At 40.1% G+C, this 137304-nt stretch overlaps 1 protein-coding gene and 1 non-coding gene across 2 annotated transcripts; both read right to left on the bottom strand.

The window, feature by feature from the left end:
• Positions 1–59591: 59591 nt before the first annotated feature.
• Positions 59592–59665, bottom strand: TRNAT-AGU. The gene has a single exon. It is a non-coding gene; the product is annotated as a tRNA-Thr (tRNA).
• Positions 59666–74218: 14553 nt separating this feature from the next.
• On the bottom strand, positions 74219–134495 carry WDR88 (WD repeat domain 88). The gene is made up of 11 exons (XM_043980212.1): positions 134337–134495; positions 133297–133407; positions 119237–119325; positions 114153–114216; positions 112684–112822; positions 101805–101934; positions 90305–90492; positions 87036–87118; positions 83819–83887; positions 78747–78839; positions 74219–74386 (listed from the first exon to the last, which is right to left on the bottom strand). Exons 1-11 carry the CDS (start codon positions 134493–134495, stop codon positions 74219–74221), a joined length of 1293 nt encoding a protein of 430 aa, XP_043836147.1.
• Between the last annotated feature and the right edge of the window lie 2809 nt (positions 134496–137304).

The raw sequence follows: 137304 nt of genomic DNA, 5'->3' as shown, positions 1-137304 counted from the left end.
CACAGGTAGGCTACAGCATATTACCCACGATGATATGAGAACTGTCATTTTTAAAAAAGACATTATTGAGGATATTTTCACCCAAAATCTAAGTGGGTCAGTCACGTAGTAAAAATAAGAGGAAACAGACGTAAATCCCATATGCCACATTGGTACCCTAGAGATATTAAAAGATTGAAAAGAAGGCCTCCTGCAAATAGGTGAAGCCTCTATGGAAGGTTTATAGAAGCACATGGACAAAAATCACACAGAATGAGAAGGCATGGAGGGGTGGTGATCTCTACCTATGATGGTAGCAACAACTTGGAAAAGTTCAGAATTCCATCAATATATCAAAGTCAGTCATCTGGGTAGCAGATGATACCAAAGCACATATCTTTGGGACTTCTTGAGCTGAATCTAATGGAAGAGAGTTTTGTAACTAAGTGGGTAAAGGATGGAAAAGGAAAAATCAAGAGACAAAGGGAGATAGTCAAAGACATAGAAACAAAAGAGCCCTAGGAGGAAACAGAACAGGACTTCAGATTAAAAAAATATATTTTAAACTCCCCTAACCTATGAATATAAAAAGAATAAAATCAGCTTAAAAATATGTAGTTGTAGATTTTCAATGCCATATTAGTCTAAGGTTTTGTGGTATGTGTTAGCCAAAATTTTTATGGCTCAGTCCCTACCCCAACATAAAAACTCTACCCTTCTCATCTGTGCATGGCTTCAATAGTTTACTCATAAGAGTATGGCAAAATTGTATACAGTTCTTTATTCTTTTTTTTTTTTTAGTGAGGCAATTGGGGTTAAGTGACTTACCCAGGGTCACACAGCTAGTAAGTGTCAAGTGTCTGAGGCCAAATTTGAACTCAGGTCCTCCTGAATCCAGGGCTGGTGCTCTATCCACTGTGCCACCTAGCTGCCCCAATTCTTTAGCTAATCGGAACCAGCATTCCCCCCACCTTCCTTGTATGGGCATAACTCAGGAGTGGACCTTATACTTCCTTATATGGACAGAACTCTGGAGAGGACCTAATTGAGACCAGGGCTCCTTGAACCATGTGACCTTGCTAACCTGAGGGGGAGGAGGGGATCTGAGACCTTTGTCCTACAAATAGGTCAGGGGAGTATGACTGACTTGTTATATCCACATTGAGAGGAAACAATTACCCATTTCTCACAATCCCTCCTCTTTATTTTTGACTATTTGGCTAAGACTGGAGTATTTCCATAAGAAATTGCTAACTGGTGGAAAGAATGATATTGAATGGAGAGAGTTAGTATCAGTGCTTGGGAAAGGAAAGACCTTCTTTCTTCCTTACAGCCTTGAGAGAGAACACATGTAGGAGAAATCTTTTAGGAGAAATCTGCAGAGAGAGAGAGAGAAAAACTTTGGGAAGAGGCAGACATATAGAGGAGATAGTGCCTCAACATGTCCTTGATTTCCAACTTGCCTTCATAAAGACTTAGGGGAATTTTCCCCTTAGGTGTGATCAAGGAGTCTCACTTGGTTGAGCAGAAATATCTTCTCTCCAGTGAAAGAGCTCATTCCCTCTATATTTTCTGGCATTTTTTTTTTTTGCAGGGCAATGAGGGTTAAGTGACTTGCCCAGGGTCACACAGCTAGTAAGTGTCAAGTGTCTGAGGCCGGATTTGAACTCAGGTCCTCCTGAATCCAGGGCCAGTGCTCTATCCACTGCACCACCTAGCTGCCCCCATCTGGTATATTTTTAACAGTATAACTGCTCTGATTTCTGTTTGCTATCTGCTTGGATAAATGGGTTGTTTGCTATTCACTATTTGTGATAGTCTTTTAATGTAACTAGTATTTTGTGGGAAGGAGCCAAGACCAAGGATATAAACTTTGCAATCTCCTTTCCCTTTAAGGGATAGTGATTAGGAAAGTGTCTTGCTCCCAAAAGTCATTTTTCTAGACTAAAAATATTTAGGGGAGCAGATAGTAATAATTCTAGTCTGGTACTCCTTTCCTGGAACAGAACAGTTAGCCTTGTGCCCCCTTCTCCTGCTCTCTTCCAGGAAGAAATCAGTCTCCTTGGGAGAGGAGTGGGCAAGATTCCCACAATATCTATTTAAAGCCTCCTGTGAGCCCATTCAAACAGATTCTGCCCCCGTGTCTTATCTTTTCCAGGCTAAATAAACATCCCCAGTTCTCCTGACCAATCATCATGACACGAGCTCATCTATTCACCATCCTGTTGTTCTTTGAATACTCTCCAGCTCATTAACAACTTCCTAAAGGCTGGTGCCCAGTATTAAAAAGATATGGTCTGACCAGGGCAGAAGATTGCTTAGACAAGCTTCATCCATTCATAGAGTCCCCAGTCTAGGCTGAGTGCTGAAGATGCTGGCCAGCTCCTTCCTTTTTTTATTTCTCCAATAGGTTCTCACTTTGTTCTGATCATGTCTTCTCTTGGTTTTTGATACTATATATATATGCACGGCATATTCCTGGGCATCCTCATGCCCAAAGAATTTGGCTTCACAATTAAGGTTTTATTTTATTTTACCTTTCAAGAACAGAGCTGGGGGAGGGAAGCAGCCAAAAGTCAGCTGGCTCAGCACCATTTTGTTTTTCCTCATTTCTCTGTGTTCTTTCTCATTAAAGTGTCCCTGATACACTATAACCACTTACCACCCAGAGCATGACCTCTCCCAGGAAGAATAGCCATACCTATCCCCAATATAATGAAACTGCTTTGTTAAATTATATTTTATTTTATTTTCAGGTCTGCATTCTCTCTATCTCCCTTCCCATTCCCATCCATAATTTTAAAAGCAAGAAAAACAAAACCCTGTTACAAATATGTATAGTCAAATAAAACAAATGTCCACACTGGCCATGTCTATAAAACAGTATGTCTCAATCTGTACTCTAAGACCATCACTTCCCTATCAGGAGGTGGGTAGCTTGCTTCATATCAGTCCTCTGGAATTGTGACTGGCCACTGTGATGATCAGAGTTCATAAATCTTTCAAAGCTGTTTGTCTTAAAAATACTGCTCTTATTATGTAGATTGTTCTCCTTGTTTGGCTCACATCACTTTCTATCAGTTCAGATAAGTCTTCCCACATTTCTCCAAAACCATCTTCATCATTTCTTATAGCACAATAGTATATAATGAAACTTCTTGATGTCAACAATACAAGTGCCTTCCCTCTTTTTATCTATAGAAAGCCCTCCTAAAACTCTACTCTAAACAAATAGAATTTCTAGATTTGCTTTTAGGGGAAAGAGTAAGACAGAGGTGGAAAACAAGAAAATCACTAACCACTAGGTAAAAGGTACCTCATTTCACAAAAAATTTAAAAGAGGCCCTGAGATAAAAGGAAGTCTGCAAAAAGCCTTGTTGGAATCATATGGGCCTAGAAAGTGAGGGCTGCTCATTGTTTTTTAAAGCATTGATTCATCTATGGGGTTTTTATAAAATTCAGTAAATGACATTACATCTCAAAGCAGATACATTTTTCTTAATCTAACTAGCTAGTTCTTAAAATGTTAATGGACCCATAGCTATAAAATAATTTTCCTTTAGGTTTTGAACTGTAATCTTTAAATTATAGACCTAGAACAGCAATAATGGAATATGTGATAAAAATACCATCCCTTTGCAAGACTATTATTGTACTAAAAAGATATGTGATAAGTCACCTCTACAGACTACATTAACCCTTTTAAGGTAATTATTGGGCAGTGAATACATCTCTCAGTTTGGTTCAAAAAAATCTTCCCATTACTTAATGAAGCAAGATACAAAATATATGAGGACTGAAATAATCATTATTTGCTATTGATTTTATGAGAATCAGTCCATATTACTAAATGATTAATGAAACAAAACATAGCCACAAATTCCTTTATAAGTTAAAATATGAACTCTTTAGTGCCTGATTGTAGAAGAGCAAATGGTGAGATCATGGATCCTGAGACATAGGTGTAAAGCATATGCAAAAACCAAGGATAATGGAATTTAAAAGATTGTCATTCATGAAGTAAGAAAGCCCTGGCACTGCAAATCCCAAGTCTTTTAAGTAATCATGCACCTTCTTTAATAGGACTTTATTGGATGGGAACATGAAGAATGTGTGGGCCAAGAGCAGTTACTACTCTGTTACCAACAGAAAATCCAAACTCAGAAGATATTCATCAATCTCTGAAAGATCCTTCCTCAAAGCCTTAGAACCCATAGTCTTCAGGACTGGAAGTGAGATGAAGTAAAAGTCAAAAGTTTCAGGGACAGGGCAGGGAGAAGGAGGAGGAGGAGGAAAAGGAAGAGGAACAGGAACAGGAGGAGGGAGGGAACTGCTCAACAAGACTACAAAATTAGGTTATGCCAGGGTACCAAAGACAGAGAATTTTTCCTCTCAACTCTCACAGCTCATTGCTTTGTTTTGTTATTGAAGCTTTTGTTGTCATATCACATTCATTTCCAAATATATTCTTCCCCTTTACCTTACCCAAGAACTATTCTTTGTTACAAAGAATTTAAAATGAAAGAGGAAAAAAGCAGTTCAGTAGGACCAACCAACACATCAGTATGCAATATTTTGTATCCATAATTCTCCAGCTTTTCAATGAAGGGAAATTGATACATTTTCTCAATGCTTCTTCAGGGCCAAATTTGGTCTTTATAATTAAATACTGTTCAGATTATTGTTACTCTTGTTGTCATTCTGTTACCATTTTTGTAAACGTTGCATTTAGTGTTTTACTGGATCTGCTTACTTCACTTTGCATCAGTCCACATAAGTCTTACCATGATCTGTATCTTTCATGTTCATCATTTCTTACAGTGCAGTACTATTCCATTACATTAATGTACCACAATTTGTTCAGCCATTACCCAATCAATGGGTCTCTACTTAACTTCCAGTTCTTTGATACCACAAAATGTGCTGCCTCATAACCCCTTGTACTTCCCATGCCCTTATAAAATTCTTCTTGGTATTATAGTTATTTGCGTAATGCATGTAAACTCATGTGATCTTTCCAGAAGAAAGTTGGAAGAAAAAATACAAAAATAAATCTAAAAAGAATTAAGTAGATCTGCCTTCTCACTTTTATAGGCCAGAACAAAGGACTGTTCCTCCTGAAAGAGTCCATCTTCTCAAAAATTGAAATCAACCAATCTTAGGGTAGCCCTGGTTACTGAAACATCTGTTAGAAGGCATCAAGGGACATCTCCAAACCAAAAGATTCTTTTGTTGTTGTTGTTGTTTTTGTGTTTTTTCCTTTGGTGAGGCAATTGGGGTTAAGTGACTTGCCCAGGGTCACACAGCTAGTAAGTATTAAGTGTCTGAGGCTGGATTTGAACTCAGGTCCTCCTGAATCCAGGGCCAGTGCTCTATCCACTGTGCCACCTAGGTGCCCCAAAAAGATTCTTTTTGGGGAAATGTCAGTCACTGATTCTTACTCAGAACTTAACTTCTGTTTTCTAATAAGATGTCACTGAGAGTAGCCATATCCAATGACTTACCTCTCAGTGAGCTTATCAAATTGATTAAGGAACTTCCCTGACCAATCCCCCTTAACCTTAAACATATTCATGGCTCATATAGGGTTGTAACCTTGAGAACAAAGATTGGGTCCTACTCATCTTTGTTTCTCAGCTGCACCAGTAACCCTGAGGTTTGCTCATGGTAGGCTATTGATTGGCAAATGTTTGTTGATGAAAGGAGGGGTAAGTGAAGGGTTGACCTCTCTTGAATAATTGCTTTCCTTCAAGAGTTTTTCTGGTTTGTTTTTTGTTTTGTTTTGTTTTGCAGGGCAATGAGAGTTAAGTGACTTGTCCGGTGTCACACAGCTAGTAAGTGTCAAGTGTCTGAGGCTGGATTTGAACTCAGGTCTTCCTGAATCCAGGGCCAGTGCTTTATCCACAGCACCACCTAGCTGCCTCCTCCTTCAAAAGTTTTAAAGCCACCCAGGGATTAGGAATAAAGGAGCTTTCCTCTAGGCCACCAATTCTTAAACTTTTCTGTGTTACTTGGTGCTTGGTGTCCTCTGATAGTCTAGTGAAATATATGGACCCATTCTTAAGATAATGTGTATGTTTTTTTAAATTCATAATTAATGGAAATGCTAAATTTTGGTTACAAGTTAGTGAAAATAAAGATGTAATGACTGTTTCCCATCTTCCTTTACAAACCCTCTGAAATCTATCTACAGACACCCAGGTTAAAAAGCCCCTGCAAAATATTTAGAGATATTGACCCAAAATGGAATGTTGTTATTCCTTTGAATCCATATGTTTCTTAAGGGGAAAAATCATTCAGGAGGAGACAGGGATGAGAAATCCTACAGACGCATGTCTGAAATGATTTGGCTAAGGTTCCTTTTATCCTCCATCTAGTTTTCCCATGCACTACCTTTGTTGCTCAAGTCAAATCAAAATTTCTCTATGTAATCCTACTTCATTATGTTATTTGAGCCCTGCAAGATCCCTGTGAAGCAGGTATTGTTATACCCATATTACAAATGAAGATACAAAAGCTTAGAGAAAACCAAATCACCAAGCATTTATTAATGCCAGACATTCTGCTAAGTGTTCGGGATACAAAGAAAGGCAAAAACAGTTCTTGCCCTCAAGGAGCTCACAGTTTAGTGGGAGAGACTTCAGGCAAATAACCATGTACAGAGGCAGCTAGGTGGTGCAGTGGATAGAGCACAGGCCCTGAATTCAGGAGAACTTGAGTTCAAATTCGGCCTCAGACACTTGACACTTACAAGCAGTGTGACCCTGGGCAAGTCACTTAACCCTTCATTGCCTTGCAAGAAAAAAAAAGAAAAAAAGGAAATAACCATGTACAAACCAGATCTATACAGGATAAATTGGAGTCATTTTCAATGGGAAGATGTTAGTATTAATGGTCAATGACTTTCCCAGAGAGACTTTTTCTGGGATAAAACATTGGTCCTGGAGTCAGGAAGACTTCAGTTCAAATCTAGCTCAGACTGTGAGGTTTTTGTGACCCTGGGCAAATCACTTAACCTCTGTCTCAGTTTCCTCGGCTGTATAATGGAGATAATAGCAACTACCTCCCAGGGTTGTTATGAGGATCAAATAAGATAAGATCTGTAAAGTGCTTAGCACAGTGTCTGGCACCTACTAGGTTCTCTGCAAATGCCTATTTGGGGCAGGTAGGTAGTAGAGTGGATAGAGCACTAAGCTTGGAGTCAGGAAGACCTGAGATCAAATCCAGCTTCAGAAAATTCTTAGTTATGTAACCTCAGGCAAATCTTAACCTTTGCCTCTGGATAAGGAAGTGGTAAACCATTCCGGTATCTTTGCCAAGAAAACTTTATGGGACAGAGGTCCATGGGGTCATGAAGAGTTGAAAAAACTGAAACTCCTGAACAATAACAATAATACCTATTCTCTCCCTGCCTTTCCCAGAGTTACACAGGTAGAGGGTAACTGAAGAAAGATTTGAACCCAGATAGTCCTAACCAAGTTTGGTGTGAATTGTCCCTCTACCAGAATAGATCACAATCCTTCCATGACCCAAAAAAAGGTCTTTAAGAGTGATTATGGGGGCAGCTAGGTGGCGCAGTGGATAGAGCATTGGCCCTGGAGTCAGGAGGACCTGAGTTCAAATCCGGTCTCAGACACTTAACACTTACTAGCTGTGTGACCCTGGGCAAGTCGCTTAACCCCAATTGCCTCACTAAAAAAAAAAAAAAGAGTGATTATGGTCAAAAAATTTCATAACCCTTGTGTTAACCTGATGGTCAGTGTCTCCAGATTTAAACAGGCTGGTCCTTAGACAACAGAGGAAAAAGTCCATCACAGGGCTTATAGGCAAGGCTTTTCTAGTTTATTAGAACCTGTCAGAGCCTTGGCGTAGCCCTCAGGAACCCAGGGTCACCTCCACACTCTAATCAAGCATCAGAATAGGTCTTTGATGGAGGAGTCTGGACACTAGACTTATATTAATAAATCCTAAGCGAGAATTAGCTTCTTTTGTCTGCCACATCAAAATACTCATTCATACTAAGTTAGGTGCACTAAATCCACTAAAACCCCAGATGAACAGCACAGTGTCTGACATGTAGCCTGTTGACTGACTGACAGACTATCATGAACAAGGCACCCCATCCTTCCCTTCTTGTCATTGAATATTTTGAACCTAAACTCATGATTTGATATTCATCCTGAATTTCAACATGTTTTATTCAGCCCATCATCATTGGGCCTGTTGAAATCTTTCTAGATTCCGACTCTGTCCATCAACATATTGGCTCTCCCTCCTGGCTTCCAATCATACCTAAATCTGATAAGAATGCCATCTGTGCCTGCGTCTGTGTCACTGATAGTATAATGTCACAGCTGAGCAGTGTCCTCAAGAATGAGATCAAAGTCAGAATTCTTTAAGCAATTTCAAAAGGGCAAGCTCAATACTATGTACCTACCAATAGAGTGAAGATGCCTTAGAGTACTCCCTTTAGCTAAAGGTTTACAGCATAGTTTATGTATTCAGTATACGAATCTTTATCCTAGCATCAGTTGAACTCAGTACCAGGTTGCTTCCATTTCTGAAAGGAAAAATAAAACCCGTTATCTGGCCCCAGATTTGCAAATTCGAATAGCCCCACAAAACCAGGCAATGAAAAGTTGGCACTTAACATCTGTTGCAATGCAAAGCAAATTATGTTCCATGAGGAGATTTCAGAGGGAATTTGGGGGGACACACACCTGAGATCAATTATCAATGGAAATTTTGTACAAAAAACAAGGGGTAATTGGCTACTCCAAAGAGTACCTTGGAGTCAGCTCAGTGAATAGAATGCTGACACTGGAATCAGGATGAACTGAGTTCAAATCTGGCCTCAGACACTTACTAGCTGTGTGACCCTGGGAAAGTCACTTAACCTCTGTTTGCCTAAATCCACTGGAGAAGAAAATGGCAAATCATTCCAGTATCTTTGCCCTGAAAATCCCATGGGCAGAGTATGGTCCATGGGGTCATGAAGAGTCAGACACAACTGAACAACCACAAAAAGAAGTAACTAGGGCAGGATGATTAGAATTTGGATACAGGATATTGACAGTACTTGCAGTTTTTCAAAAGTTTAAAAAACAGGGAGCAGCTAGGTGGTGCAGTGGATAAAGCACCAGCCCTGGATTCAGGAGGACCTGAGTTCAAATCCAGCCTTAGACACTTGATAATTACTAGCTGTGTGACCCTGGGCAAGTCACTTAACCCTTATTGCCCTGCAAAAAACCCCCCAAAACAAAAAAAAAGTATAAAAAAACAACTGAGCTTAGCATTTAATAAGAATATTTTGTTAAAATAGGAAACTACCAGATGGTTCACTTCCTCTCCCTTGCAGCTCTACCTGAAGTGCACTATTTTTCAGACTGATTCTGCCTAGCTTTTTCTTATATCTTCTTGAAAGTCTTTTTTCTTTTTAAAATTCAATTTAATTTTTTTCAATTAGCAAAAATCTATTTCCTTTTCCTCCCATCTCCTCTCCCATTAGAAAATAAAAACAGGGGTAGCTAGGTGGCGCAGTGGATAGAGCATCGGCCCTGGAGTCAGGAGTACCTGAGTTCAAATCCGGCCTCAGACACTTAATACTTACTAGCTGTGTGACCCTGGGCAAGTCACTTAACCCCAATTGCCTCACTAAAAAAAACAAAAACAAACAAACAAACAAAAATGTACAAAAAATGTGCATAATCAAACAAAACAAGATCTCTCATTGATCATGTCCAAAAATGTATGTTTCACTATGCATTACATCTCTGACAAAAAGTGGGTAACACAGTTCATCTTTGATTTTCTAGATGAGTCCCTTGTCAATGAACTGGATAGAGTTCTCAAATCTTTATAAGTGATTTTGCTTTATAATGTCATTATTATTGTATAAATCTTTCCCTTGGTTCTGCTCACTTTGGTCTATATCTGGTCTTCTTAGCTTTCTCTTTTATAATTTTATATTTTATAATTAATAATTAATTTTATAATTTTATAATTAATATTTCTTATGGCACATTATACTCCACCATAATTTTTAGCTATTTCCAAATTGATGGACATCCCCTTAAGTTTCAGTTTTTTGCCACTACAAAAATTTCTTATGACACAATAATTTTCTATTATATTCCTATACCATAATTTTTTAGCTGTCCCCCAAATGATGGTCATCTCCTTAAATTCCAGTTTTTTGCTTCTACAAAAAGAACTACTAAAAGCATTTTTTATACCTAGAGGTCCTTTTCCTCTTTTACTGATCTTTTTGAGGTATAGACCTAGTAATGATATTATTGGGTCAAAGGGCATGCACAATCTACTTACTGTGCATTTCCAGCATTATATGAATTAAATAGTGGTGATAATGGACATCCTTGCTTTACCCTTGATCTTATGGAAAGACCTCTATTTTATCTTGTTACATAATGGTGGCTCCTGGTTTTGGATAGATCTTACATTAAGAAAAGGTCTATTTATACCCATGTTTTCTACTGTTTCTAACAGGAATGAGTTCTTCATCTTGTCAAAACCTTTTTCTCCATCTATTGACATAAACCTATGATTTTTGTCATTATTATTAATATGCTTATTATGCTGATAGATTTCCTAATATTTAACCAATTCTATATTCCTGGTATAAATCCAACCCTGTCATAGTGTACAATCTCTTGATATGTTGCTGTATTTCCTTGCTAATATTTTAGTTAAAATTTAGGCATCAATGTTTATTAGGGATATTGGACTATAGTTTCCTTTCTAAATTTTCTCTCCTTGGTTTTTAGGTATCAGGATCATATTTGTGTCATAGAAAGAATTTGATAGAACTCCTTCTTTTCCAAATTTTAAAACAGTTTATATAATATTAAAATTAACTATACTTTGAAGGTTTGTAAGAACTCATCAACCCATATGAACCCAAGGGGTTTTTCCCACTTTGGGAATTCATGTATAATTTATTCAAGGGGGCAGCTAGGTAGTGCAGTGGATAAAGCACTGGCCCTGGATTCAGGAGGACCTGAGTTGAAATCCAGCCTCAGACACTTGACACTTACTAACTGTGTGACCCTGGGCAAGTCACTTAACCCTCATTGCCCCACAAAAACAAATAAACAAACAAAAACAAAACAAAAAATAATTTATTCAACTGCTTTTCTAAGATCAGATTACTTAAGGTCTCTATTCTTATTCTATTAATCTGTGTTTCATATTTTTATAAATATTCATCTATTTCATTTAGGTTGACAACTTTACTGGCATGTACAAAACAGGTTCTGATCATTTCTTTTATTTCTTCTTCATTTGTCATGAATTCACTTTTTTTAAAAAATACTATTATTTAGGTTTCCTGTTTTTAAAATCAAATTAGGTAAAGGCTTATTTATTTTATTTTTAAAATTAAAAACTTGTTATGCTTTTTTTAAAAGCTCCTAGTTGTATTTATTAATTTAATGAGGATTTTGTTAATCTCTTCTTTGATTTCCAATATCTCTATTTTGGCATTTAACTGGGGTTTTTAAGTGGTTGGTTTTCTAGTTTTAAGTTGTCTTACAAAGTTGGCATGCTTTGTACCACTTGTCCTGGGCACCAAAATTGTGAGGCTATCCTCATGGAAGGAGAGCCAGAAATTTCTTTCTAGAGAGCCACATTAAACTCTATGTACTGAGGATATTATTTAATGTTATTTCAAGAACTGGGGGAATATTAATTTTGAAGGAAAAGTTAAAAGTCTAATTTAATTTCTTCTCTCACTATGGTCTCAAATGGGTACAAAATATCAAGATAAGAATAGTAACGATTCACATTTATATGTTGAGCATTTTAAAGTTTGCAAGGTACTTTACTTATATTGTCCCATTTAAGCTTTACATCAATCCTGGAAGGTAGGTACTCCAGATATTATAATCTCCCTATTTTTACAGATAAAACAACCTGAAACTGAAAGAGGTCAAATTATTATCCCATGATCACACTGTTACCAAATGTAAGGGGCAAAATTTGAATTGAAGTATTCCTGACTTCAAGGTCAACATTATATACACTATGGCAGGAGAGCTGGAGTTCAAGAGGAAGAAAAAGAATGAGTCAATGGTCAAAATTATTATATATTTTCTAGTATGATTCCCATACAAATAAATGCATCCACTTCTTTTTTCAAATAAACTTTATTTAAATAAAGTTCAACAAAAGATAGACTAACGTAATGAATTTGCTCCAATTGACAGTGAAAGCAAGGCAAAGACCTTTAATACCACATGATCGAATGAGGTCAAATTTGAGGTGGCACATGTCAAATCTCAAAAGGGTTGCTCTGTCACCTTCACCTTAAGTTGGGATAGGCTCTTAACTTAGTTGAGTTGTGTCTTCATGTTGCTTACTGCATTTAAACATGAAGCATATAAACTAAAAGTTAAATTATCTTTGTGTGGAAGTTTAGAGTACCGCAGTATCTGTTATATTCCTTTTTTTTTTTTTTTTAGGCAATTGAGTTTAAGTGACTTGCCCAGGGTCACACAGCTAGTAAGTATTAAGTGTCTAAGGCCGGATTTGAACTCAGGTCCTCCTGAATCCAGGGCCGGTGCTCTATCCACTGCGCCACCTAGCTGCCCCTTAATGTCAAAGTTCAACATAAAAAGTTAGTTTTTAAAAACAAAAACTTTAAGAAATGAAATATTTGTATCCCAAATAGAAATAAATATTATAAAGAATTTTATGACTAAACATGTGTTATATTATTTTATGATATTAAGATCATGTTATAAAAATGATACATTCTTTTACTTGGGTAAAATATGAGCTAAGAAAAGCATTTACATGTATTATTTTATGAAAATGTGTAGAAGGATCAGCAAATGTTTAAAGATCATCACTGCATAAGGTTTGGAAGCCACTGCTATTCTCAACTGCCTCTTTCTCAGAAGGAAGTCATAAATAAATCTGGAAATCCCCCAAAATGAACAAGGTCAATGGAAAACACTCAAGAAACTAAATGTCATTTCTACTTCCTATGAGTCATAAAAATGACAAAAGCATTGTCACCACCATCACACTTGTACCTACTTGATGCATCTTAGCCTGCAATTCATTTACTTTGTGACCTATCTCATAACAAAGGATAAAAAAGAGAAAAAAGCAGTTCAACAAGATCAATCCATACACCAACTATGTCTGATAGTGTATGCAATATTCTATAGCTATAGTCCTTCAACTCTGCAAAAAACGAGAAGTGTACTTTTTCACCTGTTAACTGGGCTCAAGCTTGGTCATACCAAATATTTCTTAATTGCTGAATCTAATGGCCTTTTCTAAGTCCTCATCCTTCCTAATGTCTCTACAACATTTATTATTGTTTACCACACTCTCCTGGATATTCTCTGTGTTTTCATGTTGCTCTCTCTCTTGTTTTCCCCTCTACCTGGCTGGCAGGTCATTCTCAGTCTCTTTTCCTGGATCATCCTCCATGTTCCACCTCCTAGATGTGAGTATATGCCCCAAATCCCTGTCTTGGTTTCTTTCCTGAATTACATTCCCATATCACCAGCTGCATATAGGCTTCTCAGACTCAACATGTCCAATACAGAACATGTTAGCTTTCCCCCCCCCAAACCTATGCCCTCTTCTATCATTCCTATTTCTGTCCATGTTACCACCATCCTACCAATTCCCAAGCTCTTTGGTGGTGAGATCCACAACTAGTATACCCAAACTTGGAGTAACCCATGACTTTTTACTCTCCCTCATCCCCTCCCCCCAATATCCAATTTGAACTGCTAAGTCTTTCCATTCTACCTCTACAATATCCCTCAAATTGCTCCCTTTCTCTCTACTAACATTGCCAACACAATAGCTCAGGCTTATACCACCTCTCACCTGAACTATGAAAACAGCTTCCTGGGGGCAGCTAGGTGGTGCAGTGGATAAAGCACCAACCTTGGATTCAGGAGTACCTGAGTTCAAATCCAGCCTCAGACACTTGACACATACTAGCTGTGTGACCCTGGGCAAGTCACTTAACCCCCATTGCCCTGCAAAAAATTAAAAACAAAAAAACCCAAAAACAGCTTCCTAATTGGTCTTCCTGCCTCCAGTCTGTCCCCCCTCTAATCTCTACTCCACACAGCTCCTAAAGTGATATTCTTAGAGTGCAGAGCCCAGGTCTGACTTTATTACTCCTCCACTGACAAATCTCCAGGAGCTCCCTATTGTCCCCTCCCTATTGTCCCTGGATCAAATACAAACACTTCTGTTTGGATCATAGATTATAGACTCAGAACTAAAACGGACCATAAAGGCTTCTCTAGCTCATTTTACAGATAAGGAAACTGAGGCATATGGAGGCTAAGTGATTTCTCAATCAGATAATTTCAGATCCAATATTTAAACCAAGGTCCTCTGACTCCAGACTCAGTGCTCTTTTCTTTCTACCATTCTTTCTCCATATAGATAGTGCCAGAACAACTGCCAGGGTCATAATGAAAGTTGAAGGGAGATCATTCTCTCTAGACTATTGAGTCAGGCAGCTAGGTGGCTCAGGGTATAGAGTGCCAGGCCTGGAGTCAGGAATACTCATCTTCCTGAATTCAAACATGGCCTCAAACACTTACTAGCTTGTCCCTGGGCAAGTTCACTTCACCATTTGCCTCAGTTTCCTCAGCTGTAAAATGAGCTGGAGAAGGAAATGGCAAAACATTCCAGTATCTTTGCCAAGAAAATCCCAAATGGAGTCACAAAGAGTCAGACATAAATGAAATGACTCAACAGCAACAACAGCCTATTAAGGGGTTGGAAATAAGTATCTGTTTTTTAAATGAAAGCGGGGAAAAGGTCCTAATAGCTGCCCATTAGACATTTTTTTGCGTGTGTTATCTGGGTATACTAGTTGCGGATCTGACTACCAAAGAGCTCAGCCAGGGTTGCCTTTTCTTCTCTTTTTGTATGAGAGTCATGTCTAACATAAAGCTTTGTCTACAATGGCTGTCCAGCGATTACTTTCTGGACAAATGGTGGAGAGAAAATGACAGGACAAAAAAGCCAATTTTTGAAAAGGAAACTCTTGAGTGACAGAGGAAAAAGAAAAATCCATGGCTGTCCTTCCAGTAAGCTGTTTCACCCAACATTGCCTTGCAGTCAGAAGTCTTCTCCCAGCCTAAAAATCAAGAAACTGACCTCTGAAAAGGTTTCTCACTAATTCCAGAGAAATATTAATAATAGTTAATATTTAAGGTTTGCAAAACACTGTGTGTGTATAATTTCACTTCATTTGATCCTCCCAACAACCCCAAGAAGTAGGTACTGTTACAATTCTCATTTTACAAATGGTTACATACCTAGCCAGTGTCTGAGGCAGGATTCAAACTCAGGTCTCCCAGACTCTAGGTCAGGCATTCTCTCCCAGGTTCCACCTAGCTGCCTGAACCCCTGGATACCACCTTCAGAAGCCAGATCAAAAGAAGGTAGGAGGGGCAGCTAGGTGGCGCAGTGGATAAGAGCACCGGCCCTGGAGTTAGGAGTACCCGAGTTCAAATGCGGCCTCAGACACTTAACACTTAACTAGCTGTATGACCCTGGGCAAGTCACTTAACCCCAATTACCTCACACACAAAAAAAATTTTTAATTAAAGAAGCTGCCAGAAAGATTACCTTCAAAGTACAGGTGCACTATGTCTATGGCACACAAGATACTGTTCTCTAAATCCTGTGCAACTGCACAGAGGTGGTAGGTGGGACATAACATCCAAACGCAGCAGGTAATGACATGTTAGTCCACACGAAGCCCAAGAAAATCCTGAGCCTTAAGATCTTGTTTCTCTGAGGAATGGATAGCATGACTATAGATTACCATTTGCTGGATTTGCACTCTGGAGACTGTCAGTGACTATACCAACTCTCTTCAGTTGTCAACCATTAATATAGCAAGGATCATTCATTCATTTAACAAACATGGATTAAGCACTCCCTTTGTAATGACATTTAATCTCTGACTCCAATGGTTTGACCAATAAGCATGTGAGACTAAAGAAATGACCCATAAAAAACCATAGAGAAAATGGATGGCTTTATATCCCTGAAAGAGAATAATTCCTAGAATGAAAATATATGAGGGATTGTCAGAGGGATCTTAGCTGGCTGTGACCTTCCTGCAAGGCTGGAGTACAGGATAAAAGAAGGTTGATTCAGCACATCTAGAGGGATTGCAGCATATTAACTACCTAAAGAATTCTTCCCACAACCAAACTTGTGGATTTCAGGAACTCTGCAAATAGCAACTGATGTAGAAAGAAAATGGTGATACCAAATTCCAATATGTGGCTACTAAAATGAGTAAGTCTCCAATAAAGCTAGCCAATGCTTAAGCACACATGACTATATTTTCTAAGAATTATGGCTTGCCTTGACTGTGCTTCTGTTTTCCAGGGATGCCCGTTTGTTAAGTGGTTATTGACAATCATGAGACTGCCTTCCAACATCTTCTTCATCAAAGCCCTCCAGACTTCATAAGCCAACTATTAACCTTTGAGAGACATTCAGAAATGATGTGATCAGAAGAAACAGCCACATCTTCTCTGTCAACCCAAGTGATGTAAGACGAATGCACTTGAATTTTATAATAAACACAAATGGAACTCTGAACATAGCCTTCTCACCAATGAAGGTCAAAGATCTAGTGTACTCCTTACCATATGTAGGGCTGGAGATAAACACCTCTGATTGCAATGGTATAAGGAACTCCTGGAAGAGGAAACTCCTCCATTGATGCAGATTGGCCCATTCTCTGCAACATATACTCTTAGAGTTTCCCAGAGCACTGGGAAGTTAGGTGATTTTCCCAGGGTTACACAGCCAATAAGTATCGAAGGGAATGCTTGGAATCCAGGTCTCCTTGGCTACACTCTATCCACTATGCCACCCTGCCTCTCCTACTATATGTGAGGTCTTTAAAAATGCTGCAAAACAGTTCTGAAAGACTTCAATACAAAACTCAAGCCATACCATGCTCAAACCATACCACATTTCCATATCCATTTTCTTTTTTCTTTTTTTTTTTGGTGAGGCAATTGAGGTTAAATGACTTGCCCAGGGTCACACAGCTAGTAAGTGTTAAGTGTCTGAGGCCGAATCTGAACTCAGGTACTCCTGACTCCAGGGCCGGTGCTCTATCCACTGCGCCATCTAGCTGCCCCTCACTGTTCCATTTTCAAAGTGATAGAAAGGCTCAAGCTGGAGAATCAAGAAATATTCACTTGCTCTAACATAACCCACAGAATGGAAGTACCCTCATCAGGCTCAGGAGCCATGCACAAGTCGACATTCCCATCAATTAGGATCCAAATGGCCTTTGCTGAAGCATGTTTTTCTCTAATAGCATCCTTCTGTGTCGGCCCAGTTTCTAAAAGGTGCTGACAAACCATGTATTAAATGCATGTAAAGTCTCAAGGACAAGACAATTGAATGCATTTCATTTGCATTTGCTTTATTTTTCAGAATCACTTAGCCGACCCATATTGCCAAATGTAGGGTACTGATCTTCTGTTTCAGAATTTGTTCCTGCTGCTTCTAAGAGGGTGCTTTTAATATGTCAATAGTTATTGCTTTAAAGACTTCTGCCATAACTAAGATTCTGGCTAAAATCACAGAGAAGATGCTGCCCTGATGTACAAATACATTCCACTTTTTTTGTGGTTTTATGAAAGATTTTTGAAGCTCAGCATGAAGTTTACATCCCTGAGGGGGTCGGAATAGGGAGGGGGAGGAAAGAGAATGCCCATGTTTATAAATCTAGTATATGCTAATGACATGCTTGTTAATTTTAGAAAGTAAAGGATGGAGACTATTACAGTAATCACAGATTTCTTCATTAGCCCAACTGAAATAACAGGCTTCAGCTCCTGTTATGAAATGCTACAATCCGAAATGAATTTTTGGTTCAATAATAAGCATATTTTATAAACTTAGAAAATGTGGTCTAAGGAGACATTCAAGTGTTGAGATTGGTTTACATTAGTCTATTTCTGTGCCACATTTTGTAGCAATCATAAACAAAATGCTATGCATGTTCTTTATCCCAGAGAGTTCTGGGACTCAGGGAAGGATATAAATCAGACTTTGCCCATCCAAAGGATCTAGCCCATTCCTAGCAGCTAGGCCCTTTCCAGTGTTTTATCTCACACAGGTATGGATTTCAGAAAGTAATCCCATTTAGAAACCATTATAGTTAAGTCCCCCTCAGTGCAGTGCCTACATTTAGCTCTGCGCCACTCCAGTGAGCACACTGACAGTTTGCCCAATGCACTCCAATAGAGTGTCTCTCTTGTTGAACTTTCCACAAGCTTTGAGAACACAGACAGAACCCATTAATAAGTTCTCAAGCTTCATTCATGCTAGCTACACAATTCTGGTCAAAGGAGGGAGAGAGGTCATTTGACACATGGCAACAGGAAATCTAGCAAGACTGCTTTTTGCATGATGGTTTGGGGTTTGGGGGGGGGGCTAAACATAAAATTATTTTATTATTTTCCAGTTATATGTAAAGATAGTCTTCAACATTTGTTTTCATAAGATTTTCAGTGCCAAATTTATCTCCCTTCCTCCCTGCCCTCCTCCCTCCCTAAGACAGAAAGCAATCTGATATAGGTTATATATATATACACAATCACATTAAACATATTTCTGCATTAGTCATGTTGTAAAAGAAGAATCAGAACAAAAGGGAAAAACCTCAAAATACAAAAAAAAACCCCAAAACAAAAACAAAAGTAGAAACAGTATGGTTCAATCTTCATTTAGAATCCACAGTTCTTTTTTCTGGGTGTGGAGAACATTTTCCATCATGAGTTTCCTGATGGTTTTGAAGCATTTTGTTCTATTGTATTTTTTTTAATCTTCTTGGAATGCCTTTCCAAATGGCTCCTAGTTGGCCTAAGAGGGTGAAAGGCAAAGGCAGCTGCTCCAAGGATGATAAGCCCACCAGAAACTAGCAATATCATGTAGGTGCTAACCTTTAAATTTCCTTCTTTGCTCTCCAATTCTAAATCTTCTGAAGATCTCACATGTGGACAGAGGCAGCAAGAGTTCTCTTTAATAACTAACTATTTTATATCTTTGGGCTCAAAGATCACTGTAGACAGCAACTGCAGCCATGAACATAAAAGATACTTGCTCCTTGGAAAGAAAGCTATGGCAAATCTGGACAACAAACTAAAAAGCAGAGACTACCTCACTGACAAAGGTCAGTATTGTCAAAGCTATGGTTTTTCCAGTAGCAATATGTGGCCATGAGAGTTGGACTATAAGGGAAGCTGAGTGCCACAGAATTGATGCTTTCAAATTATGGTACTGGAGAAGACTTTTTAAAATAATATTTTATTTTTTCTCAATTACATGTAAAAACAATTTTAACATTCTTTTTTAAAATTTTGAATTCCAAATTCTCTCCCTCCCTCCTCCCTTCCCTCCCTGAGACAGTAAGCAATTTGATATAGGTTACATACATGTGCAATCATGCAAAATATATTTCCATATTAATCATGTTGTAAAAGAAAGCTAAAAAATGAAAAAAGAAAGTGAAAAATAGTATGCTTTTATGTGCATTCAGATGCTAGAGAAGACTTTTGTTTTTTTGGTTTTTTCAGGGCAATGAGGGTTAAGTGACTTGCCCAGGGTCACACAGCTAATAAGTGTCAAGTGTCTGAAGTCAGATTTGAACTCAGGTCCTCCTGACTCCAGGGCCGGTGCTCTATCCACTGCACCACCTAGCTGCCCCAAGAGAAGACTTTTGAGAGTCCCTTGGACAACAAGAGGATTAAATCAGTAAATATTTTAAAAAGTAATTCAGACTATTCACTGGAAGGTCAAATAAGCTTAAATACTTTGGCCACATAATGAGAAGATGAAACTCATTGGAAAAGACCATGATGTTGGGAAAGATTGAAGGCAAAAGGGAAAGGAGATGGCAGAGGATGAGATGGAGAGATAGTGTCATGAAAGCAAGGAGCATGAGCTTGGACAGACTTTGGGAGACAGAGGAGAGTAGAAGAGTCCGGTGTGTCATGAAGAGTCAGATATGATTGAACAAATGAACAAGCTTAGTCATTCACTACTAGAAGGAAGAATAGTGCCAACAAATCTAAGTTGACTCACCAACTTGGAGGAGGGGAAGCTTCTTTGCTTAAGAGTAAGTGCCCATGAAAAAAAAAAAAGTAAGTACCCATAGTCAACAAAGCTATTACCAACTGGACTCCTGACTCGAGCTTCCATTGTCCCAGGAGAAATTGACTGGGTTGACTCTTCTTTCTTTTCATTCTTTCATTCTGTCTTAGGGACAAAAAGCCATCCATTTTCTCTATCATCTTTCATAGGATATTTTTTCAGTCTTGTGTGCTATAAATTCTGGGGGCAAGAACCATGTCTCATCTAAATTTTGTCTTTTCTTCCAGTGCCTAGAGGAATACTCTGCACAAAGTAAATGCTTAATATGTGTTTGTTGAATTGATGAATAAATGAATGATCATCACCATATTGATTTTTACAGCTGAAGAGCACTGGTTACAGTCACAGTATACTTAACAATCCTCAGAGTACAAGGGAGTAAATGGTAATTTCTGGTCATGCCATTCATTCAAGAAAGAAGCAAAATTTTAAGGCTTTATAACTCCATTTTTCCTGGTTCTCCTCCTACCTATATAACTGCTCCTTCTCTGCCTCCTTTACCATTTCATTGTTCTTCCCTTGGCCCATAAACGTAGATCTTCTCCTCCTCCTCCTCCTCCTCCTCCTCCTCCTCCTCCTCCTCCTTCTTCTCTCTCTCTCTCTCCCTTTTCTCTTTCTCTCCCTCTTCCTCCCCTCCCCACTTTCCATGTCATTTGCTATCAAAGGTTCAATTTCATTTTCCCTAGGCAAATGATTCTCAAAACTCTATATCCAACCCTAACCTCTCCCCTCCCCATAGGTCTGTCCCCCATACATAAACTGCACTCCCCTCCTCATTACTACCTGCAAAAATCTACCTGCCAAGACTCCTTCAAAGCTCAGCTCAAGAGCCAACTTGTCTATAAAGCCACTGATACCTCCAAATGAATGTGTTCCCTCCCTCCTCAAAGACTACCAGAACATTGTCTGAATCTTTGCTTTGGCCCCATAACACCAAATTTATCTGAACAAGTGTTATGCTCTATTGTCCCTAATCCCTGGTAGAACACACACTCATTGAGGACAGGAACTATTTTTGTATCCCCAGCACTTTTTTACTGACACTTTTGAAAAAAACAGAACCCATGATTCCATTGTCAGAAGGACCTCCTGGTAAGAGAGTCCATCTACCAGTGAAGATTGGCATCTGTTCTACAACTTAGAGTCTTAGAGAGCTTCCCAGGTTAAGTGATTTGCTCAGGGTCACGCTGGCAGTTTTTGTCAGAAGTTGGCCCTTGGGCCCTTAATGTTTGTGGAACTGTTTTGAATTAAATGGCAGAGGGGGCAGCTAGGTGGTGCAGTGGATAAAGTACCAGCCCTGGATTCAGGAGGACCTGAGTTCAAATCTGACCTCAGACACTTGACACTTACTAGCTGTGTGACCCTGGGCAAGTCACTTAACCCTCATTGCCCCGCCCCCAAAAAATAAATAAATAAATGGCAGAGACTGCTTTGCTGGTTTCTCTTCTCTCCAATCTATCCTCCATGCAGTTGTCAGATTGATATTCCTAAAACATCTGTACATGTCACTCCCCTACTCAAAATTCTCATTCACTCTCTATTGCCTCCAAGGATAAAACAAAAGTTTTGGCTTGACATTTATTCACCACCGCCCCTAAATCTGGATCCCTTTTACCTTCTTAGTCTTATTTTGTATTACTCCTCTCAACTCACTCAACATTCTACTCAGTGGTTGGCTAGCTCTTCCCCAGAAAGGACATTCCAAACTCCTGACTCTGTTGAATGCACTCCCATCTCACCTTCCCTTAAAAGCACAACACAGCTGCCATTTCTTACATGAAGCCTTCCCTGATCCTCCCTCCTCAGCTGTTATTGTTCTTCCTGTTTTAAAATTCTTTTCTATAACTGTGTATGTACTGTTGTTTGCATGTATTTATCGATGTCTCCATAGTAGAATACGAAGGAAGGCACAGTTTCCTTTTCCTCTATGTATCCTCAGCACCTAACACTTTGTTCACGTACAAAATAGTTGCTTAATAAATATAGATTGGTTGGAATTGAATGTTAACTTAATTGATGCCTCCAAGACAACTTTTCTACTATACTTTAAGGTAACACTAACAAGTTCTAACAAACTGTCTCCCCAGATGCTTTGTAATCCTTTCAAATCAAATCAAGAAAAAAGAAGACACACCTCATTCTCCTCAGGTTTCTAGTCCTAGCTTTGCTACTAAACAGTTAGGTGACTCTGCAAGTCAATTGCCCTCTCTGCACTTGTTTTCTCACTGGCAAAATGTGTCTATATAAGACTAGCTCCATCCCCCTTGCAGTCATCAATGTGTAAAAGACCTGGGATTTGATTTTGCCAGTGCTGGGATGAGGGTAAAACAAGAGAAGAAAGGTAAAAGAGTTTTAAAAAAAAAAAACAAGTTTGGGGGGCAGCTAGGTGGAGCAGTGGATAAAGCACTGACCCTGGATTCAGGAGGACCTGAATTCAAATCTGACCTCAGGCACTTGACACTTACTAGCTGTGTGACCCTGGGCAAGTCACTTAACTCTCATTGCACTGCCAAAAAAAAAAAAAAGAACCATCAGGACTATGCTCTAAGAAATAATGAATGTCATGATACAGAGAAGTATGATAAGATATAAATGAACTGGTGTAAAAGGAAGGAAACAGAGCCAAGAAAGCAACATATACAATAACAACATAAACAGAAGGAACACCCACAAAAAATCAAATATGAATGTTACAAAATGACAAAGAACAACCATGTCTCAAAAGAAGATATATAAGAAGACACCTTCAGCCCATCCCACTGCAGAGGGGAGAGGTCCACAAGTATTGTACATCGCATATCTTTTTAGACATTTTTGATATGTTAATAGTTATGCTGATTTTTTCCTTTTTTCCCCTTTTTATCTTTAAAAATACTATTTGTTACATGGAATGGCTCTCTGGAAGGGGAAGGCAGGGATTGTGGGGAAAATTATGGTGATGTGAAAATAACAAAATACAATAAAAAATATACTTTAAAAAAGAATCATCGGGTAGGCAGGGTAGTACAATAGGAAGAGCATGGGCTCTGTAGAGAGAGGACCTTCCTTTGATGCTTATTACCTGTGTAACTTTGGGGAAGACACTTAAACTCCTTGGGCCTCAGTTTCATAATCTGTAAATTCAGGAGAATGACCTTTGAGGTCCCTTCCGGCTCTAGAGCTATCAGCTCATGTTCACACCAGGGTTTCCTTCCTGCCTTCCTGCTTTCCATTACTCCCTCCAGCCCTCCCTTCCTTCTTGCCTTCCTTCCTTTTTTCTCTTTCCTTCATTTTCTTTTTCTTCCTTTCCCTTCCCTCCCTCCCTCCCCTTCCTTCCTTCCTTCCTTCCTTCCTTCCTTCCTTCCTTCCTTCCTTCCTTCCTTCCTTCCTTCCTTCCTTCCTTCCTTCCTTCCTTCCTTCCTTCCTGCCTCCCTCTCTCCCCTTCCTTCGCTCCTTCCTTCCTTCTTTCCTTTCTTCCTTCCTTCCTTCATACAAAAAGCAGAAGATGGTCTGTCTGCTTGCCTTGCTTCTCTAACCTCGGAGCTGTGGCTCTTCCAGGCTGGTCTGTATCAACTCAGTGGGTGGAAATTATTTCCCCTGAGTGCTGTCATCTTCTCCCTCACCCCAGTCATTCTAAGAGACTCTATCAGCAGCAGCAGCAGTTTCCCTGGCTACAGATGCTTTCAGCAGGAGATAACCCTCAGGGCCCAATCCTGCAGTCCCTGAGCAGGCCCATCTCCCAGCCCACGCAATCAGCCCTGAAACAGGGGCAGGTGCAAATCTCTAGGTGAACTAGAGATCATAGATTTTGTGAGCTGGAAAAGCTCTCAAAGGTTGTCTGGTCTGGCCCGCTCATTTTACAGACATGGAAACTGAGACCCAGAAAAGTGAAGTAACTTCCCTCAGGTCAAACAGGTAACAGAGTCTACAATGGAACCCAGGTTTTTTGGATGTAAATCCAGTGCCCTATGGAGCCTCTCCTAAAAGTCATTGCCTCAGCCTATTGATTATCCTCAACCACCTTACCTTGCAAGCAACTACCTAACCCTCAAATCCACAAATCAGAATGTTCTGAGTTCCTTGGCTGGGCTATGGAATAAGCTCTTGTTTTAGGGTAAGAAGAAAAAAATCTGAAAAACAGCATTTAACATAGCTGAGCAGTAAGATGAATCCCAGCCATCGTCGGGGTGGAGGAAGTTGCTTTTTCAACTTTTATCATACTTTTTATTGCTATCTTTTGTTTTTATATTACCCCAATTTCCAAATAAATTCCTCCCCTCTCCTCTACCGAGCAAGCCATCCCTTATGAACAAAAATAGAGAAGGGGGAGGGAGGTGGGAAGAAACCAGTTCGACAAAGCTAAGCAACACTCCAACTAAGTCTGACAGTATATGAGATGTTCCACACCCATAGGCCCCCATCCCTCCAAAGGAGGAAGGGAGACAATGCCATTGTTTTTACATTTTAAAGAACAAACGTCATAAAACAAATGGAGATTTCTGGGCTATGACAACACAGAGCCTTAGAATGGTACACAGTCTGGGACACCAAATAGCCCCTTGGCATAGTGGATCAAGTGCTGGGCCTGGAGTCAGGAAGACTTGAGTTCCAATCTGTCCTCACCTACTTACTAGCTATGACTAGGGGCAAGTCATTTCACCCTGTTTGCCTCAGTTCCTCATCTGTAAAATGAGCTGGAGAAGAATAATGGCAAATGACTCCAGTACCTTGGCCAAGAAATTCCAATTGTTGAACATGACCAAAACAACTGCCAACATCAATGTAACCTGTGACCGCATGGAACTTACTGTCATGAGAGCCACAGAATCAAGAACATGAGTTATTTTTATCCATCCGAAGCCCCTTCTGTGGTCGCCATGATGGTGAGAAACATGGAAGAGAATAAAGGACCGAGCAGAATTTGCACACAAGGAGTACATACATTCCCTACTATTATAGGTGATGAGGCCATGCTGTTCTCTCTCAATAATCCTCTCCAAAGAAAATACCTGCAGGGACTGTGTAGGGAGAAGCTGGCTCTTCAGACATTTTTGCTCAGTACAATTTGTGAGTGGGAGAAAAGAGAGAAAAGGGAAGATTAAATGGGGAAAAAAAAGTATTATGTTTAAGAGTATCTGGGAACTAGATGTGCTCAGCTCAATGCTGAGAGGCAATTGTCCCAGAGCTGAGAAATACTTTTCAAATCATACTGCTCCTTAAAACAGACACTGCAGAGCAAACTAAAAATTCATTTATTTCTGACCCCATGCAGTCTGGGGGAAGGAGGCTGACAAACAACTAAATAAAGCAGGGCAGTTCCTGAGAATCTCATTTCCTGAAGTTCTCACACTGTTTCCCAGGCTCTGCTCTGCCTGAGTTCTGCCCTTGGACACATGGACAGACACTCAAACATCCACATCCCACCTACAAAACCATCTGTCCTCATTTCTCACAGAATCTCAGAGTCAGAAACTGATGCCACTTAGCTGGGAGAACAGTGACTAGTGTAGTGAATGTGAAGTCAAGAAGACCTGGGTGCAAATCCTCCCCCAGACACTTAACTAGCTAGGTGACTCTGGGTAAGTCACTTATACCTTCTCTCAATCTCAATTTCCTCATCTGTAAAATGAAGGTAATAACAGCATATACCTCACAGGGTTGTTAAGGATTAAAATCAATAAAATGTGTAAAGCACTTTGCAAACCTCAGAGTATTCTATAAATGCTAGCTATAAGACCCGGGTTCGGTCCCACATGAGACACCTATGAGATGTGTGACCCAGACAAATCATTTTGTTTCTTTCAATCCTTGTTTCCTCCTATGTGAAGTTAAGGGATTGGATTCATTGACCTCTGAGGTTCATTTCGGTTCTAATTTGATGATCCTATGAACCTCAGAAATCATCCAATCCCACTCATAACAGGAATAGGAAGGAACTAGAAAAAAAAATCCCTGAAAAGTAGTAATCCAGTCTCCCCTGGAAGATTTCCAGTCAATGGGAATCCACTTTTGCCATTATCGAGTTGGAGGCAGACAGACAGACAGAGAGATAGATAGGGATGATATAGATATAGTTGTAGCTACAAATGTAGATATAAATACAGATACAGATGTAGAGACAGAGATAGAGAAAGAAATAGAGATAGAGCTGACATAGATATGATTACCAGGATAGAGATAGAATAATAATAGAATAATGATAGAAATAGAGAGATAGAGATATTGATATAGATGATAGAAAGATAGAGATGGTAAGAGTGAGAGAGAGAGAGAGAGAGAGAGAGAGAGAGATGTGTGTATTCTTTTTAAACATAGCTGTGATTTCATTGGTACAGGAAGCAAATGACTGGGGGTTTTTTTAAGCTAACATGTATTTAGCACCTACCATGTGCCAGGCACTGTATTAAGGACTTTACCATTTTGATCTCTTTTGATCCTTGGGAGGTAGCTGCCATTGTTATCCCCATTTTACAGAAAAGGAAACTGAGGCAAACAGGTCAAGTCACTTGAGGTCAGGGTCCCCCGTAAGCTTTGCTGCCTTGGCACTGGCCATCCTCCATACCTGGAATGTGCTCTGTCCTCACCTGCACCTCACAGCGCCCCTTCCTCTAAGCTGGAGCTCAGGTCCCATCTTTTGCATGAAGCCTTTCCTGATCCCTCCAATTGCTGGTGCCCTCCTTCCCTAACTGGCTTCTGTTTAACTATTCTGTGTGTTTGTATTTATTAACTTTATGCTGTGTGTGTTTTTATATAGACTTGTTATCTCTTCCATTAGAAGGTAAATTCTTTATGAGCAGGGATATATATGTGTGTGTGTATATATACATATATATATATGTATATATACATATATATATAATGTACTTATATATAAAACCCAATGCCTAGCACAGTGCCTGCTCATAGTGGGCATGTAATAAATACTTGTTAATTGATCCATTGATGTGTCAAAGGCAGTCCAGCTTTCTATACCATAGGCCACAAAGCCATGAGAATGAGCATGGAATGTTCTATGGATGCACAACAATGTAACTGGGTCCCCTGAGGTGACCCATAGAGAAATGGGCTGGGCTAACAGAAGTTTATCTTTTTCTTTCTTTTTTTTTTTTTTTGGAGGCAATTGGGGTTGACTTGCCCAGGGTCACATAGCTATTAAGTGTCTGAGGCTGGATTTGAACTCAAGTTCTCCTGACTCCAGGGTTGGGGATCTATCTACCAGAACTTTATCTTTAGGGCTCCTCAATCCAAAGAAAATTAAGAGAAAAAAGAAAATGAAAGATTATTCAGGGTTTGAAAAAGCGCATAATAAAATCAGCTGAACTAGGGGCCTAAAGAAAAGAGATGGCACATGGATTTATACAAATACAATGCCTCTTATTACTCAATCCATCTCATAGCAGCTCTGCGTAAGCCACACATGAAGAGGGAGGGTTCTGCTTGCCCAAGATAGGGGCTTCTTCAGGGTGCAAGCCTGCATTTGCTCAGTACAAAAATCGAGAAGCACAGACATGGCAATACACTCTGACACCGTATTTGCTCAAACCATCAGTCCTTGTAAATGAACTTTATTCTCCTCACTCTCTCCCCTCCACAGGACTCTTCTATGCTTCAAGCTCCCTTTGACTTCAAAAGCAGCTTTGAAAAAGGCAGCCTTGCTAACCACCAGTGAAAGGGGAATGGAGATTATGATGGGCTAGAGGGAGGAAGAGAGTGGAGGTGGGTAGACCCCTTAGGAGGTGACTGTCCTAGTCCATGGGGGTGGTAATGAGAGCCTTCACTAGGTTCTCCAAACCACAAAGAAGTTAAAAAAAAAATCTTCTGACTTTCAACTTTCTCTTGTCTCGCTTGCCTAAGGTGTTGAATACAACTTCTATGACTATGCAGGGAGGCAGCAAGATTTTATGTTGGAAAGAATCCAGCACACAAGCTAAGTCTTTTGTTGCTGGTAAATAGATAGAATAAAGACAGGAATGTGGGCAGGGAGGGTGGAAGGCAATTACCTTGCCTTGTTCACTTACCTGTAGCTTTGATTCATGCTCACTATCATTTGTATGATGATCACACAGGCTTCATTATCTTACCTTCTACCCAGCTCCTGTGGCTTTTTGCGGGGAGGGGAGGGGAGGAGGGCAGGAGAGGGAGTATCCACCAAATGGGCTTGGGGACAAAGGGTTTTAGTAAGAGTTAGAATAAATCTTCTAATCTTAACTCTGGGACCACGGACTTCAAAACAGTGCCAGATAGGAGCAGCTAGGTGGCGCAGTGGATAGAGCACCAGCCCTGGATTCAGGAGGGCCTGAGTTCAAATCCAGCCACAGAAACTTGACACTTACTAGCTGTGACCCTGGGCAAGTCACTTAACCCTCATTGCCCTGCAAAGAAAGAAAGAAAGAAAGAAAGAAAGAAAGAAAGAAAGAAAGAAAGAAAGAAAGAAAGAAAGAAAGAAAGAAAGAAAGAAAGAAAGAAAGAAAGAAAAAAAGAAAGAAAGAAAGAAAGAAAGAAAGAAAGAAAGAAAGAAAGAAAGAAAGAAAGAAAGAAAGAGAAAGGAAGGAAGGAAGGAAAGAAAGAAAGAAAGAAAGAAAAGAAAAGAAAAGAAAAAAGTACCAGACAAAGGCAATCAAAAAATTGGGAAATCTTTACCTGGGAATGCTCTGGCTAGCTTTTGTGGGCTGCCCTTAGCTAGGTTAGGTAGGTTAGAGCCCCAGAGGCTGTTTACTAAAGGGGTTTAGCCTGCCTTTGTCATCAAGCTGCTTTCTGGTTGCCACAAGTTAGTAGATGGGAACAGAGAGACAGTAGGTGGCCTCTAAGAGCAAAAGACAAGTACGTGGCAACAAGAAAGAAGTTGGCAACCAGAGATGCCAAATGAACAATGTGATACCCTCTATAGAGATGACATGTCTGCAGAGGCAATGTGCCTGGAAAAGGAAAGATGCTCAGCAGAAAGCAACACAATGGTATCCAACACCAGGGTATATCAGCAACCCCAGAGGATCAGAGGTATGAACTGCCATGTCCACAAGTGCTTTCCACATGTGTATCCTGTTCTGGCCACAGGGGTTCCTGACATTTGTGCCCTTACCACATAGGTCCTCTACATGTGTATGCCCTCCCCCACTAGAAATGTTCCAGGATTTACCTGGATGGGACAAAACACAAACCATGCCAGTGTTACCTGAGAAAACTTCCTTTGTAGCAAGTTTCTCTACTAAAGGTCTAATATCCAAGATATAAATAAAAGAAACTGATTCAAATATAGGGTGTCCTAAAAGTCTTAGTGTAGTTTTGAACTACTAAAGCTTAAAGATTTCTATATCACAGGCCACGAGCTACAAGAATGAATTATCAAAGGGTAAAACTGCACTAAGACTTTTGGGGTACCCCATATATAAGAATGCCAGTCATTCTTATATATAAATGGTCAAAGGAGATGAATAGGCAATTTTCAAAGGAAAAAAAATCCAAGTGATCAACAGCTATATGATCAAATGTTCCAGATCACTAATAATTACGGAAATAGAAATTTATACAACTCTGAGGTTTAAGGTCACACCCATCAGATTGGTAACGATGACCCAAAAAGGAAAATGACAAATATTAGAGTTGTGGCGAAGGGGCAGTGGAGGGAAGGAATGGGCATAGTAATAGACTATGGAGCTGTGAATCAGTCCAGCCATGTTGAGAAGCAATTTGAAATTATGCTCCTAAAGTCACAAAACTGTGCATATCTTGTAACCAGAGATTCAACTACTAGGACTATGCTCCAAAGAAATGAGAAGGGGAAAAACCCAAATGTACAAAAAATATTTAAAGCACCCCTTTTTGTTGTAGCAAAGAAAAAGGGATGCCCATCAACTGGGGTATGTATGAACAAGTTGTGGTATATGCATGTAATGAAATATATTATGATGATGGTAATGATTATATGAGAAATTATGAAAAGAATGGATTCAGAACGACCTGGAAGAGCTTTATGAATTACTGCAGAGTAAAGTGGGTAGAACCATGAGGACAATTTATACCATAACAATATTTTAAAGAAAAAACACTTTGAAAAACTAGAGAACTCTGTTGAACTCATTGATGATTAAGCTGGAGAGGAAGCATGCTACCCACTTTCTGACAGGTGATAGATTCAGGGTAAAGAATGAGGTACATTTTTCAACACAGCAAATTGGGGATTTGTTTTGCTTGGTTATGTATATTTGTAACAAGAGTACTTTATTGGGATAGAATTCGATACTATGGGAGGAAGAGAGAGCTAGCTATGGTTTTAACTCCTCCTACTTAAAAAGAAGGCATTGAAGCATTTCTTTTCATTCACAGACTAGAACAGAAGGAATTTAAGGAGGAAACAGACAAGCAAGATAGCTTTGAAAGTAACATGTTGAATCAGCTGTGATAGACTTAGCTCTTCTCAGCAATACAGTAATTTAAGACAATTCCAAAAGACTCATGATGGAAAATGCTCTCCATATCCAGAGAAAGAACTATGGAGTCTGAATGCTGATCGAAGCATACTATTTTCACTTGGTTGTTGTTCTTTCTTTCTTGAGGTTTTTCCCTTTTGTTCTGATTCTTCTTTCACAACATGACTAATATGGAAATATGTTTAAGATGATTATACATATATAACACATCAGATTGGTTGCTGTCTTGGGGACAGGGGAGGAAAGGGGGAGAAAAATTTGGAACTGAAAATCTTATGAAAACAAATGTTGAAAACTATCTTTACATGTAATTGAAAAAAATACTATTAAAATTGAAAAAAAAAGAGAATAACATTGAATTTATTATATACCCCCCAAAAGTAAGTTATATATAATAGAGATTTATGGTTAAACATATTATTCTCTTTTTCTGTTCTACTTTGTATATGAAAATGTTCTCTCTTATATGTGTTCCTTAAATTCAGAATTTTTTTAATGAATTTTTTAAATTACACAAGACAACTCACTCTGACTGTCAAAATCAGAAATGTCTAGGAACTCCATTTGACACATAAAAGCCACTATGCTTCTTAGGACCCTTGCTCTATTCTCAACAAAGTCCCCTATGTCTTTGAACTTTCAACAAATTTTTATTCTCCCTCTTAATTTTAAAACAAATTTGGCTTTCCCTCCATGATGCCATGGAAACCACAGGATCAAAAGTTAGTTGGATGACCAAACAAGAAATATAAAACATTATGAAATGCAAATGGATAATTTTGATTACATTACATTAAAAAGACTTTACACAAACAAAATCAATGTAACCATGATTAGAAGGAAAACAGAAAGCTGGGAAACAATTTTTACAGCCAATATTTCTGATAAAGGCTTCATTTCTCAAATATTTAGAGAACTGAGTCAAATTTATGAGTACAAGTCATTCTCCAATTGATAAATGGTCAAATGATATGAGTAGGCAGTTTACAGATGAAGAAAATAAAGCTATCTATAGTCATCTGAAAAAAAACTCTCTAAATCACTATTGATTAGAGAAATGCAAATTAAAATAACTCTGGAATACCATCTCATACTTATCAAATTGGCTCACATGACAGAAATGGTAAATGATAAATGTTGGAGAATATGTGGGAAAATTAAAACACTAATGCTTTGTTGGTGGAGTTGTGAATTTATCCAACCGTTCTGGAGAGCAATTTGGAACTATGCCCAGAGGGCATACCCTCTGACCCAGCAATACCACTACTAGATCTGTATCCCAAAGAGATCATAAAAAAGGGAAAAGGACCCACATGTACAAAAATATTTATAGGAACTCTTTTGTGGTGGAAAAGAATTGGAAATTAAGAGGATACCCATCATCTGGGAAATAGCTGAATAAGTTGTGAATATAATGCAATGCTATTGTGTTGTAAGAAATGATGAGCAAGCAGGTTTCAGAAAAACTTGGAAAGACCTACATGAACTGATGCTGAGTGAAGTGAGCAGGACCCCAAGAACACTGTACACAGTAACAGCAACATTCTGTGGTGATCAACCATGACAGACTTAGCTCTTTTCAGCAATACAATAATTTAAGACAATTCCAAAAGACTCATGATGGAAAATGCTATCCACATTCAGAGAAAGAACTATGGAGTCTGAATGCAGATCAAAGCATAATATTTTCACTTTGTTTTTTTGGTTTTTCTTTCTTGTGGTTTTTCCCTTTTGTTCTGATTCTTCTTTCGTGACATGACTAATGTGGAAATATATTTAACATGATAGTACATGTATAACCGATATCAGATTGCTTGCTGGAGGGAGGGGGGAGAGAAGGGAGGAAGGGAGAAAAATATGGAACTTGAAATCTTACAAAAATGAATGCTGAAAACTATCTTTACATGTAATTGGAAAAAAAATACTATTAAGTGCAAAAAAAAAGTTAATTGGAACCTTAGAGAGCATCTGAGTCTCTCATTTTATAGAAACCCCCTCATTTTATAGAAAAGGAAACAATTCTACAGAAGTTAAATCACTTGCCCAAAGTCATACAGGGAATAAGAAACAGAGCTATGATTCAAAGGCAGATCTCCTGACTACAAAGTCAGTATCCTTTCTACTATGCCATCTTGTTTTCACATATAATGCAGTCCTCTCCACTGGAAGCCATTCTTAACTGTATCCCTTAATATTCACAGGACCAGAAAGAAAAATGGCCTCATTCCTTCTTCCCCAATTCCACTTCCAGACCCTTAACCTACCTCCATATTCCAATAACCTTTCCTCTTTTGAAGTCCATTTAACTTTTTCCCCATCCTTAACTATCTTCATTTACCACCAGATACTTTCTCTAAAGCTTTAGCACCTAGCTCATTGTCTTCCTTTTCACCCCATCCCCTGTCATCCTTCTCCACATATCCACATTCATACTGATGATTCCAATAATATAATGATCACACAATCCTTCAGTCTCCTCAACTCCAAGACCAACTTGTTCACCACACTTCTACTCTACACCAGCATGCTGTACATCCTGTACCATTCAGACTATAACCTATTATCTTTTCTCCCTCCCCTATTATCTTTCACCCTCACACAAAACCTTCTCTTTCACCTAATCATGACTGCTAATTCCTTGGCCCCTTCCATATCTCCTCGTCCATCCCCTTTGGGAAGTTCTATTCGATTCTATACACAGGCTTGATCCTGTGGTCTGACATTGTGGTGCTTCAGCAGACACTACCCTATTATTCCTGATACTGAGTCTCAACTAGGTAGGACTTTGCCCTAGAACCACAACATCCAGGGTTTCCTCTCTGCAGCAGTTTAGAAAACACTATCTCTATACTTCAGGTGTCATGAAGACCACCATCTCAGTGCCTTGTGGTCTTCCTCCGGTCTGTACCACACGACACAGAATGACCACCCCACTTCTTCACCCAACCTCACCCCCAGTGTCCTATTGCCATGATGAAGACCTGCCTTCCTCCCCAAGCTGCCAAGGGCAGTTCTCTTGGGCAGATGGGCCTCCCCTTCTTCCACTGTACTTGCAACCAGAATTTCATGTTAAATTCTGTTCATGTTAAATGTAAACATCATGGCCCGCCCCACCCACCCTAGAACCTTCCTCTGTGCCCCTCATCCCCACTATTATCCGGGGCCACCACTACCCTATCCCTCATTTCCAGCCTGATAATTCAATTCAAAACAACCAAAATTAATAATTTATTAATGCAAAGATGCTAGTCAAAGGAGCTCTGTGATCAAACTGAGGAGCTTACAGGAAGATGAGGCTTGAGCACTTTCAAGAGGATATGCCTGGGGCAGCTGGGTGGTGCAGTGGATAGAGCACCGGCCCTGGAGTCAGGAGTACCTGAGTTCAGGTCCAGCCTCAGACACTTAGCACCTACTGGCTGTGTGACCCTGGGCAGGTCACTTGACCCCAGTTGCCTCACTAAAAAAAAAAAGAAAAAAAGAAAAGAGGATATGCCTTTGGCATTTGAGAGACCTAAGGCTTTTGAATTAATCTCAGTGAGTGGTTGGTACTCCTGTGAGATGGACACTGGGGGAGGAGGAAACCCTTTATACTACTCTACAAAATGAAGTCTTCAAAAAAAAAATGAAGTCTTCATGGAATCTGCCTCTTTTTACATAGAACACAGCAGAAGTAGGAGTGGGGACCAGGAGTAGTTGGGGAAAATCACAGAGAACTGTAAGTAATAGCCCAGGTGGCTAAAGAGGAGAGTCCATAACCCTAGCCTTGGAGAAATAACGATATATTTAATGTTCTTATTAATGTCTTTTGACATCATCATTTCCCTTAATATCCCTTCCCTAGTCCTCCCCATGAGCTATCCCAAATAACAAATAGTATTTTTTTGGGGGGTGAGGCAATTGGGGTTAAGTGACTTGCCCAGGGTCACACAGCTAGTAAGTGTTAAGTGTCTGAGGCCAGATTTGAACTCAGATACTCCTGAATCCAGGGCCGGCACTTTATCACCGCACCACCTAGCTGCCCCTACAAATAGTATTTTTTTTTTTTGCAGGCAATGGGGGTTAAGTGACTTGCCCAGGGTCACAAAGCTAGTAAGTGTCAAGTGTCTGAGGCCGGATTTGAACTCAGGTACTCCTGAATTCAGGGCCGGTGCTTTAACCATTGCGCCATCTAGCTGCCCCCAAATAGTATTTTTTAAAGATGAAAGAGACACGCAGAGAAAATAAATCAGTAAAATTGCTCAATACATCAAAAAATTCTAAAAATATGTGCAATGAACATTGGTGGACCTCCCACCTCTGCAAAGGAATGGCGTGGGAGTGTCTTATTCTTTCAAGAAATGCTTGTGCTTTATAATTTTGAAATAACTTTTTCATTTTTTCTTGTTTTTTTCATTACATTGTATACATTATTTTCTTAGCTCTGCTTACTTCACTCTACATCAGTTCTTTCTATTCTTCTGTAGATCTTTCTATTTTTTGCCGTTTCTATCACATTCATCATTTCTTACAGCTTCACAATTTGCTTAGCCAGTCCTCACTCAATGGACATTAACCTTGTTTCCAAATCTTCATATTACAAAAAAGTGTTGCTAAAATATTTTTGGGTATAGGTATAGGAACATAGTGAGACACTGAAAGTAGTATTTTGGAAAGTAGCCCCCAAAGAATGTTTCTCGTCCATGTAAGCACAGAGCTCAGAATACTGAGAATGGGGGTCATTCTTATTTCAGAGTAACTTCCAGCATCTAATTATTCTGCTCCTATTCTCAGGCTGCTAAAGAACACTGTGATATGGACCTAGTCACGTACATGCACGCTGTGACACTGAGTTCATTCCTGCTTCATAAGGGCTCTTTTTCACACGTGGAGAATGATAGAGTTCTTAGACCAATGATATATGTTACCTAAGATGGCTTGTCCTCATTGTCCCTAGATAAAATCATTCCAGAAGGACTGTCAGGCATCAGGACTCGAAGTGCTCTGGGAGAGCAAAGAACCAGCACCCCAGCCTCCAATTCATCCTCGTACCCTATCTTTCCACATTTCCAAACCCTTTGGGATCTTCACCCAGAATTACACACAAATTTTGCAAATCCATACCCAACGATGTCCCTCAAATTGGTTGAGGCCACACCCCTGAACAACTCCAACAATCTCACACACACACATAACAAGCAATTTCACAAACTAACCAGGGGTTCATAACCTCAAATTACCCAAAGATCTGCATCAAAAAACCCCTACAAACACCTGCAGATTTACAGGAATTCCAACTTCAACAGTCACATCAGTCTCTAACCACCTCTTCTTCTCCCTCTCAAAAATGAAAATTTTACTCCTATTCTCAGCACAAGTGCAATAATTGCTCCACTGTTGAAAACTCCCAATGTCCAGCTGGCTAGCCACATCTACTCCACCACTTATCAACGTCAGAAGAATAAAAACATCCTACCTGCCTTGGGGTCACTAGGGATTGCTGACAGCTGCTTGAATCCACACAGATGTCTGGCTTTCTCCAAAGTTCTCAACCCTACCACAAAGAAGAAAGTCACAAAAAACAAACAGATTTTACACACCCCACCCCATCCCACCCTATCCATTAATGGCATGTCACCTCAGCGGCTACTGAGCAATTCTTCTATTCTACTCTGATTAATTCCCGATCTCATTTCTGACAATGACTATTCCAAGCCTTTTCCTCTTCCCTTGGTGCCCCAATCATAATTCCATCTCCTTAATTTATAGAAAATAACTTCACCTCCTCTATTTCACTAAGAATATTGAGCCTACTACTGACAGGCACTGCCTCCTTCCCAGAAGCATCACACACTCTCTTGTTGCTTTTGATCTCAGAGAAATGTGTATCCCCTGTTCACTAAAGTGAACTCAGCTTGTGCCTTTGATCCTGTCCCTTCTGAAGTCCTCTAATACCCTTCTCCAGCTGTCATCACTTCTCTCCTGTTCACCTTCCATCTCTTCTCTGCTGGTTCTTTCTCATCTCCCTACAAACATATCAAAATTTTATTTAGAGGCAGCTGGCAGCACAATGGCTAGAGTTCTGAGCCTGCAGTCATAAAGACCTGAGTTCAAATACAGTCTCAGATACTTAGTAGCTAAATGACTCTGGGAAAATAACTTCCCCTCTGTTTTGCCTCAGTTTCCCCAACTGTAAAACAGGGATAATAATAGTACCTACTTCACAGGGTTGTGAGCATAAAATGAAATAATATTTTTTAAAGCACTTAGCATATAGTAGGGGTTATTACATGCATTTCCCCCCACTTTGGATATCTTTTCTGAGTGTTGTACCTCTCTGTCCCACCCTACCCCCTCAAACTAGCAAAGTGGGTTTGTTTGTTTGTTTTTTAATTTTTTTTTTGCAAAGTGCTTTTTAAAAAGGAATTGAATTAACCCATTTTGCCAACTTCAGTTATATTCTTTAATAATTATGGGCTGTCTAAATTTCAGGCTACTGCAACAACAAAATGATGTCTAAAGAGTTTTAGATCTCTTTAGAAATAGCTTTTTCTATATGGTGTGGCTCTTTGGTTTTACCATTATTTTTGTATAAGGAATTATTTTCTTATTAAGTATAATGATAACACTGACAACCCTTCCCATTTGTATGTTGCTTTCTAGTTTATGAAAAACTTTCCTATCCATTACCTCCTTTGATCCTCACAACAGTCCTGCAGGGAAGGTATCAAGGCAGGCACATAAATGTCCCTCGATGATGAATTTGACAGATTTCTTGCATTAAAGGCTAGGCCACTTTCTAGAAGCCATCTCCTACTGTGGTATCAACTTAAAATAGGTGCTTGACTTTTATTTCTACATCATTTAGCTTATTAAACCACACCATGGTCTTATCCATCTAATTTGATACAACTGTAAGTCTATTTTCTGAGGATCAGGCTGGCAGAATTCAGAAAGGCTCTTTGCCAGGCAAGGTGTTGATTAAGGTATTTTTCTGCCACAATAGCTCTTGAAGACCACTCAGTAAGTTGTGGGGAGGTAACAACCTATACTAGTGAAGGGAGTACCCTCACCAGGGAAATCATAGATTCTTAAAATATTGATGTACAATGATAGTAAAGAACATAATGTTAGGTTTTGACTTAGAGAACAACTATAGAACTGGAAAAAAAAGGCAGGAATGAGAGATAAGCACTAAAAAAATATCGACCCCTTACAGCTCTGGAATGTGTAACTGTCTCTATAGTCAGTCAATCAGTCATTCAATAAATATTTATTAAGCACTTACTATATGCCAAGCACTGTGCTAAGTGCTGGAGATACAAAGAAAGGCAAAAAACAATTCCTGCTCTCAAGCAGTCTACAGTCTAATGGGAGATACAACCTGCAAACAATTATGTACAAATAAACCCTGTATACAGGATAAATTGGAAATAATCAACAGAGGGAAGGCACTAGAATTATGGGGAACAAAGAAGGACAATCCTGCCTGTGCTGACTTCCAAGGCAGATGCAGAGTGTTGGGAATCCAGTTTCTCTCCTTATAAGCCCCGCCCCCAAACTATATCCCCTGATGTAGAAATTCATTTGTCTGCCTCCATAAACACATACACACACACACACACACACACACACACACTCCTCCCTCGCCCTGGATACTATCCCTCTCTTAATATAGTCTAAGATTGCATTAGATGTCACAGCAGAAGTAAATCAGCTTGTGGGAATTGTAGCCTTTTACACAGTTACCAAAGAACCCTTAGCCCCCTCACTCCATCCAGTGTGAGCAGCCTATAGATATAGAAGATTCCCCTGACAAGGGAAGATACCATTCTAAAATAAAAGGTTTTGGAAACAAGGAATTCCAGAGGGCTTATGGACAGAGGAAGCACCTGCCCAAGCCTAAATAACATAATCTGGTGAATTAAATAGTGCCAATGTATTCACTTTGGAAATATTTCTGGAAAAATTATATCTAATATCTAAAGACTTTTTTTTTAATCTACCAGATAAGCCTCCAACCAAGTGTCCTTGGGAGCCCCATAGCCTTGATTAGTTTAAGCTAACAGGCCCAGATGAACTGCATCCTTGGGTATTGAACAAACTGGCAGGTATGGTTGAGAAGCCATTGTCAGTGATATCTGAAACAAGAGAGACACAAGAGAGGTACCAAGAGGATTGGAAAAGGGCAAATGCTGTCCTGATTTTCAAAAAAAAAAAAAAGGGAAGAAAATGGAGTCTGAAAACTATAGGCCAAGAAGCTTAACCTCTTAGGATCATAGGGTCATTGATTTAGAGTTAAAAGGGACCTTAGGGCTCATCTAATCAAACCCCTTCATTTTACACATAAGGAAACTGAGGCCCAGAAACATTAAGTGACTTATCTGATATAATACTGGGAAGTGGCAAAGCTGGAATTCAAACCCATATCCTCTGATTTCAAAACTATTGCACTTCCCACTGTACCATTCTTCCTCTACTCCTGACAAAATTCTTGAAAGTATTACTAAAGTATTAGTTGGTGAACATCTAGAAAAAGAAGCCTTGATCACAAAGAGCCAGCCTGGTTCCATCAAGAACAGATCTTGCTAGACTAGCCTCATTTTCTTTCTTAACAGGGTTACTAGACTAATGAACAAGAGAATGCTGTAGACATAGTTTACATTCTGGCAAACATTTGATAGTAACTCATGAATTTCTTGTGCCAAAGATGGAGAGATATATGCTAGACAACAGACACAATACTGTAGTGGGATGGATTGGCATCTGAGTGAATGGCTAGACCCAAAGGGTTGAATATCTGCTTGGAAGGATTCTAGTAAAGAGCTCAAGGAGTCTGAACTTGAGCCTGTACCATTTAACATTTGACCAGTGACTTTGTTAAATGCATGTTAATGATATCTGCAGAAGTCACAGTGCTGAGAACAGTAGCTAACACACTGGCTGATAAAGTTGGGATCCAACAATGTCTCAAAAGGTTAGAATGTTGATATGAATTTAATAAGATGAAATTTCACAGGGACAAACACCAAGTATTTACATTTGTGTTCAAAAAGTCAACTTCATAAATATAGGATAGGGTATTTATGGCTAAAAAGAAGTTCATCTGAAAAATGTAGATGTTGTAGTGGCCTGGAAACATGAGTCACCAGTGCGATATGGCAGCTAAAGAAAGCTAATGTGATCTTAAAAGACATACAGAGGGGCAGCTAGATGGCGCAGTGGTTAAGCACCGGCCCTGGATTCAGGAGTACCTGAGTTCAAATCCGGCCTCAGACACTTGACACTTACTAGCTGTGTGACCCTGGGCAAGTCACTTAACCCCCGTTGCCTGCAAAAAAAAAAAGAAAGAAAGAAAGAAAGAAAGACATACAGAGTCCAGGAGTAAGGAAGTGATAATCTTGCTACACTCTACCCCCATCAAACCACACATGGAGTATTGTGTTTGGTTTGGGCATCACATTTGAGGAAAGAGATTAATAAACTGGAGAGGAACCAGAGGAGTATGAACAGAATAGTAAAGGTCCACATGAATACTGCTTGAAGGAACAGGGGATATTTAAGCTAGAGGGGGGAAAAAACTTAGGTAGAACATTACAGTTGTCTATAATGCATTTGGAGACTGTCAGTCATATGGAAGAGGAATTTTACTTTTTCTTCTTAGCCCCAGAAGTCAGAGCTAGAAGCAATGGGTGGAAGTTATCAAGAGGCAAATCTAGGCATGAAATAAGGGGGGGAAATATGATTGATACCACTAACCAAAAGTAAGATGGGTTGCTTTAGGACCTAGCAGATTCCCCCTCACTGAACACCTCTGAGCAGACATTGGATGAACACTTATTGAATATGTTGGAGAGAGAATTCTTGTGCAGGAATGGCTTAGATTAGTGGCCTCTGAGATCCCTTCTAACTCAGACATGTGATTCTTCCAAAGGAGCTGCAGACTTGAGACACAATCCCTAGAATCTTCTGGGAAACCGCCTTTAGTGAAACTTTATAAAGCTAAACCACAAGTCTGACATAAAGAATGAAGCAAGCTTTCAAAATCACTCAAAAACAGGCATGGGACTTCACTCAAAGCTTCAATGACTTCTAAAAAACCACATATAAAAACAACATTGAGAATGGAACTGCAGTATAGATTTCTGAAAACTCAGCAGACAGCAAAACTATTCATTGCTTTTGAACTGAGATCCTTTTCTAAACCAGTGTGCAAAGCCAGAATGGTGAGAGAAAGGTAAGAAAAAGAAATTCCACAGTATTGGTAGCAGCAGTTGTTGTTATTCTGTCATTTCAGTCATATCTGACTCTTTGTGACGCTATTTTGGGGTTTTCCAGGTAAAGATATTGGGATAGTTTGCCATTTCCTTTTCTAGCTCATTTTACAAATGAGGAACTGAGGCACATAGAGTTACGTGACTTTGCCCAGGGTTTACACAGATAGTAATTGTCTGAGGTTAGAGTTAAATTGGAGAAAATAAATCTTCTTGACACCAGGTCCAGAAGTCTATACCTTGCCTAGCTATATCTAGCCAAACTGAAAAAATATCACAGACACTCAATAAATTGAAACCTTATCAAATCAATTAATTTCTTTATTCATTAAAGGCAATTTGTGTTCAAGGGAAACTTTTTAAAAAGAGGTTTCTGTTTCCAAATTTCATATATTTATCTACATTTATAAATTAATATAAAGGGGGCAGGTAGGTGGTACAGTACATAAAGCACCAGTCCTGGATTCAGGAGGACCTGAGTTAAAATCCGACCTCAGACACTTGGCACTTATTAACTGTGTGACCCTGGGCAAGTCACTTAACCCTCATTGCCCCACCCCACCCCCAAAAATTAATATTATAAAGTGGTAATAATCAAAATTATTTGGCACTGGCTAAAAATTGAAAAGTAGATCAATAAAACATACTAGATAACCAAAAACAATAAGAAATATTAGCCCATTATTTGACAAATCCCAGAACACAGATTACTGGAAGAACAATTCCCACTTGATAGAACAGTTCAGAAAATTGGAAAGCAGTTTAGCAGAAACTGGATTTAGACCCCTGTTTATACCTCATACCACAATAAGTTCCAAAGAGATATGCAACCTGAATGCAAATAGCTACATCACAAAAAATAATTAGAGAGGAATAGATCCTAGGACCATAGATCTAGAGTTAAAGAATACTTTAAGGGTCAAGGAGATGTCTTCCACAACCAGAGTTGGAAGAAAAATTCTTAAGCAAATAAAAACTAGAGGAGATTCCAAGAGACAAAACAGACCATTTCAATTACATAAAAGTTTTCTCACCTAAAAAATCAATGCAAATAGAATAGAAATAGAAACTGACAAATGTGGGGAGGATCTTTCCATCAAATATCACTGATAAAAGTCTAATATTCAGATATATAAGGAATTGACACAAATATTTAACCCAAAATGCCATTGCTCAATAGACACATGGTGAAAGGGTATGAAAAAGTTTTAAAACTTGTTTTCATTGACATCTCTTGTTTTTACATCACCATGATTTCCAAACATACCCCTATCCCAACCCCAGCCCTATCTAAGAATTCATCCCTTCCAACAAAAAAAGAAGGAAAAAATCATTTCAATGAAACCAATCAACACACCAATTATATCTGACGGTATAAGCATCGTCCCCCATCTCCAAAATGAGGGAAGGAAGGTATATTTTCTCATCTCTTTTCTTATACAGCATTAGGCTTGTTTTTATTCTTGCTATTTTCATTGTTTTAGTCATTGTCTAATTCCACTAGCTTCACTTCATCAGTTTATGTATGTCTTCACGTGCTCCTCTGAATTCTTCATGTTTATTGCTCCTTACAGTGAAGTTATATAACATTATATCCACATGCCACCATTTATTTAATCATTCCCCAATCAATGTGATCCCACTATTTTTTCATTTTTTTACTACCATACAAAGTGCTACTCTGAATATTTTGGTGTATGTGGGAAATTTTATTCTGTTTTTTAAAATTTCATTTTGTAGTTTTTTAACCTCCTAGGGTTATATGTCTAGCAGTAGGATAATTGGACAAAAGGTTGTGGAGATTTAAGACATTTTTATTTTGCATAATTGCAATTGCTTACTAGAGTGGTTACACCAATCTATGGCCCCCCCAATGGTATATTGAGATACCTACCTTTCTGCAGCTCCTCCAACATTAACTACTTTCATCTTTCATCATGTTTTCCAATTTGCTGGATGTTAGGTGAAACCTCAGGGTCTTTCTGATTTATATTTCCCTTATTATTCATTATTTAGAACAATTTTTCATATAATTATTAATATTTCGTGATTCTTATTAAGAACTGCTTAGAAGAGTTCTCAAAAAAGGATTTCACACTATCAATAATCACATGAAAATATGCTCTGATCATTACTAATAAGAAAAATGGAAATTAAAATAACCCTAAGGTTTCCTCTCATAGCCTGCAAATGGGCAAAAATTATTTTTAAAATGGTAACAGTCTACATTGGAGGAGCTGTGGGATGACAGACACACTGATGTTGGTGAAGTGTATATTGGTCCAACTATTCTGGAAAGCAATTTGGAATTCTGGAAGAAGAGTGACTTACCAGTTCATTCTCTTTGGCCCCATAATCATATTATTAGTCATATATCCCAGGAAGGCTTTTTAAAAAATCGAAAAGTACAACATATACAAAAATACTCATAGCAGCACTTTTATTGGCAGCAGTGAAATGAAGACAATGTGGGTGTCCATTAATTGGGAAATAGCTGAACAAGTTGTAGTATATAAGTATAGTAGAATGTTATTATGCAATAAGAAATGACAAGCAACTGCATGGCATAATGGGTTGGGAGCCAACCTCAGATTCACAAACCCCTGAGTTCAAGACCTACCTCTAACCTACTGTCTGTGTGACCCTGGGCAAGTCATTGAAACCTTTCCATTCTCCAGACAACACTCTAAGACTCTAAGTTGCAGAGCAGTTGTTATCTGCATTGGCAGGGTTCAACAGAAGCTAATGAACTCTATCATCAAGGATTTCTATCATCAACAATAAAATCACAGGTCCAAAAAAAGAAAGAAATTGCAAATATGGGTAATTCAGAGAAAAATAAGAATAATAGGAACTAATAGTAAAGCAATCAGAAACAGAAGAATATATTAATCAATCAACAAACATTTGTTAAGTGCCTGGCTCTGTGCTAGGAGCCAGAGATACATATACAAAGAATTAAATGATCCCTACTCATAAAAAAAAATTGCATCCTATAGTAAAATACAAAAAAAGTATGAATAAAGTGTCATGGGAGGATTTTGGGCCCCAGTCACCCCAACAGTTCTCTGGGGGGGTTCAAGGAACTTTTTCCTTGAAACCTCAGGGGTTTTCCCTTGAAATCAAGTAGGCCTCTCCTTGAACTCAATCAAGGACACACACACACACACACACACACACACCCCTAATGGAGATAATCGAACAGATCGAACTGAGCATGCTCCAGGACCATCACCCTACATTCCAGTCCTCCTAAGCATCTGGATGAGGTAATCCAGGAGAAGACCACCTGGAACCGCCCATCAGCAGACTGCTTAGACCCATCAGGACAAAGTTGACACCCACCACCAGATTCCTCCTACCCCAACGCAATGCGGGAGGGCCCCAGCCCCTCCCCCAACAAGAGACTCTTACCCACCCCATCTAAACCCTATAAAATGGCATTCCACAAGTTAGCCGGAGAGGAAAGCGTTTTGTTCTGGCAAAACCTTCCTCCCGGCCGGTTTCTCTTGTACCCCAATAAACCTGTTCTTTTATTCCTAATTAGGTCTTGTGCGAGTGTAATTCTTTACAGAGGAATCCTAAGGACCCACGTACTTTCTCCTATCGGTTTCTCCCCCATATCAAAAGTATATATTGAATAAACAGTAAGAATAAATACAAAGTAGACCAGAATTCAAGAAGACTCATCTTCCTGAATTGAAATCTAGCCCCAGCCATTTACTTAGCTGTGTGACCCTGGGCAAGTCACTAAACTCTGTCTCAGTTTCTCATCTGTAAAATGAGCTGGAGAAGGATATGAAAAACCCCTCCAGTATCTCTGACAAGAAAACCGCAAATGGGGTCACGGGGAGTCATACATGACTGAAATAACTAAGCAACAACAACAGCAACAGATCAAAAGGAAGAGAACTCACATTTGGGGCAATCAGGAAAGGCTTCATGAACAAAGTGGTTCTTGAAATTCGTCTTCAAGGAAGAGGCCTAAACAGCAGAAGAAAGAAAGGAGTCCATGCTAAATATGGGGCATGCCAGGGGAAAAAGTCATGGAATCAGGAGGTGGAAGTAATAATGTGTGTGAGCAACAGAGAGACACTCCATGACCCCATTAGGGATTTTCTTGGCAAAGATACTAGAGTGGTTTGTCACAGCCTTCTCCGGCTCATTTTATAGATGAGGAAATTGAGGTAAACAGGGTTAAGTGACTTACCAGGGATCACACAGGTAGTAGGTGTCTGAGGCTGGATTTTAATCCAGTTCTTCCTGACTCCAGAGCTAGTGCTCTTTCCACTTTGACACCAAGCTGTCCTGCAGGAGGGAGATGAATGTTCATTGAGTCTGGAAATATAGGTTGGACCAGCTTGTGAAAGGCTTTAAAAGTTAAACAAAGAAGTTGATATGGTATCTTAGCAACAATTCGGAGCCACTGGAGATGACTAGGAGAGAGAATGCCAAGGTTATGTTTGGGGACAAAATTTGCCTCAGTTTACCCAAATAACTTGAGGAGATCACCAAGTCAAGCAGAGGCAGATTTATTACATTCTCATGAGAATGGGTGACCCTATGACCCCACTGCAAGGGCTAAGGAGAGCAATAATGGACTCATGAGTTGGGTTTTTATAGAGATTTTGAGGGATGGTACCAGGAGCTGGGGGGGGGGGGTAGTTAGGACTTAGAAATGCAAAAAGGGAGAGGTAAGATCTGGGGGGTAGAGGGGTACCAGGGTACATCAGGTTCAGTAAGGCAAAATACATGATTTCTATTATAAGCAATGGAATTAAACATGAACAAAATGATCTGACTATGACAGGGACTGGGGGCTGGGTACTTTCCAGACCCCATCCTCAGAATATGAACTGACTTAAGTCCACCTATCCCATACAGTTAGAAATCTGGGAAAATAAAAGGAAAGTCTGGAAAAGGGTTGTCTGAGTAGAAAGAGGATGGTTCCATTTAGACATGGTTAGTTTATAATATCTCTGGAACATCCAGTTTGAAATGTCCAACAGGCAATTAGTGATGTAGGACTGAAGCTCCGGGGGAGATTGGGGCATATGCATAATAATTACAAAAATGTAACTAAAGAGGCCACTAAAAGGAAGCTCTGAGTAAATGAAAAATCAATAATGGTTTCATGGTAAGCGAATAATGAAACCTTCCTCTCTCTTCTTGGCAGAAAGGTGAGGACTAAAAGGGCAAAATTTTTCCTGCATACTCAGTGCATCAGTTGTTTTTGCTTAACTGTGTGTTACAAGGAAGCATTCAGTTCCATAAGGAATGGGGGGGGGGGGGCGGAAGCATGGAGTACATCCAAAATCAATAAAACATATTTTGAAATAGATAAATAAAATGGATTCCGTTTCCAAATAACTATTTCCCTGGCACAATGTAGACAGTGTAGTTGAGCTGGATTACACAATGAAAAACACCTGGACTAAGCACATGATTTTTTTTTTTTTCCCCTTCTCCCCTCCCTTTTTTAGGGCACAGCTACAGGCATTTTGATCACCCTGTTCAACACAATGACTTACATGGAGCTAAAGTTAGAGACTGGAGTGAATGACCAGGGACATTTGGCATCATATAGATATTGACAACTGACATCAAGTCAACAAGTGCCAGGCACTGGGCTAATCCCCAGAGATGAAAAGAAAAGCAAAAACAATCCCTGCCCTTGAGGAGCACACATTTCAATGGGAGAGACAACATGCAAAAATGTAAATTGGTGAACGGCAAATTAGAAGGAATTTCAGGAGGTTAAACCAAGACAATGGAGTAGCCGGAAGCAACATAATGAATTATTTGCACCCCTCCCCCCAAAGAAAATCCAATCCGGAATACAGCCTCAGACACTTGACACTTACTAGCTGTGTGACCCTGAGCAACTCACTTAACCCTCATTGCCCTGCCAAAAAAAAAAAGGGGGGGGGGGAGGGGGGAAAGAGAGAAAAAGAAGAAAAAGGAAAAAAAATCAAATTGAGTCATTTTTCATCCAAGGTCAGCGTAAGGATACAGACAGGGAAATCTGTGGGGGTTTTTTTCTTTTTTTTTTTTTTCAGTGGGACAATGAGCCCGAATTTGAACTCAGGTCCTCCTGAATCCAGAACCAGTGCTTTATCCACTGCACCACCTAGCTGCCCCCAGACAGGGAAATCTGTGGACACTGGGGTGACGGTCTGGCCAGAGAGGCACTTCAGAGGCTTTGTAACTGGGGCAAGAAGGAGCCCTGGACTTATGCCAGCACAGCAAGTACAGGGCTTAGGAACAAAGGCCAAATGGCAGTTTTGTGACTCACTACACAGCTCTGGATCACAGATCCAGGGTGGACTTGGGGGAGGGGGTGGTAACTGACATTCAGGGATGTCATTGCAGTCCCTAGGCTTTGCACAGAGAAAAGAGCAAGTTCAGAAACAAGTAGCAGTGATGTGGCTCAGACCCTGCCTCCCCACCCCAAGGGCAGAACAGGTCTCAATTCCATCTTCTAGCTTAATCTGAAATTTGAGGCAAAATAAGTAGGGGAGGAATTGCAGATGAAAACAGAGCCTGCAATTCTGTCACACAGATTCCTGATAGTGACTGAGTCCAGAGGCATCTGCTATTGATCAGACCCAAACCCTAGTCAGAAATTTGCAGAGCTCAGACCAAGGGAAAAGCAATAAGACTTTGCCACAAATCAGATCACTTTGAAAACACTGAAACCTTGCAAGTCCCTAGCATAAACTGTCCCTGAGATCCTGGAATAACAATACTCAGTACTATAATGGAAGATTATTGTGGCATAAGCAATGGTAAAATGGATGGTTTGGGAGGGAACGGGAAAGATCTACAGGAACTAATGCTGAGCAAAGAGGACAGAACTAGGAGTAAAATTTATGTGACAACAATGTTAGAGAGAAAAAAACCAAACAACTTTGAAAGGCTAGAACTCTGATCAACGCAATGATAAAGCACCAGTCCAGACAACTGAAGATGAAGCACTCCATTCGACTCCTGCGAGAGAGGTGATGGACTTAAAAAGCAGAGAGGTGCATATATATTTAGGCTCAGCCAACGTGAGAATTTGTTTTGCTGGACTATGCGTGTTTTACTTTTCATCTTGCTGTGGTTGTTCAGTGGGGTGAGAGAAGGCGCTGCAATGGGACGAACAGATTATAAATAAATGTAGAAATAAATAAATGTCTTTCATTGTGTGTGTGTGTGTGTGTGTGTGTGTGTGTGTGTGTGTGTGTGTGTGTGTGTAGCAGTGAGGGTTAAGTGACTTGCCCAAGGTCACACTGGTGGTGTCTGAAGCCAAATTTGAACTCAGGTCCTCCTGAATCCAGAGCCAGTGCTGTATCCACTGCACCACCTAGCTGCCCCTTGTCTTTCATTTTTTTAAAGGAAACCTAGAGTTTAGATTACCTGAGTAGAGATCCCGTGCAGGAAAAACCCCAGAGGAACAGTCACTTTGGAAATCATACCTGTTTACCTCTTCCTACTCAACCTGATAAGGCAGATGGATTTAAGACCCCACCTAAGAATGACAAAGAAATTCTTAACACATTTTTTTCTTCATCTCCGGAAGACTGGCAGGTCTGACTATCTTTGCCCCCCTCGGGTGATTTTTAAAGTTTCATGGAGATTCTTGGAAGTGTTGCAGTGGCTCCGGCAAACCCCCAAGCTATGAGGATGCTCGCCAGAATCAATATTCATTACTGTTGTTCTTTATTCATTATTTTCTGCCAAAGAAGCCACCTGCACAGCTAAAGGATTGTAAATTCAAAGCTGGAAGGGACTGGTTTCATTATTAGAGATCATCTAACCCATCCTCTTCATTTTGCAGATGGGGGAACTAAACCCCAGAAAACTTCCATGACCTACCCAGGGTTACACAAGGTACAGTCTGAGACAGGATTTGAACTCAGAACTGTCTAATTATAAATCCAGCACCTGTTTCCTGCACCATGCTTCATCTTCTATTGCCCTAATAGAATAGAGCCTATTGCTCTAGAGTCACAAGGGGCCTTGGGCATCACTGACAGAAAACAAAACAAACTCACAAATAATAACTATGTTTTTAAAAACTGTTTTTCATCAGACCTTCCCAGGAGCGGGCCAAAGGATTGACTAATTTTCTCATCTTGTCTATATTCCAAAGACTGGGAGCCTTAAAGGGGATTTATTCATCACAGCCTAGCCTATACATCTACAAAATGCTTTTACTCTTTCCTGTCAATAGCCTCTGAGGTCTGAGTAATGGAAAGTTTGAGCGAGGGTCCCATGCCTGCCCCCGCCTTGGCTTTGTCTGTGATGACTTCCCAAATGGAGAGTATAACACTTTTACTTTGCCAAAGGGCCTGTGGGGAGGGAAACACATTTCCGAAGCTTTTCCTGCTGAAACTTGCTATTGACAATCTCACATCTAACTTTCATTAGTGACCTCTTAAGCACCCAAATGGATGGGGCTGAAGGCATAGGAAGGTCAGGGTGGGGCGGTGCATGAGCCAGCCCCGGGGGATCACTGTGAGCCTCATCTGGAGACTTTGTGGCCAAAGCCATAGCACTGGGCCCTTTAATGAAATCAGATGATCCAAGAACTCCCAATCACCCAAAGTGTTTTTCAATGGGAATAAAATGATGGATCTCTGCCATTGGCTGCTCCGAGCCAGGCTTTAGGTCTCAACAATGCTATGAATCACACCATTCCTCTGTTGAGGAGCCCAAGCAGCACCAATGACTTCCTTCTCTTGGTAGTGAATCCTGAGAGATGGGAATTCTCTAATTTCCTCAGAAAATATGACCCGTTACAGAAGGCCATAATCGAACTCACTCTGTCTCCTTTCCCTATGTTATCAAGTGGAGCTGAACTGTCATTGCTGCTTTTCCAATTGGCCAAAGCCTATTCAAACCAAAAGTCAAATCTGGTCAATTAGCATTTATTAAGTGCTCAGTGTATGCCAGACAATGTACTAAACACAGAGAACATAAAGAGAGGCAAGAAAGATGTAGTCCCTGCCCTCAAGGAGTTCACAATCTAATGAGGGAGACGTCATGTGATCAACTATTGGCAAATAAGATATATTCTGGGTAAATTGGAGGGAAGTTCAAAGATAAGGCACTAACATTAAGTGGGACTGGGACAGGCTTCTTTTTTTGTTCGGTTTTTGGTTTTTTTTCCAGGGCAATGGGGGTTAAGTGACTTGCCCAGGGTCACATAGCCAGTAAGTGTCAAGTGTCTGAGGCCGGATTTGAACTCAGGAACTCCTGAATCCAGGGCCGGTGCTTTATCCACTGCGCCAAATACCCACCCCCTGGGACAGGCTTCTTGAAGAAGGTAGGATCAAGGAGAGAGCATTCCAGGCCTCAGGGAAAATCAGTGAAAAGATAGAGAGGTAGAAAACGTAATGCATGTCTTATGAGAGGAACAGTAAGGAACACAGAGTTTCACTGGATCAGAGAATACATGGAGGGGAATAAGGTAGAAGAAGAGGGCAGCTAGATGGCGCAGTGGATAAAGCACTGGCCCTGGATTCAGGAGGACCTGAGTTCAAATCCGACCTATGACACTTGACACTTACTGGCTGTGTAACCCTGGGCAAGTCATTTAACCCTTATTAACCTGCCAAAAAAAAGAAAGAAAGAAAGAACAGAAAGGTAGGAGGGGGCCAGGTTATGAAAGGATTTAAAAGCCAAACAGAGGATTTTATATCTGATCCTAGATATAATATGGAGCCAATGGAGTTTATTGAATAGGGGAGTGAACTGAGTATAGGATGGACTAGAGTGGGGGAGGGCCTTGAAACAGGGAGGCCAAATAGAAAGCTAGTGCAACAGTTCAAGTGTGAGGTGATGAGGAGGGCTACCGAGATAATAATAATGTCAGAGGAAAGGGAGAGAAGTTTAGGAAAGGAAATTCAATAGGCCACAGATTGGATGGGGAAGACAGTGAGTGAGGAGTTGTGAGCCTGGGTTACTGGTAGGATGGTGGAACCCTCAACAGTAATGGGGAAGCTAGGAAGAGGAGAGAGAGGTTTAAAGGAAGGATGATGAGTTCAGTTTTGAACTTGCAGAGTTAAAGATATCTCCAACCATCTAACCGGAGATTCAAAACTGAGGGTCAAGACAGAGGTTAGGGCTGGATGATTAAATCTGAGAATCATCTGTTACCAAAATATTTATTAAAAACATCACCAGGGGGGGCAGCTAGGTGGCGCAGTGGATGGAGCACCAGCCCTGGAGTCAGGAGTGCCTGAGTTCAAATCCAGGCTCAGACACTTAACACTTACTAGCTGTGTGACCCTGGGCAAGTCACTTAATCCCGATTGCCTCACTTTAAAAAAAAAAAAGAAAGAAAAGAAATGATGATTGAATCCATGGGAGCTAATGAGATCACCAAGTGAAACAGTGTAGAGGGAGAAGAAAGCCCAGGACAGAGCCATAGCCAACACCCACTGTTAGAGGGTATGACATGAATAAAACTTCAACCAAAGAGACTGAAGAAGTGATCAGGGAAAAAGGGAGGAGAAGCAGGAGAAGGCAGTTGTCATAACCAAGAGCTTAGTTTCTTAAACTGTGGGGTCGTGTAACTAAATGTGGGGGTCGCGAAAAATTTGGCAACAGTAAAAGGTTATGTATACCTATTGTATTTACCTATATACCCAGGGTCGAGTAAAAATTTCTCAGGCGAAAAGGGGTTGAGAGTGGAAAAAGTTTAAGAAGCCCTGACCTAGAGCATCAAGTAGTGTCAAAAGGCAGAGAGCTCAAGAAGGTTGAGAACTGAAAAAAGTGATTAGAACATTATTACACAGATCATTTCCTCCCTTTCTGTTTTCCATCTCAGAGAAGAAAGTAAAAGAGGAAAGAAACAACTGAAAAAGAGCCAATACAAAAGAAAATCCAAATTAAAAAAAATGAATCATTATAACAGAATGCTTCATAGGATCAAAGATTTGGAATTGAAAAGGACCTAAGGAAGTCAGTCATCTATTTCAACCCCTTCACTTTACACTTGAGGGAACCGAGTCCCAGAGGTGTAAAGTTACTTGCCTATAATCATCCAGGTAGTAACAGAGCTGGGATTCTAACCCAAAGCCTCTAACTCCATTCCAGCTCTCTTCCCAATAGATCAAGTTTTATTAATTTTCATATGTCTAATTTCCCTAGCAAACATTCATCTGTGATTTATTCCACAGTGTAATTTGTATAATTATTTGGAACCAATTAACACAAATAATGTTACATACTTTTTCAGAGAAACTCTCATTATCTCAGCTACTGGGGAAAAGCTGAATTTCAATATAAATATGGAGTAGAACTGAATCCCTTTTTTGAAAACAAAAACCAAATGCTACCTTTTCAAAAAGCCTGTCACAACAAGCACTATCTATACATCTGCAATGGTTTTTACTCATTCTGAATTCTAACTTCTGAATTGAACTTAACAAGGCCCATTCTTTACTTAAGCAAATGAGGTTCAGGGAGAATAGTAATATCAATTCCCCCAGGACCTCCAAAAGACTGTCTAGAAAATACCATCTTCACCGTACTGAATGGTCCCTAATAATCTCAAAAGGAGGGACTGCAGCTTCCAACAGAGAATAATTGGAGCCCACGAATTAGCTTTCACACAAAGAGAATGAAGACTTTATACAGTGCAAGAGGCAGACACTAGCCATCAATAGGTTCTGCCCACAGTAGTTACACCATCCTCTTAACACTGGGCTGTGCACAAAAGGTTATGGGTCACATAACAGACATTTCCCCTCCTCTCTCCCAGAAGGTAATTTCCATTTACTGTATCACACCTTCATTACAAAGGAGAGCTGTGTTGTATTTGGGAAAAGGAAAGGAGAGGGGAGATTACAAAAACAACCTCTGAACTGGTTGGTTAATTTTACCAAATCAAAAAAAAGAAAAAATACTCATTGGTTATTTTATGATATTTGTTTAGATAATTTTTTTCTTCCATGGTATTTATTTCAATATCCAAGTCAGGGGATGAGGAAAGTCAATTATGTTACTGCTTAATTTGGTGTTACTTGAGCAAGTCCACATGCAAAGCAATCCAGGCAACTGGCCCATTTCATCAATGAGCTGTTGTTTTTGAGAAGCACTATCTTTGAAATAAGCAGCTTGTAAATCATGGTTTGTTTCCTCACTAACATAACAGATGTACCCAGTTCAGTGGATGGGCAAAAATGGTGCTATATCTTCTGCTTTCTGATAAAATTCACCCAGTAAATACTCACATTTACTTAATCCAGCTAAGCCTGGCCCACACTGGTAACTGTTTGTACTCTAACCCACAGTCTTAAAAGAGCCCACCCCTTCTCATACTGCTCATCTGCCAACATGTCCTTGTTGACCCACCCTGAACCAGCCTGACCAGTTTCCTGTGCCATTCCTGTAGAGATCAGGAGGGATAAAGGACCGGAAACTCTTCATTAATAAGCTCTAATAAAAACACAAAGGGCTGTGCTTAAATATAATTGAGCAAATACATAGAAAGAAAAGAGATCAGAAGGGGACACAGAGTAAATAAGTTATAGTTAACATCATATTAAAGCTCGGATTGTATCCTTGCACATTCCATTTTGCATTTTAGTCTTTATTTTGTTTCCATTTGTTGGGATTATTGCTGTAGATAATATATTTTTAAATGAACAACACACTCTGCTAAAGCACAGAGCTGGAATGAAAGCTTGTTTAAGCCATATCAGCTTCCCAAAAGGGAGAATACACACAAGTGTCATGGTACACAGCTGGGACATTGTGCTGCTTGCTGTAAACCCTCAAAGAAGCAGACATCTTGCTTCTCCCTCCCTTCCATACTCTTCCTCAAGAGGATGAATATTGTCTGCTGAGGCAATGGTGGTAGGCCCTGCTGAAGCCTTGGAAGAGGACGTTCAGAGAAACATGCCAGGCACGCTTTTCCCATCCAAGGAGGAGGGTTCAGGGTGAGCCTCCACTTCACCACTCAACAGGTGGGATTCAGGAGGGCACCTGGTGAAGTCCTACTTGCTCAGGCTCAAAGAAGAGAAATGAGGAGATGAACTGACTAAAACTGACCAGTGGTTTCCCTTTTGGTGTGTTTCCTTTCCCACCTGGCAGCACAATGATTCCAGAAACATTATCATTATCAGGAACATCATCCTTCAGGGTCACATCATCCTTGGTGCTCACAGTTCATCAGTGCCCTCTGCTCCTCTGATTGGAACCCTTCCCCAAGCCTCCATTTAATCAGAGAGCCCAGGCCAGTCACCTTTTTATTGCCCACCTGGCCACACTTCTTTGGCCTGTTCCATCATGCCTCCCATCTCTCCTCACTCCCTTCCCTTTTTAGGCTCCCTTTCTATGTTGTATTCCCGCCGTCCCCCCCCCCCACACACACTTAAATTATAAGATCCTTGAGGGCAAAGACTATCTTTCTTGTTCAGATTTGCATTCTCGGAGTTTAGCACAGTTTAGTACATCTGTGGTTCAGTCATTTCTCAGTCATGTCCACCTCTTCATAGCCCTTTTTGGACTTTTCTTAGTACAGATACTGGAGTATTTGGCCATTTCTTTCTCCAACTAATTTTACAGATGAGGAAACTGAGGCAAACAGGGTTAAGTGACTTGCCCAGGGTCAAAAATCTAGTAAAGTGTCTGGGACTAGATTTGAGTTCATGAAGATAAGTCTTCTTGTCTCCAGGCCTAGTACTGTGGCCACCTAGCTGTCCCACACAGTAGATGCCTGGCACATAGTTGGTGCCTAATAAATGTTTATTGACTGACTGTAGGTAAAACAAATATTTGCTACAGGCAGGGGGAAAAAATTACACCTTAATTAGCCCCTGTGCTAAGTCAGCAGCTCTTTTCTTTGAATTTCTCTGGTTTCTCTCTGACCCTAACATTCCTGGAAATGAATTTAGAGGGTTGAGAGGAAGTTCTCAGAACTGAAGGTGTGAACTTCACAGAACTTCACACTGTGAAGGCTGCACTGGGCTCTTTTAAAAATCCAGACCACACTGGATTGTTTGGTATAGCCAGAGCCACAGTGGACCACCACATGGCATCCCTATGAGAGAGAGAGGTCAAAAGATCATTGTGACTGCCGGAGAACTTATCAGCATCTTACATGTCTGGGGCCTGGAGGCCATCAAGAGCAAGGGAGGCCTCCATCTCTTGGCTCTGTGCCTTTGTATCTGCTGGTCATATTTCCCCTTCCCCCCCCCACTCACTCCTCACTTTCACCCCTTAAACCTTGGTTTCCTTCAAAATTCAACTCAAGCACCCCCTTCAAAGGGAAACCTTTCCTGTTCTCCCCAATAGCTAATGACTTCCTCCCAGCAAATTACCTCAAATTTATTTTGCATATAGTTACATATGTATGCACTGTCTCCCTTGAGGGCAGCGACTGGTTCATTTTTATGCCCGGTGTATCCCCAGTGCCAGACATATAGTAGGCTTAAGTGATTGAAAGCAGAAAAGGTAGGAATTGCCAAGAAGAAGCTTCTATACCTGGAAGGGACTGCATGCATGTATTAGAAAAGTGCTCATGGGACCCTTGCAGAATAGGAGGTGGAGAGGTCCTCTTTTAGATCATAGAGTACACAACTCTTCCTAACAGTTACAAATTGTCTCCAACACAACCCTCAGTCACAGGGACCAAAGGACCAGTTAGCAGTAGCTGTGTTGGCCTATCAGAGAGTATATCCCCAAGAGGCCCCAATTAATAATAAGTTCATTAAAACATTGATTAATAATAAAACACAGTAATTATAAATAATACAGTAATATCTAATTAATAACAAAAACTAGGAAAAGAGACTGTGGGACAGTTAAAAGACTACTGACTCTAGAGATAAAGGAGCCTAGTTCAAATCTTGCCTGCAACAACTTGGGTCTTTTGTGTCCTCAGGACACAATAACTTCCTTGGGCTTTAGTTTCCTCATGTATGTGGAGTTTGGAGTAGATGTCTTCCATGGCCTCTTCTAGCTTTAGCGTTAAGATCCTGTAATTATCGGGGGCAGCTAGGTGGCGAAGGGATAGAGCACCAGCCTGGAGTCAGGAGGACCTGAGTTCAAATTCAGCCTCAGACACTTAACACTTACTAGCTGTGTGACCCTGGGCAAGTCACTTAACCCCAGTTGCCTCACTAAAAAAAAAAAAAAAAAAGATCCTGTAATTATCTTTCAAATGGACAAAGAAATCCCTGCCCGCACAATAAAAGGTTCTTGATGGATCAATGGGTAAATTTTAAGCTATCAAACTTTGGTTACAACTTTAGAGTACACATCTGAAATTCCAAGTATCTCCAAAAAAGGCCGGTAAAATATTTTCTGATGTAGTAAGTGCCCACATGGAATAGGAGAGTGGTTTCCACATGCTCCATCATAGGTATCTTTTTTTTTTAATGTCACTTGTATTTAATATTTTTGTCAGCATTGGTAGGCTCTTCACAGAAGTCGATCACCCACCACTCCTCTGTGACACTGACTTTTTCTTCCAGAGCTACTGGATGGAAATAAGAACTTAACACTCATAAATCCCTTTAAGGCTGGCAAAGCACCTTCCCCACCACAATTAGAGTTGTCCAAAAGTCCAATGAGCTGTTTTTAAAGATAGTTGGTTCTCCTGATAATGTAGAATCTACACCTTGAAGGAAAGAACTTTGAATTTCCCAATGCCTAGCATAGCGCCTTCCGAATACTAGGTGCTTGTCGGTCGCTAGGTGGCACCATAGTGCACAGAGCACTGGGCTGAAATCAGGAAGACTCATCTTCATAAATTCAAATCCCGTCTCAGAGACTCACTAGCTTTGTGATCCTGGGCAAGTCACCTCACTCTGTTTGCCTCTGTTTCCTCATCTGTAAAATGGTCTGGAGAGGAAGTGGCAAACTCTCCAGTATCTTTACCAAGAAAACTCCAATAATTGAAACAACTGAACAATATCTTATAGATGAAAAAACTGAAGCTCAGAGCAATGAAATTACTTGTACAAGGTCACATAGGTGGGAAGTAGAAAAGGCAGGACTTCTGGTTATAAATAAAGGGCAGAGCTAGGATTTGTACCCAGGTCTTCTAAATCTAAATCCAGTGCTCTTTCTATTACATCGACCTTCCTGAGAGCAGCAGATGGCTATATAATTGTCATAGGTATCTTTTGAATTCCAGTTGGCATAGTACAGTGGGAAGGATGCTCAATTTGGTGTCTAAGAGTTCAAATCCTGATTCTTCCATTTAAGACTTCTGTGACCTTAGGCCAGACTCTTAGTTCCTCTAGCCCATTGATAAAATGAGAGTAAGATGACCTTTAAGGTCTCTTTCAATTCCAAATTTATGGTCCTGTGACTTCAGACACAATTCTTCCCCAGTATAACCTGCATAAACAGCCTCTTAAATTAAGAGAGATCATGTATTGTTTCTTAACTAATAAACCACTTTTAACAATCTGATTAATCTTGTACTCACTGGAAACTAAAGGCACCAAATAGCAGCAGCAATTTCCTCTAAAATTAAATGAAAACACCAAAATAAACTATCAATTGGTAGTTAATAGCCAAATAATATTATGTATTAAGCCTCTGAATGGCATTAAAATAGCAAATGAACAAAGAGCTAGGAACACAAAATGGTCTACAATAGCTGTTCATGTAACAAAAGCCTTCACTTCAGTCAACTGCCCAAGGCTCCAGTGCTTCTCAATTGTCAGCCATGATATTTTTAGTTAGGAAATAGATCCGTAAACAGTCTCTAAAATTAAGGTGGGGGTGGGGAGACAAGCTATACTCAATGAGTTTCTACTCTTTTCCATGACAGTGATTTGGGGGATCTATACTATGAGAAAGGTGTTATTTCAAAAGAAAACTGAAAAAAAAAAACCCAGCCCTAGAATAGTCCATGGGGATTTCAATGCTCTCTAAAACCAGTTTTATTGTGGGTGCTTCCAAGAGATATATGGGTGAGAAGCTACTAGCAACCTGAGGCCCATATATCTCAATCGTGAACTCAGCACCTAACACATACGCAGTTACTAATTGAGGTCATTACCAGCCACACTTCAATTTATGACTTCTGAGTAAAGGATGTTGGTAGCTGGCAAAGTGAGAGAGTAAGTAAGTGGTGGTTGTCTTTTGTTCTTGAAGAGGGCCAAAATGATATCACTGTGTTGGAGTCCAGGTACAGTGTGTCTGATGTGGCTAATCAGACCAAGACAAGCCCAGAAGGCTCTATCACAGGCTGGACACAAATAGTCTATATGCTATATGGGAGAGTATTTGGACAGGGACAACTGGGGCTCAGTCTCTTGGGCTGGGTGGTCTGAGTGCCTCCCCCATTTAGCAGATGAAGCACAACTGGACACAACCATACTTTTCAAGTGCCTATGCTGCATTTGGCCAGCCCAAAGAGCATTGTGGATCCCATGTAGGGGTGGCACTGGACAAGAGAGGAAAAGAACAGTTTCCCCTGTTAAAGTACTATCCATACATACATCCACTAGTATGTACCAAGGAAAATAGACCTCTCCTTCCTTCACTGACAAACCCTTTCAGAGGTACGGAAGTTATACCTGGTGTCCCACCCCCCAGCCCACACAGTAACATTTGTAAGGGAGAAAGGAGCATGTTGGAGGATCTATCCTTAGTACACATTTCCCACTAATCAATCTCACCCCAATCCCACAAATCACAAAGTGATTGTGTAGTAGAAAGGGTGATGAATTTGGAGTTAGGGAATCTGAATTCCAATTCCACCTCTGCCACCAATTCGACCTTGTGTAAGTCAAAGATCTCTGGACCTCAGTTTCTTCAGATGTAAAATGGATGACTTCTAAGGCCCCTTTCCAGCTTCCCATCTGTCATTCAGGCCCACTCTCCCTCACCTCTTCCTTGTGGCCTCCTGCACTGGGCATTAGCCCCCAGCTCCTTCCCAGCCCCAAACAATCTCTGACATTAGGGTCATCTAAATCACTCCTAAATGATTTATCACCCCTTGCCTCCAAACTCTTTCCCTTTCCTTGCCTTACTTACTCAGAACCCCTAAATTCCAAATTGTTTCCATTACATCCCTTCCAATCTCAGTCTCTGACCCCTTATCCCCAAATTCCTCCTTCAGAGCCCCCAAATCTCCTGAGCCTTAAGAACCCCAATTCTTCTCCATCTCAGTCCTTCCCATCCTCAAACGCTCTCTGACTCTTTATCCCCAAATTCCTTCCTCATAGTCCCCAAATAACCATTTGAGCCTCAGGGCCCCCATTTCTCCACTTCAGTTCTTCCCATCCTCAAATACCCCAGGACCTCTGAGCCTTCTCTCTCATTTCATTCCTTCCATCGCCAAACATTCTCTGTCCCCCACCCCCACCTAGGAGCCCCAAACACTTCGGAGCCCCTACAGAGTCTTCCCTCCCTCCCTGGAAGCTGCACTTTGTAAACCGTCTCCTCCCTCCCCTCAGTGTCCCCCACTCCTCCCTCCTCCCCCGCCCCAGGGGGGCGCAGTTAACCCTCCACACCCCAACCCCCGCCGCTCCGCCCTTACCTTGGCTCAGGGATCCGGACTAGGGGCGCGAGGATCCCCGTGGGCTCAAGGTTCGGTGCCCCTCTCGGGCTCGGGATGCGGCTGCCTAATAAAAGGGAGCGGTCCGAAAGGCGGCCCTGAAAATGCAACCCCAACCTCAACCCTAACCCTACCTGCCCGCTCCTGCGGGGCTCCCTGTCTCCGGGTGGCATAAAATGAAGATTTTGTGTGTGGGCGCAAGGAGAGGGGGGAAAAAGAGACTCTGAGGTCCGTAGGCACCGCTGGGATTCGAACCCAGGATCTCCTGTTTACTAGACAGGCGCTTTAACCAACTAAGCCACGGCGCCGCCCGCACAGGCAGCGCGAGAATCTCCTCCCCATTGCTGTTGCCCTCGCAGGGTCTCTGTCGCCCCGCCCCGCCCCTCCTAGCCCCGCCCCGCCTCGCCTAGCCCAGCTCAGCTCAGGCTCAGCCCAGCCCAGCTCAACACAACCTAGCTCTGTTCACGCTCCTCGCGGCCCAAGCACTAGCGGAGGAGCCTGTAACCTAGGACCGCCAAAGTACCACTGCATCGTCCCCGGGAGCTGAGAGCGCCCGCGGGAACGAGTTTCTTTGCAGCGTAGAGCAGCGCAGCGTGACTCCAGTTCTCTACTGTCTGCTCCTCCGGTGGAAAACTTACAAAATCGATCTCAAGGCCCACGCATGTGTCCATGTACGCATTTATGCATGCATGTACAAGGATAGGGAGAGTGCGTCCCGGGCTATGGTCTGGCTTTACTCATGGGCGGGGAGCAGTTAGCATCGATTAAGCACTTTGTGTGTGCCCGGCTAACGGGGATCCACAGAAAGGCAAAAGGCAGTGTCTGCCCTTTCGTAGCTCACGGTCTGACTGGGGAGACAGCATATGTACGAGCAAACTATCTATACGGGTTAAATGGAAAATAATCAACAGAGGAAGGCACTAAGATGAAGCAGGGCCGGGGAAGGCTTCCTGTGGGAGGTGAGACTTTAGCTGAGACTTGAAGGAAGCCCGAGGCAGAGATGAGGAGGGAGAGAAGTCCGACCTAGGAGACGGCCAGGGAAAAGGCCCAGAGTCTGAAGGGGGGCGTGTCTTGTGAGAAGAACAGCAAAGGAGACTAGTGCATGCGCGCACTGTGCATAGACTGAGTCCTCAAAGATTTATACGTATGTATTCATGGTGCGTGCATGTGTGCGTGTGTGGTGTGCATACAAGTAAATGTGTGTATGTGCGGGTGTAGCCAAAGCTATAGTGTAAATAGATTAGAAAACAATCCATAAAGGGTTTTGGGGTTGGGTAGCTGGATTAAGAGGAGAGAGGAAATTACATGGAGAAGTACTCTCTCACTGGGGAATCTTTCAGGCACTTTGCCCACAGCCTTTACTTTGGGTTTAATTCACTCTATTTTTTCCTGGAATAATAGTTATATGTAAACTTATATGGCCTATCACCAACCCCCCAAACGCCTTAGAATATAAAGACTTGTAAGCCCCTGTCCTAGTTATGGTGCCCTGAACGAGGTGGACAGTAAAAGGCCCTTAGAGAAATTAGCTACATAACATAGAGTTAACTTGGAAATTTGAATTCCAAGTAAACTCTTCAATGGGGAAATAGTTTAGAAATAACTAAGCTATCTATCTATCTATCTATATACATATATATATATTTATATATACATATAAATGTTTGCTTTCTCTGTTGATTGGGAGGACCCCTGCTTGCTCTGAAAGCCTCATCCTCTTTAAAACAAAACCAAGATCTCTCTGATTCCTTTCAGCTGAAAAATCAACGGTCCTAGAAACTTGGATGCATGTGGATCATCATCCTTAAGAGCATAGCCCATTCATGCTTAATCATGTGCAGAACAAGTCCACCAGAACCACCACCTTGACCAGCATTTCTCCTCAGATCTTTTTTTTTTGGGGGGGGTGAGGCAATTGGGGTTAAGTGACTTGCCCAGGGTCACACAGCTAGTAAGTGTCTAAGGCCAGATTTGAACTCAGGTCCTCCTGAATCCAGGGCTGGTGCTCTATCCACTGCACCACCTAGTTGCCCCTCTCCTCAGATCTTGATGGCCTAGGAGCCTGAGCCCAAAGCCTTGGGAATAAGTGTTCTCCCCAAACTACCAGGCCTGCTTCCAGCCCTAAGCCATCCATAAGAAGAGAAATCATTGTGGAGAAAGGGCCCACCTTCCCCATCACCACCAGCAACAACTGCTGACTACCAGCGGGCAGAGAAGCAGATGAGCCCTGAGAGTAGAAGCACCTCCCAGACCATCTTGTCTTGCTTCCAGACCAAACCTAACAGCCAATATCTGGGGAGGCAATTCCTATGGAGAGGAAGCCAGCTTTTCCTACCAAATGCCACTGACAGGGTGAGTGAGCCATCCTAGCCGAAGCAGCAAGGCACCCTGGGGGAGAGATAGAAAATGACATGTACTGGAAAGCTCGGGTCACCAATACCACCACCATGTCCCCTCAGACCCCGATGAAGACAGACCCTGAACCCAAGAGCCTCGGGAATGGTGATGCTTCCTCAGTCCAGTGCCCACAGTCCTCATCCTGGGAAACAACCCCTGTGGAAATGAAACCTGAAAACTGCTCTGATAGGAGCAACATCTGTTGAAGACCCAGAAGAGAAAGTTCTTGTCACCAAAGTCCCTGGTATTGTCAAATGACTCAACATTAGAAACTAATATAACTTTATCCATGGATATAACATTTTTTAAAAGAGAATTAAGGGGCAGCTAGGTGGTGAAGTGGATGGAGTACCGGCCCTGGAGTCAGGAGTACCTGAGTTCAAATCCGGCCTCAGACACTTAACACTTACTGGCTGTGTGACCTTGGGCAAGTCACTTAACCCCAATTGCCTCACTAAAAAAAAAAAAGAGAGAATTAATATCTGCTTTGCCACCATACCCTAAGGACATGGGACTTTTCCATCTGACACCTTCCATCTGCATTGTCTCCCCCATTAGAAGGGAGTTCCTTGATAGCAGACTGTCTTACTTTCCTGTATGCATCTCTAGCAGGAAACACAGTAAACATGTAATAAATCATTCATTCATTCATGGTGGTGGCCATGACAGACCTTGTAGCCAGGACCTCCTTTCATCTGTTCTGGTATCTTCCATGCCAAGGTGGTCTGTGCTCACCCCCTAGAACCATCCAGCCAGCAGTATTGTGAAGAACAAAAGCCAAGAGAGATGATGCAGCATTTCAAAGAGATAGATCAATAAACCAAAATCTGCCTGGCTGTCTCTGTTTCTGTCCCTTTTCTGCCTTCTCTTTGTCTCTGTCTCTAGGTGTCTCTTTGTCTCTGTCTGTCTCTTTCTCTGTCTGTCTGTCTCTGTCTCTCTGTCGCTGTCTCTCTCTCTCTCTTTCTCTCTCTCTTCTTTCTTCTGAGTCCTGACTCAGTCACTCTCTCCTGTAGTCCTAATGAGATTTAGAGCTGGTTGTAAGAGACATTAGAGATTAGATGAGTTAACTGAGGTCCACAGAAAAAATGGGATTAGAACTCAGGTCTTCCAGTTCCAAACCCATGCTTTTTTCTACCATGTTATGCTAAAATGGTCACACTCTGTCCCCGCAGACACTTGTCTCAATCCCTGCCTTACCAAGGGCTCTTTATCTGATCCTGTGAACTCCCTTAAAAAATCAGGGTCTCCTCATCTTAAAAGGCAGGTAGAAATCAGGGTAAATTTGGAATCAGGGCACCTGGGCTCAGTTCCTGTTCCTATTTACTTCCAGTGCAGCCTTAGGTAAGTTACAAGTCAAAAATTTTCCCAGAGTCTCATTTTTGAGGGGGTTGGACTAGATTAAGGGTCTTAACCTGGGACCCATAGCCTTGCTTTTTTTAATCATAAAAGTATTTTATTATTTTCCAGTTACATGTAGAGATAGTTTTCAACATTTGTAAATAGATTAGATTTCTAGTTTCAAATTTTTCTCCCTCCACCCCCTCCCACCCCTCTCCCCAAGACAGCAAGCAATCTGATATTGGTTATATATGTACAATCACATTAAACATATTTCTGCATTAGTCATGCTGTGAAAGAAGAATCAGAGCAAAAGAGAAAAACCTCAAAAGAGAAAAACAAAAAAGTAGAAATATTATAGTTCAATCTGCATCTAGATCCTATAGTTCTTTTTTTCCTGAATTTGGAGAGCATTTTCCATCATCATGAGTCTTGGACCATTGTATTGCTGAGAAGAGTCAAGTCTATCACAGTTGATCAACACACAATGTTTTTGATACTGTGTACAATGTTCTGGTTCTGCTCATCTCACTCAACATCAGTTCATGTAAGTCCTTTCAGGTGTCTCTGAAATCTGCCTGCTCATCATTTCTTACAGCACAATAGTATTCCATAACATTTATATACCACAACTTGTTCAGCATTCCCCAGTTGATGGGCTTCCCCTCAATTTCCCCATAGCCTTGCTTTTAAAAGAGTTTGATAACTGTTGTTTCAATTTAATTGGTTTCCTTTATAATCCTGTGCCTTTTGTTTTATTCATTTAAAATTCTTCTTAGAAGGGGTCCATGGACTTTTCCAGGAAAAGTGATCCATCACTTAAAAAAGGTTAAGAATCCCTGGACTAAACTGGCTTTGGAAGACCTTGCCAGCTTTAGATCCAGGACCCTATGACCCTTCACCTCTACTGTGCTTGTTTTCAACTCAAAAGTTCAGCCTGGGAAGAGAGAGATCCCTGAAGGAGACGTCTAGAGGAAAGCCTCTGCAACAAACTGTGTAGACTTCCCCCAATGCAGGGTTTAGGGAAGGAATGAGAGAATGTTTGGATGGGATTCCATCATCTCTATGAGAGTGAGTGCCCACCCTGAGGAGATCATAGATCCATCAAAGTATCCAAGGAGAAGTATCCACTGTTTGCCCACCTCTCATTGACTTTCAATATGCTGCTATCTAGTATCCTTTACCTGGGAAAATTTCTATTCTGTTCTTTAAACACTAAAGCTATGACACCTTGATAAGGCATCATTTCCCCATACAAATGCCAGGATTCCTGCATGTGTTCCCCACTGGACACCTTTTCTTCACTTCTTTTTGTAATAGCCCTTCCTCATGGGCAGACACAATCACTGAGCCTTCCTAGAGGCATGCCTTTCTTTCCCTTATAGCTTAACCTAAACAAGGCATCTCTGTCTGCCACCAGAGGCCTTTCACCCATCTAGTTCTAATCTCTCTTTCCAGTCTTACCTAACATTACCCCCCTTCACAAACTCAACTCTACACTCTCCTCCGCCATCTTTGATTCTCTTATTCCCTTGTCCTAGTGACAATAACATGCTGACAAGCTCCAACCCTGAATTACTCCCACTAACTGCTTCCTTCTCTCCTATTGACTTGCTATTGGAAAAAGCCAGTGGAAATTAAGAAACTGTGCTAATTGGATGCACTACAAATTTGTTATCTAATGTCGACTGGGACTTCATTGCAGCTAGATAAACATTCTAATTCTCTCTAATTGATTCACTAACCCACTCTCCACAGCACCTGTTTCAAATCTTATATCTCCTCAAGCCTAACCCCCTCTCCAGCCCTCTCAAAGGATGTATACATCACTGAAAAAACCAAGACCTTTCACCAAATTCCTTCTTCTGTACTCCTCTTCATCTCCATGTTACTACACTATCTTCCTCCACTGTCTTTTCTTTGACTCTGGTCTCAGATGAAGAAGTGGCCCTTTTTGCCAAGGCAGCAAACCCTTCTAAATGTACTCTTTTTTTTTTTTTAATGAGGCAATTGGGGTTAAGCGACTTGCCCAGGGTCACACAGCTAATAAATGTTGTGTCTGAGGCCGGCTTTGAACTCAGGTACTCCTGACTCCAGGGCCGGTGCTCTATCCACTGCACCACCTAGGTGCCCCTCTATATGTACTCTTTTTTTTTTTTTGGTTTTTTTTTTTTGATGGGCAATTGGGGTTAAGTGACTTGCCCAGGGTCACACAGCTAGTAAGTGTTAAGTGTCTGAGGCCGGATTTGAACTCAGGTACTTCTGAATCCAGGGCCGGTGCTCTATCCACTTCGCCATCTAGCTGCCCCCTATATGTACTCTTGATGCCATCTTCTCCCAACTTCTCAAGCAAATTTCCCCCATTATCATCCCTCTCTCTTATCATCAGTCTCTAACTCCTGACTCCCTACTGCCTACAAACATGCCCTTTTCTCCCCAGCCTTAAAATCATCATTTGATGCTACCATCCTCACTCATTATCATTCTATAGCTTTCCTTTTGTGCCCAGCCTCAAGAAAGGCATCAAGGGGGCAGCTAGGTGGCACAGTGGATAAAGCACTGGCCCTGGATTCAGGAGGACCTGAGTTCAAATCTGACCTCAGACACTTGACACTTACTAGCTGTGTGACCCTGGGCAAGTCACTTAACCCTCATTGCCCTGCAAAAAAAGAAAAAGAAAGGCATCAGAATTGGTGCCTCTTCTCCCTTTTCTCTCATTCTCTTCTAAATCCTCTGCAGTCTGACTTCCTCCATCATCAATGAACTGAAACTACCCTCTCCAAAAATCACCACTTATCTCTTTATTGCTAAACCAAGTAGTAGAAAAAAAAATCTTAATACTCCTTGATCTCTCTGCAGCATTTGACACTGGAGATGACTATCTCTTTCTCCACTCTCCCCTCTCTAGCTTTTCAGGACACTACTGTCTCCTCCTATCTTTCCCACTACTCCTTCTCACTCTCCTTTGCTGGATCTTCATCCAGATCATGCCCACTAACTACGGGTGTCCCCTAAGGATCTCTCCTGGGCCCTTTCTCTTTTCATTTTCTACTCTCTTAATTTATTAGCTCATCAGCACCCATAGGTTGATTAATGATTTCTGCCGATGATTCTCTCCACTGAGCCTTAGTCACACACCAAATGCCTCTTTGACATCTCAGCCTGGATAACCCTGTACTCAATGTATCCAAAACAGAACTTACCATCTTTTCCCTTAGATTCTCCCCTCTCTTCTGAACTTTACTATTACTATCAAGAGCACCCTATTCTCCCAGTATCCAGGCTTGCATCCTTTGTGTCATTCTCAACTCCTTACCCTCACTAACCCCATAAATTCAATCTATCTTTTTTTTTGAGGCAATTGGGGTTAAGTGACTTGCCCAGGGTCACACAGCTAGTAAGTGTTAAGTGTCTGGGACTGGATTTGAACTCAGGTCCTCCTGAATCCAGGGTTGGTGTTCTATCTACTGCTCCACCTAGCTGCCCATAAATTCAATCTATCATCAAATCTTGTTGTTTCTGTCTTCACGACATCTCTTCTATACCTTATCTCCACATATACACAACCATAATTCTGGCTCCTATCACCTTCTGCCTTCTAACTGGTCTCTCTGCCACATTTCTCTCCACTCCAATCCATTCTCCACTCATCTGCCAAAGTGATTTTTCTAAAGCATAGGTCTGACCCTATCCCTCCCCTGTTCAGTGGACTCTAGCATCACATCCAGATCAAATAAAAAGCCCTCTGTTTTAGCACTTAGCTCTTTATGAGGGGGTCTCTCCCTACCTTTTCGGTCTTTTTACACTTTATAATCCAGCTACATGGGTTACTTGCTGTTACTCACACACAAGACTCCATTTCCCTTTTCTGTAGCCTTTGCACTGGCTATCACCCCCTTGCCTGCAATAGCCTGGCCCCACACCCCAGCCTTCTGGCTTCCCTGCTTCCTTTAAGGCTCAGCTCAAAGTCAACCTTCTGAAGGAAACCTTCCTCAGGTCATCCAGCTGCTAATGCCTTCTCCTTTCAGCTTACCCTCACCTGCTCTGAATAGAACCTCTGCACACCTAATTATTTACACATTATCTCTCTCATTAGAAAATGTAGTCCTTGGGGCAGCTAGATGGTGCAGTGGATAGAGCACTGGCCCTCGAGTCAGGAGTACCTGAGTTCAAAACCGGCCTCAGACACTTAACATTTACTGGCTGTGTGACCCTGGGCAAGTCACTTAACCCCAATTGCCTCACCCCCCAAAAAAAAATGTAGTCCTTGAAAGAAGAGGCTGGGTTTGTTTGTTTGTTTTTTAGGTAATGGGGGTTAAGTGACTTGCCCACGGTCACACAGCTAGTAAGTGTCAAGTGTCTGAGGCCGGATCTGAACTCAGGTACTCCTGAATCCAGGGCCGGTGCTTTAACCACTGCGCCATCTAGCTGCCCGAGGCTGGGTTTTTTAACCTTTCTTTGCAACCCCATGCCTTAGCACAGTGCCTCAGGGCCCACCATCCAAGGACACATAGTAAGGGCACATAAATGTTTGTTGGCTGACTTGTATCCCAAGAAAACCATACTATTCTCCATCTCCATTCATGTCTTGCCCTCTCCTGTCTCCCTGCTTATGCTTGTAATGTCTGTACCCCCATGACTGAAATAGAGTCCCTGTCACTACCACTAGCCCATGTCCATCAGGATGTCTTGTCCTTCCTTCAAGATCCAATTTAGATGCCACTTCTAAGTTCCTTGAGAACAGATCTTGGCTCCTATTAATTTTTGTATCCCAAGCACTGAGCACTGGGACCATTGGTTGAATTTTACTGAATTTCCCTGCATTGTACTTTTTGTCCAGCTGCTCCAAATTGCAGCCTCTTCTCAAATAGGTTCTACCTTAGCTATGGTCCTGGAGGCAGATGATGGACACTTCAATACCAGAATGCATACACAGCATGAGAAGATATAGCACAGGAGAAGCACACACAGCATGGCAGAGGAGATAGCTAAAATGTTTATCTTGAAGGAAACAATCATAGGTCTTGTCCCTCCGGTAAACAATGTAGAGTAGAGGGGGGAAAGCATTGGATTGTGAACCAGAGAACCAATTCAAATCCCATTTGTGTCACTTATTAGCTGTGTGATCTCTGGTTTTCAGCTTCCTCATCTGTAAAATGGGGAGGGGTGTGGGGGGGACTGAACTAGGTGTCCCCTAAAATCCCTCGTAGCTCTGAATCTATGATCCAGTGAATATAGGAATCTCATCCTTTTTACTTTCCAATGGATAAGAACACAGTGGTCCAACACTAGGTTTCCTACTAAGATTTATACTGATGAAATTTGCTCCTGAAAGTAAATTGCCTAACACACCAATTCTTAGAATAAATGTTTTGTCTCTGTCTGGGGTCCCTTCCAATTCTATGATTTTGAGATTATCTTCCAAGAAAGAATGCAGGCCCAATCTTTCCTCTGGCATCTAAAAACATGACTGAAAAGCCAAGGGGCACTGAGGCTCTACTACCTCATTCATTTCCTCTGCTCTATTTTCTAGATTGGCTTACTGCATCCAGTGACATCAGTTCTATCACTCAATACTAATGTAATAAGGCAAAAGGCAGGTTCTGTCTAACTGATCTTTCTGATTTTAAAGCCTCATTCAGAAGAAATTACATTTAGGCTCATTTATGTGTGAACTGATATTACTTACAAATCAGGACCTCGGATAGCAATGGGCTCCTGTCCTCTCATTACAGACCCCAAAAGAGATGCTCAGTTCTAAGGACAGGAAGGGAACCTCCAGCCCAGTATCAATTAAAATAATGTTCTTTACCTTGTGTCCATAATTCAAACAGTTGCTGAGTCAGATAACATCATTGGTCAAAACTACTGAAGGTCAATGGTGAACATTACACATTACATTCACATCTGCTGAGGAAGATGGCACCAACATCACATGGTTCATTCTTTCCTTCAACTTCTTAGGTCCAAGTAATTAAAAATTCCTATAGGGGGCAGCTAGGTGGCACAGTGGATAGAGCACCGGCCCTCCAGTCAGGAGTGCCTGAGTACAAATCTGGCCTCAGACACTTAATGCTTACTAGCTGTGTGACCCTGGGCAAGTCACTTAACCCCAATTGCCTCACCAAAAAAAAAAAGAAAAGAAAAATTCCTATAGAATTGTTTTATTTTCATTATAAATGACAAAGGAGCTACCACCTTTGGATTTCTAACATGTCAGTGCCTGAGGGAAATGGGAATGGCACTCAAGAAAATCAAGGCTCAGGTCTCTCCCCTCTCCAATCCATCCTCCACACGGCTTCTAGAATAAGATCCCTAAAGTACAGATTGGACCATGCCACTCAGTCAAGCATTTATTAGACACTATATGTTAAACACTATTATAAATGCTGGGGCAGTGCTGTCCCAGAGAGGAGAGAAAAAATCCGGAAGGAGAATATGGTCAACAGTGGGAAAGACTAAAGAATGGTCAAGAAAAATGAAGATTGAGGTCATTAGACTTGGCAATTGAGAGACCATCAGCAACTTTGAAGAGAGCAGTTGTATTTGAATTGATGAAGTAGGAAACTTGATTGAGAAAGGTTTAGAAGAGAGCAAGGGAGAGGAAGTGGAGGTACCCAGTGTAGATGACTCGTTCAGGCAGTTTACCTGAGGAAGGAAAGAGGTAGGTAGAGGATAATAGCTAGTACCTAATGAGGATTGTTCAAGGACAGGGGAAAATTGGGCATGTTTGTAAGTAGTAGGTGGGAAAAGACCGAAGATTAGAGAGAGGGGGTAATAGTGGGGGCCATCTATTGAAGAAGACAGGAGGAGATAAGATTAAGGGGGTACATGTTGAGGAGCTGGCCTTTGTTTTTTGTTTTTTGGCGGGGCAATGAAAGTTAAGTGACTTGCCCAGGGTCACAAAGCTAGTGTCATGCAAGTGTCTGAGGCCGAATTTGAACTCAGGTCCTCCTGAATCCAGGGCCAGTGCTTTATCCACTGCACCACCTAGCTGCCCCCAGAGGAGCTGACCTTTGTAAGGAGAAGAGGCACCTATTCAGAAACTAGAGCAGAGTAGGAGATGAGTGGGCATGTGCACAGGGGGAATATGAAATGAGGAGAGAATGGGGGAAGAGAGAGGTCTCTGTGAAAGGCCATTTACCTGCTCAAAAAGTTTCCAGTCCATCCCTCTAGGACAAAATACAAACTTCTCTTCTTGGCGTTTGCAAGCCTTCACAGTCTGGCTCAAGCCCACCCTTCCAGGCTTACAATATATTCTTCCTTCTCACCCCCAATTCCACACACTATACATTCTAACCAAGTTACTTCTTGTTCTCATCTTATTTCTTGACCTTTGTACAAGCTGGTCCTCATACCTGTACTGGTCTCTCCCTTCACCTCCACATCTTATAATTCCCAGCTCACTTCAAAGCTCCAATGCCACTGCCTATAAGAAGGCCTTTCTGAAACTCCTCCTGATGCTAGTATCTCCTACACTGAATTTATTTTATATTTACTTTGAAATCAGGAAGACCTGAGTTCAAATCCCACCTCATACACTTACTAGCTGTATGACCCTGGGCAAGTCACTAAACCTCTGTTTGCCTTGGTTTTCCCATCTGTAAAATGGGGCTAATAATAGCACCTACTTCCCAGCATTGTTGTAAGGATTAAATGTTATACTATTTATAAAGTGTTTAGCACAGTGCCTGACATAAAATGCTAGCTATTATTGATTTGTTATTATATATTTTCTATTTATTCATATATGTAAATGATATTTATCCCTATAGAAAGTAAAGTTCTGGAAAACATAGATTGTTTTGTTTTTGACTTTTTATCCCTATCCCCTTGTGTGGTGTTGGGTTCATGATAGATCATCGATAAATGACTATTGAATGGGAAAGAAACCAAGAAAAATTGGCTGAACTAAATACATACAAAATAAGTATGCTAAAGGCAATACAATTTTAAAGGCATTCCAGGGCCAATTTCAAGATATTTCAAAAGAATGGGTAGGAAATCACAGGTAATATCAATATAAAGAAAAAAATTACCCAGGAGATCTCAGAAAACTACCCAACCCATCTGCCTGCTTTCTTATTTCTATAAAATCTTTATGAGAAAAGGATACAATGCACTATTAAGAGATGAAAAGGCAACAGGTAGGCTTGCATAACTATGGCAGACCGCATCTCCACTCATGTTGAGAATACAAGATGAAATTGTAGGATTTTTTTTACCAAAAAAGCATTTCAACAAATGCAGCCTTAAGAAGAAATGTGCCTTTCATGTATCTGTTAAGATCTCAAGATTCCTTGACAGATGTATAACCACAGAGATTACTTTGTTTGACAATCCTTCTACTATAAATATTAAGCAAAGCAAAAAACAAGAAGAAATGTACTTGCCAAAGGTGATCATTACTGTCATGGAAATTCAAACAAGAAAGGATTACCCTATCAGTGATGAAGAGCTCCAGGTGCTCCTATTGTGATGACGTTTTGTTTATTATGTCAAGCTCAGGAAAGTCCCAGGCTTTTCTCAGTGAGACACATGACCACTGCCCTAGTAATCCACACAGGGAAAAACAAGTGGATGAATAATGTCTGCTGAACAAAGCACGGCAGGTACTTGAATGGCCATTCCAGTGAGGTAGTGCACAGGACTATATTAAATCTTGGATAGACATTGTGGGTAGATAAATTAACTGGACTCAGATTTTAAAAAGAATAGGAAGCTTCTGAGAAATTGTTCAACGCTTTCAGTAACTCCAAGCTGTTCCCTGCCAATAGCACATTTTTAATACTAATAATCTCCTAAAGCTGCTAACTGGGTGTGAATCAAGGAATATCACAATCTCTACAAATTATTGGACAATTAAAAGATATATAATTGGGGGCAGCTAGGTGGCACAGTGGATAAAGCACCGGCCCTGGATTCAGGAGGACCTGAGTTCAAATCCAAGCTCAGACACTTGACACTAGCTGTGTGACCTTGAGCAAGTCACTTAACCCTCATTGCCTGCCCCCCCCCAAAAAAAGTGAGTTTAAAAAAGATACATCATCGATACAAGTAGGCTCAAGCCTATTATGAATAATGATTTTAAAGCAAGCAATAACTGAAACACTTAGTTGTTCATACCCTTTGCCTTAGAAGTTTCATGGCTAGGACTATACCCGAAGGAAGTTGCTGACAGAAAGGTCTAAATGTAAATACATACATATGAATATGTGTATGCATATATATATATAGAGAGAGAGAGAGAGAGTAACATAATGTGAAATAAAAAACAGAACAAAATATTTAAATTAATTTTAAAATATTTATTAAATATCAATCTGCAAGGCACAGATATATATATACATATATATATATATATACACATATATATATATATACACACACACATTTATATATGACTACAAAACTATAAATGAAATTAAAAGTAAGAAAGAAAAATTGAGTCAAATACAATGTTTGGGGTTTTTTTGGTGAGGCCATTAGGGTTAAGTGACTTGCCCAGGGTCACACAGCTAATAAGTGTTAAGTGTCTGAGGTTGGATTTGAATTCAGCTACTCCTGAATTCAGGGCCAGTGCTCTATCCACTGCGCCACCTAGCTGCCCCAAAATACAGTTTTTTAAAAAGTAAAGCGTGTGCCTTTCAGGTATGGAGTTCAAAATTGTCTGAAGTATTTTATTCCTTTTCAAACTAATTTTAAGTTCTACTGTGAAACCATGCACTAATATACATATATAATGTGTGTATAGAATATCGCTATATATTTCTAAATATGTATATTAATTGATGTGTGTACACATGCATAATGCATACACATACCTATTCTGAAAACTATGGAAATTCTAGTATACAAAACAATGAAATACATTGTGTTACAGAAACATAGTAAAACCTCTTATAACAATATTCACTCAAGAGTAAAGTTCTATATGGTGAATCATCTCTCTTGATCCCCATCTAAGGAAACTTCTTTACAAATATGCCCCAACCACCTCATTATAAGATGCCTTAATTATAAATCAATTTCTGGATCCCAAGGGCAGCATTATAATGAGGCTAAGTGTCTATGAACATTTAGAAGTTTAAGCCATTTGACTCTCCTAACCAAAATAGTCAATATAATCATAGAGATACTCATAAAGGCAGTAACATGATTCTACAAACTCCTTAGCTATGAGGGAATTAGGTGAATTGAGTGAACCACACTCACTATCTTGCAACTCAATTCTAGAGTTAGCTCAGTTCCCTTTCTAATTCACTTAGGAGACTAGTTCAATTTCTATCTTGTGAGAAAAATTTTATTCAGTTATAGGGAATTGTGAGAAAACTTTGTTGCATTGTTTGAACCTAGCCCTGTGTGTCTGAGCAGCTGGACCACCTCTACCTGTTGTTCAGAGATCCTTACCTAAGGACCTAGATTGTGCTGCCTAGCAATTCAGTCAGATCTGAAGATTGATGCAAGATATTTTCTCATAATTATACATCTCAAGCAACCCATATGTCTCATATGAAAACTGGCCCCACACTGGTCAATCAATTATTGTTTTCATGTTCCTTTGACTACAGACCATGGACTAAGACACCTCTTCCCCCTCCCAATTTAGGAAAGCCCCTAATCTTTCCTCCAATTAGAAATCAGATTACCTAATGTTGTATCCTTGTTGGGCTTTTTTTTCCAGTTAATTGTTCTTAATTTGATTAATTGTTTTTAATGCATAAAATCTGTCTACCCCTGTATTCAGGCTCTGTTGCCAAAGCCGAGGAAGCCTGGTCCCAATTTGTTGTGCAATTGGCACCACATTGCTTAATAAATCAATATGCTTGGAAGCTCAAACCTTTGTTTCCTCAGTTATTTATTTCATCTTTCACCAGCAACAGCTGAAGTGTACCGGAGCAAAGCGTAGTAACATTAGCAGAGTTCGTATTCAGTTTTTCCCTCAAAGAAATCTAGTTATTATATCTGTTCACTTAAATATACTATTTATTCCAGAATAGAATCACCACTGTTCTGTTCTGTCATCCCCCCAAGACTGGCCCATCCTGCTCACTCATGCAGGACTCATGTGGAAGGCCCAAGTCTACAAACCACATGCATACCCCAGGATGGTATAGACAGAGGCTTCACATCTTCAATTTCTTCAGGATATCTTTCTCATCATCACCAAATTCAGGTGGCGCTGGCAAGGCATATCTTGAAGGAGAAGTCAATCGACAGAATACACATTTGGGTACCAGTTCAAATTCCTCATCAATTTGTAGAAGGGAGAAAGGCTTTTCACATTTTTCACACTGATATAAAATATTTGAATAATAGAGAGGACATGTCAATCAGAGGTTAACAAACAAGTATATCTCTTAACTGCTAAATTTGAATGTATTCCTACAACCTAATCACTTTTGGAGACCAGGTCTCAGGGGTGTGCTGGAACCAGTTTGGACAGGCTGAAAAATCTGATTGTTAAATTTGCAGTATAAGGATTTGCACCTCAGAAACCAGCAAAGAGTACAAATCATGGCTTGATTTATTGTTTTCTTGATTGTCTAAGATTAAGGAAGAGATGGAGAGAATATCAATAATCCAGATTAAACTTAAAAGTGTGTCATGCATACATTTTTCCCAGAGAACCAATTGTTAAACATTTACCAGCACACCACTGCCAGGTTTACACAGTGCAATGACTTTCTATTCCCAAATTATCTATTTGAGTTCTTGGCACTGCCCAAACAAACCAGAAAATTTCTAGGACTTAGCCTTTATTTGGCACTGTGTGCTGTGACCTGAGACTACATGATGGAAGACAAACCTCCCCTAGTCCAGAACAGTCTGATATTTGTCTATGGGGCAATTCTGCACCCTTCCAAATTGCTATTGCACCTGGAAACTACCTAATGAACTAGCAGCAAAGAAACATGCTTGTCTTACTCTGGGGAAGGACTCTAGGCGGTATTATATAGTGGAAAGACATCTTGTGTGGAAACTAGGAAGTGTAAATTATAATCCTGATGCTGCCTTGAGTTTGTAATGGGATTGGGAACAATTACACCAACCTACTTTATATGTAGTTCAAGATGTGTACTTTCCCCAATACAGCTCTGTGGCATAGGTAGCATAGCAGTATTATCTCCATTTTACAGACAAGAACACTGAGGTCCAGAGAGTGGAAGTGATTTTCTGCCCAAAGTATTAGAGTCAGAATTTGAACACAAGTCTTTCTGTTCCAATGCTTGACTCTTTTTACCCTGTCATATCCTCCCTAGACCTCAGTTTCTTCATCTGTAAAAGGAGGGGGAGGTGAACTAAATGATCTAGATTTCTCTCCTTGCTTCAAAATTCTGTCATTTTCATCTTATTCTGAACTCAATTTTAAATAAGTTTGGGAAAGTTTTGTTTTGTGGGGCAATGAGGGTTAAGTGACTTGCTCAGGGTCACACAGCTAGTAAGTGTCAAGTGTCTGAGGCTGGATTTGAGCTCAGGTCCTCCTGAATCCAGGGTCAGTGCTTTATCTACTGTGCCACCTAGCTGCCCCCTGGGAAAGTTCTTATAGCAAATACAAGTTTTAGAGCACCTCTTTTGTGACGTGGACCCCTCTGACTATCAGTCTGGTGAAGCACAGGGATGGAGCCCTTCTCAGGATAATGTTAACTGCATAAACTATAATACACAGGATGACAATTATATTGAAACAGTTATCTTTGAAAGACGTGGGAATTCTGATCAACACAATGACCAACCACAATCCCAGAGGACTCATAAGAAACATGCTGCCCACCTCCTGATAGAGAAGTGATAGACTGGAATATACATTAGGGGACATGGCCAGTGCTGGAATTTGTTTTGTTTGACTAGACGTGTGTAATAGGGGTCTTGTTTTTTGTGCTTTCTGAGCGGAAGGGATGAGGAGGGGGTAGTGAGAAGGAGAGAAGACAGGTCTTCATCTGAAAATAAAATTTAATTTGAAATACTTGTCAAATTTTTTTTAAGGTCACAGACCTCAGGTTAAGAACTCTAGAGTTACACAGACTGTCCTCACAATTAATGAGTTAAATTGCGTACACTAAATTTAAGTTGTGAGTGGGTAATATGATTTCTTTTTACCTTGTAAAACTTTGCCTCCTTTCTCTTACCTTTCTTACCCTACTCCAATCCCCACTGAAAAATCAGGGGGAAAAAACCCCACACATACTTGTACTTTCTGTTCTACTAATTTGTATAGGCTTTATATAGAAATAAGGATTTTGTCTAGCTTTAATCATTATAAACCAAGTCATACAAACATTGTTTAAACCAAAGCTTCTTAAACTGTGGGTTGTGACCCCACATGGGGTCATGTAACTGTGGCAGTCGTGAAAATTTTGGCAACAGTAAAAGGTTATGTCTACCTATTTTATATACCTATATGCCTGGAGTTGTGAAAAATTTCTCAGGTGAAAAGGGGTTGTGAGTGGGAAAAGTTTAAGAAGCCCTGGTTTACAGAAGAACATTGTACACAGTATCATCAACATTGAGTGTTGACCTACTGTGATAGACTATATTCTTCTCACCAATGCAATGGTACAGAAGAGTTCCAGGGAACTCATGATAGAAGAGGATCTCCAAATCCAAGAAAAAAAAAAAAAGAACTGTGGAGTATAGATGCTGATTGAACCATACTATTTCTTTTGTTTTGGGTGCTGTTTTTTTTTTCTATTTTGAGGTTTTGCATTACTGCTCTGATTTTTTCTCTTATAACAGGATTAATGCAGAAATAGGATTAATGTTATTATGTGTATATATATATATGTGTGTGTATAGATATATATCTATATCTATATAGATATATATCTATATCTATATAGATATATAGATATAACCTATATCAGATTACCTGCTGTCTGGGGGGGGAGGGAGGGGAGGGAGGGAGAAAAATCTGAAATTGTAAAGCTTGAGAACTATCTTTACATGTAACGGAAAAAATAAAATACCTTATATGTAAAAAAAGAAAGAAAAAGAAAAAAGAAAAGAAAAGGGGGGAAAATTGTACAAAAAAATATTTATAGCAACTCTTTGTGGAGGCTAAGAATTGAGAATCAAGGGAATGTCCATCAATTGAGGAATGACAGAAGAAGCTGTGCTATATGATTGTGGTGGAATGGTCTTGTGCTATAGGAAATGACAAAAAGGATGATCTCAGAAAAACCTGGAAAGACTAATGAACATTGATGTATAGTGAAGTGAGCAGAGCTGGGAGGACATTGTGCATAGTGACAGCAGTATTGTTCAATGAGCAAATGTGAATGACTTAACAACTCTCAGCAGTGCAATGATCCAAGACAATCCCAAGGAACTAATGAGGAAGCTTACTATTCACCCCCATAGAAAGAACTGATAAAAAAAACACTTGTGGATTGTACATATATAACCTGATTTCGATCTTGTAGAGAGGGGAGGAAAGGAAGGGAGGGAGGGAGAAAGATTTGGAACTCTAAATCTTATGAAAATTAATGTTGAAAACTACCCTTACATGTAACTGGAAAAAATAAAATAAATGTATATACATATATATATATATATTTTTTTTAAAGAAGCCCTGGTTTAAACAACTTAGTCCTGAATGCTCTAGCTATCATTTTTAGCACTTCACCAAAACCCTATTCTATCCCTAAGGAAGGGAGTAAAGAAATACCTAATTATTTTCAAGGAAAACAGAGATTTGGAAACTCAAAGGCAGCTGTTCAGCATGTTATAAAGTCTGCTCTTGGCTCCTGACCAGGAGGACCTACTTTGCTGGCTCTGGGACAGCACAGGGTGCCATCAGTCTTGGTGTATCAGAAGCACTAACCAGCTGATACCAGGAATCACAAGATGGAAATCTGCCTTTCTCCTTCCACCCACACCTAAAGAGGTGTTCCAGAAAAGCAAGTAGGTTTTGTAGGAAGAACAGAAACGCATCTGTCAGATGGTTTGTTAGCTTTAATAGGTCTGGGGAGGAAAGAGGCTACAATGGAAAAGCTTTACTGACAGTGGCAAAGATACCTTTAACAGGATGTTGAAGGATCTCTGACCTCAGTTTTCATATGACACTGGAGACATGAGTGTGGGTGTAGGGTGCCTGGTTAATTCCTTGGATAAACACACACATACACACACACACTTATCCATATAGTTGGAGAATAAGACTATTTATAAAGAAAATGAATTCATAGCCTCATAGATCCAGAGCTGAAAGGGACTTCAGAGACTATCTAATTCAAATTAAGGCACAGGTAGGTTAAGTCACACATTAGTAATCATCAGAGTCAGGATTTAAACCCAGGTTCTCTGACTCCAGAACCACTGCTCTTTTTTTTTTTTTTTTTGGTGAGGCAATTGGGGTTAAGTGACTTGCCTAGGGTCACACAGCTAGTAAGTGTTAAGTGTCTGGGGTCACATTTGAACTCAGGTCCTCCTGAATCCAGGGCCAGTGCTCCATCCACTGCGCCATCTAGCTGCCCCTCCACTGCTCTTTTTAAAGATAAGAGAAAGAAATAAGTCACCTGGTAATAAAAGAGTTTTTTTTTTTTAAATCAATAGAGATCTAGGTTGTCTTGTAAATTCTAGCTTCTCAACTAAGATGATTTCTATAAAACCAGAAAATGGGAGACATTAAGCTTCATTTCCTTTAATACTAACCTGCATTATTTGTAAACCATGGACTTTTCTGTATTCTATCAACATAGGAATTTGATCAGCCTTTTCAATGTTCCACAGTCTTATGGTAGTGTCCTGAAATTCCCCCCCAAAAATATTCATCATACAACAGAGACCATCCTGTTTAAAAAACAACAACAGCACACAAACCCTGTTTCATAGATGAAGAAACTAAAGCACAAAAGGGGAAGTGATTTGTCCTAGGTCACATAGATAATTCCTGGCAAAACTAGAGTTAGGACCCATTTCTTCTAACCCCTGGGTCTGTTCACCTAACTACTTATCCCACTATACCATAAGCATTTTCAAATAATTTAAGTATGGTCAAAAAATAAGGTAGGACTGCTTTTCTAGTGTACCCTTCTATGAAAACATCAGGAAATGCTCTGGGTATTATTCATTTTGTCAAAAGGAATCATTCCATGTAGAGCTGAGCCCTTTGGACATCAAAGGTCATGAGCAGGATGTTGAGGACACCTCCAGTGGTACCATATGTAGGGGCTGCAAGTGGAAGGGCTCAAGGGCATCAAGGAGAGGCTTCAGTTGCCCACCTCTTTGCCACTGCCAGAAATGACTTCCAGAATAATTACTGTTAATTTGGGACACTCTGCTGCTGGGGTTTTGGCTGGCCAAGAATCAGAATGACATTACCTGGATGGAACCCCAGCGAGGCTAGTAGCAGAGTTATTTTTTTGTGGACTACACCCAACCTAAGGAATCCCGGCTTCTGATGCATAGCTATGCCCATAACCACACTAAAAGGTCTAATTTCACTGGCCACCCAAGTTCTGATTCAGATTTACAGCATTCCCAACTATATACTAGATATTTAGCATGTTGCTAGTGGTGTTTGCTGTTCTCTGCAGGAATGCAACAAAGTTTTTCCACAAAATTTTGGAAATGAAAACAGCCAACAACAGGCCAAAAAAAAGCAAATAAAGAAAAAAGAAGTAGCATTATTAGGAAATGATTTCCTAACTAAAGGTCTACTACAGACCAAAAAATAATGCTATTGGCTCAAACGTCATTTACTGAGTTGTGTCTATAGAACTATTTTAAGGCTTTCAGTTTTAAGTGTAAAACATTAAAAAAAAATCCTCAAGCCCATCTAGATTAGACTAAATTTTAGCAGGAAAACCCCCCCAGAACTTAATACATTATTCTTCATAAGTTATTCCCAGGCTACTTCTAATGACCTAATTATATCAATATTAACTCAAGCTCTCCCATCATCACCTGGGAAGGAGTTACTAATTGCTTACTGGGAAGGATGAGATAATCAACTGTATTTTGGCTAGCAAAGAAAGTCCCTTTCCCCTTGCTCCAAATCCCTGAGTTTCAGTGTTGCCATCTACCAAGATGAAAACTAAAAACTCTGGTCCTCTGTTATAATTGTCTACTCCCTCACTACCATCCATCCTAGCCCTACCCATCCCACATCTTTTGTTCTGCTCCCTACTTCCACAGTGCCCTATAGAAAATCTCCACTATGTTGTTAATAAACTTCCCTTCATATTAAATCTCTATCTCTTACACTCCTACCTTCTTGCAATCTCAGGACTTTGCCCCTCACAGGAAGGCATAGTATCCCTGACCACCCTCCCTAGTTCTGGATGCACTTTCTGTCATATCCATCAACACATTATGTCAGGATGAGTGGACATTCTTCTTGCTCACTTCCTCTTCATTGCCATTTACATATCCTTCCTTTGCCACCATCTCTGAGTAATCTCTCCACCTGTAAGGTTCATTCCATTCATGTTATTCTATCTAAATCTCATTTGCTGCTTTTTATTAGTGCTTAGGTCATTCTCTCTCCTTTCCCAAGGAAGTCAGCACTGGGCTCACAATCTTCCTTACCATCCCATCCCCTGCCTTTACACTTGGGGACTTCAATATGCCCAAAATATTCACTCTCCATGATCCAGAAATCTGAAATTCCTTCCTATGACTATAACCTCATATTCATTCATCTTTCCCTCTGCTTCACTCCTCCTAAACCTGTTCTTCATGCCTAGTAGTACAAGCAGTCTCACCCTACTCCATCTCTGCCATCTCAGCCTACCACCTCTGCTTTACACTCACTTTCCTCCATTTAAGGAGCATATCCAAGTCAGTTCTTTCTTAATTTGCCTCCAGGCTACACTCCTCCAGACTTCTTCATCATGCCCCTGGCTGGGTACCTTCCCTCCTCCCCATCTATCTTTTCAGTTTCCTTTTGTGTACTGCCTTCTCCCATTATAATGTAAACTCCTTGAAGGCAGGGACTGTCTTTTGTCTTTCTATGTATCCCTAACACTTAGTACAGTGTCTAGCACACAGTTGGCATTTAATAAATGTTTATTGAATGACTGACTTCTTCCCTTCAAAATCTTGGCCCTATATTTAATTCAATTTTACACTATGTTCTACCCTCAAATCCCTTATTCCCCTCCCTTTTGATGTTTATATTTTGCCAAACTCCAATCCTGGTTACCCCTATAATCTGTTTTAACTCCTACTTGGGTCCTGGGAAAAGTCACAAAATTGCATATTTATGCTATCTATCTAATTTGAATTGGGCCTTCACTGATACATAACAATTCTTTTATTCTTCCCTAATAGACTCACACTATCCACAGCAACTATTCAAAACCTTTCTCCTCAAACTATCTATGCAATTCCCTCCCACCTCTACCTCAGGAAAGGACCTCACCCATTTTATTGAAAAAAAAATTGAAGCCATTCAGTTTAAATTCCCTTTTCTTCCCAGTTCTAGATCTTCAAATCCCTTTACATCATTCCCCTTCTTCCTCTCATTTTCTCTAGTCTCCTTGCCAAGTTCAAGTCCTCTATTCATACTCTTGATCCCATCCCTCTGTCATCTCTTGTAATCTGCCCCACTGGTCATTCTGTCTATCTCTCTCTGTCACTCCATCTCTCTAAAGCCTTTAATCTCTCCTTATCTACTATTTTCTTCCTTGATGCCTACAAACATTGCCTTCTCTCTCTCATCCTTAAAAAAAATATATTTATTTGACCCTGTCACCCCTTCGATCATCCTCTATTTCACCCAAACTCCTAGGGAAGTCATCCACACTTATGAACAACATTTCCTTATTCCCTTGCAAGCTGGTTGATGATGCCCATCCTCACTTGATTAGAACCTTCGCCCTCCAGGGCAGCTAGGTGGTGCAGTAGATAAAGCACCAGCCCTGGATTCAGGAGGACCTGAGTTCAAATTTGACCTCAGACACTTGACACTAGCTGTGTGACCCTGGGCAAGTCACTTAACCCTCACTGCCCCACAAAAAAAAAGAAAGGAAGAAAGAAAGCAAGGAAAGAAAAGAACCTTCACCCTCCAAAGTTACCAATAATCTCTTAACTACTGCTAGATCGATCAAACAGGCCTTTATTAAATGCCTATTATGTTCTAGGAACTATGAAAAGCCCTAAAGATTTTTTTATCTTCCTTGAGCTCTCTGCAGTTTTTTACTTTATTGAACATCCACTCCTCTTAAACATTCTTTCCTTCCTTGGATTCCATGACACCACTGTTTCTTGGTACTCTTCTTAACTGTTTGAATTCTCCTTCTCTTTCTTATTTGTGGGATCATCATTCATGCTCATCCCCTTAAGTGTGGGTATAACCCAGTTGTTCTATATTGAGACTGCTCCTTTCTCAGGAACCTCAGGAGCTTCCATAGGTTCAGTTATCATATCTCTGCAGATGACTTCCAAATCCACATAACCAGCTTTCATCTGTCTCCTTAGCTCCATTCTTACATTACCAACTACCTGTCAGATAGCCTTACCTATATTTTCTATAGACATTGCAAAATTAACATGTTCAAACTGGGACTTTACTCCAAAATCCATCCTTCTTCTTAACTTCCCAATTTCTTTTAAGGATACCACCTTCCTAGTCAGCCAGGTTTGCAACCTAAGAGTTATCCTAAACTCTTCCTTACTCTCCACAAGCAACATTCTAGGTCTTACGGATTCTACCTTCACAGCATTTCTTATCTCTCCCCTTTTCTCCATTCATAAGACTACCACTCTACTTAAGGTTTTCATCACTTCTCACCTCAACTACAACTGCAGTAGTCTCCTTATTGGTTTCGTGTCTTCCAATCTTTCTCCTCTCACATCCATCTTCCACACAACTGCCAAATTGAAATTTCTAAAGCACAATTACCATGTCATTCCCTGTTCCAGGGTCACACAACTAGTAAGTGTCAAGTGTCTGAGGCTGGATTTGAACTCAGGTCCTCCTGAATCCAGGGCCAGTACTTTATCCACTGCACCACCTAGCTGCCCCCTTCTATTTAGTATTTAAAGCCCTTTAGCATTTAAACTGGGTCCACCCTAACTTTGCAGACTCAATTCCCATTGCTCTCTCTCATGCCTGATACATTACAGACAACCTTGCTTCCTTCCTAATTTCTATACATGGCATTCCATCTCCTGTATCTGTGTCTTTGCACAGGATGGATTTTTCCCATACCTAGAATGTCCCCTTTCCTTACCTCAGAACTTTGCACCTTAATTGTTACAAGGGAAAAGGACTGTTTCATTGCTTTTGTCTTTGTATCCCCAGCACCAACCTAGTACAGTGCTTTGCACATAGTAGATATTTAATGAATACTTGCTAAGTTTAACTGAATTGAGTCCCTCCTTTTGCTACCTGTCCAAAGCAAGACATGTTTATACAGACCTAAATTAATATCTTAGAATTTTCCCCACTGCAAAGATTCTTGGAAAGATTCAGTAATTTTCTAGAGAATTCAGTTGTTTTCTTAATTACACAACAAGTCTAGCTTCTATATCATCTCCTCAACTGTGGATTGAATTTATAGGTATAAGGAGACTCAGAGTTCTTCACTGACTCTGCAGTAGATTTTTCCAACCAAAAAGCTCATCTGCTCTCTCCCCACTAGTCTGTATTAAAATTAAGCCTCTGCATTAGTTGTCCTACCTGCTCTGAAAGGAATTTTCTTGACAGGAAAAAAAATATGTATATATAAGCTAATGCAATAGAGATTTGGAATCAATGAAATATTTGTAAGTTTTACCTTTGAAGCAGAAATAACCCATTTTCTGTTGTTGCTAATTGCAACATCCATCACCCAGTCTTCATGTCCCTACAGGAAAGAGAAATTTAACTGGACCCCAAAGTAAAAGCTTTCTTACTTTTAAAACAGAATAAAACTAGTATCAGTAACTCTCATAATGACCTTACACTGAAATGAAAGCAATGAATTCTGCTTCTTTTACTTAATCAAAGCCATTTTTTTCATGTTACAGAAACATTAAAGGCTTAAAATTTTTTTAAATCATACTTCTTTGAATTATTTTTGAAAATGCTACATAATTATTCTGAAAAATAGATGAAGGAGAAGTGGTATTTAACCAATAGTTCTGTAAAACTGCCTTTTTCAAGAAACCCACAAAAAAGCCCTGCAATTGCCATTCATACTAGCATTCAAATTATCTAAAGACTGGTATAGTGTAGGAGAAATGGATTTACAATTATACTCACAGAACCTCAGAATCAGAAGGTACTTCAGAAGCCATTTAGTCCAACCTGTAGCTGAACAAGAATCTCCCTTACCACAGCCCAGACAGGTAATCCTACAACCTCTACTTCCACCATTTAATATATGATTAGAGGTTCCTCTGGAGACAAAAGTGACCAAGACTACTTAGCCTTTTAAGCTTAATACTGCACTGCTGATTTTGAAATATCCAAGCCTTCATCCATTTTAACTCTTAGGATTATTTTATCTCAGCCTTTATTTCTGCCTCACTGTTTGCCAAAGGTTTACCTGCATGAAGGAGAACTTTTAGTTTGGGTTGCTAAAGATAATTAACATTCATTTTTTTAAAAAATATATTTCTGACATTGAATATCAAAACTAAAAGGCTGAAGGGGATGGTTTCCAAGAAACCTGGGAAGGCTTTTCTGAACTGATGAAAAGTAAAATGAGCAGAACCAGGAGAACAAGTTATGCAACAACACAGTAAAGACAACTTTAGAAAAACTTAGAAACTCTGATCAACCCAATGACCAACTATAATTTCAGACAACTCAAAATGAAACATGCTACCAACTTCCTGATCAGAGAGGTGATGGACTCAGAGTACACATAGAGACATAGAATTTTTTTTTACATGGCCGGTATGGAAATGTGTGTTGTTTGGCTATACAGTTTTGTAACAGTTTTGTTTTTCTTTCTTTTTCAGGATGAGATTGCAGAGGAAAGGGAGAGGAAGAAAAAGTTGATTTTTGTTTTTAAAAGACCTAATTTAAAATTTTAAAAAAGAAACTAAAAGACTTCTTCACTCCTTACATTATAGGTTATATGGGGGGAAATGGGCTATTTTTCATATCAACTTTAAGTAGTTCCTTTGCTTTCTGATTGTTGCCTTCAGGTGTTGCCTATAGGTTAATAAGTCATTATGGAAATATACATAGTATTACTATCCTTTAGTTTTCATAATTCACAGCATCCTAGGACCATAGACTTGGAGCTGGAAGGGACCTTAGAAGCTGAGTCCAACCCCTTTGTTTTTACAGATGGGGAAATGGAGGTTGAAGGGAATTAATAATTAATCTGTACTGAAACCAGCATTTAACTCTCTGAGCAAGACATGGGAGAGTTAGAACCAGGTCTTGCTTTCCTAAGCATCTGTCTACATTGAACCTTCCAGCTCCAGGACTTAACCCCTGAAGTGCTTTCATGTTGAGCAAAGTTGGGCTTAAACTAAATAGAAGCACACAATGTGCAGAGAGCTTCTGAATTTAGCTCCAGCCAGGCATTTTGCTTCCTTAGGATACTAGCCCCCTAGCTCTGACAAAGGCATACAGGTGCTGTTTCTCAGAAAAGAATACAGTCTTCCAGCAGAAATCATTCTCTTTGATCTTCAGAGAAAGACTGGATGGTGGGACAATTGGCATGTTCCCTAAGGACTGGACTTACCTGAATAAAAGCCCAGGATTATAGTATCTAGGTAGTCTGGCCCCAGTCTTTTGGCCATCTGATCATCTACAACCAAAGCAGTCTCCACAGTTACTGTCTTGCTACTTTGCCTCTGCTCATGCTATTGCTCTACCAGGAATGTCTTCTTCCCTCTCCTCTATTTATTCAAAAGCCCAACATCCTTTAAAGTCCAGTCCAGGTCCTCTCTCTCCCACAAAGCCTTACCTAATAACTCCTGTACACAATGATCTCTCCCATACTTCTTTTTTTTTTTTTTTTTAGTGAGGCAATTGGGGTTAAGTGACTTGCCCAGGGTCACACAGCTAGTAAGTGTTAAGTGTCTGAGGCCGGATCTGAACTCAGGTATTCCTGAATCCAGGACTGGTGCTTATCCACTGCGCCATCTAGGTGCTCCCCCACACTTCTTTAGTTACTTACACCCCTTGAAGTCTTTCTTTTCCTTCAAGGCCTTGCTCAGGTTTCACATCGTTCATCATGATGCCTTTCCCTCCACCCTCATCCTCAAGCTAGAAAAGATCTCTCCCTCCTCAAATTTTCCAAAAGCATTATGTTCTTTCCCTTTATTTCATTCTAAGTGGCACCACCCTTATTCATATACTTGTCACATCTTCCTTTTAAATTATAAGTTCCATGAGAGAAAGGATTGCATCTGCTTTTACCTTTCCATCCTCAGGACCAAGCAGAGGATCAGGCACATGGTAAGTGCTTCAAAAGTTTTGCTAGGGCAGCTAGATGGCGCAGTGGATAGAGCACCGGCCCTTGAGTCAGGACTACCTGGGTTCAAATCTGGCCTCAGACACTTAACACTTACTAGCTATGTGACCCTGGGCAAGTCACTTAACCTCAATTGCCTCACTAAAAAAAAAAAAAAAGTTAAAAAAAAGTTTTGCTAACTTGAACCATACTCTCTGTACCTCTCATCTGGTAATTCCTCCTCTATAACTCTTCATGGCCTTGTATACATTAGATCCTTGTCCTTGTTTATTATACAGTGAGTTCAATGAGGACACAGACTGTTTCTGACTCCATTTTGTATTCCTTGGAGCACCAGTCATTTAATAAATGTTGGCAGATAACATGCTCATAAACCAGAAGTTAGCCTGTGAAGAGTTAAACCAACTACATACATTGTAAAGAAAATCGAGCTTTTTGTATCTCAATCCCTTCATTTTGCAGATGAGGATACAATGCAAACTATAATCCAATCCCAGTACTTTAGTTCTGAAATCCTGCTTTAGTTTCTTAATCCATCATATAAGGTTTCTATCTTATATCAGTAAATCAATACCTTTAATGTACATTTTTTATATCCTCCGGCCACATCCCAGACAGTTACCATTTTGTCATATGCTCCAGACACAATAAGTGAGGCTGAAACACAAAATTGGAAATTCATGGGCTTCTTCATGGAATCATCCCTCCTCTAGAAAGGCAGACTAACTGAGTGACCTTTAATGACGGGCTCTTATTAGCCACACGTCAAAAAGATGTTGAAAACCCCTGTCTGGTTTGGCTGAATGATTCACATCTCTATTAACATGACAATAGAGGACATAATCAAAAGGCACTGGGAAGAAAGTTCTGACTTTGGAATTTAATGTCTTATTTTAAGTAGTAAAATATACTAAACCAGTCTTCAGCTATTTCTATGACCTTCTTAGAAACCTAAGCTTGTATTTTTTATTTTTATTTGTACCTCCATTCTTTTTTATCTTCATTGCCAAACATTGTGCATGTAATAGCTGAGAATCTGTGAGTCACTGGGGCTTCTGCAGAAGCCTTATTATGATCAGTGAAATGTTTCTTGGCACCTAACAAATGGGAGGAAGTCTTCCCTGAAAAGCTTGTCTAATCAATCTCTGATCAAGGAAAACTACAACCATAATTACAAGCAAAAGAAATCTGATCAATGAGAATAACATGTAAACACCAGTTTTCAGGAAATCTCATTATGCTATTGTTATTGTCTGAGGTGTTATTTGCTTAAAAATCTGTGTCCCTAGAATTAAGGGACATACATGCCACATTACAGTGATTTTAGTAATGACCTTCCCTTGGAATTTCACATAGCACTTTGGTAGCTCTCTAATACATGTGAGGAATGGTGTGTATTATTGTGATCTGTGTTTGTGTCTATAAGGTCGGGGACTAAATCTTAACTAAATTTTGCATCTTGCCCACTACCTACACAGTATTTAATAAATATCAGGTTCTTAATAAATGGTTATTGAATGAACTAACTCTGTTTAAGAAAATACATTTGAAAGAGTGATCTAATTACTTCTTTTTTCATCCCCATATTACCTCTAAAATTGTAATAATGGTCATTGGAATTCCACTTACTTGATTTAAAGCCATTATTCACTCCAGAAGAAATATGTTTGAGTTCTACTTGTTAGCCTAAACTCGAGTATGTTCTAATCGTATCTAGAAAGAATAACCTTTTACTATGTGTGAAAGGCATTTTGACTTTAACTTCCTATTATTACTACAAGCAAGGCAATGGTTTTGTTGCTGGCAGAAAAGCTGGGCAATGTGTTGCCATTCTCTTTCTGTCTTGTTGGGCAAGGCCTCAGGAATTTACAGAAGGTGAAAGGAGTTTTCTCACCTTAAGTCAAATAGTAGACTGGGGTCTTTGAGTGGGTACTAAGACTAGGCTCCAAAGGAGTTAAAAAACAAAACACATTTAATCTAAAAGTAAGACCCGTTAGCTGGCTGGTGAGGTTTGGGGCCTGAATTCAAATCACGGCTGGAATAGCCCAAGGCTACAGCTGCCCCTTCCTGGGTGGGAGAGTATGTAGCAGCTGCAATTCATGAGAAGACCAGCAGATGGAAGCTGAGAGCTGCCTAGTAGAAACATGCTTTTCAGATGACCACAAGTCCAACCAACTACCAGCTCCAACACATCACCAGGTCAGCTCTGGCTACCGATGACTCGGCAGTGGAAGCAGCACCAGGCAAGAGAAGCAGTTCAGAAAGAATGCTGGACATAATTCATGTTGGGGCAGCTTGGGGGCTCAGTGGACAGAGTGCTGGGCCTGGCATCAGGAAGACCTGAGTTCAAAGCCAGTCTCAGACTCTTACTACCTGTGTGGACCTGGGTGAGTCACTTAACCTATGTCTGCCTCAGTTTCTTCCCAGGGTTGTTGTAAGGAGCAAATGAGATAATAATTGTAAAGCATTTATCATACCACCTGGTACAGTAACATTCCCCAGGAATGTTAGTTGCCTTGGCCACACCTGCTCCCAGGCCATGTGCCCAATGTTCTCCATATGTGCCCTCTTCGTATACATGTTCATATAAATATATACATACTCTCTATACAAGTTTCCTTTCCCGTATATGCTCATTCTCACCAGAGGTATGGGAATCTGCAGGAGTATATACCTTTATGTGTTTTATGGAAATTGTCCTTTTAAAAAGTTGTTACACTTTAAATGTGTTTTGCTCTGAACTGGCACATCCTCTTGTTGGTCTGGCAAATGGAATATCAGTGAGGGCTGGTAAGCTCTTGGTTTGAGCGGAGGCTGACTCAATACACACTCAGAGCAAGGTATAGTTGACAGGGGGGGTTGACATAGGGGAGGTTGGGTCATAGGCTATACTTTATTTGCTAGCCCATCTTCAATTAAATTTAACAAGCATTTAGTAAGCATTTTAGCATGTATACTGGGCTAGGTGCTAAAGATACAAAGACCTCAAGGTATTTGCATTCTACTGGTGGAATACAACACATTCCCAGGTGAGGAAATACAAAGTAATTTCCAGGGAAATGGGGATACAAGCAACTGGTTGGACCAGAAGAAACCTTTTATAGGAGATGTCACTTACACTATGCCTGGAGGGAGTTGGGAACCCAAGAGGCAGAGATGAGAAGGGAGTAAATCCCATAAATGAAAAATGGTCTGTCCAAAGAACAGTCCTATATGATGGGCAGCAAGAAGGCCAGTTTGACTAGGACATAGAGCATGGTAGAGGAAGTAAAATGGAACAAATCTAGAAAAATAGGCTGAAACCAGAGTGCTTTTAATTCCAAACAAAAGAGTTTATTTTGTCCTAGATGGTGGAGGAGGCCCCTGAAGCTTCTTGATCAGGAGAGAAATATGGCTAGCCCTATGTTTTAAGAACAACAATTTGGCAACTCTATGGATAATGGGTTGGAGAATGGAAAGAACAGATGCAGGGAGATCAAGTAGAAGGCTACTGCAATACTTCAGGTGAGAAGTGATGAGATCCTGAACTAGACTGAAGGGCCCCTGGTAGAGAAAAGAGGAGGAACATGAGAAATCCAGAATTTTCCATTGCAAGTTTACCAGAGGTACATGACTCTTCCTCTTATTTCCTTTGTCTCATGTTATATAGACACTTTCTATTGTCCTTCTGGAAAATCATCATCCTAATTTATTATAGATAACAGAGTTATGAAAGAGTTAAAGCCTTTCAAGGATGGGTTAACATTATGTCACGTATAACCGTCCCAAAGAGAATCTATGTTTATTAAATAGTAAAAAAAAATTCACTGGAATACTGAATTTGAAATCATATAAATAACTTACCATCTCTGGTAAAAAGACAAGAACTGACAGAACCTTCATGACCTTCCATCAGAGTTACACAGGCTCCCTCACTCCGAAACCCTCCTGCATTTACATCCCAGATTTTTAAGGTTTTGTCCCAAGCTGCTGTACACAAGAAATGACCACTGAAGGTAAAACAGCAATCTGCAATAACATTGGAATGTGCTCTGAAACACATGTGAAAAATACAGACAATGAGAGTTATTCTACTCTGGTTAAAGAACCACTGCTATTCCAATCCAAGGGTCCTGAGGTAGATGCGGTTTAGTTTGAATTTCTACACAGTACTACTTCTCTGGTTATTGAAAAGAATTTCAGTCATCCAGCATTCATCAAGTGCCTACTATGTATATACATATTCCTACATGTGTACATATATGATACATAACTATATGTATAGCTTTTCTTTTTTAATTTAACTTTTAATGTTTTAATACATTCAATATTTTTTCATATATATTAGAGAGATAGATGATAGATAGATAGATAGATAGATAGATAGATAGATAGATAGATAGATAGATAGATAGATAGATAGATAGACATATACACATACATATATAATCCTAGAGGCATTAGGAAGCCACTGGAGTTGGTTAACAGGACAATCATAAGATCAGATCTGTGTTTAAGGAAAATTACTTTGGTTCTCACTGGTGTCCTCACTTTGGGCTACCACATTTCTGAAGATCTGCAGATAAAGAGCAGTTAAAAGCTGTGAAGAATAACTAGTTACTTGTTTCAGAACCTACTGAACCCTTCCCCTTTTTCTCTCTCCCTCTGTCTCTCATTTGCTGTGCATATGAAAATAACAAACTTCAACATTTATTCAGTACCTCCAATGTGTAAAGCAATATCTGTGGAACTGAAAAAGATACAAAAATAAATAAGGGAGGTGGCTAGATAGCACAGTGGATAAAGCACCGGCCCTGGATTCAGGAGTACCTGAGTTCAAATCCAGCCTCGGACACTTGACACTTACTAGCTGTGTGAACCTGGGCAAGTCACTTAACCCCCATTGCCTTGCAAAAACAAAAAAACAAATAAGACATGGTCCTTCCCTTTGACCCCTTAGATTGGGGGGTGGGGGCGTTGTTGGAGGGAGAGACAGCTAAGTGGTTCAGTGGATAGAGAGCTGGATCTGGAGTCAGGAAGAACTGAATTCAAATCTAGCCTCAGACACTTAGTGCTGGGCAAGTCACGTAACCTCTGTTTGCCTTAATCCTCTGGAGAAAGAAGTGACAAACCACTCCAGTATCTTTGCCAAGAAAACTACATGGACAGTATGGTCCATGGCATCATGAAGAATTGGACATAATTGAAAAACAACAAACAAAACCCTCCGTTTAAGGAACATATGCAGCTATGTATTGATTAGTATGAATAATAAATTCTTCAAAGTGGTTGCATTAATAAAATATAGTAATTGTTTCCATCCCAATGGAGATATGCAAATAAATTTTTAAAATAAGTTCATTATCTGTTTATGAATATAAGAGCAAAGGATAAGAAAAATGTATTTCTGATGCAAACTGATTACAAAGTAATATAGAAAGAAAAACTTTAAAAATTAGAAAACCACTTAATATGGTAAGCCTACAATGACTATATGCAAGAAAACGTCATTATTGTTGTTTAAAATATTTTACAATGTAGATTGAACTATCTTCCTTTTAAATCTTCATACATCTGCCTATAGGTACTGAGAGCTTTATCCACACATCTTGACAAATTTGCGTGTTCATATTCTCACACATTGAACAAAATGTAAAGAAATGACTCAGGACATTATCTAAAATCATTAATGCTTTAAATATGTGATATTGCTGTCCTTGAAATATTTTTTCGATAACTAGGCTAACACAACTTGAAAATCAGTCTTTGATAACATTAGTCACTCAGTTTCTTCTTTGCCCAACAAAGAACCAGAAATTATTGATGGTTATAGGCTCTCAGCACAAAGTTTTTGAGACCAATAAACAAGCATTAGTTTTTATTTTTTATTTTTTTTGGTTTTGTTTTTTTGCGGGGCAATGGGGGTTAAGTGACTTGCCCAGGGTCACACAGCTAGTAAGTGTCAAGTGTCCGAGGCCGGATTTGAACTCAGGTACTCCTGAATCCAGGGCCGGTGCTTTATCCACTGCGCCACCTAGCTGCCCCCTAGTTTTTATTAAAAAAAAAAAAAAACTTTCTGGTAGCTAGGTGGCTCAGTGGATAGAGCACCAGTCCTGGATTCAGGAGGACCTGAGTTCGAATTTGAACTCAGACACTTGACACTTACTAGCTGTGTGACCCTGGGCAAGTCACTTAACCCCAACTGCCTCACTTAAAAAATAAATAAATAAATCTGTTTAAATTTGTTTTTATTTGTTGGGTTTTTTGTGGGGCAATGAGGGTTAAGTGACTTGCATAGGGTCACACAGCTAGTAAGTATTAAGTGTCTGAGGCTGGATTTGAACTCAGGTCCTCCTGACTCCAGGGCCGGCGCTTTATCCACTGTGCCACCTAGCTGCCCCCTGAACTCCATTTTAAAAGTGATTGGGGGCAGCTAGATGGCGCAGTGGATAGAGTACCGGCCCTGGATTCAAGAGGACCTGAGTTCAAATCCAGCCTCAGACACTTAATACTTACTAGCTGTGTGACCCTGGGCAAGTCACTTAACCCCAATTGCCTCACTAAAAAAAAAAAAAAAAGACAGAGAATTAAAAAAAAAAAGTGATTGAATGGGCAGGGGGGGGGGCAGTTAGGTGGTGTAGTGGATAAAGCACTGGCCTTGGATTCAGGAGTACCTGAGTTCAAATCCAGCCTCAGACACTTGACACTTAACTAGCTGTATGACCCTGGGCAAGTCACTTAACCCTCATTGCCCTGCAAAAAACAAAAAAAGTGATTGAACCAACCAAGGCTTGCAATAAAAGTTTCTTCACTAGCCACTTTATTTCCATTTTTCCTTTACTACCTTAAACAAACTTGAAGCTTTTGTCTGAATGTCCCCTCTGTTAAAAGCAATGTGTTTTTTTTTTTTACAGTTTTTTTTTTTTAAGTGAGGCAATTGGGGTCAAGTGACTTGCCCAGGGTCACACAGCTAGTAAGTGTTATGTGTCTGAGGCCGGATTTGAACTCAGGTACTCCTGACTCCAGAGCCAGTGCTCTATCCACTGCGCCACCTAGCTGCCCCTAAAGCAATGTGTTTTTAACTGGTCTTTAATCCATTCATTTCTAGAACTGTGATGTTTTTCTTCCTTGTGGTTATTGGCAAACCACAAAAAGCTGGTTCCACTTTGCCTTTGTCTTTTAGCCTTTATGTTTTAGGATATTCTGTACCATAGATTCAGGCATTCCAACATCTTGTCCTGTTTTAAAGTTATAACCCCATTCATGCATTAAATTACATCAAATTTGTGTTCTAGTGTAATAACAAGCCTCTTCTTTTCTGTGCTGCAGATGTTGCTATCTGAAATATTCTTCCTTTTGTCCATTTTGTTAAGGGCTCTTTAAATTTTTTTGGTTTTTTGGCGGGGCAATGAGGGTTAAGTGACTTGCTCAGGGTCACACAGCTAGTAAGTGTCAAGTGTCTGAGGCTGGATTTGAGCTCAGGTCCTCCAGAATCCAGGGTCAGTGCTTTATCCACTGTGCCACCTAGCTGCTCCTAAAAATTTTTTTTAACAGAACATCATATCCATACTTAATGATAAACAAATGCACACAAAGCAGTGTTAAAACCCTCAGCTAACTCTAACAAATCTCATTAACTGAATTTTCACTTATATCAAATGTGACCTGGTATCATTTTATAATTCACACTAAATTGAATTTTACATTATTCAAACTCATTGGGGTTCTAGATATACCTAGTGTACCTACTGTACATCTTGTACACCTAGATGGGGTGGGATGGGATTAACAGGATAAATAACCATAATATAAACGAAAAGATGATAAGAGCATGATAGATACATACAAAGCAGTATGTATCTCTGTACCTGTCTCCCTAACTTTGTTTTTTCATATGCCCTCCACCTTTTTTCTCTCCTTACATCTTTTCCTTTCATTCTTTTTCCCTCTATGTATTGCTCTCTTACTGTCTCCACCCCCTTAAGTATCCATAATATTCACTTTTCAAATTTATCTCTGGATAAATAAAGCTAAGTGAAATTGCTTTTTACTTATGTGTGGGCCTTGATACAAGGTGTTTTATTGGGGAGAGGAGAGACGGAGGACATCGACTTTAATAGGCTCTCCATTCCTTTCCTAAATAGACTTTGGAAATGAATCATTAAACATAATTAAGACCTTTGACTTCGGTAGAACTCAGCACTATTCATCAGAAGAAAAGAGTAAACAAACTGGTTTCTAGAACACAATATCTGGTTCTGCTCTTTTATCTGCCCTGAAAATAGCCTTTTGAAATACACAAACTAGACAAGGCCAAAAGAAAAGACTAGTCAAGTCTACAATAAAATTCAATTTTGCAAACAGTGACAACTCTCAGAATGAAACCTCAAAGTCCCAGGACCTAGCAGGATATGAACAATCCCTAAAAGCTGTACTATATACATAAGGGATTACAAGCATCTTCACAGGAAAATAGGCAGTACTCATTGTGATTGAAAAGCAGGATCATCAAATAGCCTCAGGATAGAGTTACCATTCCTAAAAAATTTTCTAATCTCTTTCTCTTTTAAAATGTATTGATTATTTTCTTTTGACACAAAACAATTCTCAACAAATACCCAAACTCCCTACAAAGTACATTTCCTGAAAATAGTTCAGCAACATTGTCTAATAGCAATCAAGTGTTTCAGTGGCTAGGGTATTGGGCCTACAGTCATGAAGACCTAAATTCAAATCCAGCCTCGTATACCTACCAGTTGTGTGACCTTGGACAAGTCACTTAACCCTGTCTGCCTTAATCCACTGGAGAAGGAAATGGCAAATCACTCTAGTATGTTTGCAAAGAAAACTCCATGGACAGTATGGTCCATGGGGTGATGAAGAGTCAGACACAGCTGAATAACAAATTGATAATATGTGCCACTTTCCACTTTTGTACTTCACTAAACTTTGCAGAAAGGTTGAGCCCTTTAATTCTAACAGCATGGTGCCAGCACTGTTCATTATATTTGCCCTGAATTTTGTTGCTTCTCAACATAAATTTTGTTTATACTACTATTGCCTCTGTATGTGTGATTTTGTGATTTTTTTTTTAACCTCTTGATTGGTGACTGGAGTAAACCACTAGAGAAGCTCCTTGGGAACTAAACTCTGAAAACATAAAGAAAAACTATTCCAATTAGGAGGAAAATCGGGAGTTATCTAAAGAGAATCATGTAAATACAAAAGGAACCATTATCAACAAAGTTAAATTTTTAAAGACATGTACAGAAGGTGGAAGCAAGAAAAAGTAGCAGGATGAACAGAACAGCAGGGCATAGCCTATCATACTAATGGTTGAAATAAGGTGATACTAAGGAGGAAAATAAATGACAAAAAGGGCTGAAAAAATGAGGACAAAGAAGGGATAGGCCCGCTGCTAGGAATAGGAGAGATGCTGATAACTAACAATAGAGAGAAGGCAGAGCTGTTCAATTCAATTGGTTTCTATTTTCACTACCAAGGAAAATGATCTCTAGACTAGAAAGAACAGAACAAAAATGGGTAACAAGGAGCCGATAGGCAAGATAAGCACAGAGGTAGAAGGAGCACCTCACTGACCTTGGTGAATTCAAGCCATGACACCTAAACGAATTCTTCAGCTATTGAAAAAACCAGCAAATGTGATCACTAAGCTCCTGTGAGCAGTCCTCGAAAAATCATGGTGAATAGGATTGTTACCGTAGTAATGGAGGAGAGTAAATGGTATACCAAAAAAATTTTAAAGTAAAACAGAAAAAAATTTTAAATATAAAAATAAAAAATAAATGAATGAATGAATGAATAAAAAGAGAAAAGAGAAGGCTCTGAAAACTTTTGATTAGAAGGCTTAACTTGGATTCCTAGCAAACATCTATTAATGAGATAGCTAATGAACATCAAGAAAAGGGAACATCACAGCCATTAAAGCTTCATTAAGGACTGACTGGCCATGCCAGACTGACTTTATTTCATATTTTTTTACAAGCTTGCTAAATTAGTAGATGAGGGGAATGCTATAGTTTACCTAGATTTTAGGAAAGCATTTGAAAAGATCTGTCATGCTAATCCTATGGTAAAGATGGAAATATGTTGATTTTTTTTTTATTTTAAGGAGTCAGTGAGGTAGTGTATTGATTAGAGTTGTCTAAAAACAGTTCCTGAAAATTGTCTTAGAATCAGGAAGAGCTGAGTTCAAATCCTGCCTTAGATACTTACTCTATGACAAGTCACTTAACTTCTTTCAGCCTCAGTTTGCTTATCTATAAAATGGGGATAATAATAGTATCTTCCTCACAAAGTTGTTTTGAGGGTGAAATGAGATAATAGATGTGTAAAATGGTTTATAAACCTTAAAATGCCATATAAATCGAAGGTATCATTACTCTTTTGTGGGGGGGGGCAGGGCAATTGGGGTTAAGTGACTTGCCCAGGTTCACCCAGCTAGTAAGTCTGAGGCCACATTTGAACTCAGGTCCTCCTGAATCCAGGGCCGGTGCTCTACCCACTGTACCACATAGCTGCCCCGATCATTACTCTTTTTTTTTTTTTTTTTAGGCAATGGGGGTTAAGTGACTTGCCCACGGTCACACAGCTAGTAAGTGTCAAGTGTCTGAGGCCGGATTTGAACTCAGGTACTCCTGACTCCAGGGCCAGTGCTCTATCCACTGGGCCACCTAGGTGCCCCCCCCCCCCCCCCGATCATTACTCTTAATGTTAATACTATAGAACAATTAAATGGATTTGGAACTGGTTAGATGGCCAAATCAGACTATGCTTTGTAGTCTTTATGACTATAAAAAATAGTCATTAAGAGTTCCATCTTATTCTTAGGCTCAAAAAATCATCTTTACAAGTATAAAATGGAGGAGTTGTTGCAAAATAGTAGATAATCTGAAAAATATCTGGGAATTATAGTGGATTGTCAACTCCATGTGAATCAGTCAATCAATATTTAATAAGCATTTACTGTACCAATCACTTTCCTAAACAAGGGGATACCAAAAAAGGCAAAAGCATTGTCCCTGTCTCAGGGCACTCATATTCTAACAAGGCAGATAACATGTAAATAACTTTATACATGTGATATGTACATTCAGAATAGATGGGAGGTAATCTCAGAGGTAAGGGACTAACAGGACCAAGTAAGGACTCCTGTGGTTGGGATTTGAGCTTCGTCTTGAAGAAAGCCAAGGGAGCTAAGAGGTAGAAGAAGGGGGTGGGGGTGGGGTGGGGGGTGGGGAGGATGGCAAGTATTCTAGGTGTGGGGGAGGACAGCCAATCCCAAGTCACGGAGTTTGGAGCTGGATTGTCATATGGGAAGGACTGCAAGTGGAGCAGTGTAAAGAGATCTTCAGAGCACCCCTGGTGGGGTGAAATGTAAAAAGACTGGAAAGAGATAAGGTTGTGAAGGGTTTTAAATGCCAAAAGAGAGTTTTAGATTTGATCATGGAAGTAACAGGGAACCACTAGAATTTGCTGAGTAGTGGTTGACTTGGTCAGACCCAGCTAAAGAAAAAGCACTTTGGGGCTGAATAGTGAGAATGGATTGGAATGGGGAGAGACTTGAGACAGGGAAGCCAATTAGAAGGTTTTTAAAATAATCAAGACAAGAGGCAAAGAGGACCTATATTAGAGTTGTGGCTGCGTGACTGGGAAGAAAAGCCAATAGATTTGGTGATTAAAAGTCACTACTGGGGCAGCTAGATGGCGCAGTGGATAGAGAACCGGCCCTGGAGTCAGGAGGACCTGAGTTCAAATCCGGCCTCAGACACTTAACACTTACTAGCTGTGTGACCCTAGGCAAGTCACTTAACCCCAATTGCCTCACTAAAAAAACAAACAAACAAACAAACAAACAAACAAAAAGTCACTACTAACTTGCTGAGACCACTTTCAGTTGAAATGATGAGTTTGGAAGCCAGATTTAAGAAAGTTTAGAATTGAATGAGAGGGGGATAGCTAGGTGGCACAGTGGATAAAGCACCAGCCCTGGATTTAGCAGGACCTGAGTTCAAATCCAGCCTCAGACACTTGATACTTACTAGCTGTGTGACCTTGGGCAAGTCACTTAACCCTTATTGCCCCACAAAAAAACAAAAAACAAAAGAAATGAATGAGAGGTAAGGAAACAGGAGAACCTATTGTAGACAGCTTTCACAAGGAGTTTAGCTAAGAAGGATAGAAGTATAGCAGAGGCATGCTGGCTCCAATTTGTACTGGCTTGTGAAGACCAATTGTTAAATTTTCAGTGTGAGTATTTACACCTTAGAAATGAACAAATGCCACTTCGGGGCTTAATGTATTGTTTTGTTAATTTCTAGACTTAAGAAAGTGATAGAGAAAATATTAAGAATGCAAATTAAACTTAAAAGTATACCATGACTTATATGAACTGATGTATAGTGAAGTGAGCAGAAACAGGAAAACCTTGTGCACAGTGACAGCAATATTGTTTGGTGAAGAACTGTGAATGATTTAACTATTCTCAGCAATACAATGATCCAAGATAATCCCAAAGGACTAACGATGAAGCATACTATACACCTTCAAAGAAAGAACTGATATTGATTGAACAAAGACTGAAGCATGCTATTTTTCACATTCTTTCATTTTTTCCTTTTATTCAAGTTTTCTTATATAAAATGACTAATACGGCACTGTTTTACATAATTGCACATATATAACCTATATCTGATTGCTTACTGCATCAGGGAGGTGGGGAGGGAGGGATGGAGGAAAGGAGGGATAGAATTTGGAACTAAAAACTTTAAATAAAAATGTTTATTATTGTTTTTAAAAGTATATCACGAATACATTTTTTCCTAGAGAACAAGTTGTTAAATATTTATCAATATATCCCTGCACATAAGATAATTGTTATCAAGAGTGATAGAATCGGGGCAGCTAGGTGACGCAGTAGATAAAGCACCAGCCCTGGATTCAGGAGGACCTGAGTTCAAATCCAGCCTCAGACACTTGACACTTACTAGCTGTGTGACCCTGGGCAAGTCACTTAACCCCAATTGCCTCACCAAAAAAAAAAAAAAAAAGAGTGATAGAATCAAATTAGAGGGGTTTTTAAAGGATGAGGGAAATATGGTATGTTCATAAGCAGCCAGAAAGAGCCTACATATTGGGAGAGCTTGAAAATAAAAGAAAGAATGGGGATTATAACAGGGGAAGTCTGATAGAAAAAAAAGGTAAGGGTATGGGATAAAAGGTGTATGTAGAGGATTTGGCCTTGGCAAAGTGAAGGACCAACTCTTCATCAGAAACAGAATGAAAGAGGAGACATAGTAGAGAAAGACATCAGTAATGAGCTTAGTGTGGTAAAAAGTTTTTAACCGTCGGTTAGTGAATGTGGTAAAAAGATGCCAGTTTTTAAAGGACCACCTTTTCAGGGAGGAGACCAATGGCATGAGCTACCCACGCCAGCCCGGCTGCTAAGCACTCCACTTCCGGGGTGCGAGCTTAAAAGGCAAGGAGAGAACAGAAGTGGGAAGTCTCTTGCCTGCTCTCCTGGTCTGATGGCTGCACTGCTCAGACAGACGCTAACTGGAGTTTGACTCGGCCCGGCTCGCTGTTAGCACGTGCTTGACGCGGCTCTCCTCCCCAAAGGTGGCCTTGGGCTTTTGATGAGTTTTATACGGAATATAGGCTAAGCTTAGACTTAAGACTATTTGTTTTGTATTTCTACTTTCCTATCCCTCTAATCAACATCACCTGGTAACTACCACACAATAAAAGCTCTAACTATAGACCAGAGATTTCTTCCATTTACTAGTCTGGGAGATAAATTAAGGGAAAGGTTAAAGAGGGGAGATTTATGATCTAGTATCCAATTTTAAATCTCACATTAGAAAGAAGGGAGAGGAGGGAACTCTCTCAGAATGGCCTTAACTGTTTTGTAGTAATATGAAAGCCAAAAAAACCTCACAGAATTTAGACTACATTGAAGGGCATAGTGCCCAGGGATAAGGAAATAATAGTCTTGCTATTATACTCTGTGCTGGTCTAGAGTATTATGTTCAGAAGAACATGGTTGGATGGAGAGGATCCAATGTAGGGTAATCAGAATAGTGAGGGGTCTCGAGTCCATTCCATATGAAGATCAATTAAAGGAATCAGGGTTATTTAGCCTGAAGAAGAAAAGACTTGGGAGGAAACAATAGCTAATTCCAAGTATCTGCATGAATGTCATGTGGAAGTGAGATGAGACTTATTGTGGTTGGCTCCAGATGGTTGCACTCAGAACAATATCTGGAAGTTAGAAAGAGGCAAACTTTGGCAGAATTTATGGAGATACTTCTTGAAAGTGAAAACTATCCAAAAGTGGAATGAGAGAATGGGTTCCTACTCTCTAGAGGTCTTTGAGAAAAGACTGCATGACCACATGCGGCACATGGAGATTGTACTAAATGGTCACTCTGGTCCCTTCAAACTCTGAAATTCTGGGATTCTGAGATTAAAATATACCATCCTGACTGACATCAAATACAAATACCTGTGGTGAGGTGTGTCGAATACTCTGGCATGCAATGTTCGTTCAGTCAATAATTGTATGCCTCAGTTAGCAGGGGTCTACCATAGAGGAAGTAGTAGCAAATACTAGTAACATGCTACTTGTTCTCTTCCACTACTCCTCCTGTAATGGAGTTTATGTGATCTGATCTAAAATGGCTATCAGCACAGGTGACACTTTTCCCTGGATGGGATCATTCATTCATTCATTTCCCCCTTGACTTTATATATCACAATCATCTCAGTTCATAGGGTACAAATAATTGGAATTAGAGCTGGAAGAGACCTTGAGAGACCATGTAGTCCAACCTAATCATTTTACAGAGGAGGAAACTGAGGCCCCAAAAGAAGTGGGCTTTCTACAGTAACACTTTATTTTTGCTTGTTTTGCTTTTAGTACAACTGGGAGTGAGGATTGAGACTGGACCTTTACTGTCCTCCAGGATGAGGAAATTCCCTCTACTCTTGTAGATCAATACCTGTTCTGCAACTTAAAAATCATAGAGAGCTGGGGCAGCTAGGTTGCACAGTGGATAGAGCACCAGCCCTGGATTCAGGAGGATCTGAGTTCAAATCCAGCCTCAGACACTTGACACTTACTAGCTGTGTGACCCTTGGCAAGTCACTTAACCCCAATTGCCTCACCAAAAAAAAAAAAAAATCATAGAGAGCTGCCAAGAACACTGAGAGAGATTACTTTACCCAGCTAATATGGCAGTGGTAGAACATAAATATGGGTTTTCTTGGTCCTGAGGTCCCTCTATATCCACTATGCCATGCTATTATTTCTTGTTAACTGATTAATTAATGGATTATTTCTTACTCATGAATTGTTAGAAGTGTGGCTTGAGCTGATACATCCCAAATCTTCACGTTCATATCTGATGACCCTGAAGCCACTCGAAGGTTGTCAGGATTAAAACAGCAAGCTGTCACTGGTCTATCATGGTGATCTAAGACAAGGGAAAATTCACCTTGCTGAAACATATTTTAAATTTATTTTAGCTTAATATTTTGTCACATGCATTGCACACAGTAGTTACACTAATCTGAGTGGCTATAAATAAGAATAGTGGGCATTTAGAAAGTGCTTTAAGGTTTGCAAAGCATTTACATGTTATCTCATTTGATCCTCACAACAATCCTTCAAGGTAGGTACTATTATTAGCCTCATTTTACAATAAGTAAAGTGAGGCTAAGAGAGGTTAAGTAGTTTGTTCAGGGTAAGACAACTAGTAAATGTGTGGAGCAGGATTCAAACTCAAGTCTTTTCAATTCTAAGTTCAAACCTGTGCCACTCAACTGCCTAATACTTTGAAAATATGTTCTTGGTCCTGTCATACGAAGTGTCATGCCAACTTTTTTTAAAATTTAATTTAATTTAATTAATTTATTTATTTTAGTTTTCAACATTTGTTTAGATAAGATCTCCAATTTCAAATTTTTCTCCCTCCTTCCCCTCCCTTCCCCATCCCCTACACAGCAGGTTATCTGATATAGGTTTTATATATATATGTATATATATATATATATATGTATATATATATATACACACACATACACATATATACACATACATACATATATATAATGACATTAAACATATTTCTGGTCATGCCAACTTTGTTAATCCATATGTATATACCTAAATGAAATGAGAGAATAGGTTGTTCAGGAGAAGGTTGTTCAGAGCCAGAAAAAATATTTGCAAAAAGGAAGTATACCAAATCAGCAAATATAAGGTTGAGCTCAGTAAACATTCATGTTGCAGAGAAAACCTTTTTTAAACAACAACAATTAGCCTTACCTAGCCTGTGGTGTTAGGCATTCGGAAAAAAAAAATATGCCCAAATGCAAACCTAAGTCATGCAATGCCTTTTTTTTTTTTCAGGGCAATGAGGGTTAAGTGACTTGCCCAGGGTCATACAGCTAGTAAGTGTCAAGTGTCTGAGGCCGGATTTGAACTCAGGTACTCCTGAATCCAGGGCCGGTGCTTTATCCACTGCGCCACCTAGCTGCCCCCATGCAATACCTTTTAAAAATTGTACCTAAAAGGGAAATATTATGCCTTGCTATAATTGTGTTTTTAAACCGTTTTCTTATGTTTAAATGTGTTTATAAGAAGAAAAGGCTTTGGAGGGTCTTGCATGAGTTGATGATGAGTGAGATGAGCAGAACCAGAAGAACATTGTATACAGTATCATCAACATTAAGTGTTGGGGGGGGGGGCAGCTAGATGGCGAAATGGATAGAGCACCGGCCCTGGAGTCAGGAGTACCTGAGTTCAAATCTGGCCTCAGACACTTAACACTTACTAGCTGTGTGACCCTGGGCAAGTCACTTAACCCCAATTGCCTCACTAAAAAAAAAAAAAAAACCATTGAGTGTTGATCTACTGTGATGGACTATATTCTTCTCACCAATGCAATGGCACAGAAGAGTTCCAGGGAACTTGTGATGGAAGAGGATCTCCAAATTCAAGGGAAAAAAAAAAAAGAACTGCAGAGTATAGATGCTGAATGAACCATACTATTTCTTTTGGTTTTGATGCTGTTGTTTTTTTCTATTTTGAGGTTTTTCATCATTGCTCTGATTTTTTCTCTTATAACATGACTAATGCAGAAATATGTTTAATGTTATTATGTATATATATATATATATAACCTATATCAGATTACCTGCTGTCTAGGGGAGGGGGGAGGGAAGGGAGGGAGGGAGAAAAATCTGAAATTGTAAAGCTTGTATAAACAAAAGTTGAGAACTATCTTTACATGTAACAGAAAAAAATACTTTATTAATTAAAAAAAAGAAAGAAAAGGCTTGACACCTTTAATAATGGTTATGATAAAGTAGTTGAGGTCAGAACTTTTTACTCCTACTCCTAGCTCCTCCCATGATCACTGGATCATTAATTTAGAGCTAGAAGAGGCCTCAGAAACCAACTAGTCTCATCCCCTCAATTAACTAGTAAAAAAAGTAAGGCCCAGGGGCACAAAAGTAGTGTAAGAAGTGAAAAATCGAACCCAAGTCTCCTAAATCTAAAACCACAGCCTCCAAACCTTTTAATTTCAAGAAAAGAAGAAGAATGTTTTACTTGCATCTTGGAAAACAATAGAGCTTTAGTTAAGCAGTTGAAATTAAAGAAAAAGCACCAATTTTTGCCTATTGTTTGTGGAATGTAAGCTCCCTAAGAGCAAATACTTTCTTTTTTGCCTTCAGGATTCCTTTTTTTTTTTTTTAAACAACAATATTGTTCTGGTGATGCCAGATGGCTGCCAATTCAGGGCATACAACAATCTCCAAAGTATTAAAGTTGTGGGCCACCCAAAGAGTCATAAAGAAACACATGGTGGGTACAGTCACCAGTGAAGAATTTTGCATAAGATGTGGTAGAGGCAATACCACTGATAAAATCTATGACCAGGAAAGGAGGTAGGCTGTTCAAATAGAAAGAATGAGAGATAAAAGATATTCCAGTGGTATCCATGTTATATCAAGAGACTTAGAAAAAGACCCTCTGGATTTCTGGATGGGCCCCTTGGGGAGAATTCATGGTGCAACATGGATGTGAGGAACAGATGAGGAGGAAGCATAGGATTGTGGGACCTTCTCTGGGCTACTTTCCCAATATGGCACTCAGTTTTGTAGTTTGGGTCTCCAGTGGGATGACTACTCTCACAGGTTCCCAGGTTCTCTGTGAGTCTGCTCTACTAAACTGTAGCTTACAAGTCCTCAATAATACAATTACCTTTAGTAGGCAGACAGACATAATTAGCTCAAAGCAAAGGAATTTCTAGATTGTCATAGTAAGAACAATGGCCATACAACATTCATTCCCATAAACATGGGGCAGATTATCTCTCAAATAACCACAGTGGGGGGTGGAGCCAAGATGGCAGAGGAACAGCAGTAACTTTCTCCACTTCTCCACATGATCCCTCTAAATAGCTCCAAATAATGCCATAAGTCAAATAACAATAGCATCAGTAGGAAGAGTAGGCACAAACTTCAGAGTACACTCAACAAGAACAAAAGTTCAAAAGAATCAATTAAAAAATGCAAAAGAAGATAGTCTTAACAGTACCATATCTCAAACTATATTATAAAGCAGTAATTATCAAAACAACCTGGTACTGGCTAAGAAATAGAGAGGTGGATCGGTGGAATAGAATAGCTACAACTTACACTATAGTAAATGACTATAGTGATCTAGTATATGATAAGCCCAAAGATCCAAGCTTTTGACATTTCCTTTTTTTTTTTTTGGTGGAGCAATGAAAGTTAAGTGACTTGCCCAGGGTCACACAGCTAGTAAAGGATCCAAGCTTTTGGAACAAAAACTATTTAACAAAAACTGCTAGGAAAACTGGAAAACAGAAAGGCAAAAACTAGGAATAGACCAACATCTCACACCATGTACTAGAATAAGGTCAAAATGGGTATATGATTTACACATAAAGGGTGATACCATAAGCAAACTAAGATAATTATTTATTTATCAGATTTATGGACAGAGGAAGAATTTAGGACCAAAGAAGCCATAGAGAGCAATATAAAATGTAAAATAGACAATTCTGATTATATAAAATTTAAAAGTTTTTGCACAAAGAATATGCTAAACACATAGAGAATACCTGACTAAGCCAACTCAACCTCCAGTACTTCAGGGCCTCAATGGCCATTCTCTTTTCATGGCATCCTCATGTTTCAGGTCACCTGAGGGCAGCACCTCTGCTAGGTGGGCAAATCAACTAAATTCTCTGGGCCTGCTCCTCTTTGTAACTCAACTACCAACTGACAAGACTAATTCTCCACTCAATTGATAGTTAACTCTCTTTTCTGTTGCCAGAGGCCATACTGGAAGCTTCTTCCTTCACCAGTTCTCCTTAGCTTAGCTCCATACCTGGCCTGAGGAAGAGGAAGGGAGAGAAAAATCCACTCATTTATTGCTGCTCCCTGGTATAGATGAGAGGATTATCCTCCACAAAGCTACTTTGGTGGGTCATCATTTTATTTCATATACCCTAAATCTGGGTGAACCCTCTTTTCTCTCTAAATTTTCTCTTGGTAACCTCATCATTTCCCATGGATTTAACTATCATCTCTATGCAGATGACACAGGTCTATTATATCTAAATCCACATCTACATCTATAGCTATAGCTATGGATATCCTGCCTCAGTTTCTCCCCTGAGCTTCAGTACTACATCACCAACTGCTTTTTGGGATTTTAAACTAAATGTCTCAGATATCTCACATTCAGCACGTCCAAAACTGAACTCATTATCTTTCCCTACAAATCCTCCCCTCTTCTAAACTTTCCTGATACTGTCAAAGGCACCACCATCCTTTCAGTCTTCTGTGATGTTTAAAATCTAAATTGTGGTCACCTTAAATTAGAAGCTTCAGCACCAGTCTTTGGGCATTAAACATTTATTAAAGCATACAGGTATCAACATGGAGTTCAGAAAGGTAAGAAAAGGCCTATCTAGTCTAGAGTTCCAGCCTGGTTGGGTTCTTCCTCAAATCCTCCTCCACAAGCCTGCTTTAATCAGGAACTCCCCAGCAAGCTGATTGTGGAAGCTTTTTAATAGGTCTGGAACAGAGGCAGTCCTTACACACTGCTTCAAGCTGATTGGTTGGCGTCATCCACATCCATTGGTTTTTGAAGGTGTTCTCAAGTTGAGTTCACAGTCTAGCTTCTGAGAACAATAGCTTCTTAAGGGCTAGCCAGGTGTGATTACAATCCAGTTAACTTGAAGTAGGCTAATCAGTCAATCACTCTCACTGATTCAATCAGTCTAGATTAATCTCCAGGTGGGTCTTTGAGTATCTGCTAAATCCCATTATTTCATCACACTTCCAAGTTTGTAATCTCAACATTACCCTTGATTCTTCACTTTCCTTCACCTTACCTATCCAATCAATGTTAAATCTCTCCATTTCTACCTATACAACATCTCTTACATTTGACCCATTCTCTCCACTCATTTGGCTACCATCTTAGTTCAAAGCCCTCATCACCTCTCACCTGGATTATCACAACAGCCTCCTAATAAATCACTCAGCCTCAAGTCTCTTGCCTCTCCAGTTTATCCTACCAAAAAAATATTCCTGAAACACAGACCTGACCATGTCACTCTTTTTTTTTTTTAACTTTTTTTTTTTTAAGTGAGGCAATTGGGGTTAAGTGACTTGCCCAGGGTCACACAGCCAGTAAGTGTTAAGTGTCCGAGGCCGGATTTGAACTCAGGTACTCCTGACTCCAGGGCCGGTGCTCTATCCACTGCGCCACCTAGCTGCCCCTATATCACTCTCTTACTCAAGCAGCTCCAGTGGGTTCTCAATGGCCTCTAGGATAAAATATAAACTTCTCTGTTAAGCTTTGAAAGCCCTTCACAACCTGATCCCAGTCTCTCTAACCAGCCTCACCAAACATCAGTCCCCCTCTTGCACTCTGTAATATTTATCCAAACTGGCCTTTTATTTGTTTCTCATATATCACACTGCCCTCATCACACCTCATGCCTGGGATGCACTCACTTCACTTCTCTACCTCACAAAATTCCTCTCTTTCTTCAACATGCAGCCCAAGTACGAGCTTCTATATCGTCTTTCCTGATTCCTCCCCCTCCCTGCAACTGCCAGTGGCTTCCTTTATGCTGTATGTATTCTTATTATCTTCCCCCATTATAACATAAGATCTTTGGCAGTAGGGATTGTTGCATTTTATTGTATATCCTGGCTCTGGTCTTTGTTATTGTTCAGTTATGTCCTACTCTTCATGACTCCATGGACCATATTGTCCATGAGGTTTCTTGGCAAAGATACTGGGGTGATTTGCCATTTCCTTCTCCAGTGGATTATGGCAAACAGAGATTAAGTGATTTACTCAGGGTCACATAGCTAGTAAATGTCTGAGGCTGGATTTGAATGCAAGTCTTCCCAACTCCAGACCCAACTCTCTATTTGCTGAGCTACCTCTTAGCATAGTGTCTATTAAGTGCACATAATAGGCACTTAATGAATGCTTATTGAATAATTCTTATCTTAAACTGTCTCAATTGTTGTCTCAGTGCTGATAAGCTTCATTTTTAGGGCCACCTGAGATGGAGCCAATCTTCTGCCAGTCAATGGAAATTTGACCCTCTAATTCCATCAGTAGCATGAGCTTGTAAGTCTTGTGTGTCTCTTTCTGTTACCTTCTCTTTTCAATGATTTTATAAACTGGGCTGGAAATTTTATAATCTGGGCTGGCAATTGGTCAAGAACCAAAGTCCCTCTCCCAAAGTGGTTTTTTTTTTCATTTAATCAATATTTATTAAGATCTATTGCATATTCACTTTAATATCCTTGGAGGGAAAAATCTAACTATAAGCTTTGTGCTAACTACATTTTTTTCCCAAGGACTTCTTATATTCCCTTTCATACCTCACTTCAATTCAATTAAGTAAATATTTCATAAGCACTTGGTATGTTTAAATGCTAGGAATAAAAGACAAAAATAAAATACTCCAGGGGGCAGCTAGGTAGTGCAGTGGATAGAGCACTGGCCCTGGATTCAGGAGGACCTGAGTTCAAATCCGACCTCAGACACTTGACACTTAACTAGCTGTGTGACCCCTTGGGCAAGTCACTTAACCCCAATTGCCTCACCCCCCCAAAAAAAAACACCAAAAAACAAAACAAAAAAACCAACAACAACAAAATACTCCAGGCTCCATCACTATATTTTTCTTTTCTATTTATTGTCCATATGTGGTATATTCCAAGATCTGTTATATTTATTCACCTATGTTTTCCTGTGTTGATTTTTAGTTCAAACTCTTTTGAGCCACTATGGATCTCATTTAGGAATTTCTGCAATATTGGAAACTTAATGAAATCTATCAAACAAACCATCAATCAATAAGAATATACTAATCACCTACTCTGTAAATAACACTAGATTAGGTGAGATACAAGAAAAAACAATGAAACAATGCCTGCTCTTATGAGAAATAATTATTAATAACTGATATCTTGGGTAAATTCAAAGCTTCCCCCTTTCTTCAGGAGCAGCTAGGTGGCGCAGTGGATAGAGCACTGGCCCTGGAGGTTGGAGGACCTGAGTTCAAATCCAGCCTCAGACACTTAACACTTACTAGCTGTGTGACCCTGGACAAGTCACTTAACCCCAATTGCCTCACCAAAAAAAAAAAAAGTCCTTCAGTTTTTCCTGAAAGACTTTACTGATAAGATTACATTTAACTCATTTCATCTTGGTAGGTTCCCACCCAACCATGAAAGAAATTTAGTCTAGGGCAAGGAAGCTCATTGTATTCTACTCAACCTTTGGGTAGAGACACATCCTTTTGTCCAAAAAACAAGGAAGGCTTCTCTATCCAGGAGTCACTCAGCCCACCCATTGAAAAGGGTATACATTCTTTTGAATTGATGGCCTAAAGCTGTAGGTAGTCTGGTATAGCCCTTCATTTTAATATAATCTACCTCCAATTACTTTACCCAATTAGATTTGATTGCTGTTTGATGAACCACCTATTGTTTCAAGGGTATATAAGTGTGAGCTTTGGTCTGAGAGAGAGCCAAATGACCATCCTTTTATTAATAACCTGCCAGCTTTATTAATAAAATGATTAAATTACACAGAAACTCTCTCAAGTTGTTAACAGTCACACTCTCAGGGAGCTTATATTCAGCATACAGTCTAATGAAAGAGCACCTGAAGGCATCTTCATCTATAGGAAATCCATTCTCCATTTAGACTCTGCTCTGGACATTCTCCACAAAGCTGGCAAATACTTCTGATGAGCATATATCTCCTTGTGTTGTGTCTTATTTGCTAGTAGAGAGTAGTTGAACAAAGTTATCTGTGTTACTAGGTCTATAAAAGGATCTTTTGTGATCTTAACATATGCATGGTGGAGCAGCTAAGTGGCACAGTGGATAGAGCACCAGACCTGGAGTCAGGAGTACCTGAGTTCAAATCTGGCCTGAGACACTTGACACTTACTAGCTGTGTGGCACTGGGCAAGTCAACCCCAATTGCCTCAAAACAAAACAAAACAAAAACAAAAACAAACATATGCATGGTAGATATTTCTTTGAAGGAGATCTTTTAAGGCTTATACCCTTAAAGTAAGGTTATACCCTACTAAAATAAGTTGTTTTTTTTTATAAATCACAATGGGCTCTTGTTTTCTTTGTAATTTTTATCCAATTAATAATAATAATAATAATATGATAAAATAGTTTGCTATATGTGCATACCCTTTGACCCAGCAATACCACTTTTAGGTCTTTTTCCCAAAGAAATCATGGAAAGGGGAAAGGGACCCACATGTACAAAAATATTTATAGCTCTCTTTACGTGGTAGCAAGGAATTGGAAGTTGAGGGGGTGCCCATCGATTGGAGAATGGCTGGACAAGTTGTGGTATATGAATACAATGGAATACTATTGTGCTGTAAGAAATGATGAGCAGGAGGAGTTCAGAGAAACCTGGAGGGTCTTGCGTGGGCTGATGATGAGTGAGATGAGCAGAACCAGAAGAACATTGTACACAGTATCATCAACATTGAGTGTTGACCTACTGTGATGGACTATATTCTTCTCACCAATGCAATGGTACAGAAGAGTTCCAGGGAACTCATGATAGAAAAGGATCTCCAAATCCAAGGGGAAAAAAAAAGAACTGTGGAGTATAGATGCTGAATAAACCATACTATTTCTTTTGTTTTTGGTGCTGTTGTTTTTTTTTTTCTATTTTGAGGTTTTTCATCATTGCTCTGATTTTTTCTCTTATAACAGGACTAATGCATAAATAGGATTAATGTTATTATGTGTATATATATATGTGTGTGTATAGATATATATAATCTACAGATATGTATATAGATATATAGATATAACCTATATCAGATTACCTGCTGTCTGGGGGGGGGGAGGGAGGGAGAAAAATCTGAAATTGTAAAGCTTGTATAAACAAAAGTTGAGAACTATCTTTACATGTAACGGAAAAAATAAAATACCTTATATGTTAAAAAAGACAAAACAAAACAAAAAAAAAATAGTTTGCTATAGCGATCTTGACAGATCTATTCTATTTTTTTCTATTTGTTCTCCCCAATTTGGTTTTATCTTTAAATGCTTTTCTCTGAAACAATAACTGGAAGGATTGTGGGAAGACATCTTTTTAACACCAGTATTCTTTCACTGATACTGTATGACTTACCACAATCTCTAAGTAATTAAAATTGAAGCTTACTCAAAAAGTAATGAAGAGATCCATAATGGGCATAAATGGCATATTAACAGTAAAGAATATCACAGAAGAAATCACTGATAGGTCATATGACTGGAAAATTATATAGCAACATAAATTAGTCATGTAGTAAAAATAAGGGACAGAATTGTAACTAGAGTGGGGTAACTGGGGTTTTTCTCTAATGTACCAAATTTAGAGGGTACTGACATCACTTTATGCTTTGTCCTTTGATTGTTCTAGGATGATATCCCTCCCTCCCTTCCCTTTCCCTCTCCCACAGCAGCTTTTTCAACAATGGCTCATGTAGATGTCCCTAGTTTTTTGTTCTATCTCTCTCTCTCTTTCTCTCTCTTTTGGTCTCTCTTCCCCTGCCCCCATCCATATAGGGCAGTGTCCAGACACCGCTCTCCAACTGAAAACCCTATTATCCTTGGTAAAAAAAATTCCCAGGTAGTATGATGAGAGATACAGGCTACATGTTGCACTGCTACCCTTGTAAAGTCAAGAGACCTAGACAAAGGACCCCAAATGTTGGATATACTCAGGGAAGGATTTATTGGACAACCTGGCCAATAGTAAACCTGGATAAAAGGTTACTAAGGAGTACTGATTCTTATAATAGGAGTACCTACATCAGTGAGGTTAAAGATCTATAGAAATAGGCATGGTGGTACAATAAATAAATTGCCAGGTCTGTAATCAGGAAAACCTGAGGTTGTATCTAGCCCCAGACAACTGTGTGACCTTGGGCAAAATCATTTAACCTCTGTTTGACTCAAGTTACCTAAACTATAAAATATAGGTAACAATAGCACCTACCTCCCAAGTTGTTGTGAAGATCAAATGAGATAACTGTAAAACACTTAGCACTGTGCCGGGCCCATAGAAGAAACTTAATAAATGCTATAATAATATAATAAATGCTACTATAACAATTATTATTAGTGAAGTACAGATGGTCAACGACATGATGTTAGAAACAGTGTATTCAACCATCTCTACAAATTCTGGTGATTCCAAAATAAGCAAAATTTCTTACTTATGCATTATATTCTGTAGAAGATAGAAAAAAAATCTCTTATAGTTTATGACACCAGTTGACTCAAACAAGCAAGATCAAAATTAAGGCTGTTTCTAGTGCCCTAAGAAGCTTGGAGACCTCTTCCATGATAGAGATTAAATGCTGACACATTTCAGTTTGAATGAACAAATGATTAGATGAAAAGGGACAATTATATAATGGGTAAATAAGTCTCAATTTTGGTTTTCCTTGCTTTCCTTGATAAGCATCCCAGCCTTCAAAGGGGCCTCTCCTTTTTCTTCTTGTGAATGTTTCATCATAAAAAGAAATCAAAACTCATTAACAACCAAATAACAAGATATAATGCCAACAAATAATGGACTAAAATATTCCCATTTACATAAAGTATCTTACCTTTGACATATGTGATGATTTTACCATTATTTGCATCAATGACACAGATTGCATTTTCTACATCCAAACCACAGACCACATATCTGCCATCATAAGAAATTTTACATGAAAGTATAATGCTTTCATGGTTGAAAGACCACTGGAAAAGAACAGATAATGAATATTCAGATTCAGTCAGCTTCTTGTCAAACTGTCCTATATCAAGAGAAATCAAAGAAGTAATAATACAGATATTCTTTGCTTCTCTCTATGGTTTTGGTTACAATAATCGCTATAGTACCTGAACTGAGCAGGAGCCAAAAATATTGATCCAGTTGGGTTAGAAAGTAGTATCTTATGTTCATTCTCTTGTTAAGTTATCTCATTTACAAAGCACACCTCAAATAGCTTACTTTTTTAAAAAGTTATTTTCTACAGGCTAAAACTGAACCTTCTTAGCAGTGTCACTTTTATCTAGAATACAATAACTATTGTCACTCATCTTTGCTATTAAATCACATGTTTCTATCAATGACTCCACCACCTCCCAATCACAGTCTGCAACCCTGAGTCATCTTTCACATCTAGATCACCCTACCACATCCAGAGAGTTACTACATCCTGTCTATTCTTCCATCAAAATTTCCTTCATATGCCTTCTATCCTCTCCACTCTCACAACCAACCATCACTATGGTCAAGACCCTCATCAATACAAGTCAGGATCATTGTTTGATTTCCTCCTATTTGGTCAGCCAAATTCCATACTCTTCCTTCTTTAATCCATTCTACTTAGTATTATTATCATAGTACTTCCCTCCTCATTGGTTCCCTACTTCCTGCTAGAATAAATATAAACTCTACCTGACTTTCAAGACCCTCCACAATATAATCCCATTTGTAACATCAGACTTGATTTCCCATTAATCCTCAACAAATGCTTCCCTTCAGCTAGTTCAGTCCAGTAAATATATTTTGCTCATTCCTACTTCCATTGTGTTGTTCATAAGGTTTCCAACTCCTGCAATCCCCTACCTAGTTCCTTCTGCTCATCCAAATTCTTCCTATCCTTTAAACCCCAGCTCAAGTGCCATCTCCTTTATGAAGCCTTCCTTGACTACTCTGACTTATTATTGTTCTCTTTCTCTGAAGTACAGCATTTGAAACCTGTCCTGCCATTTAGCATTTAGCAACTATCTTTGTACTGTAATTGTTTTACTGTTTCATGTATGAATGTCACATATCCTGTTTAACTTGTAAGGTCCCAGAGAGTCAAGATATTTGTTTGCCCCAACACATAGCTGAGTACATAACTGAGCATATAACAAATATTCAACAAATCTTTGTTGATTGCTTGGTCAATACCTATGTTACTATGGAAATAAAATAATCATCACTATCATTGTAGCATACCAAATGTTCAATCAGAGATAAAGAGGATACTCCTGAACAAAGATGAAATCTTTAAAAAAGAAAAATAGAAATACAGACCAGAACCTGTCCTCTTTCCATATCCCAAGCCTTTAATGTTTTGTCATAGGATGATGTAACAACTCTGAAAACAAAAATAAAATCATATGCTTTATTAGATATAATAAATATTGTATCCCTTGGGTCTATCAATAGGTACTTAGAGAAGCATTTTTTAAATTCATTAAATATTTTCACTTTTCAGAAAAAAAGTTTGACTTCTTAAACTAGCTGTTTAATATTGAAGACTATTAGAACCTATCAAAAAACAACATAGCCAATGAAGTTTTATTACATTTATTCTAAAAAAAAATTTCATTTACAAAGTACTATAGTAATTTTTTTTAACAAATCTATGATTTCATCAGTAGAGGGAACTTGTGGTAAGGAAAATCCTACTATCAATGCAGATAAGTCCTTGCTTTACAATTTATAATCTTGGAATACTACCTGAGGCACTGAGAGGTGAAGCTACTTGTCCAGGATCAAACAGCTAGTATGTGTCAGGCAGGACTTAAACCCAGATTTTCCTGACTCTGAGGTTGGCTCTCCATCCACTACACTATGCTTCATCTCTAACTCATACAATTTTAATTCCTCAGTTATCACGAACTTGTCTACAGTCTTTCAGCAGCCATATTTGCCATTCTCCATATGAATTCTCCCACCAACTATTTCTTTGCCCCTCCAATTGCTGATGTTGCTAGTAAATTTCTTTCTCACTGATGCTGCAATGTACAATTACAATTACTATTAACCACAAAACTTTTGTGATTTAATAGCAAAGATGCATTAGCCAATAAACTACTACAAACTAGCATGTTTTTGGCAATAGGAGATCCATACAAACATTTTTTCCCACTACTTTTCTTTTTTTTTTAAGTCACTATTTTTTCCAGGGCAATGAGGATTAAGTGACTTGCCCAAGGTCACACAGCTAGTAAGTGTCAAGCGTCTGAGGCTGGATTTGAACTCAGGTCCTCCTGAATCCAGGGCCAGTGCTTTATCCACTACACCACCTAGCTGCCCCCCACTGCTTTTCTAAAACACACACACACATTTTCACAGAATAACAGAATGCTGGAGCTGGAAAGGGCACTTAGAAATCTAGTCTAGTTTTCCCCTTTCATAAATGAAGATAGTAAGGCCCACAGACATGGACTGATTTTCCCATTTAAAACCCACTTTGATCTTTTTGTAAAATCCTAATGACTTTATGTTCATAATGTGGAAACGTTGTTTATGATAGATGCTAAAACACTTGTCATTTTATAATTTCTTTATTCAGAAGACTTTATTTTGTAACACATTATAGACAAATTAATCTCAAAGGCAACATAGTCATGTCATTCTCTAGTCTGGCACTAGCCTGACTTTGTGATTTTATAATTATGACATTTTCTTGAATCATGTTGGTTTGTTATAATTTGTTATCTACTCTGAAATGGATGCCTATTATGCAAAACCATTATTTCTTTCTCTACTCATATGTCTATAAGTTTTTTTATTGGGGAGTAATTGAACAGATGGTTCCTTTTTTCTGACTTTTGTCCTTATTGTACATTTCAAATTGGATGTCCTGTAGGCATCTCAGACTCAACATTTCCAAAGCAGAACTCATTTTCTTTCTTTCCAAACCTACCACTCTTTCAAATTCCCTCTTGGTATCCAGGGTGCCACCATCCTTCTGGTCACCCAGATTCCTAACCTCAGTTTCATTCTTGACACCTCATTCTTACTCAACCCATATATCCAATTAATTTTCAAAATCTCATCTCTGTTTCCACAATATCTCTTTAAAATGTCCCCTTCTCTCTACTCACACAGCCTCTTCCATAATAATGGCCCTCATCACTTCTCACCTGAACTATTGCAATAGCCTGTTATTTGGTCTCTCTGCATCAAACCTTTCTCCTCTCCAATCCACCCTCCACTAATGTGATTTTCCTAAAGTGTAGATCTGACCGTGTCACCATCACTTTTCCCCATCCCCCATTCAATAAACTCCAGTGGCTCTCCTTTACCTGTTGGACCAAATATAAACACCTCTATTTGTCATTTAAAGCCCTTTGTTACTATCCCAGGTGTTTTTTTTTTCTGACTGTCCCCCATGCCTAGAATTCTCTCCCTCATCTCAGTTTACTGCCTTCCCTGACTTCCTAGTCCCAATTAAAATCCCATCTTCTATAGGAAGCCTTTCCCAACTACTTTTAAATCTAGTGCCTTCCTTCTTTCTTATTTCTCCTATATACAGCTTGTTTGTGTGGGCAGGGAATGTCTTTTATTTTCCTAGTGCTTAGCGCCATGTCTGACACATAGTAGGTGCTTAATAAATGCTTATTGACTGACTATCCCCTTTCTACCTTTTTGGTATTGATACATATCTCCCTCCACACTCTGTGGTCCAGTCAATCTGACTTTTTGGGGGGTTTTCTCACAAAGGACATTCCTCCCATCTCTTTGCCATTGCACTAACTGTCCCTCATTCCTAGAATGTAGAGACATTCCCCACATCGGCTCCTTGTAATCCCTGGTTTCCTTCTGAACTCAGCTCAGTTACTACCTTCTACATGAAATCTTTCTAGATTCCCCAGGAACTTCTAGTACTCTCCCTCCTAAGATGGAATACCTTAGATTCATTTGGCATGTATAGGTAAAGAAGCTTAGTCTTTGAAAGCCCAGAGTCTAAATTACTGAAAGGGTGCTGATAACAAAGTATTAGAAAACTTTAAATATGTGGCCATGTAGGTAATCCTTTTATGAGGTGCAGTTGTATCCCTTGAGTGAAATAGGGAACAATGGGATAGATCAGTGATAGGCCATGAAGCTCCAGGTGATCTTTAAAAATAAGTCTAGGTGGGGGTAGCTAGGTGGCACAGTGGATAGAGCACTGGACCTGGAGTCAGGAGGACCTGAGTTCAAATCCGGCCTCAGACACTTGACAACTTACTAGCTGTGTGTGATCCTGGGCAAGTCATTTAACCCCAATTGCCTCACCAAAATAATAATAATAATAAGTCTAGATGGAATTCAGACTCATAGAGGAACCCAGCACAGTGTATACAAGCCATATAGACCTTGAAAAGGGAAGGCAGCCTCTACAGGGAGCTAGGCCAGGACTCTGGGAGACAAATCAAAGTCATTTGAGTCTACTGGCAGAAAGTGTCAGGACAGATGCTATATTACTACCTGCTCTTGTTTATATCCTTTGACCCTTTTAGCAGAATGGCTCTTGGTTACATGAGTGTGTTTTAATTCACCACATATCTTATATGTGAAACCCTGATAAAAAATATTTGATGCAAAGAAACAAAGAAAAAAGAAAGACCCAAAGAAACAAAGGAAGAAACAAAGAAAAAGAAACAAAGGAACAAAGAAAAAAGAGCCCTTTAATACAACTTCCCAGAAAAGAGAAAGTTATATAGGGAAACCCACCTAGGCAATGAGTCAGCAGCAATAAAGTGAAGAAGGATCAAATAGGAATGATTAAACAACTCTGCTTGCCATACCACCCTACCACTGTGACCTATATATTGTGTATATAGTCTTATATGTACATGTTGTCTCCCTTGTTTGAATATAAGCTCTTTAAGGAAAAATACTTTTTTTTCCACTTTTTCTTTGTATCCCTAGTACCTGGCACGTAGCAGGTAATAAATGAATGTTTCTTAATTGATTTTACACTTTATAAAACAGAATACATGTGGTTTCCTATGCTGCATATTTCCCATTTCTTCTTGAAAAAAAAGAATTCCATAATATTTTCTTAGGACTGTCATTTTTAGCTATTATTCCATGTGAAACATTTGCTTCCTTTCATATGAATAAGCAAACTCTCTAGTTGTGTGGGGGATGGACCTGGGTGTTGAAGGCTCATTTCAGCACAAATGGTTATTAATATGTAAGATAAGGGGCAGCTAGATGGTGCAGTGGATAGAGCACCGGCCCTGGATTCAGGAGGACCTGAGTTCAAATCTGGCCTCAGACACAACATTTACTAGCTGTGTGACCCTTGGCAAGTCACTTAACCCCAATTGCCCCCCCCAAAAAAATGTCAGATAAGTCACAGAATTCATTAAATAGCCTACTTTTAAAAACAATTCATAAGAAACTGAATTCTGGTCCTATCTGTCATTGACTAGCTATGTGACACTCCCCTTCTCATTAAACTCCAATGGCTGTCTATCACCTCTAAGATCAAATACAAGGTTCTCTGCTTGGAAGTTAAAGATCTTCATAATTTGGCTTCTTGTTACCTTTCTGGTTTTCTTACACTTTACTCTTCTCCACACACTTTATAATCTGGCTATAATGGCCTAACTGCCATTCTTAGCCCATTCCACCTCTTTCTCTGTGCTTTCAATCTGTCTCCCATGCCTAGAATGTTCTCTCCTCTCAATTCCACCTCTTAGCTCCCTTGACTTCCTTCAAGACTCTCTTAAATTCCATTTTCTGTTGGATGTCTTGCTTAGTTCTCCTTACTGCTTGCTAGTATCTGCCCCTCTGAGATTACCTCCCACCTACTCCACAGGTATCTTGCATTTATTTAGTTATTTACATGTTGTCTCCCTCATTAGTATGTGTTCCTTAAGGGCAAGAGCTTTTTTTTTTATCTTTCCCTTTGTATCCCCAGTATTTAGCACAGCCCTGGCATATAGTAAGTGCTTAATAAATGCTTTTTGGTTGACTGATCATGGGCAAGTCTCTTTTCCCCTCTGGGCCTCAGTTTCCATCTCTATAAACTGGAGGAATTGAATCAAATGGTCACCAAGGCCTCTTCCAACTCTAATCTTTATATATGAGCAAATAGAAAATAATATTCAAAGGATGGGTCAGAATGGCTATTTGTTTATAATCATAAACAACAACAATTCCTTCCAGCTTGATGGAATATTAACTTTTCCAAAAAATTTTACAGTTATCATCTCCTTTGATCCTCATAACAACAACAACAACAACCCACAGGAAAATATCAGTCCAATAAAAGGGAGTCAAATTGTCCTCTTTCCATTTGTAGAAAAATTTTAGTGTCATTAATTTGCCATAAGCAGCTTCATTTTCTTTGTTGTATTTTACTGACCCATAAAACACAAGTAAAAGGTCACCTCTTGCTATCTGCTGTCAGACTGCATTCTGAAATAGGAGCTGTATGACTGTTTTCAAAATCATGAATATTAACTCCTGTGGCAGCATCCTCAAATAAATGAAAGGAAGGATCATTAGGAAGTGCTTTGCTGAAGCTGTTAAAAAGAAACTGCTGCATACATTAAACATCTGAACTTTGGTTATTTAAATTAGGTTAGTGCCAGAATTGGACTATAGAGATTCACTTAACCCTTAGAGATGAAACAATTTTTTAAAATTTCTATTGAGAATGAGAAGAAAAAAAGAGTAAAGAAAATGAAAACAGGGGGCAGCTAGGTGGCTCAGTGGATTCAGTGGCCCTGGATTCAGGAGTACCTGAGTTCAAATCCAGCCTCAGACACTTGACACTTACTAGCTGTGTGACCCTGGGCAAGTCACTTAACCCCCATTGCCCTGCAAAAACAAAAAAACAAACAAACAAAAAGAAAGAAAAAAAAAAAGAAAATGAAAACAATTAGCACTGAGCACAGAAAATACTTCTACAATTATGCAACAAATAAGAAACCGTGGTAAGAAGTAACTAGAGATTTTCTGGGTTTTCAGAAAGTTATATAGAAAAGAGATCACACTTCTAATTGTACCTTCTGTTTCAGCCATTTAAAAAGGTATTTTGGTTTCCAAATAATATTTTTACATATATTCTTCCACTTCAAAATCTGATGATTTCTCCAGCGGGCTAAGAGTTATTGGTCCTAAGTAAACCTCTGTGTGATAAGGAGGTAAGGAGGACTGGGGTGTGGTGAACTGAGGCATGATGGTTAGCTGTTTTCTCTCTCTGATCTTTCAACTCCCTTTCTCTAGGTGTTGATGCACAACCCTGTCCACTCTCCCAGAAACAGCCTCAAAGTTTCTATGAACCCATCAGATCATGTGGGCTACCCATTTCTGAAATTTGCAGAAGCAAATTGACTCAGAATCGCTCTATATGGCCTACTTAGGGGCAGAGCTTCCATCTCTTGATCCCAGCCTGGACTGACTTCTAGGAGGAAATATAGTTACTTTCCACTTTGCACTGAGAGAAAGCACATTCTCTACCTCTCAGGGGAAAATTGAGCTCAGTTATTTGGATATAAGCTGATGAATGAAGAAAGAGAGCAGTTATTATTTAGTAAAGTGAAAAGAGTTATTGTTCCAACACAAAGAATGAGGTCAAAAGCTGACATACAATATAGTAGTGTAGATGAAATAGTAAAGTGAAAATACCATTTCTTCTAAATAAATTTGTTTTGGGAATAAATTGATGTATCTACAGGAAAACTGTGACTGTATCTGGTCAAAATAACAAACCACATGATAATGATGGCATTTTACATTTCAACAGAACAAAACCATTTTTTTTTTTTTTTTTTAGTGAGGCAATTGGGGTCAAGCGGCTTGCCCAGGGTCACACAGCTAGCAAGTGTGTGTTAAGTGTCTGAGGCCGGATCTGAACTCAGGTACTCCTGAATCCAGGGCCGGTGCTCTATCCACTGCGCCACCTAGCTGCCCCAGAACATAACTTTTTAAAGTTAACTTTTCCAACAACAGGCATGCAGGGCAGGTTTTATGATCTCCATTTAATTAAATTCAATAAATATTTATTAAGTTCATGCTATGTACAAGGTACTATGTCGTTGGGCACTGGGACATAAAGACAAAAACAAAACAGTCCCTGCCCTCAAGTAGCTTATGTTCTTCTGGAGAATTTAACATGTACACAAATGATTAAAATGTAATGGGGAGGGGCAGCTAGATGTCGAAGTAGATAGAGCACCGGCCCTGGAGTCAGGAGTACCTGAGTTCAAATCCGGCCTCAGACACTTAACACTTACTAGCTGTGTGACCCTGAGCAAGTCACTTAACCCCAATTGCCTCACTAAAACAAAACAAAACAAAACAAAACAAAAATGTAATGGGGAGTGAATTTTAATACACCATGTTGACTGATGAACTTGTACCCTAGAGTTACACTCTAGTGAAAGCTTTCATGGCTGGATTATTGCAACAGAGTACTACTGGGTCTGCCAGCCTCCAGTCTCTCCCCATTCCAATCCATTCCCCATTCAGCCAGTAAAGTGATTTTCCTAAAATGCAGGTCTGATCATATCATCCTCCTACTCAACAAACTCCAATGACATCCTCTTGCCTGCCTCTGGGAGCAAACACAAAATGCTCTGTTTGACATCTCTAAGCCCTTTATGACCCAGCCCACCCCTACCTTTCCAGTCTTCTTACACTTTACTCCCTAATACCTACCCTTTGATGCAGTGACGTTGGCCTCTTGGCACCACAGCACAATTCCACAAACAAGACACTCCATTTCTCATCTCCAGGAATTTTCTCTGACTCTCCTCCATTCCTGGAACACTCGCCCTCCTCCACTCAGAATACTAAATTCCCTGGCTTTCTTTGTTGTTTGTCCTTCATTCTTGAAGAGGACCAGGACATCGAGGTGACTTGCACTGAATTAGATGTAAAGTGAGGCAGGGCTGTGCAAGGTCACCAGCCTCACTCCCCTGGCTTTCATTGAGTCCCATCTACAATTCCACCTTCTACAAGAAGCCTTCTATAACTTCTTAAATCTAGTGCTTTCCCTCATAATTTGTTGTTGTTCAGTCATGTCTTACTCTCTGTGATCCTATTTGGGATTTTCTTGGCAAAGGTACTGGAGTGGTTTGTTCATTTTATGGACAAGAAACTGAGGCAAATGGGGGTCAGTGACTTGTTCAGGATCATGAAGGTATTAAGTGTCTAATGCCATATTTGAACTCAGGAAGACGAGTCTTCCTGACTTTAAGCTCGGTACTTTATCACTGTACCACCTAGCTGCTTCCACTTATAGCTTACTTTGTACATATTTGTTTGCATGTTGTCTCCCCCATTTGATTGTAAACTACTTGAGGGCAGAGACTGACTTTTGCCTCTTTTTGTATCCCTAGTGCTTAGCACAGTGCTTAGAACATAGTAGGTATTTAATAAATGTCTATTGATTGATTGACTAAAAAACCTGCTGGTGTTATTGAATTGCTTGCTGACTGATTGATCTACATAAAGATGATCATTGAACCCATGAGAATTTATGAAATCACCAAGATAAAAACTGTGGGAAGAGAAATATTTGCTTGGTGCACTTGGGCACTCTTGGGTGACAAACACAATAAGGGAGGAAATGAATAATAATCTTTCAAAGGACACTAATGTCTCCTCAGAAAGCAATGTCATGGGAGCCAAGGAAGGAATTTGGAATTATGCTTTTAAAAAGTGACTAAAGGGCCAGCTAGGTGGCACAGTGGATAGAGCACCGGCCCTGGAGTCAGGAGTACCTGAGTTCAAATCTGACCTCAGACACTTAACACTTACTAGCTGTGTGACCCTGGGCAAGTCACTTAACCCCAATTGCCTCACCAAAAAAATAAATTAAAAAAAAAATTAAAAGTGACTAAAATGTGCATATGCTTTGACTCAGAGATCTTAATGTTATGTATATAGCCCAAAGAAGTCAGAAGGACAGAAAGTTATACTACAGAATATTCATAGTAGTACTTTTTGTAGGAGTAAAAACTTGAAATAGAGCGTCTATCTATTGAGAAATGGCTAGGTGGCGCAGTGGATAAAGCACTGGCCTTGGATTCAGGAGGACCTGAGTTCAAATCCAGCCTCAGACACTTGACACTGGCTGTGTGACCCTGGGCAAGTCACTTAACCCTCATTGCCCCACAAAACAAAACAAAACAAAACAAAACGAGAAATGGCTAAACAAATTTTCTGTATAAATGTAATGGAATTGTACCTCAAGAAATGATAAAATTAATTCAGAAAAACATGGAAAGATGTGAAATGATGCAGAATGAAGCAAGAGAAACCAGGAAAACAATATAGACAAGGACCACAATAATGTAAACAGAAACTACGATAAAATGAAACTGAACATTATATAATTAATATGGTGTCATTGGTATAGCAAGCTCCCCAGTGAGGAAATATCTTCTGACAATAGAAATCAGCCACAACTCTGCTACTTGCTGTCTTGGAACACTGAGATTTTAAGGGATTTTTCCCTCTGTTTACTATAGCAGACTGCCTCTCTCTCCACTGTGTAATTATGATCAAACCTGGAGATGGGAAAGTATATTATACTCCCTTTATTGGAGAGGTTGGGGATCATGATTGTAGAATGGTGCATATACTGTCAGATGAGATTGATGTGTGAGGTTTTTTCTGAGCTTTTTTTTTCCCTTTTTAAAATCTTTATTACAAAGGAAAGCTTTCTGGAGAGGAGAAAGGAAAAATAGGAACATATTTGGAAGTTAATGTGATATAAAAACAAGTCTTCAATTAAAAAAAAATAGGGGGGCAGGTAGGTGGTGACATGGATAGAGCACCGACCCTGGAGTCAGGAGTACCTGAGTTCAAATCCAGCCTCAGACACTTAACACTTAACACTTATTAGCTGTGTGACCCTGGGCAAGTCACTTAACCCCAATTGCCTCACTAAAAAAAAAATAGGGAAGACATATGGATGTTTGTAGACAATGGGATAAAACAGTAAAGATTGCTGACAGGGGTAAGGAAGAATATCAATAGTGCAACCTCCTTAAGGAGATAAGGTCAAAAGCACAAACAGAAGGGCTAGCTTTATAGAGGAGAAAGCCACCTATTTCTCAGAGGCTATAGAAATGGAGGAGAGAAAGAGAAATTATAAAGGGGGCTTTTGAGATGTGGCATAAGGGAGAAGAGAGCTTACAGAGGAAGACCTGAATATATTTATTTATTTATTTATTTTAGTGAGGCAATTGGGGTTAAGTGACTTGCCCAAGGTCACACAGCTAGTAAGTGTTAAGTGTCTGAGGCCAGATTTGAACTCAGGTACTCCTGACTCCAGGGCCGGTGCTCTATCCACTGTGCCACCTAGCCGCCCCTAAGACCTGAATTTTTTTAAAGTAAATTTGAAGGTGAGATTCTCTACTAAGGACTGGGACAAGGGTAACATAAGGGACTTAAGAGTGAGAAGGCTTAGAATAACTTTTCTGAGAGAATCCAAAGGGGTTTTTTTTTGGGGGGGGAATTGCTATTCAGCAGTAAGGGTCCAAATGGATAGTATAAATCTGTCGTAGACCCTTATCAGCATGGTTGAATGGATCCCGACATAAATGTTTAATTACATTTGAGTAGGAGCAAAAGAAGGGAAATGGTAGAGGTAACCTAGAGTTGGGGAACGACAAGGCCTGAATGGCAAAAGGACAAGGGGAAAAGATATTCAAGGATACATGACAGTATAAATCCTTGAATTTGGCCACCCATGGGGTCAAGACTTTAAGAAGAAAATAAGGCTAGAGAGGAGGAGACAGTCTAAGAGAATAAGGAGGGGGTATAAGGAAGTGGGGGTTGCAGAAATGATAAACAAGTTTAGGAGTAAAACAGAAGAATAGAAGATTTTGTTTTGTTTTGTTTTTGTTTTTGTTTTTTTGGTTGGGCAATGAGGGTTAAGTGACTTGCCCATGGTCACACAGCTAGTGAGTGTCAAGTGTCTGAGGTGGGATTTGAACTCAGGTCCTCCTGAATCCAGGGCCGGTGCTCTATCCACTGCACCACCTAGCTGCCCCAAGAATAGAAGATTAACATCAGAAAGAAGAATTTTTTAAAATCAAGATCATGGCACAGTGGATAAAGCACCGGCCCTGGATTCAGGAGGACCTGAGTTCAAATCCAGCCTCAGACACTTGACACTTACTAGCTTCATGATGCTGGGCAAGTCACTTAACCCTCATTGCCCTGCCCCCCCCCCCAAAAAAAAATCAAGATCATGGAGAAATAACAGTTTCATATAGCTTCGGGACAGAGTGATTTACGGGAATGGACTAACTTTGACTCCCAAACAACAGGAAGAGAGCTACACAAGCAGGAAGAACTGACTCAGTAGCCAACATGAGAGCCAGCAGCATTGAGATAAACCATGACATAACCCATCAGGAGAGATGGACTAACCCCTCGTGCTGTAATACAGTGGGAACTGGAGCAGGAACACCAGGGATCCACCAGTCTGATCCAAGCACATCTATTTCCTAACAATGTCACTTTTCTCTCTATCCATTACCTGAATACGCCCTGTGTATGTTGCTTTCAATTTAGATCTGATTTATAAAGCCCTGTTGGCCAGGACAAATGATAGACTGTGTATATTTATTTAAAACTTACAAACAGAGAGAAGATAAGGAAGAGATTGACCCTTATTCTAGGAAGGCAAAAGATTTGGTCAGTGGGAGCTGATCAGGAAGCTTAGAACAATTAGGACAAATTAGGAGAGTGGTATTAGACTGTATAAGCTGGGTATATGAATTTGGGATTCAGACACTCCTAGAAAGAAATCACTAGCCAGTGAGAGTGGCAGGCTGTAGCGGAGCTTTGTGTGGGTGAGTGTACATTCATTTTCAAACCTATAGGCTGACTGCCAATGGCAGATGGGTGAAAGGAAGGCCCTCCCGATAAAGAAGAGAAAACAAGTCCCAGGCTGACCTTTCTCAGCTTAGCCTGGCCTTTCTCACTAGCACCACCTGCTGCCTAAAACAGTAACAAGCAATGCTAAGATCTAAATCAGGGCTTCTTAAAGTTTTCCCACTCCCAACCCCTTTTTGCTCCAGAAATTGTTCCCGACCCTGGGTATATAGGTATATAAAATAGGCATCCATAACCTTTTACTGTTGCCAAATTTTTCGTGACCCTCACATTCAGTTACGCAACCCCCTATGGCATAGCTTTGATCTAAATTATGAGTGTAGTGAGAGCAGAGGAAAATAGGTGGTGGGAGCAGCCCAGAGATAGAGATTGACAAAGCAAGAATGACAATAGCATGGGTCAGCATGAACCTGAAGGTTATCAAGATGGAGCAAAATAAAAACCATGGGGATTGAAAAGGCTGATGCATTTGGAGACCAAGTAATTCTAAGAAACATCAAGTATGTTGAAATCCTGAAGTATAAAGGTAAGGGTTGGGATACAGAAAACAACTGTGAGCTGGGTATTCAGTCTCCTTGTAGAAGGAGAGAAAATTATCTGGAGGCCAATTATAATAGTTTACATTACTGGTGTGTGCCCAAGGTCACATATTGAGTTGGTAAAGACAGGATCAGAAGCCAGTTCTCCTGTCATTCAGCAAATACCTAAAGGGCTGAGGTGGATGAGGCATGAGACATACTTGGTACAAAGTAATAATCAACAGGGCGGGCACATTTTTGATTGGTTAGAGCTGCTAAAAAATGGAATAGGCTGCCTTGTGAGGTAGGAAGGGAATGATTCATCACCAAAGGTGCTCATGCAGAAAATGGATTACAATTTCACAAGGATGTTGTTGAGGAAATTCACGAATTAGTCAGGGGGTTGGACTGTATCAACTCTAAAGTCCCCTCCCACCTCTAAGATTTAAAAATAAATAAAGGAGGGGCAGACAGGTGGTACAGTGGATAGAGCACCAGCCCTGGAGTCAGGAGAATGTGAGTTCAAATTCAGTCTCAGACATTTGACACTTACTAGTTGTGTGACCCTGGGCAAGTCACTTAACTCCAATTGTCTCCCCAAAAAGGGCAGTGTTTAAAAATAAATATAGGAAATGTCCATGATTTTTTTTTAAAGCATCCCGTTCCAATAACAGATGCTGGACAAGGGATAAATGCCAACTGTTGACAAATTTCTTCATAATATTGGCATTTGGTAATATAAATGAAGGAACTTTTAGAACAAAGCTGAACTTTTAAAAAAACCATTTTATTGTTAATAGTGTTTTTGTTTGTTCAGAAAATACTATGATTGATGACCTTGGTCATTCTATTTCTGCCATTTCCCACCCCACCCTGTAATCTGAATGTTTCCTTTGGGCAAAATAATAAAAATAATAAACACATCTGATATAGTGAACACATCCAACACTGTTTGCTATGTTCTCCCCTATTTGTCCCTCACCTCAGCCAAAGGAGGGAGAAAGTATGTTTCACAATCACAATCCATTTTTTCTCTTGGTTTTTCAGTTTCTCTGAGAATGACATCCATTTAAGGATTTTTTCATTTATCCACTGTGTATATTATTCTTCCAGTTTTTATTTGGTCTTGTAGCAGTTTACATGGATCTTCCCATGTTTCTATGCATCCCTCATATTTATAAGTTTCTTCACGAGGTGCCTCCAGGGGATACAACATCAGGTCTGGAGTCAGGAGAAACAGAATCTGAATCCAGCCCTGGATGCTTATTAGCTGTGTGATCCTGGGTAAAACGGCTATCCTAATAGCACCTTACCCCTGAGGGTTGTTGTAAGGATCAAATGAGATAACATTTGTAAAGTCCTTATTAGCACAGGGCTTGTGCTAATATATTTCATTCATTTATCATAGTTTTTCCAGCCATTCCTGAATTAATGATCATTCATTTCGTTTCCATTTCTTTTGCTAATATAAAGAGTTGTAGCCATGAATATTTTGGTAAGTGCTAGATCTTTGTATCTTTGACTTTCTTGAGGGCATATGCAGTGGATCACTGGTGGAGACAGCTCAGTTATTTTTCTTGCATAATTCCAAATCAAAATCAGAATGATCTAACCACTTTATTACCCCACCAATATGCATCAGTGTTCCTGTCTTCTCATACCCCCCCTCCCAACACTGTTCCAATTTTGGTCATCTTTGCCAATTGCATGGTATAAGGTGATACCTCCAGGGCTGACTTAACATTCTTTTCTCTTCTAGTGATTTGGAGTATATTTTCATGTGGTTATTTTATTCTGCAATTATCTTTTTGAAAAATGTTCACATTCTTAACCACTTAGCTATACAAGAAAGGCAGCTCTTTGTCTCATAGATTTGTGCCATTTGCCTTTATAACTGTTTTTCATTGGTAATATTTGACATAAATATTTTTTATATTCAACGTCTCTTCTCATTATCTTCATTGATGATGTTGGTACAAAAAGCTTTAAAAAATCTTATGTTACTTATTTTGAGGGGCAACTTGGTATAGCAGAAAGATTCTGGAGTCAGAGGACATAGCGTGAAACCTCACCAGTTACTACCTGTATAACCTTGGTTAGGTAACTTATTTAACCTCTTTAAGTCTGTTTCCTAATCTGTGAAATGAGGACATTGGGTTGGATGATCTCTAAATTCTCTTGCAACTCTAAATTAATGGTGTCTGTATGTCATTTGGTAAAGAATTCTCTTCCTAGCCATAGTTGTAAAGGGTCCCTGATCAGATTCCCTTTTAATTTTTTTAAGATGTGGCCTCCTATATTCAAATACCATGTCCATTTTGAAGTTAATGTACTATGTGAGATAAGATATGGCTCTAATTTCTGCCAAACTGTTGGTTTTCCCAACCACTCTTGTCAAAAACGGAGTCCTCCCTAATACCTCCCCTCACTCCACTTACATACTTCATTAAAAGGAATCCTTGAACTGCTTGACAAAGTCACATAACAACTCATCTTGGTAGTGACCAACTTCACATCTGAGTGTCAGTATGATCTAAATTCAGGTTTCTTTCATGTTTTCCCTTGTTTCCCTGTTCAACTCAGCTCAGTTGCATCTTTAAAGTATTATGTTACTATTTCCTATTAAATATTATGGTGTTTTTTGAGGGGAAAGGGAGTCCTTCTCCCAGTAATTTATGTTCTCGGATCTATCAAAACACTGGGCTACCATTTTCAATTACTTTCATTTTTTGCTTATCTAGTCTGTTCTACTAACCAGTTTTTCTATTTGTTTTGTTTCTTTAACCAGTGCCAAAGACTTCTGATGACTACTTCTTTATAAAAGGTTTTGAGTTCTAATGATGCTATAACCCTTTCATTTGTACTTTTTCTCATTATCTCTTAAGATTCTAGACTTTTTGTACTTCCAATTTAATTGCTATTTTGCTAATTCTAAAAAGTATCCCCTCAGTAATGTGACTGGCGAGTGCCAAATCTGTAACATAATTTAGGTAGTGTGAGCGGCTGAAATTAGCCTAGATTGCCCCGAACAGAACCGCCCCTCCCCCTCCGTTTCAGCTGCAGGAGCCTCGGAGCCCGGCTAAACATCAAGGATGAAAACCCCGGGCCGGGCCCTGGGCCCCGGGCATGGCACGATGTGGCCTGTGCAGAGGCCCCAGCATGCAACGGGGAGCACAGCCCCCTCAAGCCATGGGCATGGTACACATGGCTTCCTCGAGCCCCAAGCTGGCCTTAGGTGCGGCCTGGAGGGGCAAACGAATTAGCTTGGTGTAAGTGGGCAGCTCAGCCCGAGTTTCAGGTGAGAGAGACGGGGTTTATTATTCGAAAGGGCAGACGAGGCAGGGGGGCTGACAGTGAAAGGAGAAGGACTGAGAAAGGAGAGGGACGCTATGGGGCTGGGACAGAGAAAGGAGCGGAGCAGTGAAAGCGAGAGGATGCTACAGAAACGCTATGGCAGTAGAGACACTAGGAAAGGTCAGTGGTAGGAGAAGAAGCGCAGGGGCGGCTGACAGAGAAAGTTAAGTGAAATGAGAGATGATGAACATAGTGAAGCAGAGGAGCGGCTGACAGTGAAAGGGCCGGACTCGGGAAGGAGTTCAAAGCAGCAGGCGAGAGACATGCAGGGGGATAGGCAGCAGCAGAAGTCATTGGCTGAGGTTTCAGGTTGTATATCTTACTTTCCTGTATTCTTATTCCTAAATTGGTTCCATAATTATGAAACGGTTTTGCTTTAATAGAAAAGAAGTTTTTTAATCTTTTCCTTATCAGGCTGGGAGAGGCAGTGGGGGAGGGGGAAAGCCTCCCAATTGGTTCTTCCCATATTAAATTAAAAGCAGTCAGATAGGTAGCCAGGAGTTCACAGATTAGGCCCACCAGTAAATATAATTTTTACATTGAATGGTACCCCAGGTGGGGTTATAATTTTTCAGCTAGCTATAATTTTACAGAGAGCTAGTATAGCTATAAGTTTTCATATAGCTTACAGTTATAAGTTTTCAGATTAGCAGTTATAGTTAAAATATTTTTTTACAGTAGCATTATCCTTTTTGTCTTTTGGATCTACCAATCACACAAACTTGGAGTGACTGATATCATTTCAGATGAATGGATTTAAAGAAAATTTTAAAATATGAAAATTTAATCAAGTATTTTACCAAGGCAGTCTTTGGATTTATGAGTTATTCTTAACTTGACTCACTTCTATGCACTTAATCATATTATCTGTCTTACACTTAATTAGATATATAACACACACACACTACACTCCCCCCCCCAAAAAAAAACCCAACAACCTAGGGGGCAGCTAGGTGACAAAGTGGATAGAGCACTAGCCCTGGAGTCAGGAGTACCTGAGTTGAAATCCGGCCTCAGACACTTGACACTTACTAGCTGTGTGACCCTGGGCAAGTCACTTAACCCCAATTGCCTCACTTAAAAAAAAAAAGTGGAGCTGACATTTCTCCTGACTTAGAGATCAAAAGTGATCTTTCAGGAACTATAATTGCTTCAGCCCTTCTTAGTGAAGGAAAATAAGATTTGTTTTTTTAGAGCAGAAATTACCAAGATCGATAAGCCATTGTCTCTTTATCAGGAAGCTCTTAAACTAAAGTCATTTTCAGAACATTCAGGAAGATTAGGAAGGTCTCCAAACACAGTCATTTTCTGACCGTTCTGACAAATACTTGCAGGCAGCCCCAGACAATCTCCAAGACACACCTTGATGGATCACATCTTCTTTAAGTGGCTAAGGCAAATGAAAGTCAAGTGGCATCATTCCAACTCAGCAAAGTCCCCTGATCCACAAAGGGCACGTGGTTCAAAGTATTATCTTTTTAAGGGAATTGTAAATAATTAAATTGCTATCAATTTCCTCTTTGTTTTTGTTTCCCCCATTTTAATTTAAGTCTTATTTCATTAAGTAGATTCTAAAGTTGATTTTTCCCTCTGGCAATCTGAAGGAACTATAAAAACTCAATTTGAGTTTTCACTCCTACAGCACATACAAAATTGTAGTATGCTTCCTTGTATTTACTTCCTTATCTGAAGGACACAATGGCAAACCTTAACCTGCAATCTCTGGTTGAATCACATTACGGTATAGGTTCCTTATCTGAGCTTGCCTTTCAGTCCCTTCCCAAGGTTTCAATACTTCTTCATGATTCCTTGAGATTTCACACCCTCTGACCAAGCAAGGAGATACCATAAAGGTTGTCAGTCCACAGCACTGCAGTTGTTTGATCAATTCACAAGGTCAAAGCAGGCCCAGATCCTAACAGACATTGAAATCCATAGGAACTGGAAACAAATTCAATAAAAGACACATGAATATAAAAAAGGAGTCCAAATGTTATCCAAGGAAAAGACAGGACTATGTTATTTTCTATCCTGGAATGGATAAAGAATAACAGTGCAAGGGTTCAGACTTAACTTTCTTGGTTGACACATCTATTGTTTCTAATCTACCACAGAAACCATATGTGTTAAAGCCCAGGATTTATTTAAGCTAATTTCCAGGAAATAGGTCACAACGATTAACAAAGTCATTAATCATAATTCCACTGGCCGTTTTATTGTGAATTAAAGTCATTTGTTAATAAATCAGGCTTGGAATCTACCTGTTACCCATCATTATGTTCAAACTGAGGGAGTCTGGCCTCCTGCTAAGAAAGGTCAAAGTGTTAAAATCAATGTTTTGACATACTTTTGACATCCAAGTACATTATCTTTTACTTATAATAATGACTATAATGAGAGAAGGTAACCCACAGGGCAACTGAATAACCAATTACAGTTGGCATCAGCAGTGTAAACAAAGTCTAATTAATTTCTTGTGGGTATTCATTTTAAAAAAGGTATTAGTCCAACTTTTGCCTTAAGTCAAAAGATACAACTCTCAGAAATTCATTCAGTTAACTCAGAATGTAAGAATAGAAATAAAGGCTAAAGAAGACTAATTTATAGGTTTATTCCATATTAAGTGTTATTCCTTGGAAAGTAAAAAAACAAAACAAAAAAGTGGGGGCAGCTAGGTGGCGCAGTGGATAAAGCACTGGCCCTAGATTCAGGAGGACCTGAGTTCAAATCCAGACTCAGACACTTGACACTAGCTGTGTGACCCTGGGCAAGTCACTTAACTCTCAATGCCCCACACAAAAACAAACAAACAAAACACTTCAGAATCCCTTAGAATATAATGGAGATGAAAAAATTCCTCTAAGCTTCCAGTGAAATTTAGAAGGGGGGGGGAGTTAAAAATTACAGCTCCCAAAAAAATTCACAGATGTTCTCCAAGTCATCGTTATGTCATTCAGTGGGCTGCAGAAGCAATTTATAGAAATGATTTAAGCTCTTCTGGATCAGACCCTACCAAGACAATTGTTGAGTGCTGTCCCATTCTCCATGACCCCATTTTGGGGGTTTTCTTAGCAGATACTGGAGTGGTTTGCCTTTTCCTTCTTCAGCTCATTTTAGAGATAAGGAACCGAGGCAAAGAGGATTAAGTGATTTGTTCAGACACAGCTAGTGAGTGTCTGAGGTCGAATTTGAACTCAAGTCCTCCTGACTCCAGGGCTGTAGCTATCCAGTGTCACCTAGCCACCCTACCAAGAGAATTAACAATGTGGAAAAAATGTCAGCATTTGGTTTGAAGAATCTTTGTTTTTCAGTTTATATCACTTCATTCCTGAAGCTTACAATTCGCCTTCACACCTGAGTCCTGGAAAGGGCAGTTCAAACCACCAACAGGAACTGTATTAACTTTCATGAAGACTGATAGCTTATGAATATAAGGGAAACATGAGTACAAAGAAAGCAAGAAATTGTTATTTAACCTTCATATGTATCTTGCCTTGGCAAGAATGTTATACAAACTGAGGGCCTGTCTTAAAGCCACAGGTTAGAAGGAACCTTACAGATCATCCCTCAGCCCCACTTTATTTAACAGACGGGGCCCTGAGAAAGGATGGGGCTTGTCCAAAGACACACAGGGAGACTCTTGGCAGGGAATTAGGACTCAGATCTTCTGATTCCACATTACCGTGCTCTTTTCAGTACACCATGAAGCCTCTTACCCAAATTTTCACAGTTTTGTCGTAGGAACCAGAGAGAATCCTAGTGTCCTCAAAGCAGAAATGGCAGGAGCTCACGACATGATTATGTCCTCTCAAGATCTTAAAGGGGATCTATAAAACGAAGAGACCACAGGGAAAGAATTAACTGGCCACACCTCCGGGCCCAAAGGCAGAGCCTAGAGGAGCCGGGGAAGAGCCTGAGGCTCCGGCAGGGGAAGCAGGGGAAAGCGGATAGTGATGGGAGGAGGCTGGAGAGAGTGAGAAGGTGCGTCTGCTCTGGAGAAAACCTTCGACCACTCCAAGACTTCAACGCTGTCCCACCCACAACAATTGATGGGGGCCCTTTCTTTGTGGCCTCAAGGTCTCTAAGGTCTCTGTTGGATGAGGTGTCGGCTCCCTGCCTTCTTCCTCTCTCCCCCATGCCGCCCCTGCCCTAGGGACGGGAAACGAAAAGCGGCCTCAGTAAAGGAGGGATTCCTTAGCGTGAGCCGCTCTGGGCCTAAAGCAAGCGGCCCAAGCCCGTCACACCTCCAGCCCCTCTGACCAAAGCCTGGGATCCGGCACCGCTGCACCCCCAGTACTAACTAGGACAGCAGGCACACGCGGCGTACGCAGGGCCCGAGACACCCGCACACACTTTACACAAAGCGCTGCGCGCCCTGCACGCAGCACCGACTTAGGCACAGGACACCTGCACACACCTCACACAAAGGGCTGCACGCCCCGCCCCGCACACAGTACGCCCTAAGGGTCCGGGACACCTGCACACACTTCACACCCAGCACAGGTACACCCAGCACACTCTCAGGCACAACCAGCCCACGCAACTCAGCGCGCTCCGCATACAATGCACGCATGCGCGGGACTCAAGACACCTGCACACACCTCACACCCAGCACCTCAGCGAGCATGGCATCAAACCTCTTGGGCATCGTGCCCATACTTCCCGGTCCTACCCCTCACTCTAGGTGCAGTCTCTCGGGCTCAGTCAGGCAGGGGTGGAAGGCAGAAGGCCCGGGGTCCAGGGCGGGGCCCCTGACCTTAGACTGCCGCTCATGGTCGCCCCATCGAGGCTCCTCCGGCTTCGCAGGCTCAGCTATTTGCTCATTGGGATCCACCAGAGCCAAGGGGTCGCTGGGACGCTCGGTTCGGATGAACTTGTTGGTCCATAAGCTTCCCGTAAAGCTATTCCACTCCATGGCAACTGCCGCTATGGAGGCCCGCGGGGGCCAGAGCGCGGCCGCCCACTACCACGGGCGGCGGAGGTCGGGGGTGGGGTTGAAGCTCTTGGTGTCCCCAACATTCCTATCCTAGATCTCTCCATCTCTACAGCATCACCTCTGGCCGCCCAGGGTTTGGAACTTCTGAAAAGACGAACTTGGAGAAGGGATCTCAAGTCCAACCACTTCACTTTACAGATGAGGCTCAAAGAGGTAAATCGACTCTCCCAGGGTGCCCTAGGTGATTTGTAGCAAAGGCAGAGTTCGAACCCTAACCTTCTGGCAGGGCTTCTCTCTGTACCATCCGGCCAGTTGTCAACAATTCATATTTCCAAGGCCTTCAAGATTCACCGCGCATTCCTCACAACTGCTCTGTGAGCTGGGTAGGGCATGAGCATCCCCAGTCGGCCAAGAAGCCAAGCTGAAAGGATCGTCGGATTTAGAACAGAATCAGGCCCTAAGCTAGCAAGAGCTGGAGGGGAAACTTGAACTAGGGAATCCTGACTGACTCAAGTCCAAAGCTCTTTCCACATCAGCGGCCTCTCATTAAGGCAGCCAGAAATGGGGAACTGAGCCTGGAGTCAAGACTCACATACCTGGTTTTTTGTTTTTTGTTTTTTGCAGGGCAATGAGGGTTAAGTGACTTGCCCAGGGTCACACAGCTAGTAAGTGTCAAGTGTCTGAGGCCGGATTTGAACTCAGGTACTCCTGAATCCAGGGCCGGTGCTTTATCCACTGCACCACCTAGTCGCCCCCTACAACCAGCACTTATGACCAGATTACTTGGATTCAAATGCTATTTGCTGCCTCATGACTTTGGACAAGTCAATTAACCTCTTGAGACTCAGTTTCCTCAACTGTAAAACAAAGGGCTCTCAATTGATGATCTCTTAATGAAATAGGGGCAGCTAGGTGGCACAGTGGATAGAGCGCTGGCCCTGGAGTCAGGAGTACCTGAGTTCAAATCTGACCTCAGACACTTTACACATTTACTAGCTGTGTGACCCTGGCTTCTGTTTTTCAGTTCAAATGCAGCCTCAGACACTGCACAAGTCACTTAACCACCCAGCCTCAGTTTCCCCACCTATAAAATAGGCATTATAAAGGGCACCTGCCACACAGGCAGAGATACCATAAAGCACAAGAAAGGACACATAGCAGACTCTTAATACTTGTTCCATGCCCTCTCATGTCTGTCACAAACCTGCTTAAATCTCTTCCCTTCTCCAGGGCTGTTTCTTCCTCTACAAAGTAATGTGGTTGGACTAGATCAGGGCTTCTCAAGCTTTTGCCACTCTAGACCCCTTTTCACAGGAGGAATTTTTACCTGACCCTGGATATTTAAGTACGTAAAATAGGTATACATAACCTTTTACTGTTGCCAATTTTTTTATGATCCCCACATTTGGTTATGGGGTGAAGACCTGCAGTTTAAGAATCGAGGGACTAGATGAGGGGTCTGTGAATTACAGGCGAGCTAGCCAAATCTGGCCCATTTTAATGTAAAATCCATTTTTTTGCTAAGGACCATACAGAAATAGGTGGCATGGGGCTGCACTGATCCCTGGACTTTAGGCAATGCATTCCCACTCTGCTACCAAAGCAGCATCTGCAGCAGTTTCTCCTGTCTACAATCAGGATCCCAACACTTAGAAGATACCTACTAGGAAGTTGTAGGGGATAGAACACTGGACTTGGGAGTCAGACAGACGTGAGTTCAAATCCTGCTTTGGATACTTTCTACTAGTATGAGCCTGAGCAAGTTACTAAACCTCTCTTAACCTTAGTCTCCCCATCTTTAAAATGTCAATGAGCACCTACCTGCTACTACTACAACCTTCTCCCTGCTAAGAAGATAAACACACTCATATAAAGAGGCAGCACTGGCTGAGGGCCACTTGTGTATCTCCACATTCATTAGGAAAAACCAACAAGCAGAACCTTAGTCCCTATTTAACCTTAAATGTTTATCATCTTAAAAAATGAGTTTGGGGGCAGCTAGATGGCGCAGTGGTTAAAGCACCAGCCCTGGATTCAGGAGTACCTGAGTTCAAAGCTGGCCTCAGACACTTAACACTTACTAGCTGTGTGACCCTGGGCAAGTCACTTAACCCCCATTGCCCCGCAAAAAAAAAAAAAAAAAAAGTTTGACTACACCCCTCAGAAACAAATGGTATAAAGGTTATTTCAGATCTTAAGTCACAAAACTGTAGTGTTTCACTGCTTCCAAAAATAAGACATTGGTAGGGGATTTTTTTCTGTGTGCAACACAAAATGCACCTATGTTCTTTTCCTTCTTGCTTTAATGTTTATTCTCTGGCTTCTTTAACATTTGTTTGTCTTTTGAGCATTACGTACTCCTGACCCTCAGTTTTGCTGCCCATCCAAAAGAGTTATGGTTTTTATTCTGAGGCAATACTATCAAATTTGTTTCTGCCAAAGAATTGCTCCTTTAAGGTTTGAAAGATTGAGCCTAGGGATTCAGGTGGTCCAAGTACTGCCAGATGGATCCCCTGAGGGCTGCCTACAGACATGAATTTTTTATTTTCTCCTAGCATTGAGGACTTTCATAAGAAGCTTACAGAGACTGAAGTAGACTTACAAATCTTGATAGATCAACTGAAGCTCAATGATAACAAGCTCCAAAACCACAAAGATGATGAACAGAGAAATAAAACTGAGACTTTCAAAGAAACCACAAATACCATGGCATAATCAATTAAACACTGCACTATGGTACTGCAGATTGTGGGAAAAGTACTATTAATCCTGTAGATGGTATATATCA

Source organism: Dromiciops gliroides, chromosome 2 (genome assembly GCF_019393635.1).
Source record: "Dromiciops gliroides isolate mDroGli1 chromosome 2, mDroGli1.pri, whole genome shotgun sequence".
NCBI lineage: Eukaryota > Metazoa > Chordata > Mammalia > Microbiotheria > Microbiotheriidae > Dromiciops > Dromiciops gliroides.
This window is presented reverse-complemented; position numbering and strand designations above follow the sequence as displayed.

Coding starts and splice junctions, on each gene's coding strand:
- WDR88 (XM_043980212.1), bottom strand. CDS start 134,495: ATGGAGTGGAATAGCTTTACGGGAAGCTTATGGACCAACAAGTTCATC. Junction 83,888..87,035: donor ATAAAAAATGTACATTAAAG/GTATTGATTTAC, acceptor TCTTTCCTGTAG/GGACATGAAGACTGGGTGAT. Junction 74,387..78,746: donor ATGGTTTACAAATAATGCAG/GTTAGTATTAAA, acceptor ATTTTATATCAG/TGTGAAAAATGTGAAAAGCC.